Source organism: Acipenser ruthenus, chromosome 7, assembly GCF_902713425.1.
Source record: "Acipenser ruthenus chromosome 7, fAciRut3.2 maternal haplotype, whole genome shotgun sequence".
Lineage (NCBI taxonomy): Eukaryota > Metazoa > Chordata > Actinopteri > Acipenseriformes > Acipenseridae > Acipenser > Acipenser ruthenus.
In genome coordinates this window covers 9,931,517-10,047,370 of record NC_081195.1, presented here as the reverse complement: position 1 = coordinate 10,047,370, position 115,854 = coordinate 9,931,517, and the positions used below count along the sequence as shown (strand labels likewise).

Here is a 115,854-nt window from a genome sequence, read left to right as displayed (position 1 = left end):
GTGTTTAAGAACCTCACAGTTTTTTCTTACTTGCTCATTGTGATGTATTGTATCCCTACACACTTCTGCTCATCCAGTTGAACATCAATCCGGGTTTGTCCAAATTTGAGTGTTACAGTGGTTTGCAAGTGACTTTGGGAATGCTCATGTTTTTGTGCTGACTTCATTAGACATCCTAAGCCCCTTTCACACTGGCACTCTTACCAGGGTCCTAACCCAGGTTCCGGCTACCCGGGTCACAACCACATGAAACCATGTACCCTGGTCATACCCTCAGGATGTGGGTAGACATGATTTGACCCGGGTTGAGCGAGACAAAATGCATGACGGCCGTTCATAAGCCGATGAAATAACAAACAGCCACGCCTGCATGAAGGTTTCACTTCCGCAAGGAATATCTCTGTTTATTCTGTTTAGCCATTTTTTTGTTGATTGAGACACACCATGAGCCAGACTGCAGCAGGAATGAAGAAACATTTGCTCTAATCAACATTTGGGTGGTTCAATCCAGAGAAGCTTGCATGGACGTTCTGGGGCATTGATAGGCGCATTGTGTACCTGCATCTGTCACCCAGGTCAACTGTGCTTTATCAGACCCGGGTAGGTTCCGACCCGAGTAGAGCATGTCAGTGTGAAAGGGGCTCTAGATTTCTCTAGCCAGTGGTGTTCCGTATCACCTTTTCTGTACTGAACATAAGGCAGTTCCAGCAGTAAAATGTTTGTAATTGACAGCTACCGGTATGCCACAGATACCTTTCATAATTTGAATTTTGGAAGTGGCAGTATATCCCTTCCCTTCCTGTGTCAGTTTGGGTATTTGTGGTGTATACCTCCCTTTTAACAATCTCCAATTTTTCTGAGAAAGTTCTTCTTGAAAATTGATTCATAACGAAATTGACTACGATGTCTCCCTGGCCTGATGACATTAAAAAAAAAAAAATGAGTAAAAAGCAATTTGAAATCAATGTTCTCACTATAATTCTCAATACCAGTCTCTATAATAAGCAATAGTCTTACAACGCTTACATACATAACGTATGGGTTGGTATTATACATCTACATTAATAGTTACATACATAATTCAATGAAAAGGTTCTATTAACATAATGTACTATTTATACACATACCCTTACTGGACGCACTCAGGCAAGTACCTTCAATCAATATTAAAGGATATACATATCACATGATTGGAACATTATATATTAACTTTACCTATTAAAAATGTAGAAAAGATTATTAAAATGTGCATTAAACTTGAACAGGAATGCAGACTTCTTTCTTGAGGGGCTGTTTGATGGAATGGGAGACATTTCGCAAATGAGCATTCAAACTTCAAATGGTGTTCTGCTTCAAAGTAAAACAGACCTGTCAGAGAATATATATTACATTGGATCTGCAAGCCTAATTCTGAAAACTAGAGCACCTATGTCAGTTTAAATGATTTAATTATATTCTATTGAAATGTTTTAAAAGATACTGAACTTAGAGAAAATGAGAATTTTCAACCTGTTTAAATGTTCCATACTGATACATTAAGCACCATGATATAAATAATCTACATAGATACAACTTTTTAAAGCTTTTCAAGATTCATTGTTCACATTTAATCTATATACTGTATGGCAGTAACAGTGACAGCTGTTCTTGTACTTGTAGACTGCATGACAAAAACACAAACATATAACTCAAAATAGCAATCCATAATTCATAATGTTTTGTGAAACTGGAGCTTAGAAGTGTTGAAACAGGTTGTTTAGCACGACAATTCTAATTTAAAGCACTTGCTGCATTAAATTGTTGCATGGCTTGGTATAGCTTTGTAAGAATGGTGCAGAGTCAGGGTGTTGAATTGAGTATCTCTAAAAGAAATTTAAAAAGCTGGAATTGATGTAAAGCCTGTGCATTAAAGATTAAATAACAACACTTTCTTGTATGTATTACGTGGGTGTGTGAGGGGCTTTTTAAGATCTCAAATCTACTTACCCTTCTCACTCTGCTCAGCCCTTAAATTCCAGTAGAACATTCTCTTCTCTCTAATAACCCCTTAAACTCTCGGTAGTGCAGATTTTGCCTCCTGCCAAAATTCCTAACCATATGAAAAAACTCGGGGGACAAGTAATGGGAGTTACACATGCTTAACGGAGGGCCGTGGCTAGCTTGAAGTCCCTAAGAAATCCAGGGTGTCATTTTAGCATCAGAGAATGAGACAGTTTGCACGCTTGCAGGCTCAGGAGCTAAGAGGAGTGCCAGACAAGCAGAAAACATTTTATGTAAAACTTCAAGGGTGACTTTTCCAGAGAAGAGGTTGACATTTCTTGATAGCATGTTATTTTTTGTTGCAAATTTTACCACCCCATTTACCAGGAATGTTCCTTCTTAAATCTCATGTATTTTCAAGGGAATTTGAATCACTGTAATTGTGGAACTGTGTGTTGTTGGGATTTAAAATGCATACTAGTCTATAAATAATGTCTTAAAGCTGCAGTTCCCCATTAACTAGTTCAACTTCATGATTCTTCTGTAACTGCTTACATTCTTCCACCTCTTCAGAAACAAAACCTTGCAAAAAATGTTATGCGCTTGTCCCAGTTTTTATATTGATTTTAACTGCATTTTAAAGCAGTTAAAATGTTGGAGCTGCAAAAATCTATATGGTTTTCAATTGCACTGCATTCTAATTTTATATATATATATATATATATATATATATATATATATATATATATATATATATATATATATATATATATGTCTTTAAACTATGTTGTACCTGAACAAAGTGCCCTGTCCCTGTCACCCCTACTCTGCAATAGTAAGCTGGTTGCTGGAGCTCACATCCACCATCTCACCTTGATTGACCCTTTCCAACAGCCAGAGTTCTTGCTTCTTCATCCAGTATGAGTGCAGCTCGCTTCAGGGCAGAAAGTATGAGATCCTGGCCTACATTGTAACATCATCTGATTAAAAATGTATTTGAGAATCAAACTGTGCAGCTGCCTTGCTTCTTGAATTTAATAATTCAGTTGCTGAGTTTCCAGTATTGGGTATATTAGCATAGAAAGACACTGCTCTTGTAGGCTATATCCTCTCCACATTTATATAGCACCTTTCATAGTGGACCAGCATCACAAAGCACTTTACAGAGGTAGGCTGTTAGCTGTGCCTTATATGCAGAGTCACTTAGAACAGGACATTTTAACATCTCATCCGCAGGATGGAGCACAAGAGGTTAAATGACTTGGTCAGGGTCACACAGTGTGTCAGTCAGTGGCAGAGGTGGGATTTAAACCTGTGACCTTCTGGTTACAAGCCCTGGACTTTAACCACTGGACCACACTGCCTCCTTATAGAGATTTGTTACTAAAAATATCACGTTTTTAGCAGTGTCTATTAAAACATTTAAGACTACACATCTACTGTAAAGACTTAAATTGCACAATTGCAAAGATATTTAGTAGTTAAACTGTTTTTCCTTCATTGCTGCATGCAAGTCATCGTCTGTGATAAACAGAACTTGGCAGTTAGCGTTACATTTTTTGCACATAGTTGTCATAGTTACAGTATTTAGAACAAAAAACAAAAAAAAAAACAGTTGATCAGAAGCAAACCAAAGCACACATTTTTATTTATCTTGTTTTGCAAATTTCAATAAAGAACCATAGCTGGCTCAAAAATAAACACGTTACTCTGAAAAGTCGGGTGATTTATTAGTATTATGTGATCTCATGAAAAATAGACATGGACAAGGAACAAGCCTATGTTTAGCTATTGTTTTGAGATGACTGTTTGAAAGATTGCTGGTTATTTTAGCAGCAAAGCTCAAGGTAGCCTGGGTTCAGATCAGGGTAACTGCCCTGTCCTCTCTCCACGTTCCGTCCCATACTCTGTGTCTCACTGGACAGGGAGGTGGGACTGGTCTTCCCCTCTCTCCCTCCTTACACTTTTCTGTCCCGTCTGACCTCTCCTAACTCTCTGTTAACACCTTTGAATTTCACGCGGTCCATCTAACCTCACCCTGTCAACTCCTGCTAATTGTACTGTACAGTCCCCCTGGACCTCTCGCTCACTTTCTCAATAAACTTGACTATCTCCTCTCCTCCTTCCCTTCTCTGTCTACACCAACTGTCCTACTAGGTGATTTCAATATCCATCTCTCCAACCCCACTCACTCTGCCGGATTCCTTCCTCTCCTTCACTCCTTCAACTTCTCTCTCTCCCTCCATACCCTCCTACCCACAAAGCTGTCTGTCAACTGGACCTCTGCCCTGCCACCCTCTCTGTCCACCCCTCTGGACCTCTCTGATCACTATTTCATCTATTTATCTCTGTCTCTCCCCTCTCTCCCTACTCCACCTACACCCACTGTCACCTCCCGCCATAACCTCCGCTCTCTCTCCCCCCTCTGTCCTTGCCTCCACTGCTCTCTCTCACCTCCTTCTCCCAACTCTCTGTAGACTCTGCTACCTCCACCCTCTTCTCCTCCCTCACCTCCTCCCTCGACTCCCTCTGTCCCCTCACCTCCAGACCTGCTCGCCTCTCCCTTTCCCAACCCTGGCTCTCCTCTGTGCTCCGCTCAGCAAGAACCAAACTGCACTCTGCTGAAAAGAAATGGAAAAGAACCAAACTCCCTGCTGCCCTAGACCTCTACAGCTCTCTCCTCTCCTTCTCCTTTACTCTCTCCTCTGCTAAACACTCCTATTTCCAATCTATTATCTAATCCTCCACTAACAACCCCCAGAAACTATTCTCTACCTTCTCCTCCCTCCTCTATCTCCTTTGATGACTTTGCCTTTTTCTTCTCCTCTAAAATCTCTGATATCCGTGAACTCTTTAACACCTCTCCCTCCCCCCCACCCCCTCCCTCTCCAACCCCAACACCCTCTGTCTCCCCTTTTAACTCACCCTCCTTCTCCTCCTTCTCTCCCCTCTCAGACTCTGACCTCTCCTCCCTCATCCAGGGCCACAAACCCACCACCTGCACCCTGGACCCCCTCCCCCCTCAACTCTTTCAAGATGCTGCTCCTGCTCTACTCTCCTTCATCTCCTCCCTTCTCAACACCTCTCTCCTCTCTGGCCTCTTTCTTTCTGCCTTCAATCAAACCTCTATCACCCCCCTCCTCAAAAAACCTACCCTCGACCCCACCTCCCACCAGAACTACCGTCCTGTCTCCCTCTTACCCTTCCTCTCTAAAACCCTCGAGCGGGCAGTACACCGCCAGCTCTCTGCTTTCCTGTCTAACCACTCTCTGCTCAACCCTCTCCAATCTGGTTTCCGCTCCACTCACTCCACTGAAACTGCTCTCCTGACTGTCACTAACTCGCTAAGCTCTGCCCGTGCTGCCTCTTTCTCCTCTGTCCTAATTCTCCTTGATCTCTCTGCTGCCTTTGACACTGTCGATCACTCTATTCTCCTATCCTCTCTCGCTGACCTGGGAATCTCTGGCACTGCTCTGGCCTGGTTCTCCTCCTACCTCTCCGACCACACCTACCAGGTAACCTGGGGTGGCTCAACCTCCACACCTCACCCTCTCTCAACAGGAGTTCCCCAAGGATCAATCTTGGGTCCTCTCCTGTTCTCTCTCTACACCCGCACCCTGGGCCCCCTCATCGCATCCTATGGTTTCTCATACCATTTCTATTCTGATGATGCTCAGATCTTCCTCTCCTTCCCCCTCTGACCCCACAATCCCCTCCCGTATTTCTACCTGTCTGTCTGCTATCTCCTCCTGGATGCACTTGCATCACCTCAAACTCAACATCTCTAAATCTGACCTCCTTTTCTTCCCCTCCTCATCTCTCCCTCCTCAGATCTCTCTATCTCCATTCCTCTGGAATCTACCATGCTCTCTCCCTCCTCCTCAGCCAAGAACCTCGGAGTAACCCTGGACCCCTGCCTCTCCTACTCCCAGCACATCTCCACTCTAGCACTCAACTGCTGTTTCTTCCTGAGCAACATACGAAGAATCAGAGCCTTCCTCACCAACTTCTCCACACAACTCCTTGTCCAAGCCCTGTACTCTCCCGCCTCTACTGCAACTCCCACCTGGTTGGCCTCCCTGCGTCTGCCACCCGTCTGCTCCACTCATCCAGAACTCCGCTGCTCGTCTGGTGTTCTCTCTGCCTCGCTTCTCCCACGCTACTCCACTGCTCTGCTCACTCCACTGGCTCCCGATCACCACTCGCATCCAGTTCAGGACTCTTGTACTCACCTACCGATGCCTTGACCAGGCTGCACCCAGCTACCTCCAGACCCTCATCTCTCCCTACACTCCCTCGTGACCTCTCCGCTCCACCTGCACTAAAAGACTGGCTGTACCTCCTCTACCGTCCCCTGCCTCCTGAGTCCGCTCCTTCTCCACCCTCGCCCCACAGTGGTGGAATGACCTTCCTATGGATGTCAGGACTGCCTAGTCCCTGACCACCTTCCAGCGCCTCCTCAAAACACACCTCTTCAGACAACACCTGTAAAACTCAATGTTTCCCTTCTGGACAATATAGCACTCTGCCTTTAATGCACTTTAACTTGCACTTATCTGCTCCATATTTTACTGTATTTAATCCTGCACTTAATCCAATCTGTAGTATTTTGTATTTCACTTGCACTCGTATCTAACCCTGATGTAAATATCAATACTGCTCTTCAACTGCCCCGATATCAAATCATACTGTGTTTTGTATATGCCCTTATTAGAACTGAAGTCATTGTATTTTATATCTTGTACTGTAATTCTTGATATGCATTTTTTGTATACAACTGTAAGTCGCCCTGGGTAAGGGTATCTGCTAATAAATAAATAATAATAAATAATAATAATTTGTGCTCAGAATGGCTCTGCGAAAATGCTCTGCTGCCTTTCCAGTTCAGACAAGCTGAGCAGCCACAGCCAGCACTTCACACCCAGCTGCTGGCATCAGATCCTTCATGTCCCATTTTTATCATTATTGCTAATGCTCAGCAGTTTGACAATTTTTTTAAAGAATAATTTGCACTGTTTAATTGAACTCGGGAACAGCAATTTTATTGTCAGTGGGGGTGCTGATAGTGCCCAAGTTTATAGCTATACTGAGTAAAGCTATGCTTGATGTAAGTAGGAATTCTACGAATATTAAATCGCTTTGTCAAATGTTTTCTTTTGTTTTTGCTTTGTTTATTATTGATTTACCATCACTTTCCCTGTATTACGGATTTTATGAATCTGCATTTTTTAAAAAAGATTTTCTTTTCAGCTGTTAATTGTTTTGAACTCAATAATGACAATACAGCTGCATTCAATATACTTTCCCTCTCTCTCCCTTCCCCCTCCCTTCTCTAACGCTGCATCGTCACTGTCTTGTGGGGCTTTGCGGTCTAATTGAATTGCCCTCTCTGCTGCTCACTTAAATGAATAAACACTTTAAGACAAGCAAAATGAGGGTACCACTTAAGATCTGACCCCAGAATGACTGCAGCCATTGGAAGCAGATTAGCGTGAGTAAAGCAGAGTATCTCCTGCTGGCTGCACAAATGGATCGAACTGGAGGGGACCGATTGTATTTGTACTGTCTAATTAATGTTTTCACACTAGAGGCTGTGTCCTCCTCTCTGTTACTTCTTATCACAGCTGCCAGGGTGTGAGTTTCTTTTTATAAACCTGTTTCTTCAGTTCCTTCTTGCTTCCCTGGAGGCTGGAGAAGTCAATGAAATGTCTGGCGTTTCTACACATGCAGATAATGCTTTACTCTAACCTTGTAGAGCAGGGAGACTGCGTTTGGATGGTCTAGGGCAATTTCTGGGAGTTAGGCATTATCATATCAGAGGAGGCAGATTGTTTTGTAACCCTCACTAGTGCAGTCAAATCCATCTGGATGATGTGGATCATACCATGGTCATGATCACTACTACTAGGAGAATGATAAACTCTGAAGGTTCCTGATTGTGGTGGAGCTGTATGAAGTAGGAACATAAATACTGGATAGTGTGGTTTAAAAGGATGTGCCCAGGATTAACATGAATTACTCTTACTTTCCAACAATATTGCGACCGTAATAAATCTACATATATAAACTGTGCTTTTTGTCATTTTTATGGAATTTAAAGTAATAGAATGCAATATGACAAATTAAACTCCCATGTGAAATGCCCAGCAACTAATTTTTGTTGGATCCTCTGAAGTACGTGCATGTGCTCCCAATTTGAAAAATAGAAAAACAGTGCTGGTTTGAAAGCTATTTAAAATTCTCTAAAAAGATTCTAAATGCCATTTTTAAACTTTTATTATAAATAATATATTTATTTTCATTTTATATTAAATATGTTTTAAATTGAATTTTTAAATGGTTATTATAAATAATGTATTTATTTTAATTTTATATTAAACATGTTTTTCAAAAGTACATCCTATGACTGGCCATAAACACGGGTTTAAAGCTGCTTTATATATCGGTCAGTGCAGAGTCCTTATATATTTAATATAGATTTAAGATATATATATATATATATATATATATATATATATATATATATATATATATATATATATATATATATATATATATCAATCTTTATTTTATATAGCGCCTTTCATAGTGGACCACCACCACAAAGCGCTTTACAAGATACAGTAACAACAAGAAAATCCATAATACTTTAAATACAGAGAAATGCATAATACATGATATACAGTAAAAAAATAAAATAATGCATAATACATTAAATACAGTGGAAAGTGCATTTATGGTGAGTGTCGGGAGACCACCACATAGAGAGTTGCTTGACAAAGTATCTCTGCATCTGGGAGGGAAAGGTAGGTACGGACTTTGGAGATGTTTCAAAGATGGTAGAAGGAAGATTTGACCACGGAGGAGACGTGGGCATCAAAGGAGAGGTTGCTGTCAAGAAGTACACCAAGGCTTCGTACTGTGGGGGAAGGCAGCAGCAGACAGTTTCCGAAGTTCAGGGCAGCTATATTTAGATTCTTAAGTTGAGTTTTAGATCCTACTTGAAGGAGTTCAGATTTGCTAGTGTTCAGCTGAAGAAAATTGGCAGACATCCAGACCTTGATGTCTTGAATGCAAGCCGAGAGCCGGACCATGGCAGAGGGGCTTCCAGGGTGGAGTTTTAAGTAGAGCTGGGTGTCGTCAGCATAGGCGTGAAACATGAGGCTGTGTTGGCGAATGAGGTGACCCAGGGAAGCATGTAGATATTGAAGAGAAGGGGCCCAAGAACAGATCCTTGGGGGACACCACAGGTGACTGGGTTTGCAACACCACTGCATCCAGCATAGACAACAGATTGCATGTGTCCGGATAAGTACGAGGACATCCAGGAGAGAGAGGTTCCAGAGATTCCAGCATACTTCTGAAGATGGTCAAGAAGAATACCGTGATCTATGGTGACAAAAACAGCTGTTAGGTCAAGGAGGACAAGCACAGAGGGAGCACCAGCATCAGCATTGAGCAGGAGATCATTCACAATCCGGAGCAGAGCAGTTTCAGTACTGTGATGCGGCCGGAAACCAGACTGTAGAGATTCAAGCAGATTTTTATCCGTGAGATGTTTCAACAGCTGACTGGCTACAGTCCTTTCAAGAGTTTTTGAGAGAAAAGGGAGATTGGAGATGGGACAGAAATTAGATAAGTCAGCCGGGCCGAGGGAGGGTTTTTTGAGTACCGACGTAACTCGGGCAAGCTTAAGGGCAGCAGGAACCGAGCCAGAGTCCAGGGACAGGTTGCGAGTGTGCATAATGGAAGGAGAAAGATCAGAAGCACAGAGACAGACAAGGTTAGTCGGCCAGGGGTCCAGGGGGCACGTTGCAATAGTTGATTTCAACAGTAAGCCGGAAACATCAGCAATGGAGGAGCATCAAGGTGGTCAAGTTGTAAACTGGGTTTGTGGTGGGAGAGCATAGATGTTGTCAATTTTGTTCTGAAAGAAAGATAAGAAATCATGACAGGTAAGAGAGGAGGATGAACAGGAGTTGGATCTGTCGGTGGCTGGATGTAGGATTTGGTCAATGGTCTTAAAAGAGAACATTGGGTTTACCGTGTCTCATAGTTATGATTTCAAAGAAGTACTTCACACTGGCCAGGGTGAGCGTATGTCTGTAGCTCGCGAGATGGTCGGTCCAGATCTCTCTGTGAACCGTTAGTCCAGACGACCTCCACTTGCGCTCAAGCTTGCGGCAGGCAGACTTAACTACTCGAAGTTCGAGGGTGTACCAGGGGCAATTTTGATCTTTCTTGACGGTTCTGGTTATAAGCGGGGCAATAGTGTTGATGATATGAGTAAAGGTGGCGTTGTAGAGGGTCACTGCATCATCAACTGAGGACGGGAGAGTACCAGTTAGAGGGGATGCAGAGACACATTCCGAGACATTCAGAGGATTCAGCAGGTTATTGGAACGGAAGGAGATAACAGTATCAGTAGCGGAGGAAGGAGCAGGGAGTTTAATATTAGCAGTGATTAAAAAATGGTCAGCACTGATCAAGGGGGAGTAGCTTAAAATTCGCGTGCAAGGTGCATGCATTACCTATTAAATTTTAACCTCAAGTTCAATGTACAAATAAAACGTATATATTTGTTAATTTGTTTTAGAAAAATCAATATTTTAATTGGCGTTCCGGTACTTTAAGATGTAGGACTACACCACTGTATGTGAGGTTGGTGGTACTGCCAGCATATTTTACTTCAGCCTTGCATAAACAACATGCCGCAATGTTTTTAGATTTTTTTATTAGGAAATGATTCCACTCATGTGATTTTGCTGTGCAGAATTTAAACAGCTCAAAATCTCTGTGTGCTTCTGCCATACTTTCTTTTGTGTTAGCACTGCTCCCATTACGAATTATCACGGGAAGTGATTATCTCGCGAGATAAAAGCTGTCATGTTCTAGTTTCCCTCAATCAGTTTAACCAAAAATACCGGTATTGTTGTTCAAATACCAGTTATTGTATTGCCTGATGAATTTCGCACCGTTATATCGGTTTTATTGGGCACCCCTAAAAATAATAATAGAGTAAAACAGCATGACGCCATTTTATTAGGCATGATGTGTTAATTTAGTAGGCATGTCGTTGTCACATGATCAGCGATCTCTCATAGATTTCAAAGATGAAACATCTAAACGGTTACACTCAGTCGTGCATAGATGCGAATTCAAGTAGATCCATGATAAATGCAAAAACTTCTTATAAAGGATTAACAAATATGTTACAGTTTATTACACTGGGATATTAGAGGACTGAGCTGGGAATTGAGTTAGTCTATCTGCATTGTCCCTGTTTTTCCAAGTCTCTCAATGCAGAATGGTGACAATAACAACCCTGGGCTGTGCAGTTCAGGGGATCTGAGAGGAGGATTAGTTCTGCCTTATTCTGGCTTATTCACCTGGATCGGTGAACCCACAGCTTATTTCTATTTCTCAAGAGGCCCTAAGGGCTGGTTGAATTTTAAATATTAAAGGTCACACCAGCTTTTTGTTCTTTGTAATCTCCTCTGTGTAAAAAAATAAAAAAATAAAAAACTTTTTTAAAGCCTGAAAGTCTTTACTACCAGAGGTGTGTTCTCCGCCTGAATTGAAAACGAGATGTTTTGAAGAATAAATGGTTTTGTATTTGATTTTAATAATTGTTTTTCCGATAAATAATAGTTCTACAAAAAAAAATAAAAAATCTTAACTGTAGCATTCCTAAATTATTAAAATATGAGTCGGTTTATTGTATTTTTCAAAGGGATATTTTCAAACAGGAGCTTTAATAATTTGCTGGTTTTGCACCATCGTATTTCACTGTATTTCATGTATTATGCATTGTTCCTCACTATCTTGTAAAGCGCTTTGTGATGGTGGTCCACTATGAAAGGCGCTATGTAAAATAAATATTGACTGATTGAAATATTGATTGTTTGAATGATTGATTGATTGAATGTGCAGCAAATGCTGTCCAGCATGGGAGGAATAAGATGGAAGAGGTAACTGGGGAAATATCTGATTTCAGAGGCGGAGTACTGAGCTGGTTCACAAATGATCTCTCTGTGCAGAAAGCTGTAGGTAGAAATAACAAGTGAAGGGACCAGGTCTGACTGCACGTCTGTGAAGTCAGCCTTTAAAGCCCACATCTCACTCTCTCAATGCCTCTATACCGAATTTGATAAGGGATCGGTAGCCCTGTGCTAAAGTTCCAACAATACCCAGCCTCTGTTCTCTGGGTCAGTGAGACTGTCAAGGGCTTACTGCTACCAGCATACCAAAGGAGTGATTAAGTAAGGCCCTTGGGTTAATTACAGGGATTTTGTGTTAGGATCACTTCCATGATTTGCAGTACTGTGCTATGCTGTGTAGTGAGTTACACATGTTTGGTAAAAGGTTAAAAACACTTTTTTTTGTATTTTTTTAATAGTTACATTTTGTATATAGGTCTATTCAATTACAGTATCCAATTCAAGCCTCTGTTTAAACAATGAAAAAAGACCCTCCATACTTTTACAGATGAAATGCACTTTTTAAAACCTTGGTACCCAAAGGGTTCCATTGTCTAAATTAAACAATATCATTTAGATGAATAAAGAGGTACACCGATTCAAAGGTCAGGACCTGCAGACATATAAGTTTCCTTTTTGTCTTATTACATGGTCTTACTGTAGGTCATCCAAGAGCCTGGACGGATAAGGGGTAACCTTGAAAAACTCATTTAAATCCGTTCTTAATTACAACACCTACCTTAAAGGGTTGGGATTCGGGTTAGGACCATAGATGAATCTCATTTAGGGCAATTCACTTAATTTTTAAACACTCAATATTGTTGAAAAAAAGTATTATCTTTAGATCGTCAGCAGAAATCACACTCACCATCAAAACGTTCACTGTATCGGTGGCCATTCCCAAAACAGAGCCCCCAGGAGAAGCTGTGTAAGCCGTGTGGTACAGTGGCCTCGAGAACAAGCAACGGCTCAAAGAGAACGTTTCATGAGTTCAATAGAATGTAGGAAGTACAGTTTTACATTGGCCCGTCTTTCTGCGCCAGGTAAAGAGCGTGGCCTGTCTTTCTGCACCAATGCCAACATTGTTAATAGTTTTCTTGATGTGGAATGAAATGTCAGTGTGTTCGTTAAACAGTGTTAAAAAAAAACAAACAAAAAAACACATAAATTGCATCTCTGAGCCAGAAGGATCTGACCTGTGAATTCCATCCAGAGTCACCCAGTCAGCAGTGTCCCAGCAAGCTGCTGCCCTGCTGACATGGACAATAACAATCTGCTGCTCCTGACAAATTTTATTTCAAGCCTTGTAAACAGGATGGGTTATGATGATTGGCACAGGGACAGGAAAGGGGCGTTGCTTCAAATTTCTGCTGTATTGCTTGCTCAACAGTTTTATACCATAGTCTTTTGTGAAGTTAATAAGTGGTCAATAAATCACCTCTAGAAGTAAACCAGCAGGATTATTATATCCATAACTTTAAAGGTTTGGCTCTTTTTACCTATAATATATACCAACAAAACAATCAGGGCTATTTAGATTTTTCTGGAGATTATTTGTAGAGTTTGTTTTTTTTTATCTGGTATGAAATAAGACAAGCTTTCTTTTTTCTTGTTGAAGAATATAGCTTTCCTTTGAACATACTGTATCTCTCCTCTTACAGTGGTGTTTTGTTTCCATTAAAATTAGTGAAACACATTTAACTGTATTGGGCTCTGAGGTAAAAACAGGATATTATATACAGTAACTGTTCCAAATGAGATCTTATCACTGTCCCTCTGTAAATAGCAGACCATTGCACCATGCGGTCTCACGGATTCTGACATGCAAACCCACATCTCTCAGCACACAATCCTTAAGGTTCTGCAAGACCTATGAGATAAGATATATTTTTTCCCTTATTGACTAACATGCTTTCAGCCAATAACATGCAAACAGACAAATGCAAACAGATAGCTCAAGGATAAGGCATATCAACTTTTGTTTAACCTAAAGTAGTACCAAATATCATATTTTAAAATTAAAATACATGTGTGCTATACCATGTGTTTCTTTCAAAACTGTACATTGGAGTAGTTAATGGAAGTGAAAAATGGCTAAACTTCATGGAATTATTTTACAACAATTACTTTAATGTATGCATGTATGAGCTGTGAGAGTGATGCCAGTGAATGCTTTACTACTTCATAATAAGAAGTAAGAGTGAGTTTTATTTGTTGGTGTGTGTGTGTGTGTGTGTGTGTGTGTGTGTGTGTGTGTGTGTGTGCGTGTGTGTGTGTGTTTGCGTGTGTGTGTGTTTAAGGGGAAGTCTGTTTTTCTCTCTGGAGATCACCTCCCTGTGTGTTTCAATGGCTGACAGGCTATTTGTTCCTCAATTGTGTTTCCCTCCTTCACCTTCAGACTACATTACCCCTGATCTGGAACACAGGGCCGAGAGCAAGGCACTAATTAAAAGTCTGCTGACCGGGCTGCTGCTCGGAGAGCTGCTATATCATAAGAACTCTCAGATCTCCAGTTAACATCATTTACTTTTCTCTCTTTAACGCTAAAAGGTTCCTATCAGCATTGGGAAAATGAAATGTTTGCTTGGATGATCTTAAGATGCAGTTTATAGAGTTTAAGAAAGTAAAACATTATTGACCCTGTACATGTAAGCCTGGTAAAGCACAGAGACATTTTAAAGATGGTTACAAACATCAACAAAAGCCTAAAAAAAAGCTTAAGGGAAAGTTTTGTACAAAAATACTAGTACCCAATGGTTATAGGAAACTGTAATGTGGTTCTGCAATTGTGGTTCTACAAGGCACTTTAATCGCTTCTTTGCCTTATCTAAACACCTTCTAATTTAAATTCTGCTAAATTTACAAATGTATTGAGTTGATAGGGATTTCATGCAGCAGCATTGCAAACACACATACACACGATTAGGGTTTTATTATAAAAACTGCCTTACAGGTACCTAACATATTGTACCAGCCTTCAACATTTAAAATATATCCCTCACCTTCACACACACACACACAGCACCACTGCTGAAGTCAGCCAATTTACAATCCCCTTTTCTCTAACATTTTCAGTTCGGTAATTGAAATAAAAACAGCCCCTTACTGCACTTTTTTCCACACATCAGCAAAACTGCACCGAGCTGGTAGGATTCATCTGCCTATCTGAAGGAGAGGAGACTGACCCCGGTGTAGATTACACTGAAAGTAGAGAGACAGTTGACCCTGTTGATTGACAGCTGTGACATTATGAAAGATATATGATCAAAGCATTGTTGACAGCTTTCAGTGACAGCCAGGGGGTTCACTGTCTGGTCAGGGTAGTGGATGAATATGGATATTATCTATCTTTATAAAATATGCAGCTCTAACCTTCGTGTCGGCGCTGCGAGGAGTGGAAACATGACTCCAGGGAAACCGGCTGCACTGCTCATCACAAACTCAACTACTATTTTTATGATTTTCATTCCATTTTCCTTTCTAGCACTCAGGTAACAGCAAAACGAAGTAGAGAATGGGGTGAGATGGTGTACACAGTACACCGTTGGAGCCCTGCAGCAATTTCCGTATCTAAATGTGGTTCTTCTTTTGCTCTGCAAAGCCGAATACTTCACATAGCCTTTTGAAGGGCATGTGCGCTTTGATACCAAACAGTGGAGGTATTTGTAGGTTTCAAGGCATGGTAACTACTTTTGTTTGTTTAAATAAAGACTCAGACAACAACAATACGTGGCGTCACCAGCAGAATAGAGCATAAAGAGCTGATCAAATGAATTGCAGTGAAACCAACACACACATCCCTATCTGCCACTATCTGTACAAGAAGACCTGCTTACCAACACTTATCAAAGCTGCTGAACGTGAAAATGAAATTGTATTCTTCCAGGAAAATGCTTTGGCACAGTCTTTTCACAGCTCTGTAATTTCATGTCTTGAAGCTGTTGCTATTATAATACATGGAGAGCAACACATTCTGAAACCAAACTGTGAGTCAATGAACTTATACTGTATAAGCAAGACCAATAGTGTGAAAAGCACAGGGAAAGAAAACTGCAGCTGACTTGTTATACAATTATCTGACAGTGTGGGCGGGGAGGCATGTGTAGCCAATTCTAATCTCCCTTTCAGTTCATTGCAGCAGTTACAATATTTCTCCACCGGGTGACGCTGAGTGCCCAGTTAATATATAATTAGTGCATATCCCTAGTGGGAAGAAGAATAAAAAGACTGAGATGTTTGTCTGAGAGAAGCAGTAAGTGTTGGGAAAAAAACAGCAGCTGCTGTAGCTGCTGAGCACTAGAACTGCAAGGGGCTGATTATACAGGTAGGGAGTCTGTCTGGGGCGAGTGCCATTTCAGACAAGTCAATTAAACAATAAACAGGGCTGAAGGGTTCATTAAGCTATTTCTAAAACCCTTCAAAGCTGCAGTGTATTACAGTTATGGTAAATACCATGCCTTGTTGCTTTCTAAAGTTTTCAGTAGTTTAACCTGTATGAATATGTAATAGGTAAAAAAAAATAAAAAATTAAAAAAAAAAACTACTTTCATTGGAACAGGTCATGCCAGCTTCTAGGCTGCTGGCAGATTCCTGTGCCCATCCATTTGCCTTTTTTGTTCTTTGTTAGGTTAGCTTGCCTTCCTGTCTTGTAGACCCAACCCGACACACAAACACAGTGTGTAGCGAGGGAGCAACTGACAGCGTTAATTCAGTGGGACCCTGCACAGTATGGCGAAAAGGGAGATGAATTAGCTGATTTGTTTCAAATATTAAACAGGGAAAGTGTCTGCCGCACAAAGACCAAGCCGCAAGTCAAATTAAGTCAAAACCTGTGCCAGGTAATACTCAACAGAAAAGAGCTTCTGATTAATCAGTCCCAATAGAAAAGCAGCAGCAGCTCTTCTTCTGTTGATTTCTCGTTATACACGTCTCCTCAATTATGCCCCTGAAGATTTTTAACAAAGAGAATCAAGGGAGTTTTACATAGAGTGAAATAATGTTCATCACATTTCTGCACACCATTAAAACCATTCAAGCACAAAAAAAGACCAAACAGCTTGTTCTAGTAAACATTATCTCCTTTGGGGTATAAAGTTGTTATCTGTTATTTGCAGTATTTGTCTTGGAATGCATAACATCATCTCTCAGGTTAAATGAAATCCTTGGTTTAGTCAGCTAAGTTTAACCACACATACTCCTTTTGCTTCCAAAAAGAATTGGGTCCATTTTTCCACATCATATGGTAAAAAAAATGCATTTGAGATACAGTACAAAACTTAACTTTCTCTCTGTCTTTATTTATTCTGATAACACAGGATTTGTACACACACAGACACACATCTGCAGGTTCACACAAGTACACACATACAATGACTGGTTCATACACAAAATGATAATGGCATACTGACACTTTGAAATATTGTATTTGACTGTAGTGTATGTTCAATATTACTGAACTGTCTAAATTAGTCATTTGTAAATAATCAGATAATCCTGCTAGTCGTGTTTGAATCCTAGTAAAGCCATCATGATTTTCATACACGCACACACATGCACACACATATTTTCACACCATTATGTCACTATCTCCTCCACAATTTGGATTTCATTCCCCTGCTGTCACTATGATTAGTGGATGATTTGGCAGCTGAGAAGCACATAGTGGTAATTCCTGGCCAAGGCTCTTTCTATTGATCCATTAAGATGTCGGTGTATTAAAATGAAAAAAGCCATCTGTTAGCTGTGATGTATCTGAAGATCGGTAAGGTTACAAAAGAACCCCAACCTGCGTACAGTCAGCCACCCCCCACCAACACATTCAAAACTCAAACTAAAAACAGGAGATTTTGAGAGGGGCTACTGAGAGGGAACAGTATTTGAGAGTATCAAAATCTGGGTATATATGCATGCATCTGTCAAACTACTGTATATTTAACAAAGGTCTTAGAAATTCTGCAAACATCCTCCTGTAAAAATTGGGACATCAAAACATCTTGGAGAGGAGGTATTGCATCTGAACAGATCTATCCTGTAATAATATATCTTAACTTCAGAGATATATAACACACACATTGTCTCTAAAGGCTCCAAAGGACTAGAGGTACACCTCTGAACCGCGCTTTGACAAATGCCTCAGCCACAGCGGTTTAAGCTGTTTTCCTCCCATAGGACAGGTTACATAATTGAGACAGTTTCTCTTGGCAGAATCGAGGAGTGCACACTTTTGGAAATGGGCCTGATGGAGGTATTACACTGTAATGTAGTGGATGGGGATTATAATAACACTGTCACAGTAATTCATGGTGTCTTGGCTTGCAATGTGCATGGGGAAATGAATCACCTGCAGATATAATAAATTATGAAAAGGACAATGCAGTGCTGACTCCTTGGGAGTGGTGTTCTCCCTTTTAATCAATTCCCTCACATCGAGTAAACATAAAGTTCAGAGTGAAAAGTACTTGAACCACAATGCTTCCCAGTCCCTCATCTCTAACCACTGGGCCACACTGTCAGTCATCCAGCATATAAGGCCACACTGTCTCCCAGTCCCTAAACTCCAAACACTAGGTCATCTTGCAATAATTAATTTATATTATCTTGTACAAATGTCAATGAAGACTACACAATGTGTAGAGGACTTCCAGGGGTAATTGGAGCGTGGCTGTGAAATTATGAGCATATCCTCATAGATCAATTCAACATGATACTGTCACAAGGAGAGAGCCAGATTGCAAGCTACCCAACATTACAATAAATACTGTATGACAATGTAGTCTCCAAGTCAAGATGGTGAGGGATGGAGAATGCTGCTTTTGTTCACATGCTGACTCTAGCTATCAGCTTTCCAATCGAAAAAGAGGTCACACTTGGGTGATGCTTGCATTCTGAAGCCAATTCTAGCTTTGACCCCTTAAAGATCTGCAAAAATAAAGAGTTTCTGTCTTCTGGGAGTCCCATGATTCTTATTAAACTCACTCCCATTCCTCCTGCTTGTATAGACTGTGTGCAATATTACTATTATTGCAATATTACAATATACTATAATTGCAATAATACTATTATTGCAATATTACTATTATTGCAATATTACAATATTACAGATCTAGATGGAAATCTGGGTTGAGAGTAATGTGAGCAAAAACAAAGCATTCCCATGGGCATAATGTAAGGCGAATGTCATATCTTATTGAATGGTTCGCAAACATTGGGAAAATAATCTGTATCACTGATACGGCCAGAAGTTAAAAAACGTGTGGTCTGTATCAAACAAAATAATAGATTTTCACTGAATAACAAAAGTAATGGAACTTGACTAAAAGCATCATAGAAAACAGCTGTGTACCATCTGTGAAGACAGTCAAGTGTGTGGTATGCATCATTGATAAGGCCAGTGGTAAAACAATGAACTGTATATATGAATTGCCCAATGGCTCCTTACTTGTAGTTTGTCTGAGCAGTGTGATATTCTGAGAGGAACCTTGTTTCACCAGCACCTTTGTACAGTACTTGCATTAAAATAACCTCTATCATCCACCGCTGCTAAAGTGAAATCAACTTTATATGATTTCTGCCCAGACAAAATAGGCTAAATGTAATTCAGGCTAACAATCAAAAATAATCAATTTGCAAACCTTGTATTAATCAACGAAATGAAAGGTAACGTCCCTGGTTTACACAATCTGCCATGAAATTAAAATGGAATGTACAGATCAATACAGAGCCACATAAGGAGGGACATCATTACTGAAGGCGCATAATGTTTAGACACAAGAACACCAATAAACTATCAGCAATACACCGTGACCTCTTTATGTGTAAAAAATACCAACTTGTTTATTCTACAGTCTAACTAGAAAATAATACCACATCATTAAGCAGTCCATTCCTTTGGTTTATTACAATACATCTCAGATGCCTCTGATGACCTTAAATTCTCTTGGCTGAAAGAAAGACTCCATCTCTTATTAGGGCTCATCTGGTTACCCTGGAAACTAAATATTCTATTAGCAACATGAAAATGCCTCACATTACTTATTTCTATATCTGACAAAAACATTTTAAATCAACAAAAACAGACAAGTTAGAATAGAGGGATTACACAAATAAAGATGCAAGGTCTACAAAAAGGGCCAAGGGGCAACAAAAGGCTTAACCCTATAAAGATGTAAAATAAAAATGCATTCCAGCAAGTGTTTCCATTTCCTGGACAAATGACTATTTTCAGTTATGATTTATGATTTATTCATCAACTACTTTGCTATCCAATAGATAAGGACTTATGAAGACTGGAGAAATGTTTGTAAACCTGTTAAGATAAGAAGACCCCAACTGTGCCATAAGCTAGTCAAGCTAATATACAGGCAGTGCTTTTAACTAGTAGGTAGCAAAGTACCTTTTATTGAGCCTTGTTTGGACAATCATGCCTTTCTGAAACAGTCTTATATATAACTGGTGACAAAGTGAAACTCCCTGTCTTTATCTCTCTCGGTTTTCCATGCTTTTCTGATCTAGTGCAAGGTTGACTGTTTCCAGAGTGTCACATGACTTTATTTTATCAACTAGTCATATTCAGTCTCTGTGTTTTCTGTGATGAGGAGAAGGTGAGCTGCAACATAACTCGCTGGCAGCTCAGTTTTCAGTGAATTGTTTTATCTCATTACCCCTCCTACAAAGTTCAGTGCCGCCACATGTATCATGATAGGTATCAGAGGTGTGTAGAGTGATATGGTTAACATAGTGTATAGTTACACCTCTATCCTGCAGCGTGGTGAGACTTACATATCTATGCACTGATGTAAAGCTATAAAGTCAAAGTGACATGACAGTGTCCCACTCAAATACACACAGTCAACTTGGTTAAAACATTTAGTTGCTTCTTGAAAAATGACACTAACAGCACAGCACAGCACCTCCCACACAACAAGACACTTGGTGTAGGCAGAAGAAGCAAGCCAGGTCACCCCAACACACCATGGGGATGTAGATTAATGATGCTGGTCTAGTTTATCCTTAAACAGAAGAACCTCTGTGACTGCATTGTGGTTTCATACTATAGAAGTGAATATGGAGCTATTTCAATGTTACCATAAGCAATGAAACACCCACACACTCCATGCTAGGGTGCAATGAGATGAAGTAAGATCAGGATGTCACCAATGAAGAGTCATTAACTGCCCTGAAACATACATTTATTAAAGACAAATACATTATACAGAAAAAAAGCAGATTCCAGCTGCTCACATTATTGTTTCAATCTGGGATAAACACACTAATAAGCATTGTCTCGTCCTGTAAACACTCACTGCCGACACCCGCCCACAGAGCGTCTGCCTCTTGCAAGGTCACATCTCTCTGTGGATAGGCAGAGAATCATTGACTCCTACTTTTCACACTGAATAATCCAGTACCCAGCATTACAGAAAGATAAATGTTTGGGAGACAGTGTGTTTCATCACATTCACAGCCATCTCCCAACCAGGGAAATCAGTCCAAAGCTAGCTAAACCTGCACAGCTTGACTATTTTCAAAATCTTGTTATTTTTTTAAAATTAGGACAGTGTATCTCTGAAAAGAGTATTGCACACAAAAACCAATTTACATATGGTGTACATACTAAATAAGCAAACAAACAAATACATAAATAAATGAATAAATAAATAAATACATACATACATACATAAATAAATAAATAAATAGACATACTAACAGTGATGGCATCCTTTTACAGAAAGAAATTTCTCTATCCTGCACCCAGAAGAAGCTGAGCTCATTAATTTGATGTTCTGAGGAAGGGGATTACAAATGATCTTCATTTAGTGGAATATGTAGGATGTGCCCCTGTTGTCTTCAACCCAGACCTTTGCAGACATCATAAATTGGATTTATTTCAAACTTTCAGTACCAAACAGCCTGTTTTTCAACTGTTTAAAACACCAACTCACTGCAGGAGTCTCAGGACACATATACAGACGTGCTCAAATTTGTTGGTACCCTTACAGCTTATTGAAATAATGCTTCATTCCTCCTGAAAAGTGATGAAATTAAAAGCTATTTTATCATGTATACTTGCATGCCTTTGGTATGTCATAGAATAAAGCAAAGAAGCTGTGAAAAGAGATGAATTATTGCTTATTCTACAAAGATATTCTAAAATGGCCTGGACACATTTGTTGGTACCCCTTAGAAAAGATAATAAATAATTGGATTATAGTGATATTTCAAACTAATTAGTTTCTTTAATTAGTATCACACATGTCTCCAATCTTGTAATCAGTCATTCAGCCTATTTAAATGGAGAAAAGTAGTCACTGTGCTGTTTGGTATCATTGTGTGCACCACACTGAACATGGACCACAGAAAGCAAAGGAGAGAGTTGTCTGAGGAGATCAGAAAGAAAGTAATAGACAAGCATGGTAAAGGTAAAGGCTACAAGACCATCTCCAAGCAGCTTGATGTTCCTGTGACAACAGTTGCAAATATTATTAAGAAGTTTAAGGTCCATGGAACTGTAGCCAACCTCCCTGGGTGCGGCCGCAAGAGGAAAATCGACCCCAGATTGAACAGAAGGATAGTGCGAATGGTAGAAAAAGAACAAAGGATAACTGTCAAAGAGATACAAGCTGAACTCCAAGGTGAAGGTACGTCAGTTTTTGATCGCACCATCCGTCGCTTTTTGAGAGAAAGTGGGCTCCATGGAAGAAGACCCAGGAGGACTCCACTTTTGAAAGAAAAACATAAAAAAGCCAGACTGAAATTTGCTAAAATGCATATTGACAAGCCACAATCCTTCTGGGAGAATGTCCTTTGGACAGATGAGTCAAAACTGGAGCTTTTTGGCAAGTCACATCAGCTCTATGTTCACAGACGAAGAAATAAAGCTTTCAAAGAAAAGAACACCATACCTACAGTGAAACATGGAGGAGGCTCGGTTATGTTTTGGGGCTGCTTTGCTGCGCCTGGCACAGGGTGCCTTGAATCTGTGCATGGCACAATGAAATCTCAAGACTATCAAGGCATTCTGGAGCGAAACGTACTGCCCAGTGTCAGAAAGCTCTGTCAGTCGCAGGTCATGGGTCCTCCAACAGGATAATGACCCAAAACACACAGCTAAAAGCACCCAAGAATGGATAAGAACAAAACATTGGACTATTCTGAAGTGGCCTTCTATGAGTCCTGATCTGAATCCTATCGAACATCTATGGAAAGAGCTGAAACTTGCAGTCTGGAGAAGTCACCCATCAAACCTGAGACAGCTGGAGCAGTTTGCTCAGGAAGAGTGGGCCAAACTACCTGTTAACAGGTGCAGAAGTCTCATTGAGAGCTACAGAAAACGTTTGATTGCAGTGATTGCCTCTAAAAGTTGTGCAACAAAATATTAGGTTAGCAGTCCCATCATTTTTGTCCATGCCATTTTCATTTGTTTTATTATTTACAATATTATGTTGAATAAAAAATCAAAAGCAAAGTCTGATTTCTATTAAATATGGAATAAACAATGGTGGATGCCAATTACTTTTGTCAGTTTCAAGTTATTTCAGAGAAAATTGCATTCTTCGTTTTTTGTGGAGGGGTACCAACAAATTTGAGCACGTCTGTATAAAGATCTGAGAAATATGAGTTAAAAGCACCTAACATAGCAAAGACTATTGGGAAGTATTCTTAAAGCTATCGCTAGCTGGTAAATACACAGAACTGCAATGCACCCGGCAAATGAATGCCCTAGAATACATTCCTGAATCTCCTACTAAAACTGAACAGGGCCAGATACACATATTTTGAAATGACCTAGATTACATTATTGAACTGAAGTCATACTCTCTATAACACTGAACTAGGTCAGACTTTGTGAATGCAGTTAATGTTCAGTGGCCTTGTCTGTTTCGATGACTTTTTGATTGCAGTCCTGTGCAAATACCCCAGACCGTTGATGCTGGGGTGACCTTAACTGCTGTAATGACTTTTTGTTGTTGACAAATCTCAGTCTCTAACAACCAGCAGAATCAAGAATTTCATAGCAGAGGAAAAGTCAGACAGGGTAAGGCTTGGTGCAATCTGTGTTTCAGTGGAAATGGCTGACCACAAGTGGAGCTGGCTGTTCTTCCAAGAGCACAGGAATCCTTCCCCGAACATTTCCAAATAGAGATGCTGTCTTCTCCCCTATGAAATGCCTGGTGCCACAGATAGGGGCTGCAGGATCTCACTGCTGCTGCTTCAAGCTGCGATAATAATGAGAAAATGTCGGTCAGTCATCACACAGCCACTGGTCTCACTGCCCCACATTACACAGAGGTTAAAAAAATGAGTTCACTTAAGAAGGCCGCAGCTTCACCCCCCAGGCCGATACAGTACAGACGGCAATTGAATAATAACTGCATTACAGTACTAAAAGTACATTAAACAGACTACAGTATAGTCATTTTTATCTCTCTGTAACATGCACAGTACAGCAGAGAAATACATTAAAATAAATACATTTATATTCAATTCAAACAGTGAAGAGAACTGATGAGATTCAGACCAATAACAGAAGAATTTAAAGAAACATTTTGTTCAAGCCAGTTGAACTGAGTTAAAGCAAATAATGTTGCTGGGTTCTCAGCATCATCTTAGGAATGTCAATCTTTATCCATCAAGCCAGTTTTGGAGATACAAACCGGAAAGGTTTTGTTTATTTCACCTTGATGTTCAGTATAGTTTAACGGCAGTGGTTAGTAGCTCTCAGCAGTGGTTAGTAGCTCTCGGCAGTGGTTAGTAGCTCTCTGCAGTGGTTAGTAGCTCTCGGCAGTGGTTAGTAGCTCTCGGCAGTGGTTAGTAGCTCTCAGCAGTGGTTAGTAGCTCTCCTGAGGTAGGTTAGCTGTGTGCTCAGTTCCCCCAAAACCCTGGTCTGTCCTGCGTGATCCTCCACCTCAATCTGTGGCTTGTGAATTTGGGGATGGGGGTGGTCGATGGACCTTGACAAGAAAACTAATGACTGCCCTGCAGTTTTAGAGGATTTACAATTTTTTTGACAACCTGGGCAACCAACAAAAATCCTAATTAAAGATCCCTCAGCAATAGGCTAAGTTGTGGGAAGTACACACAGAAATGCCTCACAGTTTGCGATTGCTTTTATCAGAATGTTGAGGAGAACACTTCATTCTCATCCCTGCCTTTAATAATGAACACTAAATGCTGTATTTTTACTTCTATCCACGCTATTAACACTTAATATTGGCCGTGTCACCTTGTACCTTATTAGGGACTCCCGCACACTCTTTGCACCATCAAAATCTTTTTGCGGAATCAAAGCAACGCAAGAACAACGGAGCAGGGCCCACAGGACTGTCTTCAGAACTACAGTACTTCCTGACACTGTGCTGCGTTTCTATTGCTTTGATGAAAAACCACCTAGAAATTCAGATCTCCATGGTTTTGACTACCATCTCAGGAATTACCACCAAATACAGACTGCACTATTCTTTCCATATGGAAATCAGGTTTAATGGTGCGCTTTAGTGCCGTCTATTTGTGTGAGTAAACACAAGGGATCTCCCTCAGCTCAACCTTGGAGAGCTGGTCGGAACAACTGCCTCTCTTCATTTGTGGAAATTGCCTGGCACAGCCCCCAGAATCTGGGAAATAAAATAAAATTCACGGGCTGTCTACCTGCTTGCTGAGTCTGGACTGGGCTGATAGGTAATAATGTCTGTCCTTGTCTCCAATCAATGCAGTGGAAATGTCGATTTTTATAGACTAGTTGTGGAAGGCACCTTGCCTGCCAGCCCCTTCCCACTGGTGCTGCTTGGCACTCATTATCATCTAGAAATGAAAATTCATATATTCTAGGCCTGATTTCTTTTAGAATATAGCAGTAATTTTCAGTGCCACATTCAGTGCAAGATATATTTAATCTTCATACCTTCAAACCAGCAGGCAACATCCCTATCAGAGAAGATACCTCTCACCTCAGATATAAGCAATCTGTTACAACCAGCACCCACAGAGTAGACCCTGCCATAAACATGACCAAATATGGGGACCACAGAATAATTAGGAGCCCTAGTCTGCTACAGTACAAACCCAACAGACTGATGATGCAACCTTTAATTACTGATCTTGAATACAATAATAATTAACTAGGCACAAACGCTGTTCCTTAAGATAGGGCACCTCTCTAAGGAAAAGATAAAACCTTCCTATAAAAACATTCTATAATTAATTAAAGTATTAATTAATTAAATATTATTCACTTATTATGTGGGACTCCCCTGACACCAACTGCCACTCACCAAGAATGCAGTCAAATGCATTATCTTATTTATTTAAAATCATATTTGACGAAGTATTGAGGAGTAACATCTCATTTACAAGAGTCAGCGGGTGCAAGAGTCTAACTCATTCATACAATAAGCAACAACAAATGCAATCCCAAATGGTAATGAATCCAGACAAACAAACAAACCAAAAAACCAAAAATCCCCACCCCAGCGATAGCACCTAAGGGAATGTCATATCAGACAGAGAAAGTAAACTGGATATGGATATTCCGAAAAGACATTTCATTTGTATGTCCAGCGTTTAAAACAGTGTGGTAGTGAAATAGTTAATTATGAATGGACACCACGTGTAATGGAACTGTTAAGATAGTATGAAAGTGAGAGAACTGTATCATTACAATTGCCAGAGGTAAAAAAAAAAAAAAGCAGAATCAAAATGGTGATGTTCAGTGGACACCACCTGTAATGGAATTTTATTCAGAGAAATTCATACAAGCGCCCCTCATGTGGATTCTTAATAAAACGCACAGATAAGGTCATTTGCCTTATTAGCTGCTAAAGGTACATATATATATATATATATATATATTTCACTGGATCTGAAAGTATGTATATATATGAATGCCTTGTTTTAAATCAGCTGGCTCTGATCTTTATATAAAATTCCTCCCTTGTTGATGAACAAATGAAAAAATGTTCAACATTCTAAAGTATGATTATGTTTTTAGTATGCGCTGTAATAGAAGGCTGCTCCTGCTGTGAGCACTGAACTACCACCTCATAGAAGGCTCTGGGGAAGCTCTCTGTCTGCCCTGCCTGAAGAGGGATCTCGTCACCCGGGCAACTGCACTAATATCTTCATTTCAGGTGAAAGACTGAATTAAACCAGAGTTCAGGTTAGGATTAGTTCAAGGTTATGTCCCTCTGTTACATATCACATTTGTCAAAGTAGCATTGGTTGCATGATGTCGGTTAATAAAGAAGCTACAGAGTATGGGCTTGTCAAGGAGCAGGCACTCAACAAGACATCCTAGATCCATTATTTTAAATATTAAAAAAACTGTGTGGCTCATAGACTTCAGCTCAAAATAACCTGAATAACAGGATGAAGTGAAACTCTTAATTGACTACTGGTCATCATCATTCATCAGCCATTACAATAGTTTATCACAACACCTTCCCTGAAGCTGCTTCCTAACTCTCACAATAACCAGCAAGATCACATATTCTCACAATATTCTCTATTGAATCGATTCACATTCTTAACAAACCGCTGCTTGAGCAAAGCAATGCACTGCAATGTGCATGTTAGAAAGCTTGCCTTATTTGCAATGCAGCAGTGTGGAGTAGTGGTTAGGGCTCTGGTTTTGGAACCATGGAACCCCAGTGACACAAAGGGACCTTTGAGATGACATGGGGGTCTTCAGCTACTGTTGCACGGCACTGCAGTTGTGCTAAATTAAGTGTGTAATACAATATACTGCCTATGACATTTTGATACCAACTGAAAAGGCTTTTCAACAATTATTTTTATTGATTTTCCAATTTTATCCCAATTTTTTGACTGTACAATTATTATTCAACCTGGCTCACCGCTGCAACCCCTGAACTAACTCGGGAGAGACGAAGACGAACAATCTCGTCCTCCGAAACAAAAAAAGTCAGCCGTCCGCTTTTTTTCACTCTGCAAGCCCGCCATGGAGAGGGGTATTGGCAACGCAGACTCGCACAGCGTAGCTCTCACAGGCAGCTCACACAAGGTAGTGCTGCGTGTGCAACTCGTAATAGGTGTCATCATTAAGGCCCTGTGAAAATCGCAGAAATTTTCTTTAAAATTCATGGCAGTGTCACAGGTAAAGTATCGTATTTCACAGAATGTGCACAGAATTATTTTATAAATTATGTGTACAGATTAGTATTATTTTTTTAAACATCAAATATAGAGAAAAATGCACTGACATCATCAAAATCAACATCAAAGTAATTCAAGCGCTTTACAATAGCTTGTGAAACGGTGTTGTAATTAACAGCCTGTAAGTAAAGTGTATCTGCAAGGACAGCTTTCAGTTCCAGTACGTCTAATGCATGTTCACCATTTAGGTCTTGCAAAACAAATACAATGTGTAACTCATACTGATCACGTGCATCAGTCAACTCGTCAGTGACCACTGTGCTTGTCAGACTGTTTTACCAGTTCCATAATCTCCTTCTTGTGATACTCTGCAACTTTAGGTAAGTACTCATGTCTCAGCTGGGCTGATGAAGGAATCACTCCACCATTTGCTACACTCACAGTCTGAAGAATTTATGTAATTGTTGGTTGTACCATTTTTCAAGAGGGATATTTGAGCAAACAAAATGTAATGTGTTTTGTGCATCACGGTTTTCACTGGACTTTTGGAATATGGAAGTCACTGTTTTTTGTTTCTTTGCAAGTAAAGCAGTCGCAGTACTGCTCTGGATTTCCGCCTTTCTCTTTCGGTGAATACTTGAATCTAAATGCCTGTCAACATCCAATTCTCGGTAGTGTTCTACAGTAACGTTGCAAGATGTACAGAAGAGCTTACCTCCATCGCTGTGTAAAACTCCTGCTGGATACTGCTTTACGTGATCACCTGCAGACACATTTTTAGCCTTTTTAGCGACATCCATTTTCTTGTTTAGTGTGTAGCATTTTAATTTCCCACCAGATTGCATATAGTCACATGACATAATCACTGCACAGCACTATGTGCTTGGTGAATAGTACACGCAGGCACACAGCAGAGCTGTACAGTTTTGTTATTGTGATTTTTTTTGTATGAAATACAAATACTAATTATGAAATAATTTATTTTTATTTCTTAAGTATATTGTAAAAATCCACGCCTAACCCTAAACCTAAGGTTCGTGGGGTATTGGCTGTGGACCACCAATTAATTTTCACATGGTAATCACAATGTTCAGTGTTTCCCCCCCCTCCCACATCCTGTTTATGGACACATGGTAGGGGTGTTGAGGGTGAATGAAGCATGACGTAATTATGAGTTGCGCATTCAGCACTACCCTGTGTGAGCTCCCTGTGAGAGCTACGCTGTGGGGGCCTTCGTTCTGCAGCAGGCAGTCCAGAACTTACAGCGTTGGAGGACCATGCAGTTCTGAATTGCGTACAGGCCGACCTGCAGTCGCCTGGCCATCCACAGGGGTCGCTGCTGTGCAGTGAGCCAAGGACTCCCCAGCCGACCTAACCCCTACCCTGCCAGGGCAGCGCTTGGCCAATTGTGCGCCGCCCCCTGGGAACTCACGTTGACGGTTGGCAGTGTCATAGCTTGGATATGAACGGTCGAAACTCCAAACTATAGGGCTTTATAGTGGTGTATGTAGTGCAGTACTTTTGGTTGTGCTGAATCAAGTTTCCACCAGCTCTAAAGATATTATATATCTCACAGTTATGCCTTATAACTTTTCAATCCAGGCTCAAAGGACTTCCCTTCATTAATAATTTGGTGGCTCAGACAGACCTGTGGTGTTTCCTCAACAGCAACTGAGGCAGGGAAAGGACAATGAGCTGAACCCCACTCCCCCCACCCTTTTTCCAGACAGCCCTGGGGATCAATAAAGGCGCTAGCAGATATAAACACTGCCTCTGGAGTACTTAGATTACCCTGGGCTTTTATTTAATCGATAGCCACTCTTTCTTAGCTCTTACTGTGTAATTATTCTCATTCATTGACCTAGTAGTAGAAGTGTGACTGGAATTCCACGTTCAGCCTTCCAGGGCTAGCATCTTGCACCTTGTGCATTAATTTGCATTAACGAAAAATGACACTGTTCACCCTGCTCTGTACAAGTATGAATATCCACTGCTATACACTACAGTACAATTTCAACTCCTTTTCAACTCCACTCACTAGTACTAAAACTCTCCAGTCCTGTATCCCTACACCCTGGTAATAATGTTTAACTCATTCAAAAAAAAAGGTCAAAGCTGTGAGTCTGAGGTCAGCAGATTGATACACTTGCTGAGAAAATTTCTCAATTTTCATTCCTGAAATGTATGTCCTTAATCATACTGTGCCACATGCTATCTCCGCATCCCAGGCAAGAGAAAATTACATCAGCTGTGGGAGAGGAGCACTGTTATCTCCTGTAGTAGCGGAGTTAGTGTAATGTCATGTACTCTGTATAAATAATAAAAACACATAAAATATGAAATGGGAGAGTCTAGTCTAGTGGTTGAAGCTGAAGGACTTGGGGGCTGTGTGGCCTACAGCTAAACTTGGCCCAGTGGTTAGAGCTGAAGGACTGGGAGGCTGTTTTTCCTGTATAACAGTGAGACCCCTAGTGATTAGTTAGCTCAGGTTAGTTTGGAGTGCGTGCCTTCCTTTTTTGTTGACAAAGTTGGCGCTCCTGCTGCATATTCTAAAGGCCAATGCACATGATTAGCTGTGAGGCACAATGTGAGGACAGAGCTATAAATAAACAGAGCCCTGTCTCCACAGGTTCCCTTCTTACGATTAGAACTAATAACCTGCCTAGGAAGCTGAAGAGACCTGGAGGGGATCGGCCCGACTGCCCTCTGCACAGCGAGAGCTGCTCTGACTAGTCACAGCCTCCGCTCCACAGCGACATGTTGACTTTGTATTCAAATTGATGGACAGGCTCAGGGACAGGGCACTCTCCAAATCTGCTGCAAATCTACAGCATACCTCACTTGACTTTGTTTTGAAAGATGAAGCCATGGCGACGAGGCAAGGGACCTGGTGGTATAGTGTTCATTATTAAGGTGCAGAGAAAATACAAAAAATACCTGCTTGATAAGCATTCCAAATTAAGGTTACTAATTTACTTACAGGTAATATTTGCTGATGTTATTTGTATTTGTAAGAAAAGTGAAATTGTTTTTGTGTATAAAGACACTTTGAAATATGTGGTTTTACAACATTTGGTTGTGCAGCCACTAATTTGTTTATGTGTCTCAGTTCAGCCGAGTAAGATGTAGGGTCTCATTTTGGCTATTCTGAGATTATAGTTTTTTGTAAAAAGTGCTTAGCACTTACCATCACGATTTCTCATTCACAGGGAAGTTTGTACTAATTACAATTAATCATCGGCTGGAGCAATTGACAGTTGTGACTCACAAGCCAGATCCCCCCTTCCCCCACAGTTTGTTAATCAATTGCTTGTTTGTGAAGCACAATTAGAGCAGTAATGCAACAATGAATTACTTGTAGTCAACTTACAACTCACAAAATTACTGGGGGCACCCTAGTACCAGTATTAGGGTTCAGTATATTTTTACATTGAGGCATCTTCTGCCTGTCACAGCCAAAGATTATGATCTTCCCTTTCCTAGCTTCCAAGATGCTTAAAATGCAGTTGAGACAAAACCATGCATGCCAAAAAATCCAGGAATGTACAAAACTCTTCATACTGTTACCTGATAGATACTTTCTTTGCATGATGCATGTGGAAGAACACTTTGGGTCACAAAGAGCTATGTGACAGTGTGGAATTTTACGAAATTTTCAATTCAGAGTTTTCAAAGGTGTGAAGGAAAAGTAACTAACCACAAGACATTGTCATGTGAGTAGACATACTTGGCAAGGCCTTTAACCTTTTGTTTTAGATTGACACAATACCTGTCTGCTGGAGGACAATAAATGCCAAGCCCATGTTACTACGTGTGAACGGCACAAGAGGAAGCAAGGAGGGCAAACACTCTGCTGACAAACAAGTGCCAAGGTCACGCCCTCATGTTGGATAACGACAAGTGGAGCCCTAGCGACAGGGAGCAGTTTCCATGGAAACTGCAGCTGCTGGTAATTATTGTCAAATAAAAAACATGTTTGATATAGGTCTCCAAGAGACAGCATCCCTACAGGAAGGAATGCTTACCATTGCACAGCAACTGGGATCTCAGACCCACTACAAACATGAATATACAGTACAAGCTGGCCAAAAACACACTCTCTACCTGCACAAAATGTGTGTGTGTATACAGTCCCTCACATGACTTATTAATGTGTTATGCAAATGGAATCCTTAACAATTAAAGGAGATCATTAAAGAATAGTGAAGAATCATGTTGAATCAATGCCACTCTGGGTGTCCAGGGTGGATGTGCACCCTGGTCACAGTGGTAGGGCAGGTCATTTTTCACTTACCCTTTGCATATTAAATCCCTTACAGAAAAGGTACATGAATGGTATATGAATGGGATCTTGTTAATATACCACAATATAACACCATCAAAGGCAACAATTTATACTATTGTGATATCTGAAAGCCAATGGCTCAAGTCATTGTAGTGGCTCTTGTGCACCATCACTGTTTTTTCATTGAAGATCATTTGGTGAGAGAAAGGATCAGTATGTGTTTTACATTCTTGAGAGGCTGTAAACTTTAAACAGATTTGTGGCCACACTGTAATCCCTAAACAGATCATGCTATTGGCATGTTAATCCTTAAGGCTAAGTTTGTCTTTAAAGGGGTTATGTCAGTCTGTATAATAGAAACTGGGCACTTTCCATAAACCATCCAGTTGTTGTCAGGAATGCCTTACTTGTTCTGGTGTTTGGATCCCTGAAGGTGTGCGTGGTACTGTTCGATCGAGTTCAGGATCACGTTGCACACGGCACATGAGTATTTGCTTCTCAGCGCTGTGAACGACACAGAAACAGTGTGAGAGGAGAGGGGGCAGCAGCATGGAGACCCTTCATTGGGCAGGCTCAAGGGCAAACCAGTCCAAGGTAATGCGGCTTGCCTTCTCTACTCTTCAATTTTCTCTGTTATGGGGAAATCACAGGTTAAAAGCATCGAATACAAAGCAAATATCACCTCTAAAAGTAACCTTGCAAATCTAATTAAGGAACATTGATCAAGTGCCAAACCTTACAGAGGAACAAAAGGCACAACACTACACAGTCACATATGGAAGACCTAATGGATCAAAAAAAAAAAAAAACCTAAAGGGTCAAAAGCGTTATCTCACTATTAAGAACGTTTGATACAGATATCTGATGAAGCTGTGCTGCCTCTGTGAGGTTAGTACTAAAGAGTTTTCAATGGATTCTGCAACGATAGATGGAAGCCAAATATTTGCCCACAGGTTTCTAATGCAGGAAACAGATGTGTGTTAATTAAGGGGTTTGTAGGTGGTACAATATCACAGTGGTCCCCAAATAGATAGATACTGTGGAGAAGCAGGGGCATTCACACACACACACACACACACACACACACTCACCCACACTAACACAAAAAGGCAGAGGAATAAAACTGAATATACATTTAACAAAGAAAAACCTTATTTTATATGAATTAGTTGTTTTGTTTTACTAACAGGTAAATTTTTTTTTTTTTTGTATATTGTAAATAGCTATTTTTACCTGTATGAAACACATCTACGGGTTGCCTGGAGAGACAAACAGTTGCAGTTTAATTGCACTGTGACTTAATCACAATCAAAAATTAGAATTAAACTATGCTAATGTAACAGCAATTATACTTGACCAGTTTCAGTGCTAAAGTTGTGGTTACAGCAGTTTAAGTGAAATATAACTACACACAGCAGTTGTTGTCTCAGTCTAAATTATGTTAATAAGGGGATCCATAAATCACTGCTGGGGAACAACACCAGTAGGATAACTATAGAGTTAAATATGTCTGGTATTTATATTTAGACCCAGTAAGCTTAACATTTAGGACCTCCATAAGCAGTGCTGGTATCAGGAGTCTGGTATGGCACCCTGGGGTGTTCTGGACCATCTCTCCATTTACTCCCATTATCTCAAGGCCTTAGGGAATAATTCACTAAAATGTTAAGCCACTGCTCTCCTCAATTAAACATTTTGAAGATAAAACAGCTACTGACTGAAATGTGTTTCTTTTTCCATTCAGATGATGAAAGGGTATTAATTAAAACCATGTTCTGTAAATTTAATCTGAAACAAAGGAGGGGGGCCAGACGGATTGCAGATAAAAGGGTGAAGCAGCAATCTGGTATGTGGCTGGTTTTCAAATTTGGAAACAAGAGGTTGTATGAAATGATGATTAATTGCTGCATGGTGTATTTATTACAATTAATAAGGTTTTTTTTTTTTTTTTTTACATGAACATTACATTGTTGCAAACCCCTGACAGCTGTGTGGTGGTGTTAATAAAACATTCTGCCATTACACAGATGATTTCTAATTTCTGTTAATTAAAACTAAATGACTACCACCAGATTTTCACTGAGTGCAGAACTGTGGAGCAGGCATTCCAATGCACTTTAATGGTTTATGTTCAGTATATTTCGTGTCTCAATGTATAAAAAAAGATACAATATTCATGTAACCACAATTATAATTCGGTGTAACTATACTTCAAGGACATTGCTGTAAAAAATTTGAAAATCTATCAACAGATGTGATGTTAGTTGTCTAGATCTGTAATGAAACCTTGTACAATGGCATGCAAAAATTAGGAGAGTTGTGGCAATATCCCGGTTTCCCCATAAAGTTCGGTCCTGTAGCACAGTAGATGCTCTATTTATTCTTCACAACTTGGAAGAAATACTAAACTAAAATGAGTGCTTGTTGATCTCTACAGACAGTCCAGCCGGTTAAGAGTCCCTGGCTCAGTGTCACACCACTGTGGGTGTTAAAGAAGCCAGAGGGATGACAAGGAGGAGTAAGCAAGCTGCTGTGCGTCACACATCAAACCTGAGGGAGCGCAATCTTTCCTTCACCGAGAAAGACCTTTATATTGAATATGCATCCCGTGGTACTGAGGAACCCCCTGGTGAGAACAGGCGGGATTAGAGGAATGAATCACCTTTCCAAGCGTTAAGTGAGCATATCTCAATGTCAAACAAGAGCCCTTCCTCTTGGAGAGGTTTGCGATTTAGTTCTAACCGTCATTTCAAGTGGGATTCGCAAAGCTCTGTCCCAATGACGATTGCCAATTTTATTTTTTAAGATCTACTGAAAAAAACAATAGAAAAATCACTAGCTCGGGAAAAGCTATATAAGATTTCAATGATATCAAAATGATATACCCATTATTGCTATAGCTGCACTATTATTTATGTAATCATTCTATAGTGCTGCTTTGGCTACAGCAGCGCTGTCTTTTTTCCAATGCTGACAATCCATTATATCAAAATGCCTCAAAAGCACAGCTAGTTATCAAATTGCATGCCCTTGCGGTACCTGCTCTGTTTTTCTTTTTATTCCCTTCTTATTTCTTTGTTGTGGTGTTACTTGGATCCAGCCACAACATAAAACCCCAGTCTGGGTTGTTACTAAAGACTTACCTTGGTTAGCCCTCCTTTAATTTTAATTTACAGTATTTACATTACAACATTGTAATTGCAATATACAACCTCTGTAATAACAGTGTACTCCAGCAGTTTCTGATGTTGGTTACACAAAGATGTCCGTCCCCAGCAACTTACAAGTAGCTGTTACTTTTCATGCAGGGGTGCCTGGGGCACTCGCTAAGGCTTGTGTCTGTCTAATTAATCGGAACAGAACTTATTTTCTAGATAATTGCTACAGTTGTGGTGAGGCTCCTTACGCTGTCTTTACATTTATCATTTATCCCACTTTCATAACATCCCATTTCTCTCTCTCCGCTCTCACTCCCTCCCTCACTATCGCGCCAAAGGATGCTTAGGCTGCCTGTTTCCACTAATCAGCATATAAATGTGTTCCTCGTTATTACCTTCTCCTGCTGGGGCCAGCTATTCCTAATTTGTTTAGTCTCACATCTCTGTAAGTAGTCAATAACAAGGAAGGACAATTAGAGAGGTAGAGGGAAACATATTTATTCGAGGGGATGATGTTTCCTCAGGGATCTGGAAATTTAATCTTTTTAATGCTTCCTTAGAATCTCCATTGTCATGCCCTGAGGTCAACCACTAATGGTATAGTCTGTAATGTATTTAAGAATGAACTGAGTAAACAACCCTTACCTTTGTATGATGTTGCTCGAACCCCGAGTTTAATAATTTCCCTTATTAGCTTTTAGTGAATTGGTTGCTGACTGTATAGTAGACAGCTACATGACTGCTGCCCAGTCTTTGCTTTCCTATAGATACTTATCGTTTGGTATAATAAAAATAGCTGGAGAGGCAGAATTACATATGAATAAGCAAATGCCTTTTCCACCAAATCTTACTAGATATGATACAGTTGGCAAGTAGCACCAGTGTTTTAAGCTGCAGACGACAACAATGTGTATATACAGTAACCTAAATTTGTCTTGGATTTCACTCCAGCAGCCACCCCACATCTAGTTCATCTCAGAAGCTAAGTAAGGATATGCCTTGCTAGTACTTGGATGGGGGGCATGCAGTTCACGTCTGCTGTAAAGTGGGATTGCTGGGGCCAGAAGCCAAAAAATGTGCAAGATGCTTTGCAATGGGAGTTTTATTTTTTTTAAGAAAAGGTTTCTGCTCAGCGCAGTATTGTGGCGAAGCTTTAGTTTTGTCTATATTGTCACCTAAAGCAATCTATCTTCAGGCTCAACCAGTAAATATCTTTCCGACCGCGGTCTCTGTCAGGAAGGTGAGTTATTAGAAGAATAGATGTTGTGTCTCCGAGGTTTAGTGAAATATTTTCACCTGCACACAGCGCAGTATTAATGAGGGTGATGAATGTTCAGTAAAATAACCATGGAGCCCTGAGGTCCTGAGAGAGCTGGAGTGGAAGGCAGGGAGTTGGATTGATGTAGCTTTATGTTAATTTCTGTTGCTAAAAAAAGAGAAAAGGCAGATAACGCCTCACCAGGCTGACGGTGTTTCTGCATTTGACGAAGGATTTAGACTCACAGCGGGCTGCCAGGAAGGCTCAGAGAAACTGGGGGAATGGAAAATAGTCTGAAGATTATCTGAATGAACCCTATGGATTTCACCTCCTTCAAATTAACTCCAAACATCCTGTGGACGTTGATAATTTGGAAGTCAGCTACAGTCACAACACATTTTTTTATATTTTTGAAAGATTTGGCTCTGTATCAGATGAAATCAGGTGCAAAATCCTGTAAACCACAATACTGTATAGTCAGCATTTTATGCCAGTTTCTCTCCCTTTAAGTTCTATGCTGCAACTTTTAGACACACCGGGTGGCACAGCTCTCTATGCAAAAAATCCCCTTCTAAGGAACCACACATCAGCCATGTAGTTTACATCCCTGCTCTCCGTCACTCCCCTCCACATTCCACCATGATGACCTTATATATGCTGTTAAGCACTGCTGCAGGGAACAGCTGGGAGTGTTGGCAACAGACCGAGATTGCTATTCCATGCAAGACTTCTCAGGAACAGGATCTTTTAAATATTTAACCAGCTTCAAGTGCTGTCAGTTTAGCAGCTTGTTGAAAGAAGAAAATTAGCCTCGTGTGATTATACAAGGAAACGATCATTCACTGAGTGTTAACCTTCAGATAGACCAATCCTGACACCATGTATCTTTGCAGAACAAACTCATATATCAGACCCCTTTCTCTATGTGGATATATTTCTGTGTCTTTGATCTTTACTCACAGTGCTTGCTCCGTTCCCTATGCAGAAAATAGTGTTCAAGCATAGAATCTCAATTCCTAATTTTACAGTATCTTCCCTTTGGACAAACAGAGGCTTTCAGCACTGTCACTCTGTTCTCCTTTACAGTTCATACATTGATGACTCTCTATGCCTTGTGGACATGCAGACAGAGGGGTCAGTTTCTAGAGCTCTCAGTCTCTCACCTTTCAAAGGCACTAAAACATCCCTGCGGTGTGGTTGTCTTGTGGATGGACGGAGTGATTGATTTCTAATGCTGTGCTTCCCGCAACTTACACAGACTCATTGATTGAGACTGGACAAGAAGAAGAAGAAGAAGAAGAAGAAGAAGAAGAAGAAGAAGAAGAAGAAGAAGAAGAAGAAGACGACTCACAAAAGATAGAATGAGAAAGCGGAGAATGCAGAAATTAAAGTGAGTGGAGACTGAGAATGTTTAGTGGCAGTGTTGAAAGATCAATAAGTGAATCAGTTGTGACAGAATAGATATTTATTGATCCCATTAACTTGCTTAAAGGGAGATATCCTTGGCACTAATTGTTCCTGTTCAGGAGCTCTTAACTGATCTACGCTATAACAAACAATACACAATGCACGTATATACTGCCCTTTGGGAAAAGCCTTGTAACCTTTCCACAATTAGCAAAATCAGTAACATCAAAAAATGCATCTCAACTATGTCAAATAATAAAGGTTGTATCCTCATCAGCTCAAATAACTGTGAGACAGCATAGAACTTGGAGTTTGTTCTGTTTACAGAGAAAGCTCTGAATGACTTGTCAGGTAAAAAAAAAAAAGCCATGTGTGAAGCACAGAAAGAGAAATCTCTCAATGACTAATTTGCTGTTTTATGTTTTTTTTTTTTTTTTTGTCTAATAAATAAGGTAGATACCTTGTCCAGAATGGTCAGGGTCATACAGATTTAATTTAGAGCTGTTTAGGGTTATCTAAGCACAGGAAACTACAGCACTTAACTGCAGATCTGTTCAAAATGTAGTTTTTTTTTCTCTCTCTGACATACACTCTACATACTAATACTGGAAGAAAATTAACTGAATAATGAACTGAATAAATGTGACTAATATTTTGGGGGGATTTTATTAACACGTGATAAGCTGACCCCATCTAAGGCTTTGTCTGAGTCAGTTTAAATCTAACCCTGGATCTCTTAGCCCCCCCCCCCCCCCCCCCCCCCCCTGTGTAAAAGTCCTGTACACCTGTAAGGGGAGGTATAAACCCAGCCTTGGACATTTCAGCTCCATCTATTCAGGTTACACGTTCTTTTTCAGTTCTGTCCAACTGTTTATTGTATACACTGCTACATAATGGTCTGCAATAGGTAGAAGCCATGTTAAACAGTGCCCTTTACCTCTAATCCCCCAAATAAACTGGTCTCTCACCTGCAGCAGGCACTTCAAACTCTGCCCTGGATCTTGATCCCCACTAGAGGGCGCTTTTAGCACTGCTATTAAACTGGGCTCTATGCTGCCTTGCGTAAACCCTTAAACAACAGGAATATTTAAGCTGCTGCTGGTCAGGGGTGAGAAGCTTTAATCAGGGACCTACTTGCTGGTTGTTGGTCGGGCAGTTAGATTGAGAAATGGAGCCCCAAGGGCTGCTTGAGGTCTGTGTCAGGAAACTGATCTCATTTCCCTCAGCAGGACATAACAAACAGAGTCCTTAAGTTAACTGGAGCAGTTAGGCACAGGCTCCCCAGGCTTTACTTGTATGCAAATAGTAAAATACTTCTTCATACCAAGGTTCTTTGTGCAGAACACAAATTGAAGATCACATTCCTGGCACCCTATAAAGGTTGTAGTGAAAAGTATAGTAGTGAAATAAGCAAAAGGTGAACACTGCTAAAGCATAGTATAGAAGTATAGGAAGCAAAATTACAGTGCAAGGGTCTGAGAATCTTGCAGCTTGAGAAAGAGCCACTGTGGCTCTATACTTGAACTTTATTTTCCATTAAGATGTTGTAAGGCTGTCTGTGTAAAGTTGAAGTAGTCAGCGCTGTCCAGAGTTTCTCCAGAGTTAGGCCTACTTTATTACAGCATAAAAGACATTCTGTTACACCATTCTCCCATAAGTTTACAAGTCAACAAACAACAGGCTACAATAAAGCTGAACATCTGACATGGAACTCCATCTCTGAAGAGCACAGCAGACAAGAGCCGTCCTTCTTAATAAATTCCCAATGTAAAGGATTAAAAAAAAACTACAGCATTCAATGCAAAGGTTTGTCATGCTCTTCAACTACTGCACCTATAATTCAATGCATTTGAAGTCAGTCCCCAACAGGCTTGAACTATAGGAGGAGTCCTGTATTGAGCATGTACATACTGACCTGTGGTTTCTGTTGCTCCAAGGCTGCCTGCTAGCTGTTCCAGCAGTCGTGCCCGGGCTGCGTTCCTCTTGTGTTTCTTGCCCTCATAGTGCTGTTGTGCCATCAGCGGGTTGTTGAACCAGGCGCCACACAGGCAGCAGAACTTCCCTGCCCCGCTGTCATTGGCTGCGGGACACTCAGGGGGCGGGGGCTGGTCAGCAGGCTGTGATGCGATGGAGGTGGAGTCTGGAAGAAACAGAATGGAACGTATCAATATAAAGTAAAACTGTAAAACTTGCTTGATATTGTTTAAATCAAGTGCATTTTCAATGAGTATTTTTAAGAAAAGGGTGATGTGCTAGGCCTGACACTTAAAGCTTGTTTCCATAGTAACTTGCCACATGGAGTGAGACCCCACTGAGCTTGCAGCTACCTCTCTGCGTGACGCTTTGCTATCAGCGCTGGGCTGGACACAAAGGGCACCTGCATCTTTCACAATGTGTCGACTTCGATAGAGCAAACGGGTAAAACTAGCAGAATCTAGCAGAATCAGAAATGTTTTGGCACTTAAATTCAAAACACTGCTCATCTGACATGGTTGTCTACTTATTTTTTTTTATCATGGAACTTAAAGTGATCACAAGATCTCAAGATTAACTAGACAAGATAGTGCCTCTATTTCTTTCAATGCTGAGCCTGTTTGGCAATTAATACTTTTCGATTCATTATGCTGGGTGGTTCAGCTCTATAGCTGACGGTTAGAAACTAAGACTGCAAGCTGAAACATTCCTCAGTAAATTCATGATGGTAAACTTTTATAAGGGGCAGTGTTTACGTTTAGTAGTTAGAGATACGTTTTGAGAAGCAAGAGACCCAGGGCCTTGAATGCCATCTCAGCTGAGTATCCTTTCAAGGAGGGTAAGGCAGAACATGCTCCACATGCACACATTGCAAATAGGATGCTTGTCTGAGATATTTTATCTTGTGTATACAGAAGGAAGTCCTTCCTTGACTGTAATAAGCACTGCGGATCCTGAGGGAATCGAAGGGCTGGGGTCAGAGTGTCAGCCCTGTTTAATAAAACAGCTATCGTGAGAGCCTGCTCTGCTACGACAGCTACAGAAACAGTGAACACTTTGCCCTGCCCATCTGGACTCTTGAAGGAGTGAGCCGCAGCTTTTAATTCGATTCAGGGGCAGCCGAGTGGAAGTAAGCGCTGGCGAGATGAAGATTTCATTTTAAAAAGGAATGAAAGACGAGGCTGAGGGCGAAAATGTCTTAGTCTCCCACAACAGCAGAGAAGAGCAAGTTAGAGGTCAGACACAGAGCCAAGATTAACACAGGGCTCTTAGCAATACAAGGATATTATTATTTATCAAATATATGTAAACGTGTATATCACTTTTGATAGTACAAGGGTTTTTACTGGGGTAAATAACAGAACACATAACTTTTCTCACAGCTAACAAATAATCAATGCATCCATTCCTTTAAGGATTCTGTCTTATGTCATGTGATATTAACCATCAACATGAATTATTCTCTGCACAGTGGCCCTTTACACCATGAAGACACTGCTGGTATCATTGTAAATGCATTGTAGCCTCCACACACATTCTGGTGGGTAGAGATTTTTTGCCAGGCAGCATGTCCAAAAAGGCAGTTCCTACACACTCCATCTAGATACAATCTAGCATGCTTTGTGGGAAGATTGAGCTGAGGGATATTCATTTAGATGTAGCAGCATGGCCTAAGGACTGGATTAATTAATGTAAGGCCATTTCAGCATGTGGAGGTGCGGCAAGCTATATCCATCTACCAGCAAGAAACTACTCTCCAGAAGATGTCTTCGTCTGTGATGTGATCAGAAGCTCTGGTGTGACAGTCAGTTTGAAACAGAAGAAAAAGCTCCACCCCCCTTTGCCCTCTGATGATTTATTGGTATAAAGTTCAGATAATCTTTCCCTCAATTAGACAATATGCCTTCTCATCGTCAGAGTCAGTGAAGCAGCTCAGAATAAAGTAGCAGGCCTGTTCCTATCGGGTCGATGAGGCCTCCCAGCCAGACCAATCAAATCCCTTTACCCACCTCATCTTTTTGTGATTGATTTGAGTTTTTAGAATACAAATGAAGCAGCAACCAAGCAAAAACATTTAAAATCAATTCTAAATAGAAAATATTAACTATATATACTGTACAGAAGTGCTTCCATTCCAATGGGCAAGGAAAAAGCAGCCTAATCCTGAAACTAACTACAGTAATAATGGTAGACTACAAATCACTGCCGGAACTTGGTCCAAGAGGGATCCAACATACATTTTATTTTGGGCACCCTGTGTGGTGGTGTGGATTGTAGTGCTGGATTTTTAGAGGTGTAAGCAATCCAATCAACACCATTGGTTTTCAGTTATGTTACATTAGACTGATGAAGTGAACCTTTCAGTTCGCTCACAATAAAGAATGCTGATGCCTTCCATGTGGTTTCATTGATGCAGCAAATTGAATACAGTAATGTCAGTTATATATTGGGGAATCAGCAAGTTCAATAAAAAAAAAAATAAAAAAAAATCAGCAGCAGCATCAATTCAATACTGAGGACCAGTTCAATCCAGATATATCAGAAATGGGGATCTAGAAGATAACATTTTCTATGCATAGATTTTGGTACTGACCATCTGAGATACAGCAAATCTGTAGGACTGGTTTATAAATTGAAAATCTTTGTTTAAAAAAGAAGCATTGAAGAGGCAGAGGATTGAGCAGAAAGCAGTCCAGCATCCCAGTTCCTACAGCTCTGCTCTTTAGCACTGACAGATCGCCTTCCCCAGCTGACTCGCAGCCCGAACAGGGTCATCTTGCTTGGGGGGTTTATTCTCCCATTTCTGTTTTGATAAACTGGTTTTGAAAATGCAGGAGGCAGCAGTGCTAAATATCTCAACAGGAGTCTGGTGCTGGCAAACCCTTTACCTCTTGCAGCATTTTTATAGTGTACTTATCTGGACTGGGGGGGGCACATTTGTTTTGGGGTAGCTCTGTGAAAGGTTTCTGGAGCTTGTTTTTCTAAGGGTTCAATACAATGAATAATAACTTCTCACACCACAGGAACATGTTACAAAATAACCCAGATTAGTTGTTCTCAGTTCTTTAGGAGATTCTGATACCATAAAGAGCAGGTGCTAAGGAACACCCGTACCATGTTTCAACACAATTGGAAAGGGAGGTTCTCAAGATAGAGCCAAAAAATGTGTTACAGTCTCCACTATAGCCCTGTCGCCAGGTACATGCATTTCCTGGAAAGGAAAAATACACCCTACCAGTATATGTCCTTGTGGCAGGGGCAGGGTTAATGTCTCTGCAGATTGGTGCTAATTGGGGAGTGGCCACCTGCATAAAGCAGGCAGAAATCTTGGAAGAAGACGAGTGGGTGAGTTTTGATTCTGGGTTACTAGATAATATCTGTTAGTAGGCGAATGCCCAGCCTACGAACTGTGTTTTGTTTTGGCCCTTGCGCCTTTTTGTTTGTGTTTTGTGTTATTTTTTTTATTAAAGTGTGCATTTGCGCTTTACACTGCAGTTTCGTAAGTCTCTGAGACTGTTTCTTGCCATGACCCTGCTACAGTCCTATTTTACCAATGCTCTTTCTCTGCAGTTGTGTTTCATTAGGGCAGGGCTGGTGCATACAGGCATTGGCAGCCAGGACTGGTTGGAGGGGAGCCTGCAGATACTTCAGTCCCTGCAATGCAGCTATTGTATTTTACTTGTTATTCCAGTTAGAAACATCAACATTCCATATCATTATGCACTATCCTTGCACTATTGTACTAGTAATATGTAATTGTAGATGTAATCGTAACTTGTTGCATCCTATTTCATATTGTATTTTAAGTCGCCTTGGATAAAGGCGTCTGCCAAATAAAGAAATAATAAACAATGAAAAACATACATTGTTACTGTCAGGGAGAAACCGCTTTTCACAAAAAGCAGCTTTATTGAGAAATGGAGAAAGAAGAGTGGGAAAGTGATTTACTGTACTAACAGGTGGACACATCTGTACATGCTCACAGTTACTGTATCCTGCAGTCTCTGCTGTTTTGTAAGCTAGAGCGATGTAGTGCCTAGGCGTCAGGGATAATTGCTTAATAGCAGAAGGTTAACGTGTGTGGTTTGTATGCATGTTTTAGTAGTGTGTGTGCGTGGGGGGTATCCCCTAGGCAAGGCTATTATTTCTGATGCTTTCATCAGCAAATAAATGAAATATCCAGTATTCATCTCTATTCAAGTGTTTAAAGGTCCGTTCTATCATCTCTTAAAGTCACAACATTCACCTGGGGAATGTAATAATGCCATATTTATGATTATAGAAGGACTTTGCAATTTGTCACTGCTGCAGGCAGGAGTTAGATGGAGGGTGTTTGTTATTCTTTTTATAATTTAAAACCCTGTGAGGATGCGTGGCTGATCAGCTACTGATTATTTAACTAGCTGACAGTCACGCATCCTTACTAAACTCGTGCAGACTGTGGCCGAGGGGTAATAAGATAATTAACAGCTAGTTAACCCCTCGGCCAGAGTATAAGAACCTGCAGCTGTCCGTGCTGCGGGGAGGAGTGTACAGAGGAGAGTACTGGGAGCAGAGAGAGCGAGGAGAGAGAGAGAAAACAGTTAAGAACAATTGCTATATGTAAATATACTTGTTTCTGTTTATTTGTTTGGCCAACATGCCTTTTTGTTTTGTGTTTTGTTTGTTTAAATCTTTTGGTTTATTGATTTAATAAAATCATCTGAACGCTGTTTTGGTTCAATTACTTCCTGGTCTGTGACGTCACCACACCTCACCACTGCAAGCCATCCTGTCACAGGGATGCTCCCTGTTTTTTTGGCACTGCTATACTACTGATATATACACAATTACCATATGGGGCAGTTTTATCAAGGTCTTCAAAACCAAATGCAATTTGCACCGTTTTTCTTATAAAACAAATAACAAACAACAAAGAAGGTTAAATTAATGACTGCTCCTAAATATATGCAATACATCTGCATCCAGGCAGGTGTTTTTGCATTGATGGCTCTATGGACCAATCTGGAGAACAGATCTTTACCGTAGAGGGGGTACTGACTGAGGATTAATCATGAATCCCTCCTTCTGTACCCATGGTGTTGACAGTGTTGTACCTGGACTGCTGACAGTGGTGGGCGTGCTTGGAGGCTCCCCAAGGATCAGCCGCACCCTCTTGGCGTGAGTCTTGCCCTGGTAATGGGACTGGGCCACAATAGCTGATGTGAAGAACATGTTGCAGAGCGTGCAGCACTTGTTCCTGTCCACTTCACTCGCATCACTTTCCTGGCAGGAGAGGAAAAGGTATGGCAGGTTATCTAGTCACTGATAGTAAGTGATGAGCTTCTGTACATGACATTTCAGGTGTCACTGGATGGTGCTGGGGGGGGGGGGGGGTTGGAACTCAGAACAATCTATAGCTTACTATACATCTACCATCAAATCTTCTTATAAAAACTGCTCAAGAGGCTGTCTAAAAGTGGTGGTTCGGGATGGGTGGTAGGTACATTTACATACAGGCCATTTAACATGGGAAATATATTGTAGAGGCATGAGTGATCCTCATTAAGAAATCCTCCTTATATAGTTTTTACTAAGGCCCTGGGCTACTGTACTACGTTCCCTGCAGCTGATCAAGTGAGGTAGAGTGACTTTTTAACAGCTCAGAATCTACATGTGTTATTATAGGCAGGGCTTAGCTAACTCTCCTCTCTTACTTGAGCATTTTGTACTCCTCTACTTCTCACTAGGCTGATTCAATATTTATCCTTTCCTCTTGTTTGATCGCATGCCAGCAATTGTTTTTAATTATAAATGAATCAACATTTCATTATATAGGGCTTCTGATTTTCATTTTTAACCGATAAAACACCCCAGATACAAAAACAATGAAATCAGTGTATATCCAATAAACACCGGAAAAACACTGGAAATGATTACTCAATTCACGTTGACTTGACCCCTTTCCTTGTGAAAAAAACTAAATTGTTCTGAACACTTTAAACCCAGTCCAACTACTGAGTGGCAGCTAATTCCTACATTTCTATTGGAGGATTGCAACAAGCTTGCGTACAGTATATAAAAAGCGAAAGCCCAGAAAAACACAGATTTACATAAAACTCGAAAATAGCTAAAAATAAGCACTGAAAAATTAAATTAATAAAAACAGAAGCCCTAATTATAATCCTCTAGTCACATGTTCATGTGCCTGCCTGTGGGTTGTTATAAAAAACAAATAAAACAAACAAACTGACATTTTTAGGTACTGTTTCACTTCCGAGCCCACTGAAGCAAAAACACATCTACAGTGTACACTGTACACTGCACTGCCTCAGAATGCTCTATAATGATCCCTACCTTAGGCTCTGGCAGAAACTCAGCAAGGAGGAGACTGGAGGGGAGAAGAAAATGAGAGCCGTAGAGTTAAATCAGCCTTGACAGTATCTGATTTCCATCCACACTGATGGGGGCCAGGAGGATTTTATTTCCCATTCTGGCTGCAGAGTTCAGCTCAAACCCTCCACAAGTATCTTGGTCTGAGAGCAGCAGCACACGGTAAAGCCACTCCATTTATTACTTTCACTGTCCTTCCACCCCCCCAACACACACATCCCTAGAGGAGTCCAATTCAGTTCAATTAAGACATGACAAACACGTTTTTACAGATTGTATAACTTTTTCAATTAATTCCATTTAAATCAAGTCATACATAAAACCAGAAACGCTCACACTGCCTCTCCTTCCCACTCTGAAACCAGAAACACTCACACTGCCTCTCCTTCCCTCCCTGAAACCAGAAACACACACACTGCCTCTCCTTCCCACTCTGAAACCAGAAACACTCACACTGCCTCTCCTTCCCACTCTGAAACCAGAAACACTCACACTGCCTCTCCTTCCCTCCCTGAAACCAGAAACACTCACACTGCCTCTCCCTCCCTCCCTGAAACCAGAAATACTCACACTGCCTCTCCTTCCCTCCCTGAAACCAGAAACACTCACACTGCCTCTCCTTCCCTCCCTGAAACCAGAAACACTCACACTGCCTCTCCTTCCCTCCCTGAAACCAGAAACACTCACACTGCCTCTCCTTCCCTCCCTGAAACCAGAAACACTCACACTGCCTCTCCTTCCCACTCTGAAACCAGAAACACTCACACTGCCTCTCCCTCCCTCCCTGAAACCAGAAACACTCACACTGCCTCTCCTTCCCTCCCTGAAACCAGAAACACTCACACTGCCTCTCCCTCCCTCCCTGAAACCAGAAATACTCACACTGCCTCTCCCTCCCTCCCTGAAACCAGAAACACTCACACTGCCTCTCCCTCCCTCCCTGAAACCAGAAACACTCACACTGCCTCTCCTTCCCTCCCTGAAACCAGAAACACTCACACTGCCTCTCCTTCCCTCCCTGAAACCAGAAACACTCACACTGCCTCTCCTTCCCTCCCTGAAACCAGAAACACTCACACTGCCTCTCCCTCCCTCCCTGAAACCAGAAACACTCACACTACCTCTCCTTCCCACTCTGAAACCAGAAACACTCACACTGCCTCTCCCTCCCTCCCTGAAACCAGAAACACTCACACTGCCTCTCCTTCCCTCCCTGAAACCAGAAACACTCACACTGCCTCTCCTTCCCACTCTGAAACCAGAAACACTCACACTGCCTCTCCTTCCCTCCCTGAAACCAGAAACACTCACACTGCCTCTCCTTCCCTCCCTGAAACCAGAAACACTCACACTGCCTCTCCCTCCCTCCCTGAAACCAGAAACACTCACACTGCCTCTCCTTCCCTCCCTGAAACCAGAAACACTCACACTGCCTCTCCCTCCCTCCCTGAAACCAGAAATACTCACACTGCCTCTCCTTCCCTCCCTGAAACCAGAAACACTCACACTGCCTCTCCCTCCCTCCCTGAAACCAGAAACACTCACACTGCCTCTCCTTCCCACTCTGAAACCAGAAACACTCACACTGCCTCTCCTTCCCTCCCTGAAACCAGAAACACTCACACTGCCTCTCCTTCCCACTCTGAAACCAGAAACACTCACACTGCCTCTCCCTCCCTCCCTGAAACCAGAAACACTCACACTGCCTCTCCCTCCCTCCCTGAAACCAGAAACACTCACACTGCCTCTCCTTCCCACTCTGAAACCAGAAACACACACACTGCCTCTCCCTCCCTCCCTGAAACCAGACACGCTCACACTGCCTCTCCTTTCCTCCCTGAAACCAGAAACACTCACACTGCCTCTCCTTCCCTCCCTGAAACCAGAAACACTCACACTGCCTCTCCTTCCCACTCTGAAACCAGAAACACTCACACTGCCTCTCCTTCCCACTCTGAAACCAGAAACACTCACACTGCCTCTCCTACCCTCCCTGAAACCAGAAACACTCACACTGCCTCTCCTTCCCACTCTGAAACCAGAAACACTCACACTGCCTCTCCTTCCCTCCCTGAAACCAGAAACACTCACACTACCTCTCCTTCCCTCCCTGAAACCAGAAACACTCACACTGCCTCTCCTTCCCTCCCTGAAACCAGAAACACTCACACTGCCTCTCCTTCCCACTCTGAAACCAGAAATGCTCACACTGCCTCTCCTTCCCTCCCTGAAACCAGAAACACTCACACTGCCTCTCCTTCCCTCACTGAAACCAGAAACACTCACACTGCCTCTCCTTTCCTCCCTGAAACCAGAAACACTCACACTGCCTCTCCTTCCCACTCTGAAACCAGAAACACTCACACTGCCTCTCCTTCCCACTCTGAAACCAGAAACACTCACACTGACTCTCCCTCCCTCCCTGAAACCAGAAACACTCACACTGCCTCTCCTTCCCTCCCTGAAACCAGAAACACTCACACTGCCTCTCCTTCCCACTCTGAAACCAGAAACACTCACACTGCCTCTCCTTCCCTCCCTGAAACCAGAAACACTCACACTGCCTCTCCCTCCCTCCCTGAAACCAGAAACACTCACACTGCCTCTCCCTCCCTCCCTGAAACCAGAAACGCTCACACTGCCTCTCCTTCCCACTCTGAAACCAGAAACGCTCACACTGCCTCTCCTTCCCACTCTGAAACCAGAAACACTCACACTGCCTCTCCCTCCCTCCCTGAAACCAGAAACGCTCACACTGCCTCTCCTTCCCACTCTGAAACCAGAAACACTCACACTGCCTCTCCCTCCCTCCCTGAAACCAGAAACACTCACACTGCCTCTCCCTCCCTCCCTGAAACCAGAAACACTCACACTGCCTCTCCTTCCCTCCCTGAAACCAGAAACACTCACACTGCCTCTCCTTCCCTCCCTGAAACCAGAAACGCTCACACTGCCTCTCCTTCCCTCCCTGAAACCAGAAACACTCACACTGCCTCTCCTTCCCTCCCTGAAACCAGAAACACTCACACTGCCTCTCCTTCCCTCCCTGAAACCAGAAACGCTCACACTGCCTCTCCTTCCCTCCCTGAAACCAGAAACACTCACACTGCCTCTCCTTCCCTCCCTGAAACCAGAAACACTCACACTGCCTCTCCTTCCCTCCCTGAAACCAGAAACACTCACACTGCCTCTCCTTCCCACTCTGAAACCAGAAACACTCACACTGCCTCTCCCTCCCTCCCTGAAACTAGAAACACTCACACTGCCTCTCCTTCCCTCCCTGAAACCAGAAACACTCACACTGCCTCTCCTTCCCTCCCTGAAACCAGAAACACTCACACTACCTCTCCTTCCCACTCTGAAACCAGAAACACTCACACTGCCTCTCCCTCCCTCCCTGAAACCAGAAACGCTCACACTGCCTCTCCTTCCCACTCTGAAACCAGAAACGCTCACACTGCCTCTCCTTCCCACTCTGAAACCAGAAACACTCACACTGCCTCTCCCTCCCTCCCTGAAACCAGAAACGCTCACACTGCCTCTCCTTCCCACTCTGAAACCAGAAACACTCACACTGCCTCTCCCTCCCTCCCTGAAACCAGAAACACTCACACTGCCTCTCCCTCCCTCCCTGAAACCAGAAACACTCACACTGCCTCTCCTTCCCTCCCTGAAACCAGAAACGCTCACACTGCCTCTCCTTCCCTCCCTGAAACCAGAAACACTCACACTGCCTCTCCTTCCCTCCCTGAAACCAGAAACACTCACACTGCCTCTCCTTCCCTCCCTGAAACCAGAAACGCTCACACTGCCTCTCCTTCCCTCCCTGAAACCAGAAACACTCACACTGCCTCTCCTTCCCTCCCTGAAACCAGAAACACTCACACTGCCTCTCCTTCCCACTCTGAAACCAGAAACACTCACACTGCCTCTCCTTCCCTCCCTGAAACCAGAAACACTCACACTGCCTCTCCTTCCCTCCCTGAAACCAGAAACACTCACACTGCCTCTCCTTCCCTCCCTGAAACCAGAAACACTCACACTGCCTCTCCTTCCCTCCCTGAAACCAGAAACACTCACACTGCCTCTCCTTCCCTCCCTGAAACCAGAAACACTCACACTGCCTCTCCTTCCCTCCCTGAAACCAGAAACACTCACACTGCCTCTCCCTCCCTCCCTGAAACCAGAAACACTCACACTGCCTCTCCCTCCCTCCCTGAAACCAGAAACACTCACACTGCCTCTCCTTCCCTCCCTGAAACCAGAAACACTCACACTGCCTCTCCCTCCCTCCTTGTAGCTTTCTTTCTCACTTGTGGATTACACGCTCAGTCGAGCCGGTCAGGGCCCTTCCTGTTCGATCCTCTAAATGGGTTTGAAGGTTTGACAGTCATTAGGCCCGACTGGGAGGGGAAAGTTTGTGAAGAGCAGGCGATGCATGTAATTCTATCTGTGCTCTGTGACCAGGAGTCCTCTCAGTGGCCCACAGAAGATATAACATTTTATTTCAGCCAGAAAACCTAGAATTGTAAACATCAGGCTTCTGCATTGAAAATGGTGTACTTCCAGTAAGACAGAGGTGCTCAAGCAGCACAGCCTCCAGTCTGAGTCAACTGTCCTGTCCAAATATGTTTGGTTTAGCTTACAGAGAGACTCTGTAAGCTGCCCTATCCCATACAGCTGGTAGAGCACACTAATAATAATAGTCACTAAAATGCTGGTTCTCCAAGACATGCTTTTTTTCTCCCATTAAATAATCTAACCGGTGCCTTCCTCAACAACTGTCATGCTAATTTACTGATATAAATGAGCATTTTACAGCTCAGAGCCACCAATCAATGAAACCAGTAGTGAAAACATTTTGACAATAACTGCCTAATCAGGGTAATACAGAACAAGAAGCATTGGAAATTTAGCAAAAAAAAACTGATCAAGAACATCAATTATGTGAATATCTAATACTTTTACCCTAGTTACACTATCTATATAACAATCATCATGTTTTGCAAACATAATTGTGAATGCCAATCCTTTGTATTCAACGTGTGTTGTTCATACAGTATTTAGGTAGTGTAATAGGTATAAACCCAAACTCTATCATTAACTTACAATTAAACTATAGCACTATGGCATGACAGTTTTGCATTATTGCTAAGAATATGTTCAAAGTGACTGTTTTGAGTTCAGTCTTTCATTTTTGCACTTTTGAAAAAGCTAAATGGAAAAGACTTTTTCATTGTCATCTAATTATTGACCATTAGGCCATTAAGTGAGCTTAATATGCACTCGAAATTGCTTTTAGTGATTCAGTTCAGCATTGGTGTTCCCTATATTTTATTTTGACACTGGTTAGGTAATGTTTGACACTGTCTAAGTGGCAAAACAGCAATAATATATTTGTCATGTTCATATTCTCAGAAAACTAGGAAGATAACTAGGCTGAATATTCTCTGTAACTAGTTATAAAAAAACAAGAAAAAGAAAGACAGGGGGGTTAAGGCACAGATAGGGAGGTTTAAGGCACAGATGGGGGGTTTAAGGCAGAGATAGGGGGGTTTAAGGCACAGATAGGGGGGTTTAAGGCACAGACAGGGGGGGTTTAAGGCACAGACAGGGGAGGTTTAAAATAACTGCACAATTTAAAGATAATAAAAACAAACACCCATTACATGAAAACAAAGCATGCAAAAGCAATGTGGGTGCAAAATATACATCTCCTCAAATCGAAAGCTAATGGCCAAATGGCCACCAGCATACAAAGTGATTTGTCCCACCCTGTCCTATCCTTACATCAGCCCCGTACTGTGTTATTTGCTGACTAAAGCATTAATCATTATGTAAACAGAGAATTAAGCATTAATCATTATGTAAACATATAATTTTTGATTATAATTAGACATATTTAAAAGATAAATGCTATGGCCCATGAAATTCTCGACACAGAGTAAGATTACATTTTTAATTAGGCCAAAAATGTGAGTAAATTAGAATAATATTCTGTTATAGTGCTTCATCAAGCTTATATGTTATGTTCTAACTTAGTTCAAACAGTTTTTTAGGCAAATCATTCAGAAATGATGAGAATGTGGATGATTTAAACAGTGTTTTTTCTTCTGCTTGTGAGAATAGAGAGATAAAGAAAACATATGTCCTGTAGCTAGTACACTGCTAGCATGATTGATAATTAAAATCACTCTTGTCAATATGTTTCGTTGCAATGGCCCTGGTGATAGAGAATGTGAGTGGATGTTCTGTCATTAAATAATCTAAATGCCTCCTACACACAAAGTGAATCAATAGTTTGGTGGCAGAACACATCTACTTTACCAGAGTCAAAGTGAATAGAAATCCTGATAAACAAATCATAGACAAATGATAAGACTTACAAGAACATTTTGATGCTATTTATCTGAAAATGTATTTCTAAAAAAAAGAAAATTGGTCATTATTACTCATTCAAAGAGAAAAAAAAAAAAAATCTAAATAACTGCTGGAGGAATGTGTTCCATTTCAATTTGAAGACGACCACCAGACATTAAGTATGGGATATGCCTGCCTATTGGTAGGTATTTACTGAGATCTTTATATCAGAGCTGCCGATAGGCCCTTCCTGGGGTGACATCCTCTGTCCCACCTACCGAGGGGTTAAAACCGTCAGCCCACGGAATCCATTTCTCTTTTTGCCTCTCAAGACAGTAAGGTAAGACCTCTGTGTTTAGCAACTGAGCGTAAAATGAAGAGCTTTTCTGAGTCGACTGCAGTTCCCCTGCATTCGTGCAGAAAGCTGGCTTGCCGCTTTCGTGGAATCAGTGGCTCTAAAATAAAGTCTCTTATTCTCTTTTCTCCTTCAGCAGTTTGAGTTGAGTTACAGGCTGCCTTTTTCTTTACTGTCTGTCGTATGTGAGCAACAGCCTGTGCAGTATTGATTTAAAGGTGTGCGCGTGTGTGTCTTTTCAAGCCTAAACACTCTTCGGGAGAACACAGTTTCTCTGCCGGGGTTAGGCTCTGCTGTACGCCAGCCATTGAGCGATTATGCCGGCTGCCGTGCACGCAGTTGAGCGAAATATAAATAAATAATATTTTATTGTAACTATTGTTGTTGAATGTCCACCTGTGTGTTGACCCTGCTGCACAACCCCGCTTTGCCTGAGTTGTGCTGCAAAAATTAGCTGCAGTGCAGTTTAATAAAAAACAAAACAAAACAAAAAAACAGCCAGTTAGACATGTATTTCCTCCACTGTGGCTGCATTCTAAGCTGCCCCATTGTAGAGTAGACCTCACCAGCTGCCTTGGCCCACCCACCCTGGTGAGTCGGGCCTTAAAAAAAAACGAAAAAAAAAAAACCTTTTTCTTACACTGTTGTTTTTTCAATACTGCCACCGCGACTACACACAGTCAGGGCAGGCACTGCTGCTTTAGCTGCCCCCGGGTACTTCGGTACCTGAGTGCACGCTCAGCCCTTGGTATTTCAGTGCCTCTGTGCCTCGGTGCGCACGATGCTCAGTGCACACGATGCATATGGTGCCTGGTGACCACAGTGCTCAGTGCAATTGGTGCGCATGGTACTTCGGTGCCTCGGTGTTGAAGTTTGATCAAATTTATTTTGTCTGTCCCTGCTCTTCTTCTCAAAACATTTTCTGATGACTGTGTTAAAATCTAAAAACAAACAGTGTTTGCTGCTGAGAAGGTAATGAAAAAAACACATTTAAAAAAATGATAATTCTGGTATAAATATATAATGTGTGAATGCTTTCAGGAGGATTCTCAAGCTGACAAAGTTCCAAGTCTGTTCTTGGCCTTGGGATGCAAACCCTGCAGCTTCATTGACAATTGCCTGCAGTAACATCTGTGTAGACTCTGACAGAGAGCTGGCAGACAGACCAACACAGTCACATGCTTAACAGGGGCAATATGAATGTATGGTTTGTTACAGAACTGCAACACTGAATGCTGGCATATGCAACTGATGTATCCTCTGCCATTCAGAACAATACACTGTAGCATCCCTGGAGAGCTCAAACCTGCCACCAAAACCACTAGTGGAAGATTTTAGGAACCATTGCAACCAATGAGCATGCAACTGCCACTTTTGACTTCCTTATCTCTCCTTAACTGCTTTCTCCCCAAACCCCTCCTCCTTTTCACAAAAAACACTTGCGATCTCACTTGAGCCGGCTGATTAAATGGCCTAATTGCATGGAAAAAATAATACAGTATACTAACTCTAGCTGCCAAAAATCCAGTTGAAGTATGAGAAATTATGTTGAAAATGTATAGTTAGTTAGGAAGCATGGCAAATAACAGCAATAGAGAATCCTACAGAAAACCCAGTTAATCTGGAAGAAATTAAATGTTAGAAAAAAATAGATGCTATATTATTCAGTGTATTTATTCTTCTTTTAGAGATGGACCAAAGTACATTTTAGAACTGTTAAAATCAAATAGCACAATCACCGGCCGTGCTATAACACTACTGCAAACAAAATATAAACTACACCTAGTAGTCCTCCATTCTCTTGTTTGTTCTAATCACAGCTCAATCCTATGGGACCATACTCATGGGAGCTCATAGCCCTCTTAATAGATAGCATGCCCATATCTCAACATCTACTGAGTGCAGATCGTTCACTCACACAGACCAGACTCCCCTCGGATAGCTGTGACTTTGCCACCTCGCTCGCAGCAGCCTTATCTGTGCATCCCAGCGTGACCATGACAGAATTATTTATAGCCTTCGAAAAACCACCAACTAATAAGCTTCTAATGAGCAGACAACCAGCACCAACACAACACTCTTCCCAACAACTCCCTCTTATCGCAGTTTTTTTTTTCATGGGGCCATTAATCTCCTTCGCAGAGATTCCTTTGCTGTTAGACCCAGTGTAATACTTAGTAACAGCCGAGCGGGCAGGCAGGCAGGCAAGCGAGCTGGGTCACTGCTCTGGCCTGGGGCCCTGAAGCTTCATGAACAAGATGGGATAGGAAAATGAATAATGAAAAAGGAGATTACTTTACATATATACTAGATATTGTGTTTACCAATTTCTCTGACCTTATTAGGTAGGTAGGTTCATATACTGTACCTTTGGGTTGCATTCCATTTGATGTCTTAAATAAATTAACATTAAAATGCTGAATAAATCTGTTTGTAAAAAATTTGGAACGAAAAAGCAAATTACAAATTACAAAATAACTGAATAAAATAGAATATAAGTTTAGCTAGAGATACAAAATTAAATACATTTTTACTTTTGAAAATTATATATTGTAGTAAATGCATTCAAAATCCACTCAAATTAACCTTATCATATATGTTGGCAAACACATTTTTTAGTAAAATGCTAAATGTTTAACACTTGACTAAACTCTAAACAAATGACTAACACCCTGTGACAGAAATACAATGAGTTCTGGTGATAAATCTTCCTCCCGACCTGTGAGGGCGCTAAAGAACGGGAGGAGAAGTATCTGGAAGGGCTGGCCTGACAGTTCGTTTCCGGGACCGGAAAGTGGGTCAGCCTGGAAGGAAGCGAGACTCTGTTGTAAGACCGTATTGATTTGACAGGTAAACAAGGGGCAGCTGCAAGTAATAAGGCAGCTGCAACCGTTTACCTAGATATCATGCGGGATTACATATAGGGGCCAGGGTAACGCTGTTCTTTTCCTTCGTTTGGGTTAAACGTTTGGAGAGAGAAGGATCGAGAGAGGAGCTCTCATCGTTAAAAGGAAATAATTACGTGTTGGGTTGTGTTGTGTTTGTCTGTGTAATTGTCTGTGTTTTTCACCACCAGACAGTTAAAGCACTACTCCGGAGCTGTCGCCAAGGGTCAGCACTATCCGGAGCACCACTGCACCCCGCACTATCTGTGTTTGCCCCAGCAATACTGCACTCACCCAGGACTGGTGACCGTCTGTTTGTTTTTGTTCAGGACTGTGCCTTGTTTATTGTTATCCCCGTGCGTTACACATCGTTGTGTATCGCCGGGGATTTAGTTGCTTTGCGGTCACCAGACCTGGAAAAAGAATAAAGCACTGTTTTCACTGGAATACCGTTGTCTGCCTGTCACTCCTGCACCGCATCACCGCTACACCTGTTCCCCTTACTTACCACTTTGCCACACGTGGTGTCAGACTACGGGATCATGGACCGCAACGCACTGGCGGAGCTGCTGCAGGCGCTGGAGAGCAGGCGCGACGCAGAGGAGAGAAGGAGGGAGGAGCGCTACACGGCGCTCATTGAACGGGTAGGGCTGGCCGTTGCTGCAGCGACGACCCCTACCACAACACCGCTGATGTCGCCCCCGAAGGCACGGGCAATGAAGATGTCGGCGGAGGATGACCTGGAGGCGTATTTGGTGGCGTTCGAGCGGCTGGCTACCGCGGCGGCTTGGCCGCGGGAGTTCTGGGCCAGCCAGTTGGGACCCTGCCTGATTGGGGAGGCTCAGGCAGCCTACCAAGCCATGAGCGACCATCACGCCACCGATTATGACCTGGTCAAGCAGGCTATCCTCCGCCGGCTGAACATCACCACGGAGACCCACCGGGCGCGATTTAGGGAGTACCGGAGAGCCCCGGAGACACGCCCCAGGGTGGTTGCAGAGCGGTTGTGCGACCACATGGTGCATTGGCTGACCCCCGGGAAGAAGACCGCCCAGCAGATGGGGGAAGCCATTGTGGTAGAGCAATTCTGCCATGTGGTCGGCGCCGAAACCCAGGCGTGGATACGGCGCCACAACCCCGACACCCTGGAGGAGGCGGTCAAACTGGCCGAAGACTTCGAGGACTCCCTGACCTCTGCCCGGATCGGGATCCTGTCGGCCCCTGCCCTTCGGAGCAGCCGACCTCTCCCTCCCTCTCCTCCAACACCACCACCACCACCACCCCCCACGTTCCAGGGACCCAGACCTCCCAGAGCACCGACCCCATTGGGCCCCCTTGCCTCCCCCCCATGGAGACCAAGGTTGGCCCCCAGCTGGGGTAGAGGTGCTGCCCCTGCCCCGTTGCCATACCAGCGGCGGGACAGATTTCTGACCTATGCCCCCTCTGTCCCTCCTATCTGTTTTAGGTGCCACCAGCCGGGACATCTGGCCAGGTCATGCCCCGCTGCCATGGAGTGTGACGTGGCCGCGTGCAATTGGGCACCTGAAACTGGTAAGCGTGGGGAATATGGTCGGGAGGGGCCTTGTTTGATTAATGTTGTGTTAGGGAATGTGAAAACCCACGCATTAGTGGACACAGGGTGTGAGCAAACCTTGATTAGGACAGCTCTCCTGGGCGGTGTGTCGTGGCGGCCACGAGGTCAGGTGGCCATCTCCTGTATCCATGGAGACACGGCGGCATACCCCACATTAAAAGTATATTTATCGGTAGGACCGATAAAACGTCACCTTGTAGTCGGGGTGGCGGAAAGGTTGCCACACCCAGTTATTCTGGGTCGAGACTGGCCAAAATTCAAAGAATTGATGCAAACAATGGCAGTCTCAGCCACACACGTAAACGTGGCAGAGAAAAAAAAAAAAGAGGAACGAATTGGTGATGTGTTTCCTTTTCACACTGAAATGTTTTCCCCTCTTTTCCGTCCTAGAAAAACAAATAAGGAGAGACGGACCGCGAAATGGGAGGGAGCATTTGTGAGACAAGGCTGGGGTCTGGTGGGAGAGTGCTGCAATGGTAACAAACGCCAGTCGAAGGGAGTGGGAACGCAGTGTGACCGAGAGAGCGAGGTTACTGGACCGACTAGAGCAGAGGTTATTCCAGCCCCTCTCAATGTACCGGACCCGTGGTACTCAAGCGCAGACCTAGTGTGGGGCCAACAAAACGACCCGTCACTGGTGCACGCTTGGGGGCAGGTCCGGTCCATTGAAGGTAAGGATGTTGACGGCGCTGGGGCGCTAGTATATCCACATTTCAGTATCAAGGGGCAATTACTATATAGGGTAAACCTAGCCGCGGGCACAGGACAGCCTGTAACACAATTGTTGGTTCCCCCGTCTTGTCGGACCGAGGTCATGAGGCTGGCGCATGATATCCCTTTTGCGGGGCACCTCGGAGCCGAGAAGACGAGGGAACGGATATTGGCTCGATTCTATTGGGTAGGTCTTCATACTGATGTGTCGAGATATGTAGCCACCTGCCCAGACTGCCAGCGAGTAGCGCCGGGTCGAGTGCGCCCCGCCCCTTTGGTCCCACTGCCGATTATTTCCACTCCTTTCGAGCGCATTGCAATGGACATAGTCGGCCCTTTGCTACCTTCTGACTCCGGGTATACGCACATTTTAGTAGTGGTGGATTATGCAACGCGATACCCGGAGGCAGTTCCATTGAGGTCCACTAGTGCCGCTGCAATAGCCACCGAGTTAGCACAGATTATGGCCAGAGTAGGGATCCCCAAGGAGATTTTGACCGATCACGGAACTAACTTTTTGTCCAATACGTTACAGCAGGTGTACAAAATATTAAAAATACGTCCCATCAGGACGTCCGTTTATCATCCACAATCGGACGGTCTGGTGGAACGTTTTAATCAGACCTTAAAGTCGATGCTGAGGCGATTTGTGACACAAGAGCAGAAACATTGGGCATCACTTCTCCCCTACCTCCTTTTTGCAGTGAGAGAAGTGCCGCAGAGTTCAACGGGGTTCTCCCCCTTTGAGCTCCTGTACGGCCGGCAGCCTCGCGGCATTCTCGACCTGCTGAGAGAGGGGTGGGAGGAGCACAAAGGCTCGTCTAAAAATGTAGTGAAGTATGTGCTCCTACTCCGAGATCGCCTGGATTTGGTCGGTCGTTTGGCCCAAGACAACCTCAGATCGGCTCAGCACCGACAAGAGCAGCATTATAACAAAAATGCACGGATTCGAACCTTTCGACCAGGGGACAAGGTAATGCTGCTACTTCCCTCATCAGAGTCAAAACTGTGTGCTAAATGGCAGGGGCCGTATGAGGTGATTCGGGCTATAGGGAAAGTAAATTATGAAATTAGACAGCCCGATCGCCGGAATGAACGTGAAATTTACCACATTAATTTGTTGAAGCCCTGGCAGGCAAGAGAGGTCTTATTTATAGCCCCAGGCAATATGGAGGATGATTTAGGTCCCTGTCCAGAGACCCCGAGCACAAGAGCGATTTCAATGGGGGAACAATTAGTTCCGGATCAGCAAAGAGAGCTGCGTAAGCTTATTGAGGAGTTCAGCGATGTTTTTTCTGATGTGCCCGGCAGGACGAACTTAGTTGAATATGACATTATCTCTCCCCCAGGTGTCACAGTGCGAGAGAGACCGTACCGGATCCCGGAAAGTCGACGAAGTGGCGTTCGCAAAGAGGTACGGGATATGCTCGAGCTTGGAGTGATTGAACCTTCCAGGAGCGAGTGGTGCAGTCCTATTGTAATAGTGGCTAAGAAGGACGGCACCAACCGCTTCTGCGTAGATTTCAGAAAGGTGAACGCTATTGCCAAGTTCGATGCGTATCCCATGCCTCGGGTCGACGAACTTTTAGACAGACTGGGAAAAGCGAGGTTTATTTCCACTCTGGACCTGACGAAGGGATACTGGCAAATCCCTCTAACCCGCAGCTCCAGAGAGAAAACCGCATTTTCAACACCAGAGGGGCTGTTCCACTTTAAAACCATGCCGTTTGGGCTACATGGTGCGCCCGCTGCCTTTCAGAGACTGATGGACCAGGTTTTACGCCCACATCATGAATATGCAGCAGCGTATATTGATGACGTGGTGATTTACAGCTCCACCTGGCGAGAGCATTTGGCTAGGGTTGCAGCCGTTCTTCAGTCTCTAAGGGCAGCCCGGCTGACAGCTAACTTGAGGAAATGTGCGTTTGCCAAGACAGAGACTCAATATTTGGGATTTGTAATGGGAAATGGAAGGGTGAAACCTGTGGTCACCAAAATCCAGGCTTTGGTTGATGCAGCGATCCCCAAAACCAAGACTCAGGTGAGGTCACTACTGGGCTTAGCCGGTTATTACCGCCGCTTCATCCCCGAGTACGCCACAGTGGTTAACCCGTTAGTCGACCTCACCAAAAAGAGTGCTCCAAATTTAATTAAATGGTCAGCTGAGTGTCAGGGGGCGTTTGATACGATTAAGCGTAAACTTTGCCAGGCCCCCACTCTTATTACCCCAGATTTCACCAAGAGATTCATCCTCCACACCGACGCCTCGGATGTAGGTTTGGGTGCAGTCTTGTCCCAAAAAGTAGCTGGAGTAGAACACCCGATATTGTACCTGAGCAAAAAAATGTTACCTCGGGAGCGTAACTACTCCGTAGTCGAAAAAGAGTGTTTGGCCATTAAATGGGCTACTCACTCTTTACGATACTACCTGCTGGGACACTCATTTGATCTTGTCACAGACCACGCCCCACTCCAGTGGTTAAGCACCATGAAGGACAGCAATGCCCGGATAACTCGGTGGTATCTGGCATTGCAGCCCTTCATGTACCATATGGTACACCGTGCGGGGAAAGACCACCAAAATGCGGATTATTTTTCCCGGGAGGGGGGAGCAATGGGAAAGGTAGATTTAGCCGAGTGTTCCTTCGGCTCCACTCTGAGCGGTGGGATATGTGACAGAAATACAATGAGTTCTGGTGATAAATCTTCCTCCCGACCTGTGAGGGCGCTAAAGAACGGGAGGAGAAGTATCTGGAAGGGCTGGCCTGACAGTTCGTTTCCGGGACCGGAAAGTGGGTCAGCCTGGAAGGAAGCGAGACTCTGTTGTAAGACCGTATTGATTTGACAGGTAAACAAGGGGCAGCTGCAAGTAATAAGGCAGCTGCAACCGTTTACCTAGATATCATGCGGGATTACATATAGGGGCCAGGGTAACGCTGTTCTTTTCCTTCGTTTGGGTTAAACGTTTGGAGAGAGAAGGATCGAGAGAGGAGCTCTCATCGTTAAAAGGAAATAATTACGTGTTGGGTTGTGTTGTGTTTGTCTGTGTAATTGTCTGTGTTTTTCACCACCAGACAGTTAAAGCACTACTCCGGAGCTGTCGCCAAGGGTCAGCACTATCCGGAGCACCACTGCACCCCGCACTATCTGTGTTTGCCCCAGCAATACTGCACTCACCCAGGACTGGTGACCGTCTGTTTGTTTTTGTTCAGGACTGTGCCTTGTTTATTGTTATCCCCGTGCGTTACACATCGTTGTGTATCGCCGGGGATTTAGTTGCTTTGCGGTCACCAGACCTGGAAAAAGAATAAAGCACTGTTTTCACTGGAATACCGTATCACCGCTACACCTGTTTCCCTTACTTACCACTTTGCCACACACCCCTAAAATAAAAGGCATGAATGGGAAGCAAAGTGATCGTCTTTTGAGGATCTGCTATTTTGCTACAGGAAATCTGGGGCTCAGTGAGGTGCACAAAATAATATAATATTCAGACAGTAGCATAGTGGAGGACTTTGGCAAAGTGGTCTGTAGTACACAGGTGTAGCAGTGATGCAGTGATTAGAACCAACAGTCCAACAGTGGTGAAAACAAAGCTTTATTAATTGCTTTAAAATAATAACACTGACTATGCACTCTGTGTAAAGTCAGTAAAACCACAGGGTCAGTCCCGAAATAATAGTAACAATAAAGACACACACTTTTAAACACACACACGATCACAATTCCAATAGTGAGTGCTTCTTGGTGCAAGTGGTGAATTATACAGTGAAACAGTAGTGCAGTGTAGCCTGGGTTAGATGCTGGCTGATTAGCGACAGCTCCCAGATTTCTGTCTTCTATTAATTATAAAGGTGACAATGATTAGACAGACAGATACAATGCAAAACACTCACGGTTTCCTTTTTACTCCTACCAGTTGTTTCCGTAACCATAACAGAGGAACAGATCGCTCGGTCACACACCCTGATATACCTTCAGTCATGCCCTCTTTGGTAGCGAGTGCAATCACGTCTCCTCCAATCAATGACTGACACATCGCCTACCGCAGTAAGTCGCTGACTTCTGGTATTGTGGCTTCGCCCCCTTTTTGGATGGCTGACTCCCGACTGACCCATGAATGAACTGTCAAACCATCCAGTCCGGGGCACACTGATTCTGTTATACCGTGCCCTCACAGGTCGGGAGAGAGATTGTTGACTCAGATTCATTTGCTCTCTGTCACAGACTGCAGAGTAGTGGAGTGTCATTGGGCTGAGGATGCTGCTTGATTTCTGAGCCTCTAGAGAGGTTCCTGGCTCTGTCTGCAGGAGGGAGATAGTGGACTCAATCTGGACATGAAACAAGTTTCTGAATCATCTCCTAACAGAACCAGAGACAGGGCACATAAACAAGTTCCCCGGGGAACCACGCTGGGGAATGACATCTTAGAGCAGACTGTCGCTTCGCTGCCAGGCTCTGGAGCTGACCTGTGATTGAATGTGAAGGCTGCCAGCCTGGAAATAGGGCTGATTGGATTTCAAAGAGAATGAAAGAAACTGAAATAGAGCAAGATAACACTCACACGGAATTCTTCAAAATAAAAGGATGGATGTCCCTAAAACAACTTCTCCTTTTCAGGAGTTATTAGTTATCTATATTTCTAATTTGAACCTACTCATCTACATGTCTGCCTCATACGCGTGTGAAACAAACCCCCATCTCCTATACAACTGGAACCTAATGTCACGATTGAAACTGGAATGACGTTTGCATCTTTTGTTTTTATATCATTGTAGACTAGTAGAAATAAGTATGGTGACCATACTCACCGCTTGCTGAACAGAGAGGTATAAGAAATGCCATATCGAAATATCGTTGACCCCCTACACTTAGCAGAATGAATCACACAGAGACAGGGATAGAGACTGCATAAAGGCTACATGCTTACCGGGTTGTCAGGGCGCAGTCTCTTGGAGGGAGGTCCTCCATCCTCTGGGTGCAGCATGTAGAAAAGCCGAACCTTGTTGGCATGTTTCTTACTCTGAGAGGATCAGAGGAAGAGTTAGAGAACTGGGGCTCAGCAGGGGGAAGTGCTGGGAAAGTGCAGTGAACTTGTACAAGCCACAGCAGTGTAGACAATAGACCCAATGCAGTTTAACTGCACTCATTTCAATTGAAGAGCAATAACATACTAGAACTTGTCTGGTCGCTATACGAAGACATTGAGAAACAGTAATTGGAATGTCATTTTAGTTATCTTAAACTTAACTGTTGCAATAGCTTTGACTATAAAAACTGTTGCTACTGTATTTCAACTAATTTACTGAATGTTCAGTGCAGGAAACTGAAATCGTTTGGATACTCAGCGCTAGTGCTGACACATTAAAAGCTCATACAGAATATAAATATCTACCAACACTGAGCATTGAGTTCTGTATTTCTGAAATAACCTTCTTGTGACTGTAATGACCCATCAGCAATGCAGAGCAGGCAACTTCTAATGACCTCTAAGCCCAGTTAAGATGAGAAGTGTGTCTCTGTTGTTATTCCTGGGGAAATGTTACACAGTAAATAAATACACAATATGAATGGTGAACGATTATGGCATCTTAAAGACGCTTCGGTCAACTGAATATCTGAATCTGCAGACAGCCTCTGTTCCATTCTGTAGTGTAATGCAATAAAGGGCTCAAGCGAGGGGGGGCGGGGTGGGGGGGGGGATGTGGGAACAGAAACAGTCGGAGAGTCACATCAGAATAAGGATAATAAAAGGGGCAAGTTCAAGGACATCTCTATTGGTTATTAAAAGACAGAATGAGCCTTTGATGGATGACACAAAGTGCATGCTATTTTTCTACCTGTCATTTCTGCTGAATCTGTTTGAGAAAGTGACAGCTGTGCGCTACGGGAGAGGTGAGGGGGGGTTAAGCTGCAAGGTTTATGGAAACACCGTAATACCTGTATGGAGTGCTACTGGTATGTCCCTTTTGATGGGGGAACCTGCAGTTTCTCCAGCACCATCTAATACATTATGTGGGCATAATAGTAATACTACAGTGATTATTTTTTCTTTTAAAAATTGATAGATAAAAAGAATTATATATAAATATATATAAAAAAGAAAAGTTTTTTTTGCATGTACACAAAAGGTTTAAATGATAAAAATGATTTATTTCAGTACAGTATGTTATATACATAGATAGATAGATAGATAGATAGACAGATAGATAGATAGATAGATAGATAGAGAGATAGATAGATATGATGTATGTCAGCTGTAACATTCTGTTTTTAATACAGTCCTGGTGAGAGTAGAATAATGAGTTTGATTGGATCCTTCTGGGGCTGTTTGCTAACTTGTTCTCCCGATAGCTGTGCGCTCCACCTGAATGGGTTTCTCCCGGTCACACAGACTCACCTCGTAGTGTGCGACCCTCTGGGATTCGGAAATCAGCTGTGCATTGCAGATGTTGCAGTAACTGTCTGTAAAGATGCCACCATTTCCGACCACTGCAGACTTCATCTGTATTCAGATAGGGGAGGCAGGGTAAACACATGCATTAAAATAATGTAGAACTAAAAGGCTGTAATGAAAAGATTCCAAAAAACATCACAGGATTTACAATGAAATGCAATTTGCACCATGTTTTATGTGAAAGGAAAATCAATCTGATTCATAACTAGTAACTAGCCACATTTTTCAGCCCTTTGAAGTAGTTTTTTCACTAGTCTCATAACATTGCATTACTTTAACAAAAAGAAAAACTAGTGGAAATTGCATTTTGGTGTAAACACCTTGATAAAGATGACCTGAATTTACTTTGATTGTTTTTAAGGACATTTTGAGAGGAATAAAACAATAGCAAGAGTTTAAAACTAACAAAAAACAACATAATTACAAGAAGGAGCAGAGTAGTGTCTTGCTCATGCTAACACTATTGTACTCATCTCTGCTTTTGCAGTTGCTTCAGTTGAGGGCTCAAAAATAAACATAATGTTTTTGTTTTTGTTAGCTTTTTTTAATATGTGTTTGCATACTTATTTTATGAATGCATAATCTGGGGGGATTTTCAAGAGGATCTGCTTGAGAAAATGAAATAATGCATGATTTTATATTGCTGGTAATAGATAGTTGGTGTCCATTGCAGTGTTTATTATTTTCCCTGCAATATGAAAATATCTTATGGTGAGTGGCAAGTAAACTGCAGTGGAAGTTCAAACTTGTGGGAAAGAACTGCAGACTTGCAGTAACAGTGATACATGTAACCGAAAGTAACAAAAACAAACTACTGGAGAAATTTAGATACACTGGAGAAAGTGTGCCCAAAAAAAGTACTTTATAACATTCTAGCCGATTAGTTTTAAAAGTGTGTAGTAATTCATGAAACATTTCTTTATAGTGCAGCATTGTGTGTGTGTGTGTGTGTGTGTGTGTGTGTGTTGGATGGAGGGTTCCCTGAAACCCCCTACTCCAAGCCCAGATGAACCCCCTCCTAATCCCACTCCTCTGTGAAACCCCTCTATTTATTATTTAGTTGTAGAATGTTTTACCATGATAACATCTTGCCTACAGCACCATTGCAGGCCACAAACGCAGAGCATTAAAAATACATCTGAACGCGCTGAGGAGGGAACATTGGAAACGACAGATTCGGAGCTCTGGTCTGTGGAGACACAGCTTGGGGGAGTTAGAGACAATCGCAAACCAAGACTGCATTACAAAAAAGCTGAAGGCTGAATTTTAACGTTATTCAAATATTAAACAAGCTCTCTAGTCCTGATCCTGCTGTGTGAAGTGACAGGGTAATGATACATGGTTTGCTGATACTAAAAGACGTCTTGGTTTATCCCTTTGAGTTAGCTGGTACCAGAACCCATGACTACAGTCAAGTGCTTTAAACAACAAGCTTCCAACTTACAGAACTTTAACCATTCAAACTCAAACACACTAACTTCATCTCTGTGGCCCGCAGACCTAACAGTGAGTGCAGGGATGATGGCGAGCCTGGAGAGTGGGAGGAGAAGGCTTCACTCAGCTCTCCCTGAAATTGGGAAAGAGACACCCTTTTCTGATTTAGTGGAACACATTTTAATATGAAAAAAAAAGAATTAATCATGAAGTGGACTTATGCAAAACCTCATTCAGTCATCAGAAATAGCATGTTACAAAGAACCAAACAGGCACAACACCCAACTGTACTTTGGAATATGAAAAAGTTCATTGAGAAAGTCATACCACTCATGTTAAAGGAATGCATTAACTACAGCAGGAGGACATTTAGGATAATTACAGAGTACCTTTCATGTATGATAACAGATCCTAGGTATACTAAAAGGAAATAGTATATATATATATATATATATATATATATATATATATATATATATATAATTATTTATTTCTTAGCAGACACCCTTATCCAGGGTAACTTACAATCGTTACAAGATAACACATTATTTTTACCTACAATTACATTATATTTACATACAATTACCCATTTATGCAGTTGTTTTTGTTTTTTTACAGGAGCAATTTAGGTAAAGTACATTGCTCAAGCAGTACAGCAGCAGTGTCCCCCACCTGGGATTGAACCCACGACCCTCTGGTCAAGAGTCCAGAACCCTAACCACCACTCCACACTGATGAATATAAATATATATTCTTCAATTAAGTGTTCTACAGTAGTTATGGGTCACCTTAGCAACTACAAAAAGGGAGCAATTGCTTTTTTCTTGAAAAGCATAGAGAAAAAATGTCTTGTCCGACATGCTCACCTGTTTTGTGTCCTTCAACAAGAAAGGTGGGGGTGCTGGATATAAAAGTTTAAACACTTCATTGTTTTTTTAAACTCAGCACACAGGGTATAACCACGATGTAGCTGAAAGATGAGAACATGAATTATACATTCATGGAAAACTTTAGAGGGGAGGTCAAGTGTTTATTTTTTTTTATTCTCAGTCGGGAATGTCTACAGACTCTGACAGTGTTTTGTTCATGGGATATTATTAGTATTAGTATTTATTAGTTTTAATATTAGTAGTATTTTTTTCTCCTTTTAATCTCTTTTTTATTGAAGGATTCTGCAAATACTGACCACAAAAAGAGAAAAGAAACGAACAAACAATAATCAGACTGATAGAAACAGCCACAGGGCCAGGTCGAACAGGCTACTTTATTGCACTAAAACAGAATCAGTATTTACATGTTGATGAAAAAGAACAACCATCAGACAAGGCCTTCCTCCAGGGCTCTGCTCATGTGGAATGGGTAGGTAGTGGGGCTTGGGGAGGGTGGGGCTACAGACTTCACTCCATGTACTTCCCCAGGATATCGCCATCTCGGAACAGGAAGTAATCTTTGTCATCCAGGGTGACTTTAGTGCCTCCATACTCACGGCACCAGGACCCTGTCCCCCACCTTCACACTGACCGGCTGCAACTCACCTTTGTCCTGTTTCCTGGTCCCACTGCCAGCATGGTAGCCTGCAGCACTTTGCCCCGGGACTTCTCCGGCAGCATGATACCCCCCCTTGGTGACGGTCTCTGCGGCAAAGCGCTCCACCAGCACCCGGTCAAACAAGGGCAGGAACTTCCTGAAGGCCATAGTTATGTTTCTTTGTCAAAGTGCATGGATCAAGCCGGTTCCTTGCTCGCGTCTGTAGTAGTATTGAATAAAGAGTGGTTTCTTTATTCCACATCGTGACATTGTGAATGATGTTCACTGATTCCTGACGTCACTCATGTTGGAGTTGAATTAGATCCTTTGATCGGGGGGATGACCAATGCCAGAGAGTTCAGAAGACTCATTGAGGTACAATGATAGGATACTATGAGATAGCATGATGTACAGCTAAAGACCACAGCAGCCTTGAGACAGATTCTCTGGTCCTGAATAGGTGGGTGCTAGTAAGAAAAACCAGGTGAATTGTTATTTGGAATACTGCACAACTTGTATATGATAGAATCAATGAGTCAAGGGTCACATCAGTTTACTAATAAGAATATGATTCTTAAAACCTTTGGTTACTATTTTACAGCATATCTTCTTTCTAGTTTTAGTTCTTTTGTTAATAAAATTCATAGTTTTATAAGGAAATGGTACAGAACAGTATTTTATAGCCGGCTGTACTAGGCACTGGCTTCTTCAGGGTTGGGATGTATTATCCTGATTTCCAATCATTTTCTACCCAGGAGCAACCTATCTTAAAGAAAAATGTCTTCTAATTAAAAAAATGCTTTGATTACTGCCCCAAAAAGCAGAAGGATGCTCCTATTTTTCTTTTTTCTTTTTTTCTTTAGTGTTCATAAAAGGTTGGAGACATTGCCACTACAGAGATTAATTGGACCACACAGGGTTCTGTTCATGTGGAAGGTTTCAGGAATGGGAATGGAACTATCTGTATCTTCCTCAGCCACTCACTATCCTCACCCACCTCTAATCATACCACTCTTCCTTTACCTCTCCCTCTCCAATCTCCTCTACCCCCATCCCCTCTCCTTCACTTGATCCCAGTGCAACTTAGACGTTGTATAATGATGGTAGTTTTTCAAGTGCAGGACTGTTTGATGGATCATAGTAGCCATCTGCGCAGTCAGTCATAAAAATATTTTTTGTTCCCTGGAGGGGCCCCATTATCACAGCCCAAATATTCCACAGAAATACAGCTTTCAAACAGACAGGAACTCTCTGACAGATTTATCTTAGGCAATGAAGGGATTTCGATTCCTCTGCCTGTTTCTCTAGTGGCAATTGGTGCTGAGCTGCTTAACCAATCTCAAAGGGTTTTCAAGTTTCCACCTCTGTCCTTATAACAGTGTATCGGGTGCTTATTCCTAATTCGCTCCAAAAGAGCCATTCTGCTCAAACTTCTCCTTCCACATCATGCATTTACTCATAGGTATCTTAGTCCTGATCTTAGCTCTATAGTGACTCCTATTGGGCAGATGTGCTGGTTCAGCTGCGGCTTCTCCTTTCAATTATCACATCTATCGTGTGAATTCATTCAAACGCCAGCAGACAGTCCATGCCCTCTGGATAGACAGAATCAATCCCTCAGCTTTCAAAGATTAGAAATTCTCCCGTTTAAAAAGAAACACTAAACAATTGAGCAGAGGCTGTCGTTACATCTTTGAGAAACAGAAACCATTAAAAAGTATCCGTGTGGCTAGATGAAAAGAAGCTGACACTTGGTTCTAAACTCCAGTCCCCTCTGATGTAAATTCATAGGTTTAAACAGAGGCACAGTTCAATAATGTATGCTTTTAAGATGTCAGATTCAATTGTATCCAGTTGTCAGGATCCAGATTTTGAAAAAGATTCCTATATTTTATGTATTGTGTTTTAGGCCTGTAATTAAGTTGCAATTAACGTTTAATGTTTCAATGATTGCTTCAAAGATTGTGTTAATACTTTATACTGTACCTCTCTCTATCCTAGCCAAGGAGGGACAAGCCTCATAGCCCACCGCTCTCTGAAGAGCAGGTGGACAAAACAATCCACTGCATAACAATGCTCAGCAGCTTCATTTTTCAAAACATTTGTAATGTTTTATTACTGACTTGAATTAAATAGTAAAAATAAATAAATAATACCAAAAAAATGACGCAAGCACATTATTTAAACAAATTTGTTCCAGAAACTATTTGGTCTGCACCCAAACAAAAGTAATAATTTATAAAGTTGATTCTTATGTGTTCAAATTGGATATTACACAAACAGCACTTGTATAACTCCAGTATGGGTATGGGTTGGGGTTGGGGTTGGGGTTGGGATGGGGTTGGGGTTGGGGTTGGGTTTGGGGTTGGGATTGGGGTTGGGGTTGGGGTTGGGGTTGGGATTGGGGTTGGGATTGGGGTTGGGGTTGGGATTGGGGTTGGGGTTGGGATGGGGTTGGGTTGGAACTGGGGTTGGGGATGGGGTTGGGGTTGGGATTGGGGTTGGGGTTGGGGTTGGGATTGGGGTTGGGGTTGGGATTGGGGTTGGGGTTGGGGTTGGGATTGGGGTTGGGGTTGGGATTGGGGTTGGGGTTGGGGTTGGGGTTGGGATGGGGTTGGGTTGGAACTGGGGTTGGGGTTGGGGTTGGGGTTGGGGTTTGGGTTGGGGTGGGGAGTGGGGACACAGTGGTTCATGTACACAGTCAATTAGTATATATATTAAGACCGGTGGCCAAGGCTGTAGACCTTGTTTAAATGATGGGAATCATCATTCATTTCCCCTTGCAGACTGAAGCCTTTAATAGACTGGGCTTTAGCTGCAATGCACCCAAGCTGTGAAACATGCGCCCTGACTGTGCTCAGGTCCAAAACTTACCTTTTTAGACAAGCCTTTTCTATCTTACTATTTAGTTTGAGCTGTGCTATTTCAGTGTCACTGTTAGCTGTATGATTGTACAGCACTCTGTGATGTCATACATTAATCTGTTTAATTGGTATAATATAGCCTGATTAATATAACAATGGATAGCTGATCTGGTATTGTACACATCCATTTATCAAATAGTTTCATAATTTGTATTATCAATGTCAGATATGGCAAATCAGACTATTTTGTTGAGTTCAGTTGTGACGGAAACAATTTATATTTTAAAGCAATGGGTGACATAATGGACAGGTGAAATTGACACAAAGCTAATTTAATCAACAACTAAAACAAAATGAAATCCTGGGGCTTTAACTGAATGAACTGGAATTAATTGATCTACTTATGCCTTTATTTAATAACAATATTAGTTCAGTAAAATATGTATTAACAATCATCTCTGTGAATGACAGTTTCATTTCCTGAGAAACATTTAATGTATTTATAATCAGTAGGTTTGTTTACCCCATTTTCTTTTTAAAGTTGTCATATTTCAGCTTACATGTATCAGTAGAAACAATAATGTACTGATACAACAACTGCATAACATGTACCCTAGGGCCAGATTCTTAAAAGTCCAGATCGTTATTAGTACATTGATTTCTGAAAGGAAAAACAGCAATTCTAAAACTAATAAGAAACAACATCATACCACTGACAAGCCCCTAAATTAAATGTTGTTTAGTTTTGGTTTGGTATCTTTATTGGGTGCATCTTTCCTTTCTGAATAATTCTGCTAATGACAACTAAAATTTTGCTTTGATTTTCTTTTTTTGTATAATATAATAACATTTATATTTCAAAAGAATCATGAAACCTCAATTACACTGTTCTCCTTCCTGTACCATAATCATATTCTTTGATTGTTTTTAGAATTTATTCTATTTATAGTGATCACCAATATCTCTGACTCACACTGTGTTTCTTCCACAAATAAGACAAATATACCTACTACCAATGTAATTATTTACCTTTTGATAGTCCAGGTACTGTTTTCAAAATAGACTCCTAAAACACAGGCTTCTACTGCACTCCTTTGGGGGGGTTTAGCTTCATTTTTTTGGTCCAATAAAAAACCATTAAGTTCAAGCATAGCTGGTTCTGAAGTCTTGACAATAAGTTTGTTCTGTTTTATCCACTACAGCTGAAAATGTAAATACGTTTGTAGGATTGAACTGCAGAAATGAAGGTAAACCTAATTGGTAGTTTTATTTAGCATTTGCTATGTTGTGTGAGAGGGTTAACATCCAAGAACAATCCCAGTTTGAAGACTGCAAACACACTGGGAGAAGTTACTCTTTAAAAAGGCAAAAATCGAATTTGTTTTTATATACACAGTATGTTGTGAATGTACACGCAGCACCACAACCTTGAACTGTACCAGACACCAAAGAAGATACTGTAGACATCAGTTTTAAATTTTAACAGCCAGGGGCTATTACAGCTTTGAAGTAAAAAAAAAAATTACACTGGGGTTGCATATTTCACCTTATAATCACACATCAGTCAAAGCTAATATATGACTACATTCACCGCATACTTGGGTGATTTTAAGTTTTTAAAAAGCCAACAGAAGATACTTGATTAAGCAGCATCAGGAGTGCCTCATCAAACCAACAATGTGCTACAAAGCTAAATTAAAGCTGGTATGTCCCACAATCAAGTACATTTTTACAACACCAAAAATCTATCTATCTATCTATCTATCTATCTATCTATCTATCTATCTATCTAATCTATCTGTCTATCTGTCTATCTATCTATCTATCCTGTTTACAACACTATAGACCTGATTCACAATTAAGTTTGTTTGATTTCTCCAAGTTAGCGACACAAATGCTAATGCTTCAACAGATAGCATTCCTCTTTGAAACATACAACAAAAAAGTTAAACTATAAAAACAGTTCAAATCACATGACACTGATTGTGAAATAATAAACAGATGATCTGTTCTGTGTTCTACTACAATACAATACATCGTTGCGCATCTCTTTTTTGATTTCTGGTGGATGCAGAAACTGTTCTTTTTAACACTGTTCTTAATTTACTTTTCATTGAAAAATAAACATAATGAAAATGAAAGAAAGAAAAAAAATTACTAGCTATGAACAGACCTTGAACCTTGACCGTCAATGTGTCTCTACTACGATCGCATCCTTTCAACTTACCTCGGCACTTCAGTATTGCAAAACCAACAAGCCAAGCTCGTTTGTTCTTCAGGTGCAGTTAAATGTATCCAAAAAGTTGTTTATTTTCCCACTGTTATTGTTGAAGGAGTTTGTTTATTTTGCTGTCCTCCCCACATGTGCGTACTGTACGAAGTCCCGAGTGTAGCTGTTATGCTTAATGGTTTTCCCTCTTTTGTCGCGCAGTCACAAATCCAGGTCGGTACCAGCTCTCAGTTTCCACACCACTTGAGGAAGGCAAGCAGGGAGAGAAGGGCTGCCTCACAGCGCCGCCAGCTCCTCTCTCATCTCTTTCAGACAGCAGCAGCGATTTCACTGTCTTTTTTACCTCCACAACACAGAAAGTCAGAATGAGGGATAGAAAGAGAGTCGTCAAGGACACACCGCGTGGACATGGCATTACACCAAACACACACACACAAGCGTCCCCACCCACCCTTGCCCTTTTGAAACGCAGTGTATTTAGAATACACGACAACGTACTTGTAAAATACATCACACACACACACACACACACACACACACACACACACACACACACACACACACACACTTACACTTACAATGCGCTCTAGGGACGGAATAACTCACAAGTGCACCTTCGGAGGTGAACACATGCTGTACTGTCATGTATTGTAGAGAACCACTATAAAGGATTTCTAACGTACATGTACACACATCAGTAAATCAACGCACAGGAATACAAGCATATGCTTATAAATCCCAAACCAATTATACTTTTAATTTTTATTTTATTCCAAACTTGCGATTTTTATTTATTTACTTATTTTATTTTATTTTATTTACATTGTAACTTATTTGACTACAATATTTCATTTTGCCAGTCACATGAGCAGCCTGCTAATGAAAACTTCATAGAGCGCACCTCATTATACCTCAATTGTTGCTGCTTCTGGACCACACTTGCATGCAGTCTTGCAGGGAGATAAGGGAGGTAGATGCGTGGACAAGGAATTATACTTCAGTAAAAATGAATATGCTTGTGGTGAAGCAAACACTGCATTAAAAAATATACAGTAAAATAAGATTCTTTTTAAGCAAAAGCAGGGATCTTTCTAAAAAATCAGTGCCAATTGAGAGCTATACACGTTGCCCTGTTGCCCAGTGGCAGTTGTGTCTGCAGTGCCAAGGCAGCTCGGGTTGAGGGCAGTCCGTAGTCTCCTGTCTCCTTCTCAATTAGATGGCAGTGATCAAGTGCAGGTGCTGCCAATGCTAGCTCCGTACCTTGAGGTCAAACAGGACTCCATTAACACAGGCTGCCTGTCACAGTTCTACCACTCCTGTCGAGGAACATGACTCTTAGATAGCTCGCAAATACTGAAAATAAAACCTAGTTATGTTGCCCTCAAAGCCCGGAGCATATTAAGTAGAATCGCTGACTGTCCAGAATGTATAGATCACATTTAGAAATTGATTTTCATTTTCACCAGTGTATTAGGTTTACAAGTTCAATTTAATCACCAACGCTGGGGCTCATCTTATGCTTGGGTGTACAGTTCATACTGGCAAGCCCTGCTCTAGTATAATGCAGCTATTTTTGTGTGTGTGTGTTTCAGTGGCTTCTGGGATTGTGTGACCTGGTCTTCTATTTAAAAAAACAATTTCACAAGCAATAAACAAAAAACCCTGCTCTGTTTGTGCTGCATCTACTGTGGAGACAGACAGACAGACAGAGTGACAGCTATGCTTGAGTCCTACTGTCAATCCTTGCCCTTCACATCCCATTACAGTGCCTTCCAACTGCAGAAGCATACCTGCTCTATTAGAAGAGTCTGTAGTGTAGAGAGTACAGTCACAGCAGTGTATCACATCCAGCTGGTCTCAGGTGACAGTAATAGTGTGACAGTACAGCTGCATCATCAGGGTTAGAGGGCACTACCCCTTGGCTATCTGATTTTTCAGCAATTCATGTTCATGATATTGATATAATATTGCGTGAGCACAGGTGGCTTCAGTTCACAGTGCTGTGGCCTCTCACTTCTCACAGATCTGCTACTGTATGGTACCTGTCACCTACCTATTGAAAGAGATATTTTTTAAATAAAGTTGAGTTCTTAGCTGAGTACCAAAGAACTCATAAAATGCCCAACTGCAAGCACAAGAATGCCCAGGTACTGTGCAGCAAATGTCGTTTCACTTGGTTTATGTTTTGACAGCATATCCCTGTACAGCTAATATGACTATTTTAAGAAAATACATTTGTGTAGTATCTATGAGTGTGTTGTGAAAGGGTGAGAGCCAATAACAGTCACGTCCAAAGAATGGCTGCGCTGTACCTGTCTGTTGTCGAGAGTTGCTTTTGCAAATTGGTACCAGGCAGACGGGGGTGTGCTGCCCCCTGGTGGAAACTTTTTTTTTTTTTTTTTTTTTTTTAAAGGAAAGATTTTAGATTAAAATAATGGTGTTCAGCCGAGCAGGTGAAACATTCCAGGTGACATTGGTGAAACTCCAAATCAGGTAAAATCTTGTTCATATCAGATAATCCAACTAAAAACACATACATTTAAAAATCTAAAAGTTATATGCTTGCCCTGCCATTCGTCTGACATTGAGATACAAACATAGCAAAGTGTAGCAAGCATGGCAAAACATAGGCATTGTAAATAAATGTGTTATATTTGCATTATAAAGGTACCAAGGTAAAGCAAAGTAAATTCCTAGTCATGGTCTATGTAAAGCTGGCTTCGGAGTTCAATAACCTGGTTCATCTTGATCATTAATCGTTTAGTGTTATAAACAGTCACAAGAATCATTTCACATTGTATCATAGAACACCAAATATTCTGAAAATTCGACAAAAAATTACAAATGTGACCTTAGCGTTCTGGAGATCTGATAATGTAGAACTTTCTACAACATACAAAGTACACTACACAGTTTGTGTTTTACGACCTCTAGTGGACAGTTGTTAACATACATGCAATGAACCTGAGTAAAGTACACAGCAATCGCCTCCAGTAATGTCTCCGTGACAGAAAAAAATAATCGCATTATACAGATAATGATTGTGAATTTATATACACATGCAAACACTTCCAAATTGTCATATGACTAATTTACAGTTTTATATTATATTTCACAATCAGAGATTCGTAACATATTCTGCCACCTATTTATTTTTGATATTGTCCCTTTATCGATTACTCGTAGACACGGCTGGTGCGTTATTTCTTCTTGAATTGATAAAGACTCCTGTTGCATCGATGCACTCTTCCCTCGATTCCTGTCCCTGCTGCTGAATCGATGTTCTCTGTGATCACTACTAGCAGCTGTTTGCGGAAGTGGCTACTTGACTTGTTGTCTGTGTCAGTGAGTAAGCTTATCGATGCACCTGCAAACCAGAGGTTGACACTAGCTATATTCAAAGTAAAGCAGCTGTAAAGTATATAAAAAAAGTCTTTTTGACTTAGAAAGTCCGAGAAGAGGGTTACACGCAGGAAGGACAAAGCAACGTAAACAGGTATCGTTCAAACTTGCAACACATTTTGCTTTCAAAACCATTTGCTTGAACATAAGTCGCTTCTAGAAAATGCGCGCAGTATGTAAACATGAAGTAAGAATTTAACGAGATATATACAAATAAGTAGTCGCACATGGAAATCGGATGCTAGTATAACCATGTCACAACATTTCTTGTAAACAAAATTCTGATAAATAATATAGAGCCCTATATGTCCGATGAAAGCCAATGGACTGTGTGTCCTCATTTAGTCTTTTCCATTTAATGCTTTAAGGTTTTAACACGGCAGTGGCAGTACAGGTAATCAAAATATGCACGTGTTTACATCGAGGTTAGCAATTACATTAAATAGACAGTTGCAAAACATTTTACATTTCCTAGCAGGATATGTTGTCACATAGTGTTAGACAACTGGGGCAATTTTAAGATTACAGATAAAAGGAAACGACTCACATTGCATAGTATTTTTTTAAAATTTTTATTTATTTTATTTTAGACTAGCAACAATAGGTGACTTTCAAATAATCGCACCGATACCAGAATAATCCATGTGTATATAGTTATCGTTTCTTGCTTTTCTACAGTACACCTGTGTTTTGGCTTGTTTACTGTGATATTTTATTTTTTAGGGGCTCAGTTCAGTATATTAATGTAACAAAGACGATACTGTTGTATCTATCTGTTGACAGGATGCAAACGGAATCCATGGCGGCCCCGGAGCAGCCACAGGGGGTCGCCGCCGCCGCAGTGACAGGTGAACGGGTGGATCTGGCTGAACTGGCCCATGGGGATGCGGTCCCTGAGCTGCCAGAACTCCACAGCCCCAAACCACAGACCTTTGATCTCTTCAACATGGTCATCTCCTTCAAGAGGATGGAGATTTTCCTGGAGCCCCTCACTGACATCTGGGAGCTGGTCAAGTACATACTGAGGTGAGAGCTTTAAAAAAAATAAAACAGCCTTGTAATAATACCATGGGCTCAAAAATCAGAGTAAGTGATAGAAATGTGGCTTGCCTTCAAGACAGGCTCAACTCTATTATGCATTTTGTTAATCAATAACTACATCAGCTGGTGGTCACCTGTGTGTCATTCCTTATATATATATATATATATATATATATATATATATATATATATATATATATATATATATATATATATATAATTTATTGTATTACTACAGTTAACTTTATTCAAGGTGATTAATCCATTCCTGTAAGTCCTACCTGCCATAAGTGATTGTTCTTGAGTCAAAGCATGTTATTTATTTTTAAAGCTCAAGCCTCCAGACACCATCAAAAACAATCTAAAGACTTGGAATGGATAGATTCTTGAAGTTGCAGAAATACATCAGCACCTGGCAGGAATCAAAAGTACTGGCTCTGCCCTGACTCCCCTCTCAAGTTCATTCCACTCTTGTCTCTTGTTGCAGATGGAGAATGCCTGTCTGTTCGCTGCTCTGCTGTCTCATGTCGAACATCATCTTTCTAACGCTGAGTGAAGGTGAGAGTGAGACATTTTCATCAGGACAAAAAGAACTGACTCCAGATGCTAACGGCTGTCTGCCCAATTGTCATAAGTCCAGGGAGCTCTTGGTTTCTGATCAATGATGGTATTAGCTGAAATGCTTGTTTAGATGTCTAAGGGGTTAATTTAATCAACCTATACACCGTCACTGCTGGAATCCACCTAAATTGCATATACCACTTATTATTAAGGGTAATTGTAGGATTACCATGGTTATGTTGTTGATGCAACAAAGGGTGGTTCCCTAGTGCTGTAAAATGCTAATATATATATATATATATATATATATATATATATATATATATATAAGTGGCGTGATCAAATCAACCTCATTGTTTCTTACAGGTCTAGTATATCGGATCCTATGATGCAGTTATTGATTAACAACATGCATAATACAGTTATCGGATCCTACAAGAATAGACTGGATGTTGTCATGAACAGTACTGTATAACCCTCTTTGTGACCTTAACACTTTTAGCAAGCCATCTGGAGGAAGGGAGGTCCGTTTAGCCATGGATCCCAGAGGTTTAATTTCCCCTACTAACTTGATTAGGGTTTTTTTTTGTTTTTCCTCTCCTGAGTACTAGTGGACCATGCTTGCATCAAAACGAGCGAGCATGGGTGGGCCAAATGGCCTTTTCTCATTCTAGAATTTCTTATGTTCTTACACATATGGTATTCAGAGCCTTGTCAATGCTCATTTATGCAAATCTTTGTAACTCAAGTTCTGTCTTTGCAGCGGCCTGGTTCTCCATGCTCCTCCTGTGTATATTAGCCCCGGCTGCGCTGGGGTACATGCAGGACTGCTCCCAAGAGAGCCCTTCAGAGCTGGTCCTGCAGAGGAAACGGCACCACGCTGTCCTGCGCCAGGACCTCCAGACCGTGCATCTGAACAGAGAGGAGGCACTGCTGGAGGTCAAGGGGCTGTGAGTATCAGCTGGACTGACAGTTTCCAGGTTTGCTAAGCATCATTCCATGTCAAGTCATACAGATGTTTCTGCTTTACTGTCTCAGCCATTCTTTTACCTCGTGTTTAAAATAGGTATAGCTTCAGCTCTATTACTTGTTGTCAGATTGCTGGACGTTGATGATTGGATCTGAAGGTTTTATAACCAAAGCGATATATAGATCGCGTGAGAAGCAATTCTGAGAGCTTCTGATGTTGATTTCAGGGCTATTTTGGAAATAGTTGCCATTAACAGACAAATCCCCCATCACTGCTCCACATAAAAAAAAATGAGTTATCAGTATCAAGCTAGTGTCCATGGATGTGTGTCACCCATGGGGGATTTAACAAAGAAACAGGGTTGCCTTAACCACATTGTTTCTTTTTTTTCCTTCTCAAATCTGAAATGGAATGACCCCTAAACTATTCTGCACCTTTTTGGAATACTGTGCTTAATATTTGAGAGCTATACTCCCTATTGAAATAACTGAGGAGAATCTAGGCTAATCTCCCATTGAGAATACATGGGAATGCTTCAATATAGGGGGGGTGATGGGCAAACCCCTTTTAAAAGCATAGGACATTAGGACCAAAACAAGCCTGTAGTCCTGTGTTGAACCCTAATGGTTGTTCCTGTGCACAGGTTGATGCAGTTGGATGAGATTCTGTCCCAAGCCTGTCTGTCTGCAGAGTCTGTGTACCGAGTGCTGTATTGGGAGAACCACAACACCTCCTTCCTGTGAGTACTAAAACTGCAACCTTGCACAGCCTGTTGTCTTAATTGTGTGGTACAATTAGCCTGCGCGCTCTCTCTCACTGTCTTTGCAGGTTCTATGGGGGGCTCCTGACTGCACTCTGCCTGGTGTATATGATCCCTTTCTGCTGGATCCTGGCAGTGGTTAACAGTGCCCTCTTTCTGTGGAACAGAGAATTTGTGCGAGGTGAGTAGGCTGATTTGCAAGGCATCATGTGTGGTGGTGGCAAACTGGATCAACCATGATATGTCATTGTGTATTTTATTTAGAAGCTTGTAGCTCTAAAAATGTCGGAATGGAATTCCCAAACCAGAGTCTGTTCCAGTACACACACCCTCAGGACTGGAGTGCCGAATCAAAGCTGAACCCAAACTCCCATGTACAGACTGGCAGTTCTAGCACAGTTAATTTGGCTTTCACTGAATAAATCTTTGCTGTTCTAGCAAAGAATGACCTTTTTCACTAGAGGGAGCTAGTGCACTTTGATTTGTTTGATTAGTTTTGCACTTTGATTAGTTTCAGCAGCATTTTGTTCTTTGAATGAAGTTATATTGGCGTGTGCAGTGCTGCCACAAACAACAATTCACTCCTATATTATATGACATGCCCTAAAGATGCAACAATTAATAAACATTTAAGTACAAATTGGTTTGTAAACGGTTAACAGTTTTTCTTTTAAAAAAAAAAAAAGAAAAAGGAAAAACACAACATTACTGTGTAGTAAAAAGTAAAAAAGCACGGTTTTAGTCCTCATTGAAAACCAAACTGTTTGATATGGGAGATCTGATGCTAATAGTTTAACCTGTCAAAACCCCAGCCCCTCACAGACAATTTCCGCCTGGGGGGCTGTGCCCTTAAATAAATCACAATATCGTCCAAAGTATAGACAGCACAGGCATGGTTCAGGGCTTGAATTCAAGGTAACCCTTTGGGCATCAAGACTAAAACCTCAGGTGTGATAAAAGTCTTACTCAGTACCACACTGGAAGGAGATATCCAGAAAAAATACATAAAAAAACAACAAACGCTTTTCATTTTTTTATGTTCTTGTGGCAGAGCAGAGCAGGTTAAATTCTCCTCCCTGCCCAGATTGATTGCTTCAGGTGGGAGCAAAGTCAATTAATTATTCAATTATGGACTTAGCAACCTGGCATAAAAGGAGGCCTCAGCCTCCCAGTTAGGGAGAGTTCTGGAAGGAGAAGAAGAGTGTTTTTGTTTGTGCTGTGTTATTGAAACCAGTGAAGGCAACGCCCAGCCTGGAAGCTTTATTTTGTAGGAGTTTTTACAAAGCTAAGCCCAAGGGTCCCCAAACCTCTCCAAAAATAAACATTGTGTCAATCTTTATGTCAATTGATATACTAAGTTCTAAAAGGGATGTTATCTTCTGGCACCAGCGTTGAAATGACGGATTCGAAAAATTCCTTCGCTGTTTGACGGTAGGAAAACAACGATTTTGATATCGAGTCAGCTTTTTTTCTCTTTTGCTTTTGTAATAATAGTAAAAATGAATTATGAAATATAATATTTACGTGCAGTTCCGTGTTCCGCCCGCGGGACTAGAGGGCGTAAGAGGTTAATACCTTTCAGGCTTAATTAAACATTACATTGAAGGATTCATCTCCATCCAGGAATAGCAATGGTAGATTGCTGGTAAACTGGATGGAAATTGCAAAAAAGCAAGTGAGCGAATAATCGGGAGGCCCAGAGGTGTACAGGACTTTTACTTGTACCCAGTGAAGAATCTGGGGATTGCTGAACGAACATCTCTTATGCTGCACAGTTTTACATGTACATAAGTGGATCCATGGTAATCTACTTTTTCATGACACTTCTGGTAGTAAAATGAAGTTATACACATTTAAAAAAAAAAAAAAAAAAGATCTGTGATTGTGCAGCGCTTGCTGGATTAATCACAACATTTCTGCTGTTTTCATACTGGTGAAAAATATCTGTGGGATAGAGAAGTGGGGACTGGAGCAACAGCAGGCTCTTAAACATCCACTAGTGCCGACCAGTGCACCTGCTTTACTGTGCGTCATGTCTCGAAGACTGGGGTGTTGTGCTCCCGCTGCCCCCTCCCTCTCTGGACTTGCTTAAATTCGACAGATATCAGGACCACTTTAAATGGTTGAGCGGGTGGGACAGGGCTGTGGTAGAGTAAAGCTGTCCGGGCTCAGGACTGGTGTGAGGTCATACACGTAAACCAGAGTATGCACATAACTGTAGTGAGGGAATACAGTGGGATACAATGATAATAGGTCTGTACGTACGTGCATATGTATATATGACCTTGTTTTGATCAGATTCATAACTTTATTTTTCCCTTATTTTATTACAACTTAAAATACAAATAATTTATTACAAGTAACCCAAAATACTGTGCAAGTTCAGAAAAATAACTTGAAATACATTATGCATGCAATACAATCAACACTATTTTCTGGCAATGCACAATGTGAAAAGTAAAATAATGTATAGTATATAACAGCCTGCATAAACCAAGTTATTGTAATACAGAACAGTAAAACATAGAAGTTAAACAGGAGTGTACAGTACCTTACTATAGACGTTGAGATTACGACGTAGCAAAAGAAAATCTTCGATGGATTCGGCCAATTGAGCTGATAAACAACTGTAAAAAACTGTCAAAAGACTGACAACCATTTGCCTCCATGAAGGCTCGTAGTGTGCTGTGGCTCGAGTTTTACAGATCCGGTTTCCCTTTTTCTGTGTCTTTCTTGCTGGCTTTTCCCGCTGTCCTGCCGTCGCTATGCGCTCTGCTATTGCTGAAACACTCGGACGTTCTTTTTATTTTTTATGCAATTATCCAAATTAAAAAGCAATGTACAATGGACTTCGGGACCGCACAGCCTCATGGTATTAAGCGAATTATGCATTTAGCTGATGTGCATTTAACCGTATCATACAATCATAGAAAATGATGCACTAAAAAATGGGACCAGCTGCATGCTGTGCAATTAAGCCATTTATGCAATTATCCAATTCAAATAAGTGGAGTTGACTGTATTGGATATAATCCTGTCATTCTGCATTTACTGGGTTTTGTGGAGAGAAATATTACAGAGGGGGGCTCTAACTTTTTTTATATGTGGCAAGAATAGGGCATTGGAGTTCATGCATTAGTATTTTCCAGAAATGCCACTGATGGGTGCAGCTTGTTTGATGAAATTTGAGGATAGGACCCTGATCACAGTCCATATGCCTAAATGACGTGTCTGACCCTGCTAGGCAGTACATTTATGGTCTGGTCTTTTTACTGTAGTTATACTGGAGTACAGGGAGTCCTTTCACCAGAGACGACTCAAACCCAAGAATGGAGATGGTGAAAACATGGAACCGGAGCTTGCATCTTTTATGGACCGGACTCCAACACCTACCAGTGTGGAGGTGAGTGAGAATCAGCTGACCTTGTACAGTAAAAGTGACATCACACCAACTTAAGTGGCCATCCCAAAACTCAACGAGTGCGGTATAACGTAAAATCTTTATGTATCTTTAGCAAAAAAGCCTGATTTAAGTAATATTGCCACACTCGCATGTTCTGACATGAAGAAAACATCCATTCCAATGCTGTAATGATTCTGTCCAAGTACAATGAAGGGAGAAAAAACAACGGAAACCCTAACTTCCCTTCTGATTTGTAAGCCATCAGTGGCTGCTTTTGCAGTGTGCTAATTGATGGTGTTAGAATTCAAGCTGGAAAGGGTATACTGACTAAATACCCCCAATAAATTACACCAAGTCAGTAATGCAGACTCTGTGTTAAACAAATAAGGAACCCTGCAAGATTCATGTGTCCTTCCTTCCTTTCGTCTGTGCAGTCAGTCGAAGCTGTAAATAACGTGGACAGGGCAGTAAATACTGGAGTGGAGTGTGGCAGGGGGCTGGGCAGCTCCGAGGAGCTCACTTCTAAGATTGGAAAGTAACCATTAGAACTCAGGAGGGGTGTGGGGGATAAAATTAGATCATTGCTTCACTGCTTATCCAGAACAGAAAAAAGAAAACACTAAGAATTGTGGCAGATTGTGTGGCGGTTTTGTGATGTGGATTAATGTCCTCTGGGGGTACACGTGAGACCGCAAAACTCCCTTCACTTGTGAGCTGGATTCAAACGCAGGCCAGTGGAGGTGAAAGCCCAATGTAAAAACCTGCTGCCCCAACAAGTTCCCTGATATGTTCATCTCAACCACTGAGCTGCCCCCATACTCATTGCTGCACAATCAAGTCTGTTCACCCCTTCAGGCTTTGTGGGTAGCCTAATTTCAGACAGGCATCCAGTCATTTCAGCTCCTAAAGCAGAACAGAATTAGTAGAGCAAGAAAATGATTTTAATTGTAACTTGAGACACATGTCCTACATAGTGTTATAGTAGAACCCAGCATTTTCTGTAAAGATCTGCCCATCTAATAAAAATTATATTACATTCCAAATGTCTGCTTGTCTACTCTCCAATTATTGACTTTTGTTTAAAGGAGAGGTTTTAATTGGTTACAGATCTCTTATTTAAAATAAGATAGGAATCATATGCCTTTCACGTACAGTTATAACATGGCAAGGTCGTGGTTCCCATTTCCCCCATAATGCAATTTGACTCACAAACTTTGGGTGAACGTTCCAGATATACAGTATGAAGCATGGCAGACAGCAAAAAATGAAAATCTTTCTCTGTTAAAATGAAACTTTATGCAGTGGACAGAGTAAGAAAGGGTGAAACTCAAGCAGCAGTTTCAAAAGATATAAATGTAATCTACATTGCGTGGATGGCTAAAAGACAAAGAAAAACGAAGAGGTTTTCTTAATAAGACTGATACGGCAGCATCCTAGTGCCAATTTAAAAAAAACAAAACTGCTGTGTGAACGTGCTGCTGGGAGAGTGCAAGGGTGCTGTGTGAATGTGCTGCTGTGAGAGGGCAAGACTGCTGTGCGAATGTGCTGCTGGGAGAGGGCAAGACTGCTGTGCGAATGTGCTGCTGGGAGAGGGCAAGACTGCTGTGTGAATGTGCTGCTGGGAGAGGGCAAGACTGTTGTTTTTGGTGTGGCCCAGGCTAACGGGCTAGGAATAATCGTCCCAGTAAACCGTGGATTCGAGTACATGCAAATTCATTTTCCACCGTATGCTACAATCTCAATTTGGCTTGTGGGCTTTGTAAATCATTTTGGGAACAAAAATGCAAATATTTGTTAAGGCGAAACACAAATAATGCTGTCTGAATTATGGATCACGACAACCTCATTAAATATATATTTTTTGTTCTAGGTTTTTAGGGAAGGATTAGGCAACTGATACCCAGTTTCAACTAGGCAGGATAAGTTTATCAAAGCTAACTGGTATGTAGTTCAGTGTCAATGATAATGCACACAAGTTGTTTGTTTTCCTTGCCTACAAGAAGTTTGGCTGTTAAAATGAACACAGAACATCTGATTCCAATAAGGTTCCTGCGAGCTCTTTGCAGTCTTGTGTAGCTGTAGGGATAGTAAAGCTGTAAGTAGTTTACAAGTTTATTCCTCACGTAAACCCACCTCCCAACGGGAGGCAGAATGGCTAAGCGTGCCCTGGCAGTGCAGGCAGACCGGAGTGTTAGCATATGTTTCTCTCCAGTGAGTGCAGTGGAGATAACATGCCTCCTAGTGGAAGCTCTGTGGTATTGTAGCTGCTGTCTCCAGGGACGTTAGCTTGAAATAGTTTAACACACCCGTGCCTACACACATAACATTGTACACAGGGAGCATTGCCTTCAGAATAACCAAATCCTGTGTTTACAGTGGTAAATATGGAAGGTCATTTTGCAGTTTACCATGCTTGTACTATGCATTTAATGTGCTTCAGCATAGTTTACCATGGTTTATAACATGCTTTACCTTGCTGGCCTGTTCTTCACCATGCTTTCATTATGCATGCAGTTTGCTTTTACGTATATTACACTGTAAAGATCTATAAAGGAATCTAAAAAAAACACCTAAGAACAATAGTACTGAATCTTCACCCTTGTATACAGTTTTTTACCCTAATCATAAACCTAAGCTATAACCACTCTGTAAGTTGTTTGAAAATGATTCCCCAGGAAAGACAGAACACAATGAAATGTAAATAGTTTTGCAATCTAAACAAACAGACTTGAGCATTGGAGTCTCAGCTGTGCAGGCTGTAATAAACCTGAATTCAGTCAGGTTGTCGGGTCCCGCAAGACTTGGGTGCAGGTGTGCACAGATGTGTTGCCAGCAGGACTCCAGTCAGATGTGATAGCAGGCTGACGCGCAGATCCTCCCTGCAGCAGCCAGCTAGACACCACGAAGAAACCACAAGCCACTGCTGAGCACAGCCAAACCCGAGACAGGTGCTGTCAGACTAGATATCTGGACTGGAGTGTGGCCTTGTGGTTAGAGCTCAGTGGCTTAGTGGATGGAGATGAAAGACTGGGAGGCAGTGTGATTTTAATAAAAACTGAGACACAGGAGATGCACTTAACTGCTAGTATTTAGGTTAACACCTTGTCTGTCTGTCTCTGCAGGATCTGTCCCCAGGGAGTGTTGATGAGGCAGAAGAGGCAGAGCCTGATGACGAGTTTAAAGATGCTATTGAGGTGAGAGCATCCTGTAGTCGGTGTGTGGGGTAGTAGGAATCAGTTGGGGGTTGTGTCTGTTTGTAGTTATTATTTATGTGATTTACATTTTTGTTGGAATTTTGAGAGTCTGTTGGCCAAGTCTTTATTGTAAATCGGGATTTGCCTGGTTAACAAAAAGGATTGATTGGTAGATTGATCGATGGATTAAGTGATTGAGTTTTGGGAAGCCTAAGTGTGTCAGTGTTTATGGGGTTGAAGTTTTGATTGAAAAAAAAAAAAAAAAACGAGCCATAATACTGTGAGCTTGGAAGCATTGATGGTTTACAGACACGCGCACTCACACAATCTTACACAGAGGCTGTGGCTTGCATTTGGCTGTAATATGTCATCTTTGTGTTAATTTGCATTCGAAGGAGCAACAGCAGCTGATTTTGCCGGTAAGTGCTCAACTGTACAAGAATATGTGTGTGAGGGAATGGAGTCAAAGAATGACTTGGAGTACAAGAGAGAAAAAGAGCAGAGCAGAAAGAAAAAAAAAAAAACATTGTACAGCATCATCGCAAGTTTGACTATCCCAAAACCAACATCCTTTATAATCAAAAAGTGTTATTTCAGGATTATTTTTTGTTCATATTTAATCTGGGGTCAAAATAAAACATTAAAAAGTCAGTTACACATGCGATATCTGCAATAGCTCAAATGTAATGCATTACAAATGCAAGCACAGGATTTGTTGTGAGGTGCACCAAACACTCCCTATTTCCTTTAGTTTGTAGTATTGATTATCCCCACTTGGGATGCATATCAGGAATGCATTTAAATTTGCTCATATGTCAAGTTTGGCAAATATCTAGAGAAATGGTGTTGATTGCAAGTTGAAAAGGAATCTGGCTATTAAAGGATAAAAAACTCGAAATTCACACAAGAAAATGATATGTTATAACTATTATTCTTGGATGAACAAATGTCTGCTTTATTTTACTCTGCTTTCAAAGGAGCAACAGCTGATATTACCGGTAAGTCCCTAACCGTCCAAGAGAGTGGAAAAGCTAAAGGTGTAGAATTCACATTTCAAATTCAAATCCCCCTCCTAAAAAAGAGACGTGCACTAAGCAGCAGCTGAACCACAGTAAGTTTGATGTCTTCACTGCTGTCGATATTTCCAGCATCAGTAATGTGTCAGACCGCAGAAGTTTTCACATCCCTTGCAGTACTTCAGTGGCTCATTGCAGTGCTTAATTTATGCCCCTGTAAGGCGATAGCTCTGTGTCTGAGTGAAGGCAGCTCTCTTACAGCCCTGGGGAGATGGGAGAGCTGGTAATGAGTTTCCCAGGCTTCCAGGGTCCTGAGGGGGATTGCAAACCCAGCTCCTGGTCAGGGCTCCCTGTGCTGGATGAGTTATTGTTTGTATTATTTATGCAGGTGAGAGTGCTGTTCTGTAGACTGCATTCCCGTCTTTACACTCACACACAAGCTTGCAAAGACTTTGTGAACTGTGAAGTTTCAGTATTGCCTGCCAGACAGTTAATTGGATCTGTCACTAACAGCACAGGTGAATGAGATAGATCTTACACTGCTGTGGAACAGGAACAAGTAGGCACAAGCTCTCAGGCTTTCTGAGCTTTCCCTTGGCTGGTTTGCAGTAACTTGGGTTTGGGGTCGTCCAGAGGTTTGACTAGGAGTAAACCTGGCTTAAGATGATTTGCACCCCCAAATGACCAAAGGGTTATTTTCTAGGCTATCCTTGTGAATTAAAGAAAATATGAAGCGTTTAAAGTGCAGTGGATACATTCTATTTCCTATTGGTTACAGCAAACATACACAGCCTCCCTGTAGAAATATCTTCACCACCCAGCATGGGATCAGGTGACTGTTCAGTCTGTAAACTCTCTTTCTAGCACACCTTCCTACTGCAGGTACAAACCTTCTGCTCGGTGCCTCTCTTGGAGCTGCCCGCACCCTGGCTCAAGGCCCCCGATTCACTTTATTCAATTTCGTTCCTCTTTTTTTTTTTTTTATCTAGGAGGATGAGGAAGTCCCACCATGCACTGCTGATTGTGATCTTGGGGTTATTGACAATGGCCTGCTAAGCAGAAACGAGCCAATCAGGAGCAAAGTGTCCAAACTGACTGAGAAACTGCGGAAGCGCTATCCTACAAACAACTATGGTACGTGACAGCCCAAGCAGACCCCAAGGTCACGTTACCTCAGTCCCTCGGCTACATGTTACAGGTCTTTTTTTATTATTTGGCTTACTTAATACTGTAACACTGCTCTTCCCACCTTTGACAGACAGAGGCCACTGTTGTACAGCAATTAACACTGCTTCAGGCTTTGCTACAAAAGGTGTTTATGCAGCTGTAGTATCTTCTCCTGGAGCAGCTCATTGAGGTAATTGTGTTATTAGGTGTGCTTATACACAACAGATGTTACCTTATACAGGGAAGGAACACCAGTAATCAACATACACCCCACATAATCAGGTCTCGGGTAGCATAATGCTGGAGTTTATTAGTATTTAGTTTGTAGATGATTTAATGTTGTTAGGTTATACATTCCAAATTGTCCTAGAGGAAACAACGGAAATTAGTCTTTGTAACTGATACGTTTGTAGTTTGTTTGACAAATGCATGCATCTAGAATTGTATGATGTCAGAGAATCAAAAAGCACAGGTGCAAGGGGGTAAGGTTAAGCAAAGACATGCAATTTAATAGTTTACACAATACAATGGGGTGTAATGATCAAAAAGCAGTACAGCTGTACAGTTGTCCTGTAAAGTAGAGATTCATTTTTCAATAGCTGGTAAATTAGCTGTGCTTTGGGCAAAATGTGATAAGAGTTTGAAATGCATTTCTTGACACTAAAATTGTTAAATCATTAAGCCATGAATAGAATCCAAGCAGTAAGAAATCCAACTGAAAGCCTCTCCATTAAAAAGAAAATTCCAATAACTTATTCACAATTTTCAAAAGTTGAGCTGAGGTTCTAAGATTTGGTCCGTTTCTCAACACCTTCCTTCCTGTCTAACAAAGTGATGTCAAAGTGTAATAATCGCTGGGAGACTCAAAAAAAGGATTACAATTCCTCTTAATAAACCTTCCTCCGTCTCTCTCACGCTTACTTACCTGAGGTGAAGGGAAGGGAGGTTGAGAGGGTAAAACATGACAAACGTACATACAGGAACTAAGAGAGAAAATAAGATTAACAAGATAAACAGCAAATTCACAAACCCTTCCCCAAATACCCCAATACCCCAATACCCCATGTACTACACCCTGCTGGGTAGCGCAGCTATGCAGTCTTGGTGATTAGCAGACAGCCTTACTGGGTCTCAGCTGGCTCTTAACAGCAGTTCTTACACTGTGCTGTTTCCTTGGTCCTGGTTCACATTTAGAGGCTGGGCTTCTCTCCACCAGCAATGATTAACATGGCTATCAGCGGGTGCTGTAGTGACAAACCTGTAACTTGTTTTCCATAATCACTCCGGATAGCGGTCTTATCCACACAAAAGGCCAGAAGCTTAACACTGGAGCCCCAGGGAGATAAGGGCACACTCTATCACTGGGGATTAGGAGTGCTGACAGGCAGGGGGGGCAGGGGCATTCAGTGTGGTATGGCACATTACCACATGCTTACTCCAACATACATACACACACAGTGTTGCTGGACAGGAGCTGGGAAGAAGGATAAAGATGAGGGACTGGAAGACAGGAAGCCAGGTGGTTAGTGCTACGGAACTAAGAATTGTGGCTTAGTGATTAAGTCTTAAGGGTTGGAGAAGTGTGGCATAGTGGTTAGAGCTGAGGGACTGGGAGGCAGTATGGGCCAGTGATTACAACTGAGGAACTGCAAGGTAGTGTGACTGACTCCAAATCCCATGTTCATTTCATGCCATTCTTTGTGCCTCATACATGGTTGTCAAAAAATCAGACATACAGTTACCGTACACATGGGAGGTTTGATTGGATCTCTTAGACAGATAGGTTATAGAAGTGAAAATATAAATACTGTAAATGGAAAGAAATGTAAATGTTTTTTTTATTTATTATTAGTTTCCCTGAGATGAATACATGTAATCTGTCTAGATAACTGGCTATGCATACTTTGTTGTTTAAGGGGGTTACCTATCACACAGTGGCCTGTATTAAAACAACATCCTCCAGATAAATGAGTTCACAGTCCTCTCTTTAAGACTGGATAATAAATTGATTAGGCCTAATCAAGCCCATTTGTAACTGCCATGATACACCTCAGACCCTCCCAACCTAGTAGGACATTAATCCTTGACCCCCCCCCCCTCCCCCCTCTTCAAACACCATCAGGAAGAATAGTGACAACTTACATCTTTCTGTTTGTCCATCTGTATGACAGCCTAATCCAATTCCAATTGTGTTTCTATGAGACAGTTTTGGTATTAAAAGCAGATATAAAAATATTGGCAGTTGCAAAACATCTCAGATCCTTAACCCTTGGGACCCCCAATGAAAAAGCTGTTTGTTATTTTCATTTTCAGATTGACTTATTTCTAACATAATTGATCTATCTGAACTTCATGACCTAATGATAAAAATGTGTTGTACTCCAATAATAACCATGAAATCGAATATAAAAGCTTCTCTGTGCACTGCTGTTTCCCAGCCTTCGTTGCACATTCTTCTTTTGAAAAAAAGAAAATGTAGAAAAACGAACAGTAAAAGCCTCAATAAGTACTGATTGAACTGCTTTGACTTTGTATTATTATAACTGTTCTTACAAAAAATTTACACACGTATCCAGGTTATTTTACAACCATGTGTGTCTCTCTGAGCTAACTGCCTGCATTGGCCCACGGGAACAGAAGAATTTATCCTAATCCCAGATAAACATAATTGCCAGTGCAGTTAAACCAGTAGAAATAAAATACGTTGTTTTAAAGTGCTGACCAAAAGTCTGGCTGACTCAATCGAAGCTGAGATCAGAGCTCAAATATAGCCTGTATGCAAGTATAAACTAGCATTGATGTCTTGTACCTCTACAAATGACAGAAATGGCAGCTACATCAAGCATTCCTTTCTTGTTACTGCTATTTTGAAGGGCTGAAACATTTTCATAGATGAAGCTTCTTAGAACAGACGCTCACGCTGAAACTTATTGAACCAAACCTACGTTCAGTTTAACTGTGTGTAATTACTAACAACATACAACTGATCTCTGGAGAGAGGTAGGCATATCACAGGGGCCTGGGTGGAAAAGGATGAGGAGGGAGGTTTTAGGGGAAGGTAGACCTCAATGTTGGAGAATCTACGGGCAGATAGATTCCATCTCATGGGGGAGATATAGTAGGAGAATATAGAATTTTTAGAGCGCTGATATCCAAGGTATTGGATGACATTGGCATGTAATATATTTAAGACATACAACATTCCCTGTGCCTATGAGCGTTTGTTAGGTTAACTTTATAATTAGAAATCTCAATACATGTGCTCCAATTCTGTGACAGGAAGTTAGCTATACAGAAAGCCAGCGTATTCTTTTTTGGTGAGTCCTACCCGTTAGCGTCTGTCTGTGTGGTAAACCATTCCTGATAAAGGAGTCTTGGAGGGGCTAGCTCTGACATACTCGGTCCCTGACTCCCCATTTAAAGAATGTGTTTGGATTCCTAGCAAAAAGTGTAAACTTGAAAGAGTTGTCTGTCTGAGATAGCACTCCATACGTCACTCTTCTACAGTTGGGTCAGTCCCATACCCAATGCTAATGCTAAAGTGAAAGGATTCATGAAACTGCCTTGGCCTTCGACACTAATTTTTATTTTTTTTTTTAACTCTCTTGCAAAGTCACACTGCATCTTGATATTTAGCACTAAATATCTGCTCTCCAGCACTGCCACCTGGAACTCCATTATCTGCCCTTCTTTACTGCTGCACTCATAATGCGCAATTGAAAGTTCTATTCTGATGCCTCTGAAAGCAGGTTTCTGTGTGTCTGTTTCCCACCCTCTTGAATGTGTTGCCTTCTAACTGAACCAATCCATACCATGTAATTAGTAGCAAACAATAGTTCCAGTAAGCCTAATTTACAGGTCCTGCCATTCACTGTGCTCTCAGGAGCTTTACAATTTCCGCAGGAACTTCCATTTCAAATAAGGAAATACCAAGCTATACATTATCAAACACTTAACTGACAGGTATGTATGACAGAAACATACAAAACCTAATTTGTCACTGTGTTTGGCGTGCGTGAGGTTATTAAACACCCTGTTTAATGAAAGAAGAGATTGTAATGAAATAACTAAACTGTTCTAACCAGTGTGAGAGCTTGAGTTAGTTAGTAGGTCATTATCTTGCATGGGACCCTGACACCTTTGATGTCCCTCATCAAGTTTTGATTTTGGTTTCTATGTGGTGAAATGCAAAGCTCAATGGAGAGGGAGGACGCAGGACAGATGAGTGTGTGTGTGTGTGTGTGTGTGTGTGTGTGTTGAAAGCAGTGCCTGCTTCATGGCTGTGTAATGAGAGAGGCATGCTGCCTCAAAACAAACAGACACTGTGCTGCCCACATTAGAGGCAGACAGCAGACACTTCCAGTGTAAAAAATTCTGTTCAGTAGGGTGTGGCTTTCTGGGGATTAGAGATTGGTGTGTAAAAACTACAGATCCCAAACCCCATTGTGGTGTCCAGAAGTTGTGAGTGACTCACCCACAGGGGTCAGAAGCCGCCCTGAGCTACGTGGAAGTATGTCATCATTGCATTCCTCATTGATACTTCCCCTGTGATGTGGTTACACTGCTGACATTCTCTACCAGTGACTCCCATGGGCTGAGAGTAGACCCTTTACTGGAACTCAACGGAAGTGGTTAGAACACTTACCTTTCATCTCTGGGACCCGGGCTCCATTCCAGCCTGGGCCATCTATGTAGGGAAATGTAAATATTATTATTATTATTATTTGTTTATTTATTATTTGTTGATTTAGCAGACGCCTTTATCCAAGGTGCCTTACAGAGACTAGGGTGTGTGAACTATGCATCAACTGCAGAGTCACCTACAATTACGTCTCACCCGAAAGACGGAGCACAAGGAGGTTAAGTGACTTGCTCAGGGTCACACAATGAGTCAGTGGCTGAGGTGGGATTTGACCCAAGGGACCTCCTGGTTACAAGGTCGTTTCTTTAACCACTGGACCACACTGCCTCCTTATCCTTATTATCAAAAGCACCATTACAGTTGATGCTGTTGCCGATGAGATATCAAATCTGCGACATGCCAACACTGGAAATGGGATTTCTCATCTATATAAATATTATATTCTGTAAATAAACAGAGTGGCGGCACTGCACTATGTATTTATAGACCTCCAAACAGCAGTATTAAACCAGCTCTCAGGTCAGATGAATAGGTGTACAGTACTGGTGCTGAGATCCCTTCACTGACTCACTTTTCCTCACTCGCTTCCTACAGGCAATTGCTCCAGCTGCAACGCTGTCTTCTCTGTACTGAAGAAGAGAGTGAGTCACTTCCAGTTTTCTAAAATTAGAGTTTATTTATTGGTCTTGAGTCCATTGTGCGCTCCCAGTGTAATACAATCCAGTGTTGACTGTGAATGAAATGGCAGTGTTATTTTGGGATTGTTAGGAAACACATACAGATATTTGTAGTTATCCATTATTTGTATGCTTTTATTTATTTATTTATCTTTTAAAACAAAGTATACATAAAGATTATAATTGTGCTGTGAGAGTTAAGATATCCCACATTTTCTGCATTTTTGAGTTAATTAATTTTTGCTTCATTGAAAAATTGTAATCCACAACTTGTCTAATTGGTTGTCAAATCCATCATACCCTTCATACAGATTACATGGTCATATACAGTATATATATATATATATATATATGTGCGTGTGTATATATATATATATATATATATACTTACACGTGTGTATATATGTATATCAAATCTTACAAAGACAAGAGTAAAACATTTGTTTTGTCAAATGAGCATCAAATCTGTATTTTACTTTTCCTCTATATTGTTTTTGTGGCTCTCCAGCGGAGCTGCAGTAACTGTGGAAACAGCTTCTGCTCAAGGTGCTGCTCGTACAAAGTCCTCAAGTCCAGCATGGGGGCCACCGGTAAGCATTTGTTCATTTGCGTTGAGTTTATGGGGTTTAGATTTAATTCATTCCTCGTTTCACATAGACAAACCCAATATTAACAAGTATGCCAATGATGCCTGGCTTCTGGGACACCGTATAACAATATGGGTTTCTGTAGCAAGTCCTCTTTCAGAACTATAAAGAAAATATATGTGTGGGAGTGTACATGTGTTCAAGAAAGATAGGGAGTGGGAGTGAACTCAGTTTCCCTCTACCTTGCTCCTAGGGATCTAAAAATCCTTTTAGTTAATACCGGTTCCTATCCAACATTGGGGGTGTATACGTTTGCACAGGACTCACCTGTGGAGAACAAAGTCATGCTTGCACCATGACCCTTTTGTCTTGGTAAATCATTTAATTTTTTTATTGCTGCAGCTCCTGAGGCCCAGAGGGAAACCGTGTTTGTATGCAGCCCCTGCAACCAGAGCCTTAGCAAGAAGGAATAGAATCCACCATCTTTCCTCTCTCTCTCTCTCTCTCTCTCTCTCTCTCTCTCTCTCTCTCTCTCTCTCTCTCTCTCTCTCTCTCTCTCTCTCTCTCTCTCTCTCTCTCTCTCTCTCTCTCTCTCTCTCTCTCTCTCTCTCTCTCTCTCTCTCTCTCTCTCTCTCTCTCTCTCTCTCTCTCTCTCTCCCTTTCCCTACCTGTATCCCCTAACCTTTAATTATGTCCATTCCTTCTCACTCAACTTCTCCCAGGACAGGAGTGACTGACTTGAATCAAGGGGCTTCCTGCATGTATCCAGGAAGCCAAACATGGTGGTGTTGGATGTCAACATGTATATTCTCTGTCTCTTGACAGCATTTTCATAGTTTTCTAACAAGCAATTTCAAGTATTAACACATTTGTAGGAGTGAGCCTTCAGTAGAAAGAAAACACTGTTGGTGGTCTGGTCCGTGTCAAAAAAGTGTTTAAATAAAAAGCATGTAAATATAAAGTGTACAGTATATACGGAGGTCAATGTAGCTTTGTCAGTGAGTTCATTCCTTGCAGTTGGGAACCACTATTACTGTTTTTTTCGTTTGTTTTTACATCATTTTTCCACATATCAGTAGTTGCTAACTTTCATGTACACTTGGTTAAACAAACAAAGGATGATTCTGATGTGATGTACAGTACCACAAATATCCTGAATTATTAATTTTAAGAAAGTTAGTCGCTGAATGTAAATCACTGGATGAATGTGTAAAAGGCTGTCAGGAATATGCCTTTGTGTTTTTATTTATGTTTATTTATTTATATGTTTGTTTTAAGTGGACGTTTTCTGTATTGATTTAATTCTGTTTTGAGTTTTATTCTGTCAAAGCTCACCCTTCACAATAAATGCAGACGACAAGGAGTGGTCTGTGTGTGGAGTCAATGAATGAATCACGATTTAAACATTGTCCAAGGGAGGATGGGTTGAAGGGACAGAGGGAGGGTTGGTGGACTTTAACCCCGGTCTAATATGGATGTCTGCAGGTTTAACCCCCAATATTGCTTCAAAATGGCCGGATTAATTTTTTGAAATAAATTATTGACCAATGCACCTTTTATGTAAAGGTGTAATAATCAGATTTGAAGATGACCTGATTAAAGGTGATGAGTGGTGACCATCTTTGGCTTTTTATTTGGCAGGTGAGTTATTACTGTATTAAATGGGCACACACACAGAGGGCTGAATTTGCATGACCGGTGACCAAGGTAGTGAAGAATTAGAGCTACATAAACCAATTATAAGATGTGTTGAAATGTTGCTCAAGTTAAGGCACTAATACCTGGTGGATAATTGCAGTTTAGTGAGCTAATTTACCTTTCTAGCTGAAGCAAGAGTGGTTGAATGTAATGCTTAAATTGATAAAGTAATATAATGTAATAAATTCCTTCCAACGATATTTGTGCTTTTATTTAACTGTATTAAGCGACCACAATTCTCTTACCCAGCAATGGACTCAACAACAGACAAATTAAAGTTATTAAACTTGTAAAGACAGTAAGTGCCAGAAAAATTCGGCAATAGAAAGACGCAGACACAGAATTTTGAAACGGAAAGAACTAGGGTTTGAAGTTTTAGGTTCTTTTTATTTTTGTTCACGTGACCGTGTTTTGAGCCGATTCAATATCTTAATTAAACAGTTAATTACTAAGCAAAGTTGCTTCTTTTTACCTTGATGTCCTGATTGGCTTGCTGATTCTGTTTCACCTTCTTCATTATTCAAACACAAGAGCAAGCAATGACTTTAATCACCTCCCCCAGATGCCACTTTAACTTGCATTTCGTTCTCGCACTTGCATGGGAACAAGGTAGCAATGTACGCGGTAATCGAAAAAGGTCTTATGCTGGCGTTGGTTTCAGGATGCAATTAATCAACATCTACCTGAAATGCAGATACAAGCATTGAAATTTGCAAAGGATTTAAAACTTTTTTGTGTGACCTGAGACAGGCAAGCATTCATTACTTTCACAAAATAATTTGTTTTGTATCTAAATGAATGTTATTAAATTACATACTTCCTTTTATTCATATTACATCTTCTGGCTTTTACAGTGTATGTAAGATATACATAATTACAGGAAAGCATGTCAGAGACTAATAGAACATTCATAAGTTATGGGCCCTCTTAAGACACCACCTGTGTTAAAAGACCACTATTACACTGTCCCTTGAGTGGTCTCTTAATACAGACTTGACTAATTATATATATATATATATATATATATATATATATATATATATAATATATATATATATATATATATAATACAGTAATTTAAAAAATACTTAAATAGTATTAAGAATGGTAATTGAAGTGGAAACTGCCTGTGAAATCCTGGAATTTTATGTTTTGATGTTTAATTGGGGAAATCACCTGTCAAATCAAACAATGGATAATAACTCAGAAACAGAGCTTCCACAAGTTATTGTCTGGAAACAGACATGCTTAGAAGGTCTGTGAAATTCATCGTATAAGGCTTGGATTAAGCCATGAGAGGTGTGTGAAGTTTGCAACCCAGTTATTTTTCTGATGTTGTTCCAGAATCCACCCATTAGAACTCTGTTCACTAGCCAGACTCAAATCAGGTCAGTGAGGTGAATGTCTGGCTTTAATGCAAGCAGCCTGGATTTTGATTTCTTCCACACTGCCACTGTTTTCTCAGAAAAGCCCTAGATAATCTGTAGAAAAAGCGACTTGGGAGCAGGAAACCAAAACACTACAGAGCCAAGCAGCTATCACATCCAGATCCTCTGGGTCTGTAAACTGGCCAATGGTATCCTGATTTCAGCACAAGGGCCAAGCACTAACGATTGGGGGCTGTTGTAGCGACCAGGAATTCATTGAATGCCTGTGCGGGGAGAGGGACTGACAGTACTGGGAATTAGAGCCTTCGAGTTGGCAAAAAGGTATACATTGTGTATTACTCACACATTTATTGTGTAACTCATGTTTAACTTCCTGTAGCACACTGTTATCCTTGGCAGGCTGAAGGATCCGGGTGAAGTACTTCCTGTGCTCTGCAGTGCAAATGGGGAACCAGAGAGTTAGTTGCTAGAGATGGATCTCTGCTTCAAAAGTATAACGGGGCATTGCTGGCACTGTCCTGCAATGTGAAGCTGGCTTTAATCCTTGGACCTTGTGACTCACTAAAATTGGAGCCCATGTGCATTTTTTTTTTTTAGCTGATTTTAGAGATTTAGAATCCTTTGACAATAGGCAGACCACATCTGAATAAAGACTTAGGACTAGACTTGCTATCCTCTAAACTTTAACCTCTTGTCTGGGCACACATTCCTTAGTGTTGACACTAATTTAGAGTTCTGACAGACTTCCCAAAGGGCAGTCTTTTTCTATTTTAGTTCCTCAGCAGGCTGTATCACCAGGGGAATATAATGAAGCTTGCTGGTGTTAGTTCCTTGTTCTAACCATGACCATTTTATACTGCTGTTATGCAGAAGTCAATGCAGGAGTTTACAAACTGGGAAGAGTCAGTCAGTGAAACCCTAGTAGAAACCTTATTCGAGACAATGATTTTGCTTGACTAAGGGGGGAATCCCTTTTGCCATACACATTGTGATGGCTTGTTATGCTGAAAAATCACCTCATCTCCTCTTTTATTCTCTTAGATAAAATTGGCTTTCTCCTGACAAGCTTTGATGAAGCTCACAGAGTCTTTTCATCACATTCTCACCACTGATTAACTATGGTGAGCAGAGAACTTCCTCTCTTCTCTTATTGGGCAAGATAAGTTCATAATTCCTTTGCAACAATAGTGTATTAAATCATGAGAATGCCTACTCTGTGTACTCTAACAGCTTGATTCTGACATTTGCCTAAATGTCCATAAACTAGCTATTGTTTGTCTTGATACTGTACATTGAGCACATATTATTGCTCGTTCTGTTTAAAAATATGAATAGTCCCTGCCAGTAAAAACATTGCAGCCAACCGAGAAACTGACGGGTTCAGAGCCTTCCTTGTTCCCTGAACATAATCAAATTAGCATCAAAAAGAAATGTCAGAGTGATAATCAAGGGTTGATAATCAGGTTGCATTTGATTGGAACACTAAACAATTCAGCAGTATGGGTGCAGTAACAGAATAGAGAATCGCTGCCATTGTCAGACATCAGGGGTTAACAAAAGTCAGCTTCGTCACAATACTGTTGATATTTCCCAGTGACTGTAAATACCAAACCCACCCCACATAATTACAATCCCACAATAATGCCACTGAATTGGATTAGCCTGTCCAACAGACAGACAGAGGCAGGCTGGGGCCATCAGTGATGTGGGAACATGTGTTTTCAGTTGAGTCTGCCTCTATCCCTTTTTCAGTATTACTTCAATAGCACTGCACAGGGGTGCAAAGCATTTTGAAAATTGGTACAAAACTATTTTGAAAGTTTACCACCAGAGACCTTACTGGTGCTAAATTATCGAAACCTGTCCTAATCAAGCCCCTCTCACAACTTCCCACACTACACAAACTTTCTCGCCTGTGTATGTGGATGAGTGGGTGAGTGGGTGGGTCATGTGAGTAGTCCAATGTTGGAGATCAAGAAAGGTACTGGAGTTTAAAGTCCCCTCTATGTGTACACAGAGCAAGCATTGCACATACAGTGGCAGTGTGAGCACCAACCAATCCTAGGCCTCTTTTTTTGAGACTGCCTGTCTGTGTCCACTAAGGGCTAACTTTGAAGCCCAATGGCTAGTGCAATAACCCTCTGTGCCAAAGCCTCTGTTTCTGCACTGTTATTGTGCTGGTCCATTTCTGACCCTTCTTAAAAGACCACTTCAGCAAATATTCTAAATTCTCAGATTCGTCAGTGCTTTTTTTCAAACTCAGTAAGGGTCTACAGCAGAGGACCCTTTGGCATTCTTCCATCAGTACTACTTCTGGCCAACTTTCCCCCCATTCATTCCATTTCCTTTATAGTGGACACCTGCTGGGAGAAAATGGAAGAGAGGTGGGACTAGAGCAGCCTCTCTGGTCTATTAATGCAGCGCACTCGTGTGCCAGCAGGGGGTGGTAGAGTAACTGCAGGACTTTTCTGTGGAATTAGCAGGACATGCTTCCATGTTTGCTGTATGTGTTGTCATTTCTACTGATTTTCAAAGCCATTGGTTTTGGTGCAATGGCGATGTTCTTATGGACATGTTGACTTGATGAGAGGGGTTTCATGATGTGAATACAGTACAAAAGGATGGCATTGTGTTTTACAGTGTTAAACTGCTTTTGTGTCTTACTCCACCTACAGTTACCCATATCTGCAACACTGCTTCATAACAGTCTTATGCAGGCCCCACAAGTTAAACAACTGAAGATGCTGAGACATTGTCAAACTGTACTTACTTTTAGTAACAGCAGTTGCAGCAGTAATAATGTGAAATTCCAGTTTCAATGTAGTTAATACAATTTTTACAGGGCAGTTAAACTGCAGATTAACTGTATGCTGCAGTTTTGATTTAATTCACTCTCACTGCAATACACATTTATTTGTTTTTAAAATGGGAATCCCTGGGGGTGATGAGAAAAAAAAGAGACATTCCAGACCTCTACTACTTTGGGTCCAGGATGGTATTTAAACGATCCCATATGCACACGCTGCATTGTTTACATTTCCGAGTCAGTGGACACTGGGTTAGCTAAAAACCTCAGAATCTTAACAATTTTCTACTTCATTTGTTAAAATGAAACTCCTTAAAAATAATAATAATAATAATCCTTTACTGTTCCTTAGCCAAACATCTGCTGTGATTTTATGGTTTGGATCATTAAAATCTATAAAACATAAATACATTTTTTTTTTTTTTTTTTTGTAAAGTTGAAAGGCTTTTTTAAGGATAATTTATTGCAGTTTATCTCTTTCCAAAAGTCTTTTTTCCTCAGTGGTTGGGAGTTGGGGGGGGCAATACTGTAACTCTTAAAGCAGTGCTGTAATGGTAAAAGAGATGTATTTGGCCAAAGATTTGACACAACCATAGAACAAACATTGTGCTTTTAAGGAACAGGCCTTTGTGGGCAAAATGGCCCTTTTTGTTCTGTTTTGAAAATAGTATTTGCAATGTTCTGATGTAAAAATAGTATTTCTGGGAAAATAAATACTACAGATTTTCATCTGCAGAAACATGATTGAGCTGAAAAAGCAGTGACAGCAACCCCTGCTTCCCATTCCCCTGGCCAGTCTCTCCTTCCCAGCTCTGGGACTGTCTGCTTCTGACTCTGCTCTTTCATCATGATTTTCCTATTTCTTTCTTGGCAGCAGAGCCCTGTGAGAACATGGGATCGGAGAAGATGACCACCAACAATTCTTTTGGGATATGCCTGCCACAGGTCAGATATTCACTGAGCATTTTATATCAGAGCTGCCGATAGGCCCCATCGGGGAGTGATGTCCTCGGTCCCACCTTCCAACGGAACAAATAGTCACTCCACGGAGCTCACTTCCTCTTTGGCATCGAACCTGCGAAGGCGACTGATGCGACCTCGCAGGTTGGCGGTCGTCTTCTCTTTCAGGGAACCGTTCCATTTAAATTCAAAGAAGACCACCAACAGTACTTTTGGGAAAAGTATACCAAAGCCGTTGCGAGGAAGCATGAGCGGAGACAGCAGACAAGGGACAACTCGAGACCGCAAAACCTTGGTTAATGGTGCAAGTGTACAACCTCCAGGACCATTGTGCCTAATGAAGGCATAGAGGTATCTACCACATTAAGCTGGTATAATTTGTTGAAAGTATGTGGCGTAGCCCAGCTAGCTGCAATACATATGTCAGACAGTGAGGCTCCTCTAAAGAGGGCCCATTATGTAGCCACTCCTCTGGTAGAGTGTGCGGCCACCTGCCCTTGTGGGGGTATGCCAGTATTAGTATATGCAGTCAAAACTGTGTCCACAATCCAGTGAGACAGCCGCTGCTTTGAGAGGGCTTGACTCAGGATCCTTACACCATAATAGACGAAGAACTGGTCAGACTGACGTAGAGCTGTCGTCCTGTCAACATAATATCTCAATGCCCGAACCAGGCAGAGGGAGTTTAGTCTCTGATCCTCCTCTGAAGAAAATCGAGGGGGATGGAAAGCCTCTAGTTCCACTGACTGATTTAACCCTTTGCGGTCCTATGTCGGACCAGGTCTGACATTACAATTTTCCCTGTCCGACATCATCAAAAGATGTAAAGCACAGGTCTCTAGTCGTTTTTTCTCCAGAAAAAGCTGAGAAAACCATTCAATGGCTGAGTGAGACCGATAGGAGCTGAGAGAAGCCGAAAAAAAAGGAGTGGATCTGAGCAATACACATAGCCCCGACACCACAGAGATAACACAGCCATAAACAAACAACCAACTTCCGCATCCAGCGCTCAAAGAATATCACTGACATTCTGGCATTCTGCAGTGTACTTACGACCACATCTAAGAACCCTAAAGGGGACAGACGGTCTCGTTCAGGGGCCAGACCCTCTTGCCTGACTGAGGAGATCCAGGCATAGCGGAATCTCCCTGGGCTGGCCTTGTGGTAGCTGGCAAAGAGTCAAAAACCAGATTCTCCTGGTCCATCTGGGTGCCACCAGGAGAACTGTCGCTTTCTCTCTCCGGACCTTCTGTAGGAAGGCCGTGAGAAACAGTATCGATGGGAATGTGTACAAGAGCATCCTGGGCCGCTCGTGTGCTAGGGCATCGATGCCTAGTGGACCTCAGTGGCAAAGTGATCGACTCGGGATTTGCCAAACCACTCTCAAATATGCTCCACTACCTGAGGGTGGAACTACCATTCTGATGGGTGAGAACCCTCCTCAAGAGGAGGTCCGCCACCCGATTCACTACATTCACGACTCCAGAAAGGTGAACAGCCCGGAGGGATAGTAGGTTCTGTTTTGCCCATGCATTTATATGCATGGATGTCCAACAGCCTGACCAGGAGCCGCGAACTCCTCTGCCTGCCCAGACTGCTCCCCAACCTAAGTTGGACGTGTCTGTCATCACCACCTGACTGCTGTGGATCGCCCCGATCCTTACACCTTTGCGCAGGTGAGAAGCTTGCCTCCACCCGCGGAGGGCTTCCCAACATGCGCGACACTCAGTCAGCCGATGGTGCTTGTTGTGCTTGGGGTGTAGCCGGAAGGTATTGAACCACGCCTGAAGCGAGCTCGTATAGAGTAATCCCAGCTGGAGGGCTGACGGGGCTGCAGCCATCAGACCCAACAACTTTTGGCACAACACCAATGGTACTATTGATCCTTGTTGAGACAGGGATAGACAGTTCAGTATAGCAGCCACTCTGTCGTCTGACAGGTAGGCTCGCATTGCAAGGGAGTCCAGCCAGAGTCCCAAGTTAACCCGCATTTTGCACCGGTACTAATTGAATCTTGGCATCGTTGAGGGTGACCCAGCCTCGACAGATACTCCATCACGATAGCCGTGTGGGCCATTGCTCCTTCCTGCAACTGGGAACAAATCTACTAGTCGTCCAGGTAGTTCAACACCCTGATCCCTTGCAGCCGCAAAGGAGCCAGGATGGCATCCATGCACTTTGAGGCCGAATGGCAGCATGAAAAACTCAAAGATGCTTCCCTGAAAAGCAATACGCCATCTGTAATATGCCATCTAGGTAAGCCGTAAGGAGGCTTGCCATGTTGGCCAGGTATGTGACTTGTGCTTCTGCTGCGTAGGCCTTCTAGCATTGACCGTTAGGGCATGCATGGTCCTTAGATAAACCCCCTACTGGAGGGGCTCACATTAAGACCGCTGGTGGGATTTCCACCAAGCCCAGCGCCCCCCACCTTCTAAGAAAGCCAACAGGGTTGCCTGTTTCACCACACTCAACGCTGAGTGAGAGCTCTTTCATACAGACTCAATCACAGCAACTGGTTTGGGTTAGTACCTAACCTTACCGCGGTGAGAAGCAAAAGAGGAAGTGAGCTCTATGGAGTGACTATTTGTTCACTCGGAAGGCGGGATCGAGGACGTCACTCTCTGGAGGGACCTATCGGCAGCTCTGATCTAAAATTCTCAGTGAACACCTGACCTGTGGCAGGCATACCGGTATCCCAAAAATATTGTTGGTGGTCGTCTTTAAATTGAAAGGGAACTCTGTTGCTCATTGGCCTCTCCATGCTGTAGAGATGGGAGTCGAGCTCTGATACCGGATTACTAACTGCTTTATGCTCTGATCTTTGTATTTTCTCCAGGACAAGCCCTTACATACTGATTTCAAAGTTTCATAAAAATATATCCAAGTTTAATGAAAGTGCTGTACTTTATTCCTGTGCTGTGGTTCTTAGGACCCCATCTGCACCGCAAACTATTTGGCCCTTAGACCTGAAAGTGAACAGGAAGCAGAGGTGCAATTAAACTTGCAGTGTTTTAAATGAGCTTCAAAGATAACATAATGTCTAGAAAAATAAAAGATCTACAGAAAAATAATGTTAATATGAGAATCAGATTTAATTTACCAAAGCCTTGGTTATTCGCCTTTAAGGTGGTGGTGCTACTTTTATGCTACCATACATTATCTAACAATACCACTTGTGACGACATCTAATTCTATGTGAGTAAATCTGAATATTAAAAAAATGTTAACAACAAAAAGACCATTTTAAATAATGCTAAGCTTTAACCCTTGCAGGCTGGTAGTGCAGTAACTATTACCCTGTGACCTGTGACAAACCTGCTTTTCATTACTCAGCTTTTTTGGGAATACTAATAAATCTATCAAGCTCAAGACTGGGATTAATAAGTATGTCGTTTTCATTGTTTTTATGACTTTTCATTTCAACCCAAAATGTGTTCGCTCGCATCCAGCGAGGTGTTCAGACAAAAAGTAACGAGCAGCAAATTCCACTCTGTTTATTTAAGATGTTAAATTAAAAGTATTATTTGTTTGTTTAAGATTTTAAATTAAACTACAGAGCAGCACATCACAATCCACGGATTCATCATAAAACATGGATTTGTCAGTTATGAAAACATAATATGCCCTATGGACTGAGAGACAAACAGATAAAAAGATAGCTCCAGTCTCCAGCGCTAGAGCTGCAGTGAACTCGTTTGTCTGGAATTTAAACAGCCTCGAACAAGCCCTTTGGAGCTCGCACAAAGTGTTCAAGCATTTGGCATGGTTTGTAAAAAGCCTTGTATCGAGCTTGCATCTCACATTGAAACCTGAACCTCTACAAACTGTACAGCTCGACTCATTTTGTGTGCATCCATGAAGCTTGAGATGCAAAATATATAATAAAATATAAAAGACATGAATAAATAAATTAATTGAAAAAAGTCAACCAAAAACAATTATAGAAAATATTTAAAAATGAAAAAAGTTAAAAAAAAAATTAAGTACAAAAAGTGTGTATATTCTCTATATACACTTGGATAGGAAACTCGTGTGACTTGTATTTCTCTAAAATATCAGAAAAGGATTAGGCTTCCTAATTTATTATAGGCACATTTTTCAACTTTGCTTTCTATTTAAATAAAGAAAACTAAACAACCTTATCGTGGATTGAATGGATTACATCTGTGCTGTTTCTAAAGATATTTCTACCAAAATGAATGCCGATTGATAATGTTTGCAAAAAGGTATTGTTGTCCTGGATTTACTTTATCTCTTGCATGTGGTACTTTTAGTTTTAAATTTTCACCTCCATGTGAGAATTTCCAATTAACTTATAGATAAGCAAGCTGTCTAAAATTATTTCTCTAGCTTTTGAAAGTATTTTCTATTATACCTTACAGAGTGTAAATGATATGTGACTTTGTAGCTAATCAATATATTTGTCTCAAGTAGCCTTTAAAAACTTAAATTCAAGTCTGTTTGTGTTTAGGATGACAAGTGATATTGGTCAATTGTATTTTGTAACTGGTATACAGTGAGTTGGAGGTGCTGGAATCAATGAATTGAATGATCTAGCCTGTTTTTTGGTCTGTTTTTTTAACTCAAGCTTGAACCCCAATCATTAAGCCTGAAAGTAGCCTGTTTGCAAGGTTAAGACTTGAGCCTGTTCGTGAGTTGAACACTAAAAATCCTGTGCAGCTGTACCAGCGCTGTCACTCCCTTACCTGTAATGTGCACTAAATACGACCTTGAGCCGACCTGCAGACAGACTGAGCTCTAGTCTTAATTCACCCTTATGCTGCCCCAATCTTAAGACAGACAAGCAGGTAGACAGACATTGACTTGACTGCTTGACTGACAGCACTCAAATCTCTAGGGCTGTCAGTCCTTCACCTTTTCACAAGCACTAAACTCATTGGAATTAAAAAGAGAGAGCGAGAGAGCTGAATACTGCAGCCCTAATGACCCCAAATCCAGCATGTAGATAAGAATCTGTATAATCCCCTAAAGAAGCATTGTGTGTGCGTCCCCGGCCCCCCGCCTCTGTCCTTTTTACATGGGAAAGCAGACTAAGGGAAATCGAGGGGGTGAACGGGAGCCAGCCATGGCAGCCTGCCATTCCTCTGGAACAATGACACAGAATAGCTTCATTTGTTAAGGCTTCCTTGGGCACCAAATAAAAAGCTTTAGACAGTCTGAAGGGGCCTGTTGGCCCCTGAGCCCCATTGATTAACCTGGCTGCGCCACTGAAAGGGGGCTGACAAGATGGAGTTTAAAGATTATGTCAATTAGCAATTTCATAGAGGGGCTTAGCTCTGCTGGTCTCCATTAACCCCTTCCAGCTTGAATCCCTTAGAGACCGTGTGCCCCATGGAAATGCTGGCTATCCGATATGGCTATCCGATAAACACCATATGGCCATATACAAAAAACACAGAAAGACAGCTCAAAATATATATATATATATATATATATATATATATATATATATATATATATATATATATATATAAAATCTGCATTTACAGTGCAAGAAAAGAGCAATCAAACTGATCAAATCTTTTTCTGTTAGTCTGCCCCAATTTGTTGCTAAGGGAATGGTAGTGCCCTGCATCTATCCCTTCCACAAAGAAAGACGGACTGTACAATAAATCTCATAAATAATATATATATAAAAGTATATTTAACTTTTTTAATGTGTGGGAAATTACTCATTCATGGTATAAAACATCTTCACTAAAACTCCTTATCCGGAGGTCTCGTCGCTATCCATCTCTGGAGGTTATAAGCTCCGGCTCATTTGTGGGACAATTCTTGGAACACAATGAAGATGCAGTTCACAAACCTCTATGAATTAACCTGAGTAGTTTGTTTGTAATATAACAGTTTTTTTTCTTCCCCTTTTCAATACAAATGGTGTGGATTTGGCCCTGGTGCAGAAAGCATTCAAAATGTGCCTCTTAATATGCATCTTTAACTCAGTTTGAAGTGCAGTTTGTGTGTGTTTCCGATGGGATCCCCCATGTGGAGGGTCCCTGGAGACCGAAGCCCTGCCAGTTTGAACTCTCCTCACAAGGATCCCTCTATAAAAGAGCCCCCACTCCCCTACAGAGAAAGCCCTCTTCATCACAAATTGAAGATTTGTTCAGATATTCAACAGTGCCTGCATTGCACTGGCCAGGAGTTTAGGAACTACAATACACTGCAGCATTTAACAGTTTCCACAACATGGAGCGGGAGACCTTTACTTTGCATTCAATGGACACTCTGGATCTACTTTACTAGTCTACTCTCCTTCAAGGGAGAGCTCAATGAGTCTCTTAAAGGGAAGATGGGCTTTTACCTTAAAGGAACACTTCAGGAACTTTCCTGAGCTATACTGTTTCGCTCCAACCCAAGTAAAATAAAATCTTTACTTTCAAAAAGTAATAATTAAATATTATTTGTTGCATTTCCATCCAGTCCATGATATGATACTATGAGGATGAAAATGATGATCTTTTTGAGGAATCTGAATGCTCCAGTTCTACCTCTCCAACAGTAAAATACTGTAGATTCTAGCAGGAAGTTGCCTTTTTTTTAAAGCCTGTACATTTTTGTGAGCAATTTCCCCAAGAGAGAACAGATATTCAAGACTGTGTCTAGGGGAGCGATCGGATTGATTTTACTGTTTAGATTATGACATATTTATGTATCCAGAATGCTGCCTTTCAGGAGATGGTGGGGGGAGGGCAGAGAGATTTAGGCTTGGCGAGTGATGGGCAGAGTGTGGGCCCCAAGATGGAACGCATGCTGAAACAATACATCCTGGGGTTCCAAGCTGTTAATGTAACCTGAATGCTTCCAGTAGGGCCCTGGCTTGCACATTTATCATGTTCATATTTGTTTAAGGACCACGTGACACTGGAGTTTCCAACAGTGCAGTGAGAAATTAACTCTCCAAGACACACACCCAGAGTACACTTGAACACACAAGGTGTATATCAGTTATGTGAATATAGGCATATGTTGCTGGTACAGATGTGCACGAAACTGGTTCTGGAATCTCAAAACCTACCAAACAGAGAAGCATTTAGATTTTGCTCAGGTCTTGATTATCAGGAGTTTATGTAATTGATCTCTTGTTGTAGCGAAACAAGAAAGTGCGACTCACATTAAATAATATCATATGACACCAGCATAGTCTCATTGCTTGTTAACTTCTGTTGTCGTTCTGCTTTTAATTTAACTTTATTGAAGACATAGAAAAACAATAAGTGTTATGTCTGGATCCTGAGATCATTTTTTCTTGTGATCTTTACATAACGGTTTGAAATGTCGAGATCCTCAAATAGTTTATCTCATGATTTGGACATACAGTTGTAGTCAAAAGTTTACATACCCCAATGGAAATTTATAATTTTTAGAAATTTCTCGAAAATAAAGAATTTTAGGAAAAATCTTTTGTAGCAAAAGTTTTGCTTTTGTGGAAGAGGAAAAAAAGTTACAAGAAATAGATGTCTACCATTAGTTTTTTTTTTGCAAAACTCCAAAAAATGCTAATTCAAAACTATTCATACCCTTTGATGCTATGATAGTATTTTCTACAAGGTGTTAGAAATTTCAATATGATAATGCAGAACCTAATTCTAGAAAAGGAGGCGTGTGGTCCAGTGGTTAAAGAAAAGGGCTTGTAACCAGGAGATCCCCGCTTCAAATCCCACCTCAGCCACTGACTCATTGTGTGACCCTGAGCAAGTCACTTAACCTCCTTGTGCTCCGTCTTTCGGGTGAGACGTAATTGTAAGTGACTCTGCAGCTGATGCATAGTTCACACACCCTAGTCTCTGTAAGTCGCCTTGGATAAAGGCGTCTGCTAAATAAACAAATAATAAATAATAATAAAGAAAAGTCTAGAAAATGCTGGATTGTAGGTGAACATTCTTAGAGATTATAAAAGGGTTAAGCATAGGATGATTGCTGTCATTGCCAATAAGTCAATATGGGAAAAAGTAAAAAGCTATATGAAGACCTTAGGCAGAAAATTATTTATTGTCATAAAGCTGGAGAAGGATACAAGAAGATTTCCAAGCATTTGTGTATCCCAATTTCAACTATTGTTTCTATTATCAAGAAGTACACCTCATGATACTGTCACAACGCTCCCTCAGTCTGGAAGAAAGAAGGTTATTTCACCAACAGTAGAAAAATTGTGAGAAGGTTAATAACAATCCGAGACTGACTGCCAAAGATATTCAATGTGAATTGCCTGCAAGTGGGACCGGAGTTTCCATTTCAACCGTAGGTCGTGTATTGCATGTGGAAGATCTCAATGGTTGCAGGCCAAGAAAGAAGACACTCTTAGGAAAATGTCACAAGGACAATCGCTTTAAGTTTGCAAAACAGCATTTGAATGATGGATATGAGTTCGGGTAAAAGGTTTTGTGGGGTGATGAAACAAAAATCGAGCTATTTGGTCTGGTGAGGCTGTTTTTCCTTTAATGGCACAGGAAATTTAGTTCCATACATGGTAAAATGGATTCCATAGCATAACAAAAGATATTGGCCAATCATGTGAAACCCTCTGCTACAAAACTTGGTTAAGCGCAACTGGACATTCCAACAGGACAATGATCCAAAGCACACTTCAAAATCTACTTCAAAATGATTAAAGAAGAATAAAATCAAGGTTCTGGAATGGCCTAGTCAAAGTCCCAATCTAAATCCGATTGAGAATCTTTGGTATGAGTTGAAGAAGGCTGTGCACAAGAGAAGTCATTGGAATTTGAATGAACTGGAACAATTTTGCATTGAAGAATGGTCAAAAATCACTAAAAAAATCATGCCAAAAAGCTAATTGGCAAATATGCTAATCATTTAAAAGAGGTTATTATTGCTAAAGGTGCCTCAACTAGTTATTAATTTAATTTTCCTTGTCAGGGTATGAATACTTTTGAATGAGCATTTTGGAGTTTCACAAAGAAATTGCTCAAATAAGAATTGTAGACATCTATTTCTTGTAACTTTTTTTTCCTCATCCACAAAAGCAAAGCTTTTGCTACAAAAGATTTTTCCTATAATTATTTGTTTTTGAGAGATTTCTAGAAATTATAAATGGGGTATGTAAACTTTTGACTACAACTTTTGATACGTTCAGGTATGCACGTATTTAAATTTAAGAACATTTACCATTTTTCAAAAACTCTGCTTTTCAACAATGTAAAACATACAATTATCTAAACTGTGTTGAAATTCATACTGTGTTATATCGCTTAAACAACTTGTATATGTAAAATGATGTATGCCTACTGCCCTTTTAAGCTCTTCAGCAATTATTCAAGTGAAGTTTGCTTACCTGGGGGAGAGAGAAAAAGGTAACACATATTATAAAAAGGGTGCAGTGGACAGGTGAATCGGAGATTATTGGTTTATATGACAGGAGTAGAGTTTTTGAGTTTGTTCAGAGAGTGAGTGATGCCCTTTGGAGGTGGGCTACCTGCAAGTTATCAATGACATATTTACAGCAGCTTAAAGACACCTTACGCAATTGCATTCTGTCATCTACTTGTAAATGGATTAAGCATTCTTATCTGAAAAGATAACCTTCTAAAACATACCGCCAAGGTAATCAAGTCTGTATTGTGATCAAAGGAAGGTAAGACAGGTAGGTTCGTATTTCTCACAGTCCCCAGATCTCAAGCCAACAGACTGTGTGGACAGAATTGCTGGAGATGTTAAAGCCAAGAAGTCAAAATCAGGAGGTGGAGACCACCTGCATGGAAGAAGGGAGCCAGCTGGACTTCCAAATGTACCCAGGGCCAAACTACACAAAGTGGCTAAACCTAGCAGGAAATATTGAATAAACAATTATTAGCAAATAGTTTAAGCAATTTAGATACATATCTTTGGGTCATTCCATGGAATTTATTTGATAATGACATTCATTATATTAAGGAAGACCAGCTTTTCCTTTGTCAAAAATGTTTGTCTGACTTGCCTTAGTTTCTTTTAATATTACTGAACTCTTACACAATCCCTCAAGCATTTAGTAAACACTTTATTGTAAATGGAACACTGTGGTGGACAAATAAATACTGCAAAATGACCCCTTTGAGTCATACTTCATTAAATACTGTAAATGTACCGTAAGTGTACCTGCACTAGATGCCACTGAATCCATCATATTAGTCTGCCTTTGGCAGAGTTTATATAATTGGATCTACATGTTTGCTCACTAACCCATACAAGCAAGATGGCAGGGCCTCTGTGGTCTGAGCCTGCCTGTCCCTGTATAAATACAGTATTGTCAAATAAAAAGCAGCAATGATTAGAGGCTGGGCTGGTCCTCCAGCTGTGAGAAAGAAAGACTCTTTCTCTAGGCACTGTCATCACTCAGTTTAATGAATAGTTAGCCGCGCTGGCGAGGGGAGAGCTGCAGGTTAGAGGTAAACCGCTGAGAGCCCCGTCTGTGATGCCACATCAATGCTAAATGTCACCCATTCACGACTGAGGGTCTCTCTGGGATAACCCCACGGCCAACTAAACAGCTTGTTAAGAGCTCGTGCCAACCAAGGGTCAAGGATCTCCAGAGGTTTTTCTTTATCCTAGCTTGAGATTAGAGTTATAATATTTCCCTGGATCCACACAAACTCCATCAGACAATGTGCTGCTGCTCTGAGCCCTAACGAAACCACTTAGCACCTTTCAGTAGAACTGTAGGCTTTGATGCAGGTAAAAACATGTGCTAAAAAGAATCACATAGGAAAACTGTGCCTATGCAAAAACACACAGATCCTAGGCTTCAAATAAAATCATTGTAGGGTTGGGCCTAGAGCTGTGTAGAGTATTTTTTAGTTTGTTTTTTCAAACATTTAACTATTTTGGAATATCCCTGACACAAAGACATACAATACTCTATGTAATCTTTAAACATCCATAAATACAAATAGATGAAATAAAAGTAACATGAATAAGAAGCACAGCAGCTTCAGTAAGACTACAGACCATTGCCTCCCCTGCCTGGTTAGTGCCTGGTGTCTGAATGCCACATGTCATCTCTTATCTTGCTCCCTCTCCAATGTTTAACTTATTAAAGATGCTTCGCAAGGGCACTGATTAGCTTGGAGATGAACTTTGTGCTGCCCCCCCTCCCCCCCTCTTATGCAGAATACAGAGAGCTCTGCACACTGGTTTCAGGATACTAATAATTCTCCTTTCTTCTGTCTTTTGACCGGATTCCTCAACTTCACTGTCCACACCCAAGGAGAAAACATTTCTATCTGCTCTTCATTTTTTCTGTAGGACGGGCCAACTGAGTACCATTGGGCTTCCTGTTACTTCTCTACTGATTGGTAGGACTGAGGCACAAAAAATGTGGGTGGCTTTCCCCCTACTTATAATAGCAACCCTCTAAACTGAAACACAGTCACCTAAGGGGGGTGTCTTCCTAAAGAGAATATGTAGAGGTATACCCAAAATCTTCATCCTTTACTGACAATCTTAATCCAGAAAATTGGACACGACACCTTTCCCAAAACCCCAAATCTGTAATGTCCTACACCAGACCAACTAATCAATTATAAAACTAAATAACTCTGAACAGTGTGAAGCTCATTCAGAACAACTAATCACATGACTCAAGGGATCAGCGAATAGACTAAACTCTGCTCTCCAACCAGCAATCTGAGCCTTACTGTGCAGTCAGCATTTCTATTACTTCATCGTAATTAATAAATCCCCCCAAAAAACAAAACCACTATTGTTTAAAGCCTGCAATGATAAATACACCACAGTAATAAGAAGCCTCAGTCAAAGCAATCAAAAAGTAATTTAGATATCTTATCAAACTCCAATGCCAAAACTGACTTCCTCTGCAGGTTAATGGGTTGGAGGAAGGGTAGGTTTCTGAATGTTTTTAAAACCCAGATCAAAGTCTTTGTTTGAATTATTTTTAAAATTAATCATCTCTTTATCGCCATACAGAGCTGACAGTAGTCTGTATCTTGTTTTATTGTAGGCAAATTGATAAAGGACACCTTTTTAGTTGAGTGCCTGCTTGTAACTGAAGTCTGTCAACAATTTTAGATTTAAAACAACTGGCAGTAGTACCACCTGCTGGGAGACAGAGATATGACTGGACCTGTCAGTGTTCAACCCTGACATGGCTATTAGAATTTCAAAGACTAAGGCTAAATTAGCTGCCTAGAATGGTGGTACAATCTTATTAGACTTTGACCAAAAGTCTGTAATCTGTAGGCTTGATGAGTCTTTGGGAATAACCCAAACATCCATATATAATTGATTTCCTTGCTAACGACAGTAATAAACTCAAAAACACAAAGACAGCTGTCTCTCCATAACTCGGCAGTAACACTTAGTGCAGAAGAGTCTGGCAAGCGCTGTCTGAGTGATTTCTGATCTCAGGAAGCTTTGCTCTGGGAATATGGAGGAAACTGCTTTCAATGCAACATGAAGGTGAGAGCCCTGCCTAAGTGCTTCCATATGGTAGGCTAGAGCGAGAGAGAGAGAAAGATGCTGCAGAGCCACTACAGAGCCGCTACAGAGCAATTGGACACACTGGGCACTGTCTTTGGATAAAGATCTCCAACATCGCCAATCCCTGAGTCACAGCACACCCAGAGGCTCTGCACTCTAGCAACCACCAAACAACACACAGCAGGCTCTTGTAATAATTCTGGCTCTTCTTTTCCTTCATTCCAGTGCAACTCCTTTGCACGGAAGATCAACAGAGCTGCATGTCAAGTTTCTTATACTACTGCCAGTGGCTGTCTCCTCAATGTGGCAGGATTTCCCTGGACGCTAGTCTGAGTACCTACAGTATAGAGCTTGTACTGAGGTTACTCATTTGCTCACCCTGTCTGGACATTTATGGGGGTGAGCAGATAACTCTTCTGAGTTTGAACACCATTTTGTTTATACAACTGTGATTGTCCTTCTCTATTCAGGAGAACCACAGCAAGTTGTGCACTGAGTTTCTGCTGAATTTACTGTATACTGCTGGGGAGGCCAATCACTCTCTCTAGCAGAACAACTGTGCTACTGAACAACTTACTGGTCTGAGGAAGCTTTACGGGAGGAGAAATGGTATGGAGGAGACTGAGGGTGAATATCTGCCACGTGGAAACGATAAAATGTGTTGGTTCTTGATCATAGGCCCTCAGAGACCTCAGATACTAGGGCCTGCAGGGCTGAGAAGTGCTCTGCCCCATGAGGGTTCATCCCACACTCCTCCAAGACTGCATTACAACTATGAGTCCATCAACACTCAATTTGACATCTGTCAGCATTTTCACAAATATGTTAACATGAGAAGTCCCAAGATTATCAAGAGATTGTCAACCACAACACAGTGATAACATTGAAATACTACCACCCCTGATGCATTGATTAAACTAGGTAGCTCTTTCTTAATCATTGTCACAGTCTCTGACTCTGGCTAGGTAAAGTGAGGAGCACTTAAGGTATACATTCTTTTGCAAGGTACATTAGGGTAATTTGATACAAAATCCAGAAAAGATATTCTGATGTATCTGTTTATGACACAGTAACTGTAGCTGCTCAGTTAGACTGGAGAATCCTGTTCCAGTGCAGGTTTTCTTAAACAACAAGATGACCATGGCCAACATTGCATCCAAAATTGAATCCTATTGCCTCTAGTCTCCACCACCCACTGGCCCTGTTTGAATTTATTTATTACCATACAGATCTTCTAACAAACTGTCAAAAATAACAAGATTCCTCCCCTATCAACAAGTCCCAAATGAAATACAGATGTCTGCACTTGCTACTCTATGGGCTATGATTTCAGGGGCAGATGACTAACGTGGCCTCCCTCACAGTCCTGGCCATCCCTGACTGTGCTGGACAAACCTACAGCCTCTCATACATGCATTTCAGTATCCTGATTGATCTTGAGAAGCATTGCCCTGGTGTACAGCAGTTTTCCACACAGACCTTTATCATTCACCCGATGTTTTACCTAATTGTACAGTAACTATTTTCAATTAACCATTTAGTACTTGCAATTTGTCAGTAGGTTTGCAGGGTAAGTCATCTTGTCCCAATATTAGTTTGCACTTAAACAGAAATATCTTTTGTCTATAATATGCAAACCTCACCCCTGTTGATTTCTGTTGGAGGATTCACTGTGATGCAAGTCCACAATGACAGCTTTCATTAAAAAGTAAAAGTTAAGATACAAGATACTGGTAATGAGATCAAATTGAGGAATTTTTCAGTTTTCATTCTTTGAGACCTACAGTGGCTCATTAAGGACAGTGGGAAAAAAAGAAATAGAAATGTGTTATGTCGAGATCACAAGATCAATTATCTCAGGATATTGACTGCCAAACCATTACAGTTGTAGTCAAAAGTTTATATACCCCAATGGAAATGGATAATTTCTAGAACATTCTCAAACAAATAATTATAGGAAACATTTTTTGTAGAAAAGTTTTGCTTTTATGGATGAGGAAAAAAAGTTACAAGAGATAGATGTCTACAATTCTTATTTGAGCAATTTCTTTGCGAAACTCCAAAATGCTCATTCAAAAGTATACATACCCTGACAAGGAAAATGAAATTAATAACTAGTTGAGGCACCTTTAGCAATAATAACCTCTTTTAAATGATTAGCATATTTGCCAATGAGCTTTTTGGCATG

General features: G+C 41.4%; 2 protein-coding genes and 1 pseudogene across 4 annotated transcripts; 1 reads left to right on the top strand and 2 right to left on the bottom strand.

The window, feature by feature from the left end:
• Nucleotides 1-21,140: 21,140 nt before the first annotated feature.
• Nucleotides 21,141-73,360, bottom strand: zgc:171482 (zinc finger protein). The gene is made up of 7 exons (XM_034027288.3): nt 72,936-73,360; nt 64,827-64,931; nt 63,357-63,449; nt 45,246-45,414; nt 40,091-40,315; nt 32,760-32,856; nt 21,141-24,175 (listed from the first exon to the last, which is right to left on the bottom strand). The coding sequence occupies exons 2-7, from the start codon at nt 64,929-64,931 to the stop codon at nt 24,157-24,159; spliced, it is 708 nt and encodes a 235-aa protein (XP_033883179.2). The 5' UTR covers nt 72,936-73,360; the 3' UTR covers nt 21,141-24,156.
• LOC117416209 (10 kDa heat shock protein, mitochondrial-like) lies at nt 67,715-68,060 on the bottom strand (annotated as a pseudogene).
• A 2,820-nt stretch (nt 73,361-76,180) lies between the features above and the next one.
• LOC117416254 (protrudin-like) lies at nt 76,181-94,915 on the top strand. Of its 3 annotated transcripts, XM_034027360.3 has the most exons (14): nt 76,185-76,434; nt 77,124-77,366; nt 77,869-77,939; nt 78,706-78,892; nt 79,556-79,651; nt 79,741-79,853; nt 82,951-83,075; nt 86,198-86,269; nt 86,665-86,688; nt 87,247-87,267; nt 88,275-88,419; nt 93,689-93,735; nt 94,280-94,361; nt 94,761-94,915. In XM_034027360.3, exons 2-14 carry the CDS (start codon nt 77,125-77,127, stop codon nt 94,829-94,831), a joined length of 1,296 nt encoding a protein of 431 aa, XP_033883251.2. In that variant the 5' UTR covers nt 76,185-76,434; nt 77,124; the 3' UTR covers nt 94,832-94,915. The 3 variants fall into 3 exon arrangements, with proteins under 3 accessions (XP_033883253.2, XP_033883251.2, XP_033883252.2); XM_034027362.3 differs by lacking the exons at nt 93,689-93,735; nt 94,280-94,361; nt 94,761-94,915 and adding an exon at nt 88,544-93,682 and having other exon boundaries at nt 76,181-76,434; XM_034027361.3 differs by lacking the exons at nt 86,665-86,688; nt 87,247-87,267 and having other exon boundaries at nt 76,188-76,434.
• The last annotated feature ends 20,939 nt before the right edge of the window (nt 94,916-115,854 follow it).

Coding starts and splice junctions, on each gene's coding strand:
- zgc:171482 (XM_034027288.3), bottom strand. CDS start 64,931: ATGAAGTCTGCAGTGGTCGGAAATGGTGGCATCTTTACAGACAGTTAC. Junction 63,450..64,826: donor AGAGGGTCGCACACTACGAG/GTGAGTCTGTGT, acceptor TGATCCTCTCAG/AGTAAGAAACATGCCAACAA. Junction 32,857..40,090: donor TGGAGCAACAGAAACCACAG/GTCAGTATGTAC, acceptor TGTCGTTCACAG/CGCTGAGAAGCAAATACTCA.
- LOC117416254 (XM_034027360.3), top strand. CDS start 77,125: ATGCAAACGGAATCCATGGCGGCCCCGGAGCAGCCACAGGGGGTCGCC. Junction 77,940..78,705: donor CTTTCTAACGCTGAGTGAAG/GTGAGAGTGAGA, acceptor CTGTCTTTGCAG/CGGCCTGGTTCTCCATGCTC. Junction 94,362..94,760: donor GTCCAGCATGGGGGCCACCG/GTAAGCATTTGT, acceptor TTATTGCTGCAG/CTCCTGAGGCCCAGAGGGAA.